Consider the following 144179-nt stretch of genomic DNA (forward strand, 5'->3'; position numbering starts at 1 on the left):
AGCTGGTCCGGACACAACGGTGCCAGTAGGTTTACCGGCAGCGTTGTTTCCGACCGGCACACTCATAATGCCAGGATGAAGGAGAAGGAATATTACAACGAAAAAGTAATATGACAAAGTTGGAGTATGATGAAGGAGAAGGACTATGAATCCGTGTGACAAAAGACTGTTATGAGGGAGAAGGTCAGTAGCGATGGTGGTGAAGCAGAAGTACTGTGACAAAGGAATTTGACAATAGAGAAGGAATGTGACGAAGAAGATGGACTGATGAAGGACCGAAGAAGAAGGACTGTGCTGAAGGACTGTTATGAAAGAAACTAATGGAGCTTTGGAAAGAGTTAACAGGTTCATTATGGAAGCCTAAATGAAACTGAATCCCACCAACACTGAATTCGTCCTCATTGGTCCCCCCCGCCAAACAACAAATCATGCAAAAATGGCTGGACGACATGTGTCTGGAAGGATTCACAACTCAACTGTCAAACTCTGCAAAATTCCTGGACTTCATCGTTGACAACAGCCTTTCCTTCCCAAAACACATAGCCAAAAAGGTGCAAAGCACATGGCCACAGATCTCCACACCCTGCAAAATCAAACCCTTCATCACCATGCATGGCTTAAGCACGGTAGCCCAAGCACCCATGATTTCACACATCAACGGGGGGTACACCCTACTTACTGGGCTTCCAAAAGCACACCTGGTCCACCTCAAGGCAGCCCAAGATGCCGCAGCCCACCTCATTACAGGTGCCCACACATTTGATTGTATCTCGCCAACACTGTGCAAGCTTCACAGGCTCCACCTCCCCACCAGGATCATATTAAAACTGCATGTTTCACCTACAAAGCCGTCTGAAACTGAACACCAACTTACTTGTGCTAGTTTTGCAGTTTACTCAATAAAATACAAAACAAATAAAAAATTTTCCTATGGCCACCGTGACAAGCGAGGCCAGCAAAGAGGCAGTACTTGCCTGAGTTCTTTCACTTTGTATATTTGGGTGTGTACTGTTGAATGCACATGAATGATTGCTAGATGTCAGGCCTCAGGTTCTCAGTGCGTCAGGGTTACTTTGCGCCTTGTTTGGTTGGGTGGTAGGAATGGAGGGCAGGGGGGATTCTCTGCATGGGGAAAACCAGCATTGAACTAGGAGTTCATGCTGGATATACTGTATCTGTCCAGCCTTTTTGTTACGCATTGTAGGGTTTGGATAGTGTGCATCACTTTGGAGATGCGACCACCCTGGTGAGGATTTGATGTGCAGAGGAGTCTAAGGGGACTGTGACGGCTTGCATCTGTGTCAGACGTGGGTCACCCAGATCCATAGGACCCAGGGTGGTTGTGCTGTAATAATTAGTTTTGTATAGTGGGGGGATGGAGGGAATGGGAGGTTACACTTTGCAGGAAGGTTCAGGCAGCGATTGATCGGGACCAGTTTGAGGCTGTATTTGTTCTCAGATTACTGGAAGTTTATTTTATTGATTGTTCATTCTTGTTGATGTGTGAACTTTTATGGAAACACCTTTATCCCAATAAAGTAAATGAAGTGAAGTGACTGGAAGGGGGCAGGTTCAAGGATGCCTGGGGCATCGGTAGGGACAGGGTGTGTTGAGGGATTCTTTGGGTTCAACTTTGGGGAATGTCTTCATCAGAAAGGGGCGCTTCTGGGGGGGAGAAGGCGGGGAGAGAAAATAAAGAAGAAACAAGGGAAAATGGTTTCCAAATGGAACATTTGCAGTGCACAGTACACTTGATAGGGATGTTGGTAAGGGCTAGTCTAGTTGGGAGTGCTCCGACGAATGGAGACTTCATGCTGGGCTTTGCATTTGCATGGCACACATTTCTTTGGTGCTATCACTTGCACCTGCTATGCAGGAATGATTGGTTTGCCCGGTGAGAGGGGATGGTAGTTCGTGCAATGGATGGGGGAGGGTTTGATGGTATTGCATGGGGCCTCTGTAAAGGGAGGATCCCACGTAACAGGTAGGCTTGGAGTTTGGGTGAAAAGGTAGAGGAATAGTGGATCCTGATGCTGGATCTGTTGGGGGAGAGTGCTTTGAGACCGGAAGGGTTGGACTTGCAAATGTGCTGCTGGTTGTGGTGGGACGGGAATGCAGGACAGGACACTCTAAGGGGCTGTTTGTGAACCCCTTGTTATACTTACATGGTGGCTGCTCAGCCCGCTGAGCCAGGTTGTTGGGCACTGGGAGGAAGTTGGCGGTAGTGTGGAACGAACTTCCCTTTAATGGAATGGGAGGGGGTTAATAGATGGGTGAACCATCTGCGCCTTTCTGCCTGTTTTTGAAGTTCCTTGGAGGGGTTGGGGGTTGCTGAGGGACTCTGATGTTTTCAGCATCTGTCTTTTTGTTCAGTCTTTGTGTAGGAGGTTGGTGTTCCTAGGGGACGGTGAGTTGCAAGCTAGGATCTGTTCAAGCACGGGGGGGTTGATAGAGCCCACTAGCCCTAAATCTGATCACTGCAACTGTCCCTTAACTAAGGTTTTTCAGTTAATTACAAAGCTTGTGTTATACCAAAGCTTATTCAAAGCCACTAGCAAAGGCCTTCGGCAGTGGCCACTGTGCATGTTGCACCAATGGGTTTCTTTAGGTCCCACCAGCCATGGTCTTTGACAAACGTTTTCTTTTCAAAATATCAGCCAACTCTGTCATGCAAGTCAAACGTTATTAGCAATAGAATTTTCAGATTTCCCATGGATCTAGGCAATCACCTTAACTATAGTGTGGCCGCACTAATATATATATATATATCTATATATATATATTATTTTTTCCCACAGAAAAAACATTGTTAAAATTATATTATGGTTAAGTTGCACTAATATAAACCTGTGAAAAACACTGAAAAAAAGAGTTGTTAAAGGGACGTTACGGTTACAAAATAAAATCGAAAAACCCAAGAAACATGCCAGTTATGGTTTGATATGCAACCATAACTAGTGCTACCGCCATGCACTGCTAAGATTAACACCAGGACATCAAAGATTACATCACACATGATATGGATTGTATTCATGGAAATGTTTCATTAAGTTATAGCACTGTATATTTGTATTGAAATATAGTTATTAATAATTCCTCTTTTAACATATATGAAACGACTATTAAACCTACTTTAACAAACATTTTTTGCAACACATACTGATCTGTGTCGTTTTCAGCAGCGGGCCGAAAGCCATGGTTCAAATGATTAGTTCATGAGGCTCGACCATGACACTAGTCCCACCAAACCACCCCCATTATCCACTGCACCTAGCCCGCATCCAGGTGCAGTGTCCACTAGACCCCCATAATGTGACCAATGGCCAATGCTCAGGGCTTCCAGCCATGGCCAGTCGCCACAATCCATAGGGCATGGACTTCAGCCATGCCACAGGCCCCAATAAGCAAATTAGAGTAGACAACCGCGCTGCCATTCCCAAAACTTTTCCCCATTCAAAGCTATCCCAACTTTGAAATGTTTACCACATAGCCGGTCCCAGGTGGCCCATTGCCGTTCCTAGGAGGTCATGGGCAGTGGCCAGATTGTCCGGGGCATGGCTGACAATCTGGCCACTGCCATGGCCGTGGGTTATGCCTCTGTTTCCAAAGTTATCTTCAAACTTTTCACAAACATTCAAAGTTTGGTCTATAATCTATTTGCAAACTTTTGTGCAGATTCGTCAAACAGCACCAAATTTATAAGCCGTTCAATAATTTTGGGACACTTATTTAATTTTGCCCCTCTTGGCAAAATGGCATCAAACATTGCAGAAACTTTCATAGTTGGATCTAAAATGATATGGCCAAATATCATGCACTTTCATTGCTCTTCACCGATACTGTAATGCAGAAATATGCATGGATGTCCTCACACTTTTGGCAAGTTTGTAAACATAGCAGGAATGTACACAAACATCTGAGTGGTTCGCAGACATCAGAGATGAAAAAACACCCGAACACCCGATTTTTGGCTTTTTATGGCCATATCCCATCCGATCCTCATCACATCCTAATCACCCCTTACCTCACCGGAGATTGTTTCATTTGATTGACAAGTGTAATGTTGTGTTTTTAAAAATGTTTTTACTGCAGTGCCCGCAGACTATGGGCGCAGTTCGCGAATCCAACATGGCATCTCTCTCAAAAGTTTTGATTCATCTCACGTCTCTAATTGACCAACCAGCAGGCGCATACGATGTCCACGAAAGTTACGTGGCTCTCTGATTGGTCCAGAGGTGTCCACACATACCAAATCAGGAAGTGAGTCCGCGGACCAGACGCAGACATCACACATTTTTGGACTTACTATGAGGGGTCCAAAATGTGAGGCACAAAAACCTGGTAAAGGGTTTTCACAAGTAGCCATGCTTTTAACTTAAAAGGGTGTGATAAATGCCTCACTATCTCTGTTAGGGAGAATTCTCTTAAAAGGCTAATTTCCCTTACCTATAGAGTCCCCCAGCAGCTTTGCTGGATTTCCAGGATTTTTTTTTTTTTACTCCTGCTAAGAGTGAGACTCTTTTTCCCCACTCTTAGACATAGTTTTGATGTGTGTTTCAGGCAATTTTTGTGCTTATGGGCTATGGAGTTTTCTCACTCCATAGGTATCATCTTTTTACATGTGTGTTACACAGAACCCTCAGTGCAGTAACAAAGGGGTGTCATAGTGACCCCCAAACATAGACTCCATACTCTGGGACTGACTACTGTCTCCCAGAGCATGCAAAGTTATCATTGACTTTGCTAGTCAATAGTTATGAACAAAACCAGTACAAACCATCTTACTATGGAGGTACTGGGAAGGGTAAATAGTTTTCCCCTGGTGTTCATTTTCGAGAGGGTACTGTCCAGTCCCTCTCTACAAAGTTTCTGTCTGGTGGCAGTGATTACTACCATAAATATTCGACCGCAAATATTTCCCTATGGGATTTTCTCATTGTTCGAGGCTACCACTTTTTATGAGAGCCTCTAACATACCGCCGGGTCATTTTAATATTAACTCTACTCCAGTGGTTTTTTTTTGCAGATCTTTGATAATATTTCTTTCTCGTGTCGCTCTCTGTAATCCAAACCGAGGTCGGGGCCCTTTGTTCGTCCTTTTGGCGGGCTTCTGGACATAAGCCCTCCTTCAGGCGCCCGTGAGTATGGGGTAGACAGGATGTGTGGGAGGGGGAATAGGCACCCTGGACAGGGTTGCCTAAGCAACCCAAGTCCCACTCTGCTCTGATAGGCTGGGGGATTATCCCGCCAGGATAACCCCCCGCTGCGTGAGTGACAGCTAGGATGTCTGAATGGGGTTTTTTCTGCATAAAAGCAGGGACCTGCATACTGGAAGATAGACGCCGCCACTGGACCTGAGAAATCCAAAGAGGAGAGAAGCCGAAGACATCTGCAACGGCTGAACCACCGGTGAAGCCCTGCTGCAGCTCCTCACCACTTTTTTCCAACGACAAGAGAAGATCTTCACCTGCAAGAGCCTTCTTCCCTTGAGCTGGTGGGGCCAACCAGTTCGCCAATCGCCTTCCAGGACCTGCCTTGGTCGAATCGCCAGTGCCAAGCACTAGGAGACCGGACAGCCAGGCACCCGTCCACCATGACAGCGATTTAAAGGAGCGTACCTTTTATTCCGTTTTGGCATCACAGCGGCCGGCTTCATCCCTGGGCAGTGCAGTAACTCGAACCTTCCTCTACGACGAGAGCCTCTCTTCCTCTGCTGGATCTCCCTGAACTGCAGGAACTGCCAGGAACTACCGTCACTGCAGGAGCCTCTTCCACTTTCAAGGTACATTGTTCCGCCAGGCATCCTGTTTCGCCGGGTACTGTTAAAGGTGTTTTAAATCCTTTACTTACCTTCTGGGCTGGCCGTCCCTATCGTCTAACATTGTCTTTTTACCTTCTGCACCCTCCTTTACAACCGTTAAACAAAGACTTGACTGCAGCTATTAGAACCGTTTGAACCTGGGCACTTTTCCTCGTGTCACTGACTCTGGCACAGGCCTATTGACTCTGGCTAAATCTGTTACAACTGCCTTCTCTAGATTGCTTTTCATCAATAAATGTGTTGGTGCACCTAAACTCTTGTAACCACCTTTCCTTCACCTTTGTATATTGTTAAAGTGCCATTTTACTCGGTTTTCTCCTAAGTATTGCTGATGCTAAAGTACTACCTTGCCTAATTTGTTCACAATCCGATTGGGAAGTATTGCTGGTGTGTTTAGGAGTCTAACCCTGTATAATTTGGCCTTTCCCTCCCTCTGAAGAAATTGTTAGAGTGCCATTTCTGCTTGGTTTACACTGTGCCATTTTTCTCAGTTTTCACTCTTGTTCAAACTTTTAAATAGGGAGTTGTGTATACTTTTCTTGACTGTTTTAACTTGCTTTAATGATAGTGATTTGTGTGTAGAGTGTGTAAAATAAATATATATTATTTTTGATACAAAGCTTTGTTCAGTGTTTCCTTGTCCAAAGTATTGCAGTTCTATTGCGTAAACCCTGACTACTGCTCATCTCCCTCTTGAGATAAGTCTGATTGCTCAGCCACAGCTACCAACTAAATCTGTGTGGTACAGACTGATACCAAAGGGGATTTATTGCTCCCTAAGGGAACTGCAAGGGATTGTGCCTAACAATCCTTAACCTAATGAGAATTTCCCTGCATATCAAAATAACTAAACTCAAAAAGAACCTGTCCCTCATACTTGTAGATACTTGAAGCTCATGAAGGTAATCCAGGCAATTCGCTAGTAACATAAATGACAGTTATATTCAACTCAGACCAGCGGGAGAATGTGGGGGAGAGGAAGGAGGGGCAGTATGACATATTTCAGCATTTTAAAGCCAACACAAAAACGGCTGGAAAAAACTGTCTTTTTTGTGTTCAGTCTTTAAAATGTGGAATCATCACAAAGAACCAGATCCGCTTCCCCAGAGGCGAAGCAGAATTTCCAATTCAAAGTTCAAAATAGGAAAGTTCCTTTTGTATACAAGTTTTAACCACAAAGCTCACCTTACTCCAAAAGTCTTCCATTTGGACTTCTTAACAACAAGTTCAATCAGATGAAAAGTCTTTGTGCCTCACCACCAGTTGGGCGGTAGCCCTTAAATTGGGCAGAAACGCTATTAGCGCCGGCAAAACTGTTCCACCGGATCATGACTGTAAAACCTACCACGCTATTACAGCCGATGGAAAAAACAGGCGGCTGTGATAGCGCCGGCAACCAAACGCGCTATTAGAGACCTATTACAAGTACAGCGCTGGCGCAGATACTGCCGGAAAACTGGCGTTAATACCGCACAAAATACCCCCGGCCAAATCTTGGAGGTAAAAGTACACATGAGACAGCAATAAGGGCCCGGGTGGAAACAATGCACACAAGAGGCATACACAAGGGCCATCCTTGGCCCACGCACCCTCCCCAACACCATTCAGCCATTAGGAGCAGGGAGGAGACAGCAATAAGGGCCCAGGTGGAAACAATGCACACAAGAGGCATACACAAGAGCCATCCATGGCCCACGCACCCTCCCCAACACCATTCAGCCATTAGGAGCAGGGAGGAGACAGCAATAAGGGCCCAGGTGGAAACAATGCACACAAGGCCTACACAAGAGCCACCCATGGCCCACACACCCTCCCCAACATCATTTAGCCATTGGGAGCAAGGAGGAGACATCAATAAGGGCCCACGTAGAAAGAATGCACACAAGCCACACCTATGCACCACACACACTTCCCAACAACATGTTTGCATTTGGAGGCGAGAGCCTTGCTGTGGACATGTACATGCTGCGCCTGGAGCTAAAGAGGCCTGGGAGCACGGGAGGTTTGGGGAGAGGAGGTCGAGGAGACTAGCAAGGTGGCCAGCCATTCCCAGTGTCAGGCCAACACCCTGGGCCCTGACTGATGGGCAATTGGTCTCCGAGTACAGACTTGACAGGGAAACCATCACCCAGTTGCAGGACACAGTACAGGGTGACCTAGCCAGCCGGATATCCATCAGTACCGCTGTGCCCCCATTTGTGAAGCTTGTGTCCGTCCTACAGTACCTCGGGACTGGCAGCTTCCAACATACAGTTGCCATGATGCATGGTATGGCCCAGTCCACCTTCAGTGCCGTGCTGGGACAGGTGCTGGATGCACTGCTGCTCCATTTCAGTGAGCACATTGCATTGCCGGCCACACAGGCATAGGTCAACCAAGTCAAGGCACAGTTCCATGTCATTGCACAAGTCCCAAACGCCATTGCAGCCGTAGACTGCACACATGTTGGCCTTGTAGCACCCCGGGACCATGAGGCAGCCTATGGGAACAGGATGAGTTTCCATTCCCTCAGCGTGCAGCGTCCCTCAGCGTGCAGATGACCTGTAGCCCTGACCTGACTTTCAGCCACTGCTGCGCCCGCTACCCACGTTCTACCCACGACTCCATGGTGCTGCGCAACAGTACTCTGCCATGGGTATATTGAGAGGCACCGAGGCCAATGCATATGGCTGCTCGGTGAGTAGAATTGCTGCATGAAATGCATGCCAACGTTCACCGCATTGGGGGGGAGGGAGACACACAGTAATCCTTGCATGCCACTAGGAGACACAGCCAGCTCTAGCACAGCATGTGCTAAATTAAACATACCGATTTCCTTAGTAAACTGAGTGAGAATGAGGTTGTATAAACACATTCCTATATTTCCATGCATGTGTGTCACACAAGGACCCCTGCACACGTTCCCCACAGCAGAACACACAGAAGGCGAATGCCTCACACTTGTGAATGCACAATCACATATGGAAACACAACAACCACAATGCATCTTGTCTGTGTTGCAGTGCTGCTACTCACCCTGACACCCAAGAACAGTCTCACCCTGCGCACCACACAGAAGTCCCAAGTAAGTCCAATGAAAAACACATCCACAAAACCACAGTAGATGGGCATCTGAAGTCACAACCATGAACATCCCTGAGATCGTGAGCCCTGAATGGCCATTGACATTCCTGCCAAATATTGATCAATGTGCACTGTAGCAAACGCGACACCAGCTATAGAGACAGCCACAACCCATCACCTAACAATAGAGTATGTGAACAGGCAGGTGTGACGGGACTCGCATCCTGAAGTAAGGGATGCACCTCTGTGGCAATGAGACACAGGGGGTGTTGCATGCAGTGAGTTCCCCATAAGGCACATGGCGCATGTGGCAGACCACACACGGTGCACATGAAGACACCATATTGAAATGCGACATGTACTCATGACTGTACTTGTTCAGCATGAGTGTCACACACATATCCATTAACATAGTCTTCAATACACTGCTGCATGTACATTGACACCTACTGCATGTAAATCCAACCTGCCACATAACACCCAACTGATTTACACAGAATGCATGTATAGGTCAACACATGCATGTCCCTAAAGATGGTGGATGTATACCAATATTGCAATTAGACAGCAATTCCCTGTTGCACACATACATGACAAAAGTGCTCAGTGAATTCAAGTGTAACCCTTGCACATCCATATAACCAACCGAGCGCCTAATGTACACGGTTTGTCCCCTGCAGGTGATTCTGGATACCCGCAGTACACATGGCTCATGACCCCTGTGCGTAATCCACAAACTCCAGCAGAGCTGGCATATAACATTGCCCATAAGCATACACACATCTTTGTGGAAATGGTATTTGGATTGCTGAATATATGTATGCACCAGAGAAAGTGAGCAAAATCATACTCACCTGTGCCATGCTGCATAACATCTGCTGCCGCAGGCATGTGCCATTGCACCCGGATGCCGATGGCCAACCACCTGCGGATGGGAGTGATGATGAGCATGTGCCCGGAGCTGGGGCAAATGCACACAGGGATGGGGTGAGGGAGGGGAAGTTGGCCAGACAGGCGTTGATTGACAATTATTTTTGATCTGGTGGATGGGTACATTTCACAAATATCACTTGTAAAATAAAGAGCATTTAACGCAATCAAGAATGTCCAAGCTTTCTATGCAGTATGACCCAGACTTATTTTTTGTGGAACAACTCTCCCTACCCTCTGAATAACCCCAGCACACAATCCTCCCTCTCCCCTGAATCACCCCAGCACACAATCCCCCCTACCCCCTGAATCACTCCAGCACAATCCCCCCGGAATCACCCCAGCACACAATCCCCCCTGCCCCCTGAATCACCCCAGCACACAATCCTCCCTCCCCCTGAAAGACCCCAAAACAGTGCAGTTGTGTCCATGTGGCCGGGCCTCAGCCCAAATGTGCTATGTCGATCTATGATGTTGTGGACGCTTCCCACGTCCGGGTCCCTCTGGTGAGCGATGTGGAAGATTGCGCAGGGAACGTCGCCTGGGGGAACCCTCCAGGGATCCCTCTATGGGTGACGTGGAGGTTGATGGGATTGCTCCTGCAAACTGCAGCTGCTGGTGGAGCAGATTGTTCACCTCCCGACTCTGTTCAAATCCAGTCAAGGCTGCTGTACAGCCCTCAACCACTCCACGGGTGCGGGTATTGTCACGCGCCATGGTCTTGGCTGCATTACGAATGGCACGGCTTATTGCCTTCATGTGGAGGTTGTGGTCAGCCGCCATGGCCTCGATTTTCCGTTGGCGTTCCTCTATTATGTCCAGCCGTCCCATTACAGCAGCTTCTGTGACTCTGGGTCTGTCAGGTGTGGTGTTGATTGGCCTGACAGGTCTGCGTGGGGTCGAAGGGGAGCTGTCAGTGGACAAGGTGGCCTGGCTGGTGGGGCTGCCGCGGTTGGAGGGGCTGCCTTCAGAGGTGCCATAAGAAGGGGTGTCCACATCAGGCAATGGTGTGCGGCACGACGTACACATGCTGGGACATGGGGAGTGTGTGTTTCACTGGCACCTACTCTGGGGTCCCTTGGGGTGTGCCCATCTCCTGAGTGCCACTCTGGCTGGGCTCTGACTGGCTGGTGGCTTCCTGCGTTTGAGGCGGTGACACCTTGCGGCCTTGTGGACGTTGAACCGGTCTGACTGGGCTGTGGTGGGGTGACCTGGGATGTGTACTGCACCTTGCCTTCTCAGGCCAGTCCCTTTGCGGTGTGGTTGTGATGGTTGATGCGCGTCTGGGCATGCAGCTGGATGTGCCTGCTTCTTCAGCATCAACATTGCCCTGCGATGATCGCTGCGTGGCTGTAGGGTACATAGGGTGTGGTATGAGGTGAGGGAAGCTTACATTTTTATCATGCATTTCATGCTTTACAGTGGGTTAGGGCACATTTTTTATCATGCTTGGCCATTACATATTTGTTATTCACTATGTTATGATTCCTGGAACGTGCTACAGGGGAGGGACACTGCTCAGATATGTTGGTGTGTCATCTTCAGATGTCTGTTGTGAATGCACAGCTCCCACGGCGCTGCATTTGATGGGGGGCTTTGCCACACACTGCCACACACACTGCCACACACACACACACTGCCACACACACACACACTGCCACACACACACACACTGCCACACACACACACACTGCCACACACACACACTGCCACCCACACACACACACACACACACACACACGTTACTGTGGCCTGGACATGGATCTGTTTCCCTTGGATACATTGGAGGTACTTCATGATACGTGGGGGCGCTAGGATACAGTGGTAGGGGCACTCATTGGTGGCTCCGGTGCATCACAAACATTGCAAACACATACATTCACCCTGCATTTCCAAAGGGGGTGGGGGTTTTCTCACTTACAGCCTCCTGGGTACCGGCGTCAGCCTCCCCTCCTCAGACTCCCTCAATTGTGCCCATGTCTATTAGGGTCGTCATCTGCTCCTCCCACAGTGTGAGCTCCGGTGGTGGTAGTGGTGGCCCTCCTCCAGTTCCCATGCTCTCGCTCCTATGTTGGGCCGGCAAGTCGTTCACCCGCTTCCGGCAGTCCTCCCTGTCCCTTGGAAAACACGGCCCACTGCTGTCACCTTCTGGCTCACTTGTCTCCAGATCTGGGTTTGCCACTGTTCACTCGTCTTGCGCTGCTGTGGCCCATACAGCTCTTCTTGATGGCCCATGACCTCCTCCACAAGTATAGCAAATTCTTAGTCACAGAACTTGGGTTCTCTGACCCTATCCCAGGCTGACTTGCCCCTGGTACGCTCCTGTGAAATATTTTAGGCTTTTCAATAGTGGGTGGCTTACAGGGGCTGCGATTTTCAGTGGATTGTTATTTCCAAAATGGCCGCCACTTTATTCTGTGTTCCGGCGGTGACGCATTTCCCGCGGCGCTGATAGCGCGGTAGCTCGACGGTAGCGCAATGCACACTGGATTTTCAGGTTTGCAGCCACTTTTTCCACCAGGCGCTATTTGCGTTGACGCCAAGACCGTGTGCGCATGCACACCAACTCTTGATCTGGCGTTGTGTACGCTACACATAACAGAGTTAACACAAATAGCACTCAGCTGTTTTCCCTCCCCACCTCTGTAGCCTGATGCAACTGCACCATTTTTTCTCCTCCAAATAGCTTTAAGCACTTTTCCATTTCGCATTCCCCGGTAATTTCCTGGTAAAAAACAAATGGCGGCTTTTCATTTCTGAAGATCCTCTCTGCTGTAAAGCACCATGGGAGATATAGCTATTCTTTTGGGAGCAGGGGGCACCCCCTTCCCTGTCAAATATTTTTAAAGCTACAAGATGGATTTACCCCCAAAACATGCCCCGGAAATCAGGTCAACACTTTGTGCCCAAGTTGTCATTTGGTCCAAATCCGCAAAGCAGCTTTTGCGCTTTGGCTTTCTCAAAAACAGCGTTTATTGCATTTTATAATACTTTAAAAACTTTTTTTTTAAATCCTAAAATGTCCAGTCTCGGTAGGGGCACATGACACACTTTGTTTGGAAAATATCAGCCAAATCCATCTGGCAAGTCAAAAGTTATTAGCAATAGAATGTTAGGATTTCCTATCACTCATAGATATCATCTTAACTATAGGGCAGCAACCGCCGCCCTATAAAATATATTTTTGAAAACAAGTTACAAATGAGTTATGGTTAAACCAACAAAAACAAAAGTCTATAAACATAAAAAATCAGAATGTTAATGTGATCGAATAATAACGTGTATTCATAAATTAAAACATTATATTAAAATCAAATATTATGGTAACCTTAACTCAACCTGTTTTGGTTTTGCCATATTTTGTTTTTGCAATAACATTTTTTATAGTGAAAGTGATGTAACATGTGTGAATATTTCTGTGTGTTTAATAAAAATGTTGAATTGTTTTTAGTTATTTTTATTGTGTATGACATTTGCACTGCTTTTGTTAGCATTGACATTTTTCCTTATTAACTAAAGTTAATTTAGTACACATATTGCAGCTTGCATTTTTTATGCATTGGATAATGACTATTGTTCTAGAAATGTTACTACTTTTGGAAATGATAAATCTTGCTATATATTGATGTTATTTGTTGAAGTAAAAAGGTTACTAAGTTGTAACTGTAGATGATACTTCAATATTTTGTTGATTAGTTTAGGTTTTAGTTTAATGTTATTTGTATTGTTTACTAAATTATATATTTGCAATGATTACATGTACATTGTTAATTGATATTTTTATATGTAAAGTATATCAAAATGTTTAAGTATATGCTGTTTATGTATATTTTGTTATTGTAAATGTATGGTTTCTTTACTTTTTTAAAATATTCTAAATATTTCATATTTTTAATTGCACTTTTTGGGAGGAATTATGCTTCTGTACAATTTAAGTTTGTTATGTTATTATATAGTCATTTTGTATTATAATATTTCTTTTACATTTATTAGAGGTGTACTTTTAATCTACTTTTTAATAGATTTACTTTTTATACAGAACTTGTTTTTATACATATAATTATTATTTTATGATACTATTGTATGCATTTATGTTTATGGGTGAGTTAAGCTTACCATGATATTTGATTTTAATATAATATTGTTTCATTTTATTGATAAAGTTTGTAATGTTAAGGACAGATATGTAAAAAGAGTAAGATAGTTAAAAGTGATGATATCTACTGAGATCATTGTCTGCACAAAGATGGATCAGCAGTGCAGTACCTAAGTTGTATATGTTCTGTGTTAAAATGTTAGCTTGTTAGCTTGTACCTTGTCCTTTTGACAAAATACTTTTCTGATATAAAAGGTTCATACTAAAATGCAATCTCCAGATTGTGAGCATATGGAGATTCCTTTGTTGGTGGTTTACCAGTGCAGAGAGATCTATGAGGGTGGTAGATCACTCAATTATGTACCCCTTCCTTCTTTTCTACAATACAACTGTTCACTTCAAATGCAAGTGTGCATGAGAGCCATTAAAAGACATTGTACACACAAAATAGACTACCGCCCGTTTACTGAGTTGCAAAGATGAACTGAAGGCAGATAGTCTATAATTCTCTCGTGCATTTCTTTTTACTTTGAGAGACATTGGTTACAGTACCTTTCCTTTTTTTAAAAGGTATTTTTATTAAAGGTTCCCAGTATTATAAAATACAATGGGAGCACACAGACCGATGTACTGCTTGATGTCCACTTCCCAAAGATCCAATTTAGAGGGGGGGAGGTGTAGCAAGGTCTACGATAAGAGAGAGATAGTTCACCCCTTTAAACATTCAATGAAACTACAATAAACAGATGAGGAGGAATACAAAAAGCTGAATAAAGTAGAAACCCTCAACCGCATCCCGAGTGAATATCCTCCAAATGACACAAGTCACAACAATAATATGCCCAACACAAACCCAACCAGGCCTGTACACAGAAGAAAATACTGTTCGGAAACTGTATGTCAGGAAACAGAGAGCAGGGGGCACACAAGTGAATCAGTGCGAGAGTGAGAAAGGCAGATGTATGCTGCATGCAAGGAAAGACAGGACATGTGCCAGAAAGCCAGAAGCAGGAAAGCGCGCAGACAGAGTGCCATTCATAGTAGGTGCCATATCTGTCCCTCATGTAGGTGTCCAATGCGGGATCAGGCACAGTCACCACCAAAGGAAATGGAAAGTCTCAGCTGTACAAGCTGCCAGATAAAGGAACATTCCCTCAGGATCTACACCTCCCAAGAGCCCACACAAGCCCCATGAGCATCAGAGATTCCCGGCCATGCCCATTCCAACACGCACGTGCACGCAACAAGAGCCGCCCGTGCTCAAGCTTCCAGACTGAGCAGACGTGTTCTTAGAGCTCCATCCCAGGCGAATTTCCAGCAGGGTCGCACCCTGCCTGATCCCACGGCATAGGCCCCACTCATTAAGAGATAAGTATACCGCCTCATCCGCTTGATGTACTAAGAGGGAACTAACCGCATGGGGACATTAACCCCCAGAGCGCATGGGGAATACCACAAACTAACATGAATGCTTACTGACTGAAAGAGAAGTTAACCCCTGACATAACGCACATGAGAGCTAGATAGACCCCAGCTCAGAAGAGCTTTCGCACCACCTAATTCTATTCTTTTCTGCAGTTCTTTAGACGCCGGTTTGGCGCACGCAGTCCGTACCAGTCTGCGCTTCGCAATGGACACGCTCGCAGGACAAAGACAGTCAGACAAAGCTAAGTGCATACTCTAAAGTCATTTATTGAAGCATGTGTGTCTTATGCAACGTTAATGCGCATTAGCATCTAATGGTTAGGTTTTAGTATACGCACACAAACCCAGTGAAGCAACTGGGAGCAGAAGAGTTCGGTGAGGGATCTAGGCTCATGTTATGCCCGCTAAGCAACCGGCCCATGCACAGGGCTGCTGAGTCCGGAGGCGAGTCCAGTCTGCCTGCAGTACCTGCTGTTTACTCTGCTCTTTCCGTTTTTTCTCTGTGTACCCTGTTGGATTGTGATTGTGTTTGGTGCTCCTGCTCCTTTAACAACTAAGGACTGCCTACATAAGGTGCAAGTGATGCACAGAGTCAGCCAGGGGAAGACGTGCCAGACATAGCTACACTCTTGCTTTCAGGCTGGTTGAAAAAGGTAAGTAACGCTTTTGAAGTGACTGTAATATAAGCGGTTGTCTGCCCGAACAATGTTGGACTCTGTGCCCACACATACACAAAAAAATTATAATAATCTAAGCCATGAAGGAGTTACCAGCAAATGGTCCTCTAACACAGCAGAACCTCAGCAGACGCACTCAATCAGACTCTATTTTGGACACATGCGGCCTGGACAAAAGTGAGGTGAACTCACAGTTGCTCATTGAGCCAAGGGTTGTACCGCTGGCTGTGGCGGGAAAGTGCGAAACTAAGGGCCTCATCACGAGTCTGGCGGTAACCCTTAAATGTGGCGGTAGCGCTATTACCGCCACATTTAAGGATCCGCCCGATCATGGCCTTGGCTGATTTCCCCCCAGCTCTGAGCTGGGGGCAAATCGGCCGTAAATTTGCCGATTTTCAGTGCTATTACTGCTGGCGGGAAATCCGCCGGTGGTAATAGAGTGAAAATGTAACATTGGGCCCAATGGGGAATGAGGAATTCCCGAATGGGCCCAATGGGGAATGGGAACCAACCGTTCCGCCAAACCCGTGATCCGGCGCAATTAGCAGGGGGGTTTGGCGGGAGCGCTAATAGCGCCAGGGCTACCGGCCAACTCGTGATGAGGCCCTAACTCTGTGCTTCAGCAGGTGGGTCCCCCTGGTGTTAGAACCCTCCCGCTCCCTTCGACGGTCATAATTGACCCTCAGGCCGTGGCAGCCTGTGACATTACGTATCATCCAACACTAACAAGTGTATTAACGAGTGAGTGTACTCACACCAAAAACACCAAAAGCAGCCTCGACTTCAGTCATTGACATTGATATTGTAACTGCGTATGTGTGTGCATATGACAAGACGGACATCACGGATGCTGAAATGTTGGAGGCTAACATTCCTAATCTTGACACCAATGGATCTGATAATGGGCTGCGGGACTCCAGAAATAAAAGTTGCAATTAGCCCAGTTGAGACATCATCGGCCCCCGCAGCTACTCTTGATAATATTGAAGATCCTATTCTAATAAACGCAAGTTCTTCTAATGGCTCCTGCAGTAATGCTATCACACCAAGATTAGAGCAGCCTCAAACGCGAGAAGAGGAACTAGAGGGCTGTAAGCCTTCGTCGCATTTCGCGACTGAATCTAGCAGCGTTTCTCTGAACCAGAACAATCTAGACTGTGGCGACTCATCCGCCGGCGAAATCAACCACGTATCCACAAAGCTAATGTCCTTAGATGATGAATACGAACCATCAGGTATACGCAAAGGTTGCTACAGCATATGTCCACCAGCATGCTGAATTCGGTAGTTCGATAGCAAAGACGGTGAGCGCTGGCCTGTCGATGCAGACAGCTACAAATTCACTTCCACCCTCAACATGTAAGTATCAAGATCGCGCCGACAGGGAAGCACGCCTGACGGAATGACTGAACGTAGACTTTTTTTGAAACAACGGGATAGGTTAAATGCCAGTAGCTGTACTGAGGAAGCCCGTCCACCTGATATTAACATCTCGAGTCATCATCAAGTTCAACCATACAGGAACTACGACAAGTCTTTCTTGCTACATGAACACCGATCTGCGCATCACAGGCTTTCAAAAGCCTGGACAAGTACTCCACGAATAATAAAAGAACACCTAACACTAGGCACAGTGACAAATGGTAAAGGCCAGAATCAGAAAGGTCAAAGAGAGTAAGTGCATACAATGGATGACGAGTCTTCAGGACATGTAAGTACAACTCGTCCACAATTCCCAAACGGATCGACAAACTCATCTGGCTCCAAATTGGAGGAGCAAGCAGTCAATAACAGAACAGCTTTCAGTAGCAGTTGGCCTGCAAATTCACAATAATGTTCTTGCTGCAACTGCAATAGCAATGGTATTGTTTGTAAAACTGTACAAATCAATAAAGGACTCCATAAAAGACCAAGGATTACTACTGGCAAAGCTAAATCTGAAGTTTAATACTTTATAAACATTTGCTGAGCAAATCTAAAAACAACTGGATTATGAAGCTGAAACTCCTTTGAAATGGAATAACAGGCTCAGCAACCTCGTACAACACAAAACTGTAGAGAAAACAGAAATGATGGAGGCCATGGTAGAGTGTTCCAAATGGATGCAGCACAATTTTTACAACATGACTTCCAACGGAGTAGGCAATTCCGTCATGATTGCCGATTCAAGGAACACAATGAGGAATACCACGACAGCCGCACGTGCAAACCCGGCGATCCCTAAGAATGAGCCTCGAAGGAAGGAATCAAATAATGTCATTATATCACAGACTCCTATCATCACAAACGAGTTGCTGGCTATCCCCAGCAGTCTCGTGCAGCCGCTAGCCATTCCACAAGTCTGTGTCCCGAATAGAATGGCCAGCACGAATGATAATATAGCGACACAAACCAGTGGTCCTTTTATTCCTGATGTCACGATTATTGAAACTAATTATGCGACCAAAACAGTGGCGTTGAGTCAAAATCACCTATCACACGTACTACCACCAAAGTCAAACGGTTCCAATGAGCCCGACCGAAACCTAACATTCGACATATTTACCAAATTGACCAAGCCTGCTATTACAAATGAGATATCAAAGAACCCAGAGCCGAACAGTGCAAGTGGAACGTCACTGATCGAAAATAAAAAGGTCACTACAAAAAGCAAATCCAACTGCTCCAGGCGCTTTATAAGAAGCTTGACAACTCCACTGCCAGTGTCCCTGTTCGAGTGAAAGGTCTCTCAGAAAAAACCCAAACATACTGATAACACTGAAATACCAAAGTTGCCCCAAGTGTCTGAATGTGGCAACCCAAAAAAACGATCGAGAATCGAGGAAAAACAGACTTCAAGTACTCATTCGTCTACAATAGATTAACTACTAAACATTTCAACACACTCGATTGAAGATTACGAATGGACCAGCCCGGAAGTTCTTCGTCCTCAAGATGTTGAGTCAAGACATACTGCAGAAGCAGTAGCACCTCAAGGGGCATGTTTTAGACGGCCCCCAATGGCAGTTCCTTCAGTGATGAAAATATTCAATGGCCAGAAGTCTCCAATAAAATGAAGAAAAGTTGAGGATAAAGGTGTAGATATTCCAATCACTACGAAGCCAGTGGTGACGATGCCCACTGCTAGAGCAGATAACAACACGCCAACTTTCCCCACTTTGAAATGGAAGGATAAATGGAATAGTGTTGAATTTGAAGAAAGGGCAAATCCCCTGAAGCTGAATCCGAAACTAACTGCAGCACAAGCCAAAAGGCGAGGATTCAGCAGCAGCAAGGTGCAAGTAACACAAGCGAAAGAAAGAAATCCACTAAGCAAACTTCGACTGGAAAACATTGCCTGGGAAAAAAATGAAACAAACTTTAACAGGTATAATGTAATGAAATTGCTGCATTGCGTGCCAACGCCAAGAACAATAACATCGGACGATATCTTAATAGTAGAATACGTATCCGAATACAGATCCGACTGTGTATTTCTACATGTTAACTCAACCTTGATTGAAAATACCCTGATGTATGCCGGTTATGATCTGTTGTCTTTTGGGTATGACCTAACATTGCACCCCAATGTAACTTCCAGTAAATCCCAAGCGGTTCAATATCAGAAGCTGCCAGATGTAGGATTTCAAACAAGTAACGAGAACAGATGTTGCATACTTATGAATAAGATCGAAGCGAATGTCTGCTGCAGTAATAAGCAAAACATTAGAGAAGTTTTTCCTCGATGAAAAGGGGCCTCGACAAAGAAACCGAAGAATGAGCGACCACTAGAAAAATAATTTGCGCCCTCACCATCACGACTCTTTACTATCATGGAATACTCAAAGTTTTAAACATTTATTCTGTGAGAGCGGGGTCAGCAAAGAATGTTATTCAAATCTGTCTGCAAGAGACATGGCTGCGTGATCCCCCATTAAGTGACGGATATACGATTCTGTTGAATGCTGCCGGCAAAAACAAGACTGGCCGCCAATTCTCGGGTTTGGTGACGATGATAAAAAACAACAGAAGCTGGGATGCTGTACGTTTGTCAAACCCAAATTTATTTGTCCAAGCCACTGTGCTTCAATCAAACCTTCAACAAAATCTAGGATTGGAATACCTCATTGTAAATGTCTATTGGAATCCGGCCAATATCTCAAGTATGAAGTTTATCAACTTGGTATTGCTGATAATAGAAAAATGTATTCTGGAGTTTAGCAACATCCACATTCTAGTTTGTGGATACTTGAACTCATCATGGTCAAAAGATAGACAAAGATGCGTCGCAGGACCATCGATTGCACCTAAGTGCAAAATGGTGGGAAGACGCAGTGCTCACTCCTGTGCAGGCTGTCAGAAAACACTCGACTAAATTTGGGTCTCAGCAAATTTATCATCATTGATTATAAAGTTAGAGGTCCTGAAGACCCAACAGAGTGACCATGATGCTGTGTTTGTGACATGGCAAACTGATTCTTCTTCATCTGCCAATAGACGCAGTTGTAAGCTGCTGGTTAACCAAGGCGAAATCGGCTAAAGCTGAACAAAAATGCAATCATAGAGGTTCGACAGAAATTTGACACACAATGGGATAGCAAAAAGAACGGCCCAGACTATGCTCCTAAGTTGGCGCAATACCAATCCCAACAAAGTGGATTTAAATTTGAGCATCATTGTAACAAAAACCCATTTAGTCTGAAGTTAGCTGTGGAAAAAAGAAAATGTAAAAGGACATTAGAGCCCTAAAAGTGAACATCACGCATGATCGTAGGCTGGCCATAACACAGCGTCGACAAAAATATTGGAACTGCCTCATTTCGTTCAAACAAATTCGAGACCAAGAAAGGGCAGAGGAAATGTTAAAATCAATTTTTGCTCACCATAGTAAAGATACCTGGATGATAATGAAAGTTCCCTATCATAGAAAGCAATAATGACCACTAATGTAAGCGCTGGTGCATGGGTGAATCACTACTCGACAGTCTTTAAATTGAGTTCGACAAAAGACATTGTCAACGATGTCAAGGGACTTGCCTCGTGGAATCTTATAGTTAGCAAGGAGGACATAACGAACGCAATTGCAAAATTGAAGAATTCTGGCGCAGCGGGACCGGATGGTCTCTCCAACATTATGCTGAAAAAGTACCCAGAGCAATGAGCGACCTTTATAAGCTTACTCTTTGCTCAGATTTCCACGACGACAAGAACTGCATCTTCTTGGCAATCGGCGTTAGTTGTGCCCATCTTCAAAAAAGGAGTCTGCACTGTCCCAAGCAACTGCCGTCCGATTGCACTCCTCGATGTCATTGGCAAGATGTTTGCCTCTTTTTTACAACAAAGACTGTCAAAGTGGGTTGAAGACGCAGGCATCTTAGATTTACCAAAGGTGTTGGCATTGAAGTGAACTTAATGATGCTAAATCTGCTTAAGCTAGAAGCTAAAAAAGAAAAGAAAATATATTCCTGGCATATATAGATCTTCGCCAGGCATTTGATAGTGTAAATAGAGCGACCCTATGGATGAAGCTCGAAAATTGGAATTGTCCTGCAGAGATTCTACAACCAATAAAAATGTTACATTCTAAAACATCAATAAGAATCAGACTAAATGCAGAGGGAGACCTTACTGGTAAAATTCCAACAGAACGAGGGTCAAGCAAGGGTGTCCGCTGGCTGCACTACTCTTTAAGCTCTACCTGGCAGATTTGCCAACAGCATTTGTAAATTGTAATGCCTTCCCACCGAAACGGTCAACAGCTAACCTGGGCAATCTATGCAGATTACCCAGTCCTGTTAGATACCACACAGATAGGTCTCCAAAGTCTTCTGAATCACCTAATTGTATAGCGCTTTGAGATCATACCAATGATACATAAGGCGCTATATAAATGCCAAGTAACATAACATAACATCTGAGAAATAACGATTTAAAGCTAAATGCTAAAAAGTTGAAAATTCTGTGCTTTGGAACCAACTCTTGGAAAAAAGGGAACCAATTCAAATGGTTCACTGCCGAAGAGCACTTAGACAAAATAACGTCTATCCGATATCTTGCCATTATGTTCAATAAATCTATCAGAGAATCAAATTGGATCCTTGATCTAAAAAACAGAATGAAAAATCGAACACTCCAAGGCATGAAATTGAACGCTGATTATGGGTAATTTACCATCAAACCGGTCTTAATGTTCTACCATCAGAAAGTTCTCGACACAATAACGTTTGGGAGCGAAACAGGGTTAAACATCGGCAGTTTGTATGGGATGCGCTAGAAGGACAATTCTGGCGCAGAGTTCTACATCTATCAAGATGTGTGCCTATTGAGTACATATGATACGAACTTGGGCTGCAGTCCATGTCGGCGACTGTGTTGTTGAAATCCATTTAGATGTGGAGAAAAATGTCATTATTAACACAAACTCCTGCATATAAAATGTTTGCCTTCTCAGCAGAAAGACCTCCCAATGGATTGCTGAGGGAATGGTCGTTGAGGATCCTCGTCCAACTGACCGATGCGAACATAAATATTGAAACCCTATTAAACAATCCTTGCGCTGCAAAGAAAAAAATGGCCCTCTGTGATTGGATCACAACTGTAAATAAAAGAGCATCTCACACGTTGTCACTAGATCTGGGTTGCAAAGCAAGAGGGGTGAACACGACCGCAAGTTACATAAAGCAGTTCCCCAGTAGCCATCATAGAGATCAATTCCTACCCCTGCATTTAAATCTGTATCACACGAAGGAGATTCTGTTTAATAGACATTTTCCCCAAGGTCTTAAATAATCGATGCAAATTTTGTGGACAAGCTGTTGAATCGGTGAAATGAACAAGTTACTTACCAACTGGTAACGTTCTTTCGACTGGATGTTCCTCCAACGTATTCCACATCTTTGACATGTAATGTCCACAGCTGTGCTGCTTCAGAAATTTTTCAGCAGAGGCGTCCTGCGTCTATGGCATCGGGTCGACGTCTCTCGAAGGCCTCCGTCGAGGGTGATGTCACCAGATGTTATAAATAGGATGCACAGCGCCCTTAGACTCAGTTTATGCTTTTTTCCTCCATAACGTGTGACCTGTTCGTACACAATGCCTGCTTAACTGCACATAGCCTTGAGGGAACGCAAGCTGCAATAGCATAGGAAATTCTCCAAAGGGCAGGCCGGGAGGGTGATGTGGAATACGTTGGAGGAACATCCAGTCGAAAGAACGTTACCACTTGGTAAGTAACTTGTTCTTCGAATGGATTGTGTCCCCCAATGTACTCCACATCTTTGACAGACTCCCAAAGCAGTACCAGAAAATGGAGAAGGGTGAAGAATTTAGAATACCCAATCAGATGGCCGAATAAAGAACCGCTTTAACCAAGGGCCATATTTTGACCATGGAGAGTATCCAGGGAGTAATGTTTGACAAAGGTGTGGATAGAAGCCCATGTAGCTGCGTCACAAATATTCCTAATAGGAACTCCCCGCTGCAGGGCTGTGGAAGTAGCCACGCCCCTAGTGGAGTGAGCTTGCAAACCCTCAGAAGCGTCCTTGACCGCCAATCTGTAACATTCAGTAATGGCGAGGTTAATCCACCTGGACAAGGTCTGTTTGGTAACAGCCTTGCCCAATCGGTTTCCAGCATACCCCACAAAGATTTGATCGTCCACGTTGACCCTGGACATCCTAGAAATATAAAAGCTCAGAGCACTCCTAGGGTCCAACCTATGGAGTCGCTCCTCTTCCTTACCAGGATGAGGAGGAGGATAGAAAGCAGGAAGTACAACTTTCCGGCTTAAATGAAACTCAGACACTACCTTGGGTAGAAAGGATGGACGTACCCTCAGTACAACCCTATCCTTGTGGAACACATTAAAGGGTGACTTATATGAAAGTGCCTGCATTTCACTCACTCTGCGAGCGGATGTAACCGCAACCAAGAAAACCGTCTTGAAAGACAACAGACTCAAAGGACAAGAGTGCAAAGGTTCAAACGGAGCACCCATCAGGAATTTCAAGACCAAATTCAGATCCCATACCGGCACTTGAAACAGGGACGGTGGGACCACATTAGTGAGCCCTTTAAGAAATTGGGAAATTAAAGGAATCTTAAAGTAAGAACATTCTTCAGATGAGCGCTTGAAGATAGACAGCGCTGCCAGGTAACCTTTAATGGTACCGACTTGAAGACCCCTGTTGGCCAAAGAAAGCAAGAAAGACAGAACCATGGGAATGGAACACTGAAAAGGATCAACATCGTGTCCTCTGCACCAGTCGCAAAACTTACGCCAGCGGCAAAGGTACAGGGACTTGGTTGCCGGATGCCTGGCCGAAAGCAACACCTCCATCATGTCATCCAGGAGGTCTCAATCCTCATATCTCAGCCTTTCAGAAACCAAGCGTGAAGGTTGAGAGTCTTGACCTCTGGATGGAGAACCCGACGCCTCCTCGCACAAGAGAAGATCCTCTCGGTACGGAAGATGGCATGGAGGACATATGGACATCTCTACCACGCTCTCCTGGCACAATCCGGAGCAATGAGGATCATGTGGGATCCGAACCTACGCAACCTCCTTAGCACTTGAGGAATGGCAGGGACCGGAGGAAACACGTACAGAAGTGGGAATGACCAATCCTTGACGAATGCGTCTCCTAGAGCTCCTATCGGAGGAAATTCCCTTGAGCAGAATCTCTCGCACTTCTGGTTGGCACTGGTCGCAAACAGATACACTTGCGGCATTCTCCAAAGGGCGAAGATCTCCAGAAGGACTTCCTGAGCCAACTCCCACTCGTGAGAGATCGAGCACTGCCTGCTCAGAGCGTCCGCCGCCGTATTCTCCTCTCCGGCCAGATGAACTGCCGAGAGTGAAATTCCTTGCTGGATTGCCCAGAACCAGAGCTGCATTGCCTCTCTGCACAACGGGAGTGACCCTACCCCACCTTTTTTGTTGAGGTAATGCATGCCCACTGTGTTGTCAGTCATGATCAGAACACTTCCCCCGCACAGACGGCAGAAAAGCCTTCATGGCCAGCCTGATGTCCAATAGGTTGATGTGGAGTTTGGACTACGACGGATACCAACGACCGCTGGCGGTCAGATCGTCGGCATGAGCTCCCCATCCTGTGAGGGAAGTGTCCGTCACCACTGTCACCTCCAGCCAAGGTTGCCAAAATGGCTCCCCCTTTATCAGATTCCCTTTGCTGGCCCACCACAGAAGATCCTGCGAGACCGAGAGTGGAACCTGAACGGGATCCGACATCTTGCCTGAAAATTGGGACCACTGCTTCTTGAGGGCCCATTGCAGGGATCTCATCCGCAGACTGGCTTCTGACACCAGAAAAATGCAGGATGCCATGAGCCTGAGCAACCTTAAGAAGACAAAGCCGGAAGACTCTGGGCATGTTGAAATTTGTCCACCATCTGTAAAGGCAAACACTTTCCCAAGGACGTGTCCAACACAGCCCTGATGTACTGGAACTGTTGAGAAGGTGTCAGATGCGACTTCTTGAATTTGAGGAAGAAGCCCAGCTTGTGGAGGGAGCGGCAGGTGAGACTGAGATGATCCAGAGCTTGCCCGGGAGAATGTGCTCGGATCAGCCACTTGTCCAGGTAGGGGTAGACGTGAATCCCCCCTCGCCTGAGATACGCTGCCACCACCACCATTAGCTTTGTGAAGACCCTCGGGCGGAGGTCAATCCGAATGGCAGGACCCGAAACTGAAAGTGCGAGCTGCCAGCCGCAAACCTCAGGTCCCCGTCTTCCTTTGGAATAAAAAAATATGGGGAATACCATCCCTTGTTCCTCTCCGCAACAGGGACTAGTTCGATAGCGCCTTGCTCCAGGTCAAGATTTCCTGCACAAGGAGCAGATCTGGAAAGCTTCAAAGAGAGACTCCCCGGTGGAATTTTCATGAAGCCGCTTTAGAAAGGGAAGGCAGTAGACGTGGGCTATTGTCTCTAGAATCTACGCATCCAAAGTAATAGCTCGCCATTCTCCGAAATGTTGAGACAGTCTGCCCCCAACCAGCGAACCCTGGAACATGGCCTCATAACTGTTTTGGAGCGGCAGTTGCAGCGCCTGAAGGCAAATAGGCTGCTGCTTGAGCAGCTTTGGCACCTCTATTTCCCCGACCACCACGGGTACTTTTACATTGACCCCTTTGATTGGCGGCTCCTCGCGTCCTACCAAAAGAGGAGTAGTAACAAAAGGAACCTCCCCTCCATTGTTGTCCCCAGGACGAAAAGGCGGAGGTTGACGCACTGCTACAGTAAAAGATTTAGCAGCAGCTTTGAAGGTCTGCAACCTCTCAAGGCTCTCGTCAGTCTTGCTGCGAAACAAATGAAAGCCACCAAAGGGCATGTTCAGAAGACGGGCCTGTACATCCGGAGCAAAACCCGACTTCTGCAACCACACAAACCTGCGTATAACGGTGCTCGCAGCCATGGACCGGCTAACACTGTCAACTGTGACCAACCCAGACTAAAGGGATTCACACAGGGCATCCTTGCCATCCTGCACAAGAGCAAGGAACCCATCCCTTTCTTCCCCCTCGGGAATATGCTCTGCCGCTACAGAGACGCAATTCCACAGAGTGTGTGAAAATCTTGCCAAGGCACAAGTGGAGTTGGCGGATTTCCGAGCCATACTCCCCGCAGAAAACACCTTGCGTGCCTAACCATCGAAGCACTTGTTGTCCATCAGGAGGGATGATAGGGTACGACACCTGCCTCGAGGTGGCCGTACCCACCTGAGCCACCAAACTCTTGGGAGTGGGGTAAGAGGACAGGTAGCTGGGGTCGCTACTGGAAGGTTAGTATTTTTTTAGTTAACAACTTGCTAACTGCCGGAAGAGACTGTGGGGTCTGCCAAGCAGCCGCCAGCCTTTTTTGCAAAGTCAAATGAAAAGGCAACACAGGGTCAGTGGACCGACCTTGATCCAAAATATCAGTCAAGTCATCATGAGCAAAAGCATCCAGGGGACTACACAAACCAAGATACTCAGTAACCCTAGCCATCAGTCTCCTATAAGAGGATTCAGCATGAGCCCCAGGCCTGCCAAACTCCACCTCATGAGATGTGTCCAAGCCACTGGCATCATGTAGTGATTGACGTAACTCTTCCAACCGACTGTCCCCGGAAAAGACAGGAGCCACATCAGGCTCAACAGAGTCAAATTCCAAACCTGACCTCTCCTCATAGATATCATCCAGAGGAAGAAAGAACTCCTGCCTACGTAGAATCATCAAGAGGGAACACATAACACCAGCTCTTGGAGCACTCCACTAGCTACCAATCAAAGAAAGTATCAATTTTAAGGCATGCTACATCACCTATATCTCTCACAGAGCACCTGAAGGTAAAGAAGCAGAATTCCTCCAAAACAAAATGTCAGTGTACCAACCAACCAGAGACCTACAATTGAGAAACAACATACTTTTAGAACCACAAGATTTTGCCGAGAAAGATACTGAGGCTTCGCCTTTTGCACTGTGATAGGTAATCACTGGAATGTGCTACCACGGGAAATATGCACCCCAAAGGACCACCTACAATTCATTAAGTCTACAAACCTTGCTCTTCGATGCTTAACAGAAGGAAAGTTGAACCTACACCCATCAAGCATCGAAAACGATGCTTCGCAGTAGCCCCCGACTTTCTGCCTAGAAAACATTGTATGGTACTAATGAAACTAAAATGACTGGAAGGCATCACATCAAGGCAGTGCAAAAACCATAAGCGAACACCTTCCCGTTCTCCCTCAATATCTACACCTCAACACATAACATCTCTATGCATTAACGATTAAAGACAAACACCTTTTAGCATAGTTCAACTGACAAGACCAATAATGTGAAAACCCAATGTAAAACCAAAGAACACTCCCCACCTTTTGACTAACCCTCAATTTTGTTACACCTTACTCGCCACACAATGCAAAACAACCAACTGCACATGGCTTCCAAAAACAAAGACACACTCCCCAGACTTCAAACATCTCAGACCTTTAATTAACATATTAAACCCCTGGCCAAACACACACACACACACTACAGGCACAATGCTGCCCCACTGGACACAAACCCTTCAATGCCCCCTACACTTCACACGTGGAAAGCTTACAAGCATGCAGAGTTCAGGTACTTCTGATCTGCAAACTCAACACAAAGCACTGCAATCTTGCCTTTCCCATTCCTCTCAACTAACCAAAACTATCCACTCTCTTCCAGATCCACCAGAGCGCAGGGGACCCTGAAAGTGGCAGTGGTGTGCAATACAAATCACAATAACATAACATGGTTTGGCATGTACTGTGGTGCTTAGAACTCAGCCAAGCCCCTGAATCAGCTCTCTCACTGAATTATGTTACTTGCCCTCTCTAATATGCTATTTCACATCATTAGATCAAAGGCTTTCTTGGCATCTAGGACCAGCACTATGTGGCCAGAACCTTTACTGCAGCCCATTAAACTCAGCACACTCCTTAAATTGTCCATTGATGGTTTAAGGTGCTTAGACACCAGTGGGTCGTAGCGTGTCATGAAGACAAATAACAAACCACTTGGCCAATATGCACCAAAATGGGCAGTGATTGAAGCAACTGGAGGGCAAGCACTTTGCTAGAATATTGACATCGGTATTAATCAATGAGCAAGGCCAATACCCCACATGCTAGAATCTTTTACTGGCTTGGGAAGTAGTAATATAATAGTGTTGTACATATAGAGAGATAAAGAATCCATCTCTAGCAAGATCTTAAAAAGTTGTTTTAGGTGCAAGCAGCGACCCGTCCTCCCACTGCCCTGGAACTCACCTTAGGAGACCTTCCGACTCGCGGCAGCGTATCCACCCTCTACAGACGCTTCTTAAGCGACTTCCTAACCACAATAACCTGATGTATGGCCCAATGGGAAGCGGACCTGGGACACCCGATAGAGGATCAAACCTGGGTGGACATATGGACCCGAACGCATACCGCATCCACCTGCATCACCAACAGAGAATGCGCATGCAAAATCATGCTGCGATGGTACTATTCGCCCCTCAGACTCCACCATATGAACCCCCAGATAGACCACGCTTGCTGGAGAGGATGCGGCCTCCCTGGCTCTTTCTTCCATATGTGGTGGGACTGCCCGAAGATCCGACCGTTCTGGAAAGCTTGTCTAGAGTCTATTTCGCTGATTACCGGAACAATGATTCCCTTGAAACCGGAGCCGATCCTGTTAGGAGCTCCAATTCCCGGGATCTACCCGCGCTCCGGACCCAGAGCGAAACTATTGACTCACTGCCTACTGGCAGGGAAAACGGTGGTGGCCCGAACCTGGAAATCCCCGGAAGGCCCCCACATTGCCCAATGGTGGACCAAAGTATGGGACATTCTGATAGCGGAGAAGGTAACGGCAGCGCGAGCGGGGATGCTACACCGCTTTCAGAACATCTGGGCTCCAGTCCTGGAATTCGACCAGCGCTTCCCCGCCCTGACCTATAGGCCCGCCAGAGCCCTCTGGATCTTGACGAACCAGGCGAGCCCGGAGGAAGACTCCTGACCGCTGAGGCTCCGGCCGGACCGCCCGGGCGGGAGGAACCGACTCGCAGAGCTTGTGGGACTGATAACTCAGGGAGGAGGATAGAGAGAGAAGACACAGGGGGGGTCTAAAGACTGGGGGTCAACTTGCTGAGATAACCCTTGCATATAATGTCTGTATTTATCATTCTGCCTTGATTTAAAATAAACAAAGTTAAAAAAAAAAAAAAAGTTGTTTTAGGATATGAGCTGAAAAAATGTACGGATTGCTGACAGAAATTAAATTTGATGCCATTGGCTCCAGCAGCCTTGCCCTTCTTCAAAGAGGTATAAACAAAGTGCAAATATATCTAGTAGTTTCAAACTTTTCCCTTGATCCTTCCCAAAACATCATGTTATAGAAAGTGCCAGCTATTATCATTGTCCCCATGTGTGTATCGAGACAACGAGAAGGATTTCCACTGGTCAGGAATCGATGAGCAGTGGTCTATGGAGTTGATGTATGATATAAATGGATCCCAGATAGTTCTATATTTAAGTAAAGTATCGAAGAGTGTGGCGGAAATCTACTCCATATCGCATGCAATCGATATTTTGGAACACTACATATGCATCAGAGGTGTTTTCAGTATTTCCAATTGTGGGCAATGGTAAATCGTGCTGCCATTAACATATACTTGGTCATTTAAGAGTGTGTTGCCCCAATGTTAAGATATCCTGGTCATCTATATCACCTAGCTAGATCACTTAGGGGGTTTAAAGGTAAGTGGATGCCCATAATTCTGTGAATCATGCTAATTTCAACCCAAATGAGTTGGGCTCCTGGGCACTGCCACTCTATGTGCGCCATGGTGCAAATTCCAGTACATTCTCCCCAACAGAGTGGAGAATGTTCACAGTATATTTTTTGTAATCGGTCTGGGGTAAAGTACCACTAATAGATGACATTATATGGTTCAATGCGAAAATGTCCCCAGCCAAAAAGACATATTTGAGGAAAGTGATTGATTTTCTTGGGAGTGCAAATTTGGGGAAACGTCGCTCCCTAGCAACTTTTTACCAGGGAACTTTATCACTGGTGTAAGGGTACAGAAGTACCAGTCTGACACAGTGGTGGTTTGTTTTTTGGCAAAAACTTATTTTATTTATAAAGTCAAAGAAAAGGGAAAACCTATCTTGTCCTATTTCTATGAGGGGTTGCCCTAACTCAACAAAAATATTAAGGACTCTGTCAGGATGTCCAGAAAAGTCAAATGTCCAACTTCTTGTGTCCAAACCTATTTTCGTCCTTTACACTCTAGAATAACTAAGGAAAAAAATGAGGTATCTTCTTGATCCAGAAGGAAGTGTCATGCATCTTCCACTCCTTCCTTCATGGCGCTTATGGGGTAGATGGCGACTTCCTCGCCATTAGTATATGCCATTCTGTTTTCTTCTACTTCCGCGCTCCTCGGTCTAGTCTTTTTCTCCCTATTGTTTTGTTTCCGATCTTAACCACGCCCCTCATCCTGTTCGGCGCGTTGCAACCCATAGCTCTTCGCTCCAGGTGCCTGCGCTCTTCCCTGCTTGTTGTGATTACTGTAGTTGCCCTCCTTCGGGTCTCACCTCGACCTATCTGCCTTCTTTTCTTTTCCCGTTCCATTCCAGCTTTGCCCATCCTGGTATTCTGCTTAACGCCTCCAGTTTCCTTCTTTATGGGTATTGCCTATTTTTCTCCCTTCCTCCGCTTTTGCCTTATTTTCTCTTTTCTTCATCTTTTTCCGTTCCTTTGTGGTGGTTTGGCGACTTCTCTTCCCTTTTCTGCCTGTTTCCTCAGCCTTTTCTCGGAATCCTCCTTGGTTTCGGCTTGTGCTTTCTTACCTTTATTTCCATTTACATCTACCTGCCGCCTCTGCTCGCTACCAGTATTGCTGCCTCCTGCTTCTGCTTACCTGTGTCTTAGTTGGACTCTTCTCCTGTGGCTCCACCTCAGATTTTCAAACCTTCCAAGGGATTTACTCCGTGCCTGCAAGAGAACTAGAGTCATAAGGAACTATACCATCAGACTCTGTCCTTGTATCCATTGTGTTGCATAATGGACTCTGTTTGCCATACCCTTGATCAGACGACCGTCTTGGACAGGAGCCTTCCTTTATTCATCTTTACCGCTGACAAGAGAGGTTTTTTTATGCTTCTGCTTTTTTCCTCTCGCTGGCTTTCGCGGAAGGGGGTCCCCTGTATCCCTGTCCATCTAGGGACAAAAGAAGTCGTCGTCTTCTGAAGATTCAGGTGAGGAGGAGTCGGATTTGGGTGAGAGTGCGACGTCTGGAATTGACAGGAAGTTCCTCTCGCTCTGGATACAGATTCAAATGTTCAGTACTTAATGAAAGAAACAAAATGAGACGTTCTTTAAGTTAAAAGTTCTTGGACTTAAATACACCTCCAAAAGTATACAAAAAAACATGTCTGAAGTATTGGGGGTGGGGGCACTTTTCCCCTATTCTTCTCTCCAGTTCACAAATGTAGTATCAAGTCTTGTGCACTATCCTGTCAGACTTGACTTAGTACTTCTTATCACAAAACATAGCTCCAAGTATTCTCCAGTTCACCAATGTAGTGTCAAATCTGGTTCACTATCCTGCTAGACTTGAACTGTGGGTCTTCCTTTCACAAGAACATACTTCCCAAGTATCAGGAGGGAGTCACTTCTCCGGTTACTTTTCCAGCTCACAAATGTAGGGGCAAGTCTGGTTCACTATCCTGCCATACTTCACTGTAGATCTAAGAATTCCAGAAAATGTTTCTTTTGGCAATGGGTCCTCGACCCCTTATGTTAGCTTCTTGTGTCTCTCTTATGTGATGTGGGGCCGTCTGTAGTCCAATAATATGTTGGTTATTTATGACTCTACAAGCAAAGGGCTCTAGCGTAAGGGCAAATAGTAATGGGGAGAGAGGACCATTTTGACACGCTCCTCAGTGAATGTTAATCAGGTGGGAACATCTTTTGCTCATTTAGATGGATGTATAAGGGTGGTAAAAGTTAGCTTAAAGCAGCCACATAAAATTGGGTCCAAATCGAAAGACTGTCGGAACTTTGAGTAGATATATCCAATCTATGCTATCAAGTGCTTTGAATGCATCCAGCGTAAAAAGAGCTAGCAGAATTTACCAGGCTTGAATAAGAGGGTAAGTGTGGGACCAGCCATAGAGGGTGTGACCTTGCCCATTTCCAAGAAATGGTTCAAGAGGAGTGTTAGCGGGTTGAGTAGTTGGCTGGAAAACATGTTGTAAAAGGATATTGAAAAGCCATCCGGGCCAGGGGACTTACATGATGGGACACTTCTTGTGTCTTAATGTGGTGGTCCAAATGCAGGTTGTCTGCTTATGTAAGGATAAGTAGGCTTATTTGCTCACAATAGGTTTGTTGTTCTTCTAGATTTATTGTGTCTGCTTTAAATAAGGAAGCTTAATAATCTGCATTCATTCTCAATTTTGGGGGGTTCATCTGATTTGGGGAGACCGTTGCGATCTTTCAATCCCTGTATATGATTCCTCAACTGAAGTATATGTAATTTATAGGCAACCATCTTATTTGCCTTGCTGCTTTTGGCATAGTTAAATTGTTTAGTGCACAGTAGGGATTGTATTGCTTTATCAGTTAATGTCTCTACCATCCCTCTTGCGGGCCTCAATTTGTGGTATGCTTTGTGTGTGCCTGTTTGTTCATGTTTTTGTTGCAGAATTGTTTTTGATTTGGGTTTCTAGATCATACAATCGGGATTGCATTAGCAGGCATTTGGTAGTAGACAATTTGATTAATTCACCTCTTATCACTATCTTGCCAGCTTCCCATTGTGTTTCCAACTAAACTTCCCCCATTATCATTTATTTGAAAGAATTGGGTAATATGTTCAATTAGTCTTTCTTCCTGAATGGGGTCTTTCAATCGGAGGTCATTTAGCCACAAGATGACCAGGATAGGTGTTGGGTCATGGCTCATTTGGACGGTGAAATCAATGAGGGCATGATCCGAGAGGATTTTGTTGCCTATGGCTGCTTTTGGGATGGAGTCAGTTGAAGAAAGGGGAGCAAACAGTAAAGCAAAACTATCGAGTGACATTTATGAACGTGGGAATAAAAGGTGTAATCTTTAGTGCTCGGCTGGAGATGTTGCCAAGCGTCAACCAGACCAAAGTATGAGATCCCCTGGGCTAGAACTCTCAAAGACTGAGCCTGGCTTGTTATTGTGGTTGAGGAACAATCTTTGGTGGGATCTGTTACTGTGTTTAAATCACATCCTAAAAATTCCCATTTTGCAAAATGTGCCATTGTTGTAAAAAGGCTTTAAAAGAATTGTCAGAGACATTCATAAGGGTCATAAATGGAAAGTAGAGTGATAGGTTTCCGTGCTAGGCCCACAGAAATGCCTATGTAGCGTCCCTCAGTATCTGTGAGCATGTGCTTTTTTGTAAAAGGTGTCTGGCGTTAATTAGAATTGCTACGCCCTTCTGTTTGCTATCTAGTGCAGAAACACATTTGGCTGGAAATGTATGTCAATAGATGCACCATTCGTCTACGTTTCTTAAATGGGTTTCTTGAAGCAGAACGATGTCCACATCTTATTGAGAATGTCTGTGCAATAAAGATTTTCTTTTAAAGGGGGGATGTTTAATCCTTGTATATTAAGGGAAAGTATCTTAATAGACATTCAAAATACTAGGGCAACTATATTTGTAAATGCAGTGTCTAATCTCCGTCTTAAAATGCATTATGTTGTACATTTCTGCTCTCAGAGGTTATCCACATTTTCCTCTTAGGAATAATTTAAATGGACTTGACTAACTATGGTCGTTTCAGAGGCACTTCAGGTGTAAGCAATTTCTAGAGGCCGAAGTTTATGAAAAATATTGATATAAGGCTAGATGTGTACCAAATCTGTCTCAATGTTTTCCAGAAAATTAATATTTGCAAACTATTAAAACACATGTATGTTGTAGTGTCCAAACAATTAACAAAGTATGTAAAAAGTGCAGAACTGTAATTCTGATCTTCAACCTCAACGGCAAAGCGTATTGTGGGGTGTAGTTCCAGGCTAGTGGGGTAATGTCAATAAAGTTTTGTCAAGGCCTTTCTGAAAGCCTTGTCCTTCCAGGACATGATCAAACTATCAGTGTCACTCAGGGTAATTTTCTTGATGGTCTTCAAGGGTTCTTTGTTGACGTAATCTCCTTCTCTCTACTCTTGTTGGTCTGGGCGTCCAGGTTAAAGGGAGGGATGATAAGGGAGAGGGAGCGTGTTCTCTGCCCGCTGAGAAATCAATTTGGAGCAAGTGTGACCATTTATGGTATCACGTCTCTTCTCCACAGAAAGGACTACTGTATGTTATTGCAATACTCCTTAATTTCTTCCTGTAAGTACTGATACCACCAAGACCAGGAAGACTAAAATAGACATACAGTTTGATCTCAAGTCATCTTCAGAGAGTACTGTGAAGAAAAGATTGATTGGGTTATACAAACGACTCCTTTGCCAAGTAGGGAAGGTACTCGGAAGAGGTAGCCAAGAGGAGGCATGAAGAATACACTATGACACTCCACTGGGTAGGACCCAGCTGTATGGCATAAACATAGAGAAATGACTCAATGAGAAGCAAAGCAGCCGTGAAGCCTGGGAGACTCGGGAAGATCAAACCTGAAAGCAAGAACCTATGTCAGTGAAGCAAATCTCCAGTCAGGAGGACGCCGACAGAAGTTTGCAGGGGTCCTTGGGAGGCCGACGCAGAGCAGGCCTGATTGGAAGCTGGGGACTGACCGAGGGTGGGTGACCTCGATGAGGTGAACCAAGCGGTCCATTAACTGCGCCCACACCGCCTGGCTGGATAACCTGCAGAGCAAAAGCACAGTAGTGGGGGGCGGAAAGAGCAGCATGGAGATCGTCCAGCAGAAACGCAGTGACCCAACACCCCAGGAAGAACCAGTGATGTGCCCCCAACAGAGAAGAGGTAACAGGAGTTACGGGAGACCCGGAAGGGGATTGAGGAAGGGTACCGAAAGTAAAGAAGGCATCAGAAATAATCTCCCTCGTCTCACTAACTGCATCAAGAGTATCGAATTGGAAGAAAGCCTCAGGAGTAATCTCCCTTGTCTCAGTCTTTATGCTAAAAGTATCGAATGCAAAGAAGCCATCAGGAGTAGTCTCGCTCATCTCACTAGTTGTGTCAAGAGTATTGAATGGAAAGAAAGCCTCAGGAGTAATCTCCCTCATCTCCTGAGTTGTGATAAAAGTACCAAGTGTAGAGATTACATCAGAAGTGATCTTCCTCGTCTCATTTTTTGTGTCAAATAGACTAAAAGAGAAGAACATATCGGGAGTAGACTGAAAAATCCTGCGGATCCCTCACCATAACCCTGCCTAAAGTCTCCTCCTAGGTGGCCAGGAGAGGGCAGATACTTTCTGATCCCAATTCTGGGGAGGGTCTACTAGGGGAGGATCAATGGGTGGAGCCAGGGCCCAGGGTAGTGAGAAGAATCTGTGGGATAGGACACAGTATTTTTCCTCTAAAAGATACATGTTTACCACCGGATCTGTGTGAAAAGACAGAATTAAAAAGTCTGAGTCCCAAATGTCGGATATTTTTCTCCCCCATTTGTTTGCATATATATATGTGGGGGGGAGGCCCCACAAAGCCTCCCAACCTTACCCCTATACATTTTTATTAACTTTACCCCCCCCCCACATATATATATATATGCGAACAAATAGGGGTTGAACCTTTGGGGCTCAGACTTTTTACCCTCGGTCATTTTGAACGAAACCCTTACCACCATGCCAGAAGAGGTTATGGCCTATTTTCATTTTAACATGTCTCAACCTCCTGTTAAAACTAAGGTGTTAAAACCTGAGGTTGTAACATCCAAACCCATTAAATCAAAAGAACAAATCCTTCATATCCCTAAAACCAAACATCCTTCTCAATACCAAAGGTATACTGTAAGGAAGGGCGGAAACCAGGGGTGGACTGGCCTATAGGGAACTCTGGAGATTTCCCGGTGGGCCTCTGCACCCTGGGCCTCTTTTGTGTGATATCTCCAAATTTTCTCATAGGAAATGCATTGGGCTTGCTGAAAATGTGTCAAATTGGGCCACTTTGAACCTTATTTCCAGGGCCTCTTTTGGTCCCCAGTAATTAATTCCAGGGCCTCTTTTAGTTCCCAGTCCACCCCTGGCGGAAACATTACCTTCTCTACACCTTCTTCATCTGATCAGGTTAAAAAGAGTCCCTTACAGTGTCTCCGGGCCACCCCCGTTCTCCACCACTCCACCCACTGACTCTCCACCTCCTTGCTTGTCAAGGCTATTCGGTAGGGCGTTTTTAACCTTGCCGCGCAAAGTAAAACACAAGAAGGACTTTAACAAAAAGGAAATGGCGAATAAACCCAACCGGAGCCAAAAGAAAAAAGTATTTGGTCAAGCGGGTTTAAGTTCGAGCCTAATATAATAGCCTAAAACAATACCACGTTTATATAATATAATCGCTGTAGAAAAGTTAGGGTACATACCACTGCCACCAGCCAAGTCTAAATGTTAAAAGAGTGAAACAATGCTCTAGGAGGTACAGATACAAAGGGATACGAAGTAACCATTTCCAGTACTCCATGTAAGGTGGGGTGTACTGGATCTGTGGTTAAATGACCAAGTAAAGTTAATGGCAACTTTACCCTTTTCTCTGGGACTGTAGTCAGCCTCAGAAATGGAGTCGGTGGGAAGTCTAAAAGAAAACCCTGTGTCACTGCACTGAAGGTGCCGTGTAACACACAAAAGAAGGGGACTACTGAAGTGGTGTACTCCAGAGTTCACAATCACAAAAACAGGTAAAAGACGCATGGCAAAACATGGGTAAGAGTGGGGGAAAAGCTCACACTCTTACCAAGTGAAAGAAATAAACTCCAGAAATCCAGCAAAGCTGCTGGGGGGCTCACTAGGTGAGGGAAATTAGCCATAAGGAACAAGTTACTTACCTGTAACTGTTGTTCTCCAGCATGGGTCTGGCATGGATTCACATGTTCATGAATATTCCCCGTCGTCAGGCTGGGAATCCTCGGTAAAGAAAAAACCAGTATCAGTTTCGTTTCTGATCTGTCTTTCGTAGTAATAACCACTCACTGGTCTCTGCGTCATACTGACCACAGCCAATGACTGCCCTCTACCTAAGCACCGCCTCTGGCAGCCATCTTCAGATTTGGAAGCACGTGAAGTGGCAGTATGACCAAGTGAAGAGCCGCAGAGGGGTAGGCGGGAGGGTTCGCATGTGAATCCATGCCAGACCCATGCTGGAGAACAACAGTTACAGGTAAGCAACTTGTTCCTTCTCCAGCATGGGGTCTGGCATGGATTCACATGCTCATGAATAAAGAATACATAGCAGTACACACATGCACAACCATGGGAGGTGGCAAAGGCTCAACATTAAGCATTGCATCAAACTCAACATTAAGCATCTTACCTCCTCACCAGGCTCACCTCAGGCGAACAGGTTGCGCAGCACTGCTTGGCCGACCCTGGACTCCTCCCTGGAATCCCTATCGACGCAGTAGAACTTCGTGAAGGTGTGCGTCGACCTCCACGTAGCAGCCCTGCATATGTCCAGCAGGGGTACACCAGAAAGGAACGCCGTGGTAGCTGCGATCGCTCTGGTGGAATGGGCTCTCGGACGGCCAGGCAGCGGTCGGTTTGCCAACCGATGACAGTACATGATACAGCCGGAGAGCCATCTGGAAATGGAAGCCTTCGAGAGAGCCTTCCCCTGATTGACAGGTCCAAAGTTCACAAAGAGTTGTGACGTCTTCCGAAAACACTTTGTGCGCTCCACGTAGAACTTCAGCGCTCTAGCCACATCCAGCGAGTGCAAAGTCCTCTCAGCCGGCGACGAAGGCGACGGGAAGAATACAGATGGAAGTCCGACGGTACCTTGGGCGTGAAGGAGGGGTGCGTCCTGAGCACTACCCTCGTGTCGTGAAAAGTCAAGTACGGGGCCTTGCAGGAAAGGGCCTGGATCTCTCCCACCCGTCGTGCGGAGGTGATGGCCACAAGAAACGCTGTTTTCCACGACAGAAACTTCAACGGGGCCGAGTGCAGAGGCTCGAACGGAGGTCCCATGAGCTTGGTCAGCACCATGTTGAGCTCCCACGCCGGGGCCGGCGCCTTCACCGGCGGGAACGATCTGAACAGTCCCTTCATGAACTCTTTCACCAGACGATGAGACCACAAGGACGTCCGCCCCGTGGTTCTGGTGTATCGGGAGATCGCAGCAAGATGAATCTTGATGGACGCGTGTGCCAGTCCAGCTTTGGCCAGCGTCAGCACTTGGGGAGCCGTAATCCGTAGAGGGTTAATCTTCTGTGCGTGGCACCAGACAGAGAACCTCTTCCATTTGTGTCCGTAGCATTTAAGAGTCGAGGACGCCCTGGCCTTTGCAAGAACCTCTCTGCAGTCGGCCAGTATGTCGTATCCTCCAAACTCTAGCGCTGCAGGAGCCAGGCCTGCAAGTTCAGCGATTTCGGGTCGTGGTGGATGATGGCGCCTCCTTCCCTGGAGAGCAGATCCGCGTCCACCGGCAGCTTGATTGGCGGGGACGCTGACAAGTCCAGAAGGTCCGGGAACCATATCTGCCTCGGCAAAGCAGGTGCGACGAGGATCATCCTGCACCGTGACCTCTTGAGCTGGTTGACGAGCCGGATTAGCAGTGGCAAAGGAGGGAACGCGTAGAGGAACAGGCCATCCCAGGGGAACGAGAAAGCATCGCCCATGCTCCTCGCCTGGGGAAACCTGCTGGCGAACCTCCGGCACTTGGAGTTCGTCGCCGTCGCGAACAGGTTGATCTGGGGTGTGCCCCACCGTCGGAAGAGGCGATCCACTAGATCCTGCCGTAGTTCCCACTCGTGGCACGAGCGCAGCTCCCTGCTCAGTGAGTCGGCGATGGTGTTTTTTATCCCTGCCAGATGAAACGGCACCAGAAACATCCCTTGGGCGACTGCCCAATGCCACAGGTCCTGCGCCTCCTTGGACAGTGCTGGGGACCTGGTTCCGCCCTGTTTCCTGATGTAAAACATGGTGGTGGTGTTGTCGGTGAAGATCCTCACCACCTTGCCCTTGAGGGATGGAAGGAAGGACCTGAGGGCCCAAAACACTGCACGGAGCTCCAGGACGTTGATATGTAGGGATTTCTCCGTCGGGAGCAAAAGGCCTCTTGCGTACAGATTTTCGGTGTGCGCTCCCCACCCTTCCAGGGAGGCATCCGTGGTCAATGTCTCCTGGTGGGCTGGGGTCTGGAAGTCCATGCCCGCCGTCAGATGCGCGCGGGTGCCCCACCACCGGATCGCTCGTCGGAAACTCTCGTCGAGTGTGATCCTTTCCTCGAAGCTGCCCGTCGTTTGGATCCAGCGCACGTCCAGGAACTCCTGCAACGGGCGCATCCGGAGCCTGCACATGGGAATGAGGTAGATGCAGGAAGACATCATTCCGAGGAGGGACTTGATGGACCTCACCTTGGCCGCGTCGGCCACCAACATCCGCTGCACCTTGCCCAGGATGGTCCTGGTCCTCTCCTCCGATGGGGAGGCCAGAAGGGACACTGTGTTGAGCCTCGCTCCCAGAAACAGAGCGTCTTGCGCGGGCACCAGGTGGGATTTGGCGTAGTTCACGGAGAATCCCAAGTCCGTGAGAAGTTGGACAGTCCTTGCCGTGTGAACCACGGCGAGCTCCCTTGTCTTGGCTCGGATGAGCCAGTCGTCCAGGTAGGGGTAGACGTGGATCCCTTCGCGGCGCAGCTGCGCCGCCACCGGTGCGAGGCACTTGGTGAACACCCTGGGTGGCGACCGTAGTCCGAAGGGGAGGGCTTTGAACTGGTAATGACGCCCTTGGACCACAAACCTGATGAATTTTCGGTGCCCCTTTAGGATGGGAATATGGAAGTAGGCATCCTCCAAATCCAGCGACGACAGGAAGTCTCCTTCCTCCAGCTGACCCAGGACGTGCTGGAGGGTGACCATCCAGAACTTTTGCGCCTTGATGAACTTGTTCAGACGTCGCAGGTCCAGGATGGGGCGCCATCCCCCCGTCTTCTTCTTCACGAGGAAGTATCTCGAGTAAACTCCGGAGCCCCGAAGCCTCTTTGGGACGAGTTCGATGGCGCCCTTCCTGAGCATCGCCTTTACCTCCAGGAGAAGTTGAGGGACGTGAAGTTCTTTCCTGGCCACGGGGGGGACGCGCGGACACTTTCTTTGAAACTCGAGCGCGTGGCCCCGGGCCAAGGCGTCCAGCACCCAACGGTCGGTGGAGATGGACTCCCACACGCTGACGAAGCTCGCCAGCCGGCCTCCCACCGGGGTGCTTCGGTGGGGGCCCGACCCCACGGCCGGTTCAATCCTGCTTCGACGAGGCTTTGCCGCCTTGACCTCCTTGGCGACGACGGCGGGGTCCGCCAGACTTGCCTCGTCCTCTGTAGGCCTCCTGAGACGACGAGCGGGCCGCTTGACGGTAGGAGGAGAAACCGCCGCCGGAACCTTTGGAGGTGCCCTTGCCTTCGCTGCTCCGAAAGGGCGTCCGTCGTTGTTGCAGAACTCCAAGGGCCCGGGCCGTCTCGGTGTCCGATTTAATGGCCTGAAGGGAATCGTCCACTGTTTTCCCAAACAGGTTGTTCCCATCGAAGGGCATGTCCAGGACTCTGGTCTGAACGTCTTGACGGAAGTCCGTAGCCTTGAGCCATCCACGCCGCCTAAGGCAAACGCCGTTGCCCAACTGGCGGAACCCAGTGTCGGCGATGTCCGTCGCAACGGTAATGGCGTGGTCCGAAGCCACCTCACCTTCCTGCAGGATCTCCAGGGCCTCTGCCCTCTTGTCGTCCGGCAAGAAGTCCAGCAGGGGAGCCAGTTTGTACCAGAGCTCCCTGTTGTATCGGGCCACGATAGCCAAGGCGTTGGCAGCTTTAATCGTCGTCGCTGCAGACGAGATGACTCTGCGTCCCATAGCGTCCAATTTCTTTCCCTCGCCGTCCGGTGGGGAAGTCGATGAGGAGGCCGCACCCCCCCCCCCGCTTTTTTCCTGGCCGCCGCGGAGACGACGGAGTCCGGGGTAGGCTGCGCCCGGAGGCACAGGGGGGCTGTGTCCGGGACCCGGTACTTTTTCTCGTACCGGTCTCTTCTAGGTGAGGCCCTCATCCCAAATGTCGTCCAATAGAGGCACTGCGAGGACCGTCTTCCTCTTGGCCTCGCGCCACTGATAAAGGAAACCTTCCTTCTTCTTCTCCTCAGGGCAGAGTTGGAAAAGCTCGGATGCCCTGGTGATCATGGAGTGGAACGATCCAATCTCGTCGGGCGGAGAAGCCCTGGTGGGAGGCGACGACGGTACATCCTCGTCGTATACCTCGTCGTCCGTACCCGTCGCTGCCGTGTCAGTCCCCGTATCATCCCCTCGGGTGGACGGGGAGGAGGGCTGGAAGGGGCGCGACGGCTGAAAAGGAGGAGGAGGGTGGATCCTTCTTTTCTTGGTAGGGGGAACCCCAGAAGGTCCCGGTTCTGGGTCCCCCGACGGGAGAGGGTCCGTCGGCAACGGTAGTCTCGTCCTTATCCCTGAGCATAAGGACTGTATAGCCAACAAAATGGCCGCCGAGCTGCCTCGCGGCGCTGGCAGAGGGGAATCCGACGGGCGATCAGGGGCCCCGTCGGTACCCTCGACGATGTCGTCGTCACCTGCGTCGGGATCCATACCGACGGGCCGGTCTTCTTCCACGCCGAGGCTGTGGCTTAAGACCTCGACCAGCTCCTCCTCCGAGGTGGAGGCCGAATCTACGACGACGCCCTGCCCCCCCTTTTTCTTCCGCACGGGGGATTTCACGGGGGTCCTATCGATGGGCACAAAAGAGGACTCCCTCCGAGGTGGCAGGGAGACTCTGAGCCCCAAGGTCGCCACCACTGGTGTAGCCTCCACAGGCTGAGCCAGGGCCGCCGCGACAGTTTCGATAGAGGGCTTGGCCGGATGGATTAAGGCCTTCACCACCTTAGGTCGCTCACCGCCTTATCCTTGAGGGGGAGGACAGTGCCTCGCTCCCCCTCCGCCTTCGAGCTCGACCGGGGCCTCTCCAGGAGCCTCGCCGGGTGCTCGGCCTTCCTCTTACCCGACCCAGAGCGTTGGCTCGTGGTTAATGGTGCCGGGGAGGGTGCGCCCAGCCTGGCGCCCGTAGAGCCCGACCGTTCGGCGCTCCCGGCGCCAGCGGACTCGCGGTGCTTGGCCTTATGTTGGACCCCCGTCGCTGGGGCGTCCTCAAAGGTCTTAGAAGACTGCTCGGATTTCTTCCTCTTCTTCTCGCCGGACGGGCGCTTCCCTTCCAGCCAGTTGGCGAGGCGTTGATGGCGGTCCTTCATGGTCCGCTCCGACATGTTGCCGCAAAACGCACAGTCCTTCTCCACGTGCGTCTTGTCCTCATGTAGGCAGTAAAGGCAAAAAGAGTGTTCGTCCTCCTTGAAGACGTTCTGCAGCTGGCATCCAGGGCAGACCCTGAACAGCTTTTCGGGCGTCGAGCTTCCCTTCTCCTGGGCCATGACCGGGCCTGAGAAACTTCTGGAGTCCTCCAAAAGCGTAGCTCGACGAGATCTTCACCCTTGAGGGGCGCAGACGAATCCGACACGGGTCCCCGTTGATCGGATGGAGAGTCGGTGGAGCTTGAGGCTCTTTTGACCGAAAAAACGAAGTTTTTGAGAAAAAACGTGAAAAAAATAGCACTAACGCTCGAGAGCAATAGCACGAGGATCCCAACACATGAACGTGCGGTAAAAATCTGAAGATGGCTGCCAGAGGCGGTGCTTAGGTAGAGGGCAGTTATTGGCTGTGGTCAGTATGACGCAGAGACCAGTGATTGGTTATTACTACGAAAGACAGATCAGAAACGAAACTGATACTGTTCTTTTCTTTACCGAGGATTCCCAGCCTGACGACGGGGAATATTCATGAGCATGTGAATCCATGCCAGACCCCATGCTGGAGAAAATGAGAATTCTCCCTAACACCATCCCGCTGAGGGCATTGCATTCCATGAGAAATGGAGCTCGGGGAGCGGGTGGCCAGTTACTAGAGGCAACTAAAATGCACTTTGTGGTTGGGACCAGGCATTAAACAATAAAGTAGAAAAATACAACCCTGGGGTACAATGTCGATTTTACCCCGGGGTAGAACACAGCTTCTTGGAAGGGCTGGGGAGGACGGACGATCCTGAACTTGGGGGATTTCTTCACAATGGGAACCCACTACCTTTCGAGGAATGCAAGCAGACATTTCAGATAGGAGAGGGAGAATGGTGTAGGTGTATACAAATCAGGCATTGGATCTCTCAGAGGGAGGTAAGAGAAGCGGGCACAAGAGCACAGCTGGGACTCAAATTAACCCTGCAAGAGGGGCTGGCAGCTAAAGGAATCTGAAGACTATATAGATTATTGGACAGGGCACAACTTGGAGACAAGCTCCCGTATATGACTAAATGGGAAAGAGATTTTGGTGTTTCTGTTTCGGACGAATAATGGGGTCAAATCTGGAGAAGGGCTCATAAGGCATCTAAATGCATGACCTTTAAGGAATCAGCATATAAAATTGACTATGGATGGTACCTGACCCCTCAACGCTCACACAGGATAAACACAAAATGTCCCCCCGCCCTATGTTGGAGGCAGTGTGGGGAAATAGAAGACCTTTGTCACATGTGGTGGTCATGCCCTAAGGCCAAATTCTATTGGAAAGAGATCCAGGGTCCTATAAAGGAGATCACTAGGGTACAGTTACCCGACTCCCCAGTGGTGATCTTGCTGCGGGCAGAAGTGGAGGTTTACACTGCGACTGAGGCCAATGCCACCCTCATCACGCACCAACTGACGGCAGTCCGAATGACCCTGGCCCAGGGTCGGAAAACAGTAGAGGGACCTGTCCTGGCCTGAAGGTAGGTTAAAATCTGGGGCGTACTGGCCATGGAAAAGGTGTGTGCATTGAGAGCCGGGACATACCAAAAGTTTCTCAAGGTTTGGATCCCCTTTCACAAGTATGTTAAAAATAAGGAACAACACTTCCATAAGCCAACATTGCTTAATAATGTAAATGTGTTATAAGCAGAAATGGGGGTATTGCATGGAAATAGCGCACTGTGATAGGACACTAATGCTAGAGAGTGCCACGAGAACAGTCATCTTTGTCAGTGTTAGAAGGAACCAAGGACACTATGGGAATATTTCCCCTTGTTCTCACTGACAAGAGGAAGATAAAGCAAGTCAAGGAATAGCTGTTTTGGGGAAAAAGGAATGTATGGCCTTTAAGCAAGCCCTGAGAGAAGCCTGGGAAGAATTGCAAAGGTTGACAAAAACTGTAGCAGGAAGTTATCCAAAGATAGCCAATGGCTGAACCAACTGAAACAGGAGAAGGGAGTCATTCTCCTTGTTTTCCACACAATTGTTGTATCAGAAACTAAGGCAAAAGGTTACCAAACAGAAGTCAAGAAACTGACCAAGTTGACTAGGGGAAGATAGCAGTTGCTGAACTGTTGAACCAGGAGAAGGGAGTCATTCTCCCAGTATTCTCTACAAGTTCAGAAGTTGAACTATGACCAAAAACTAATAGAAATATGCCCACAGGGCTGATCTCACTGAACCAGGAGAAGAGAGTCATTATCCTGAAACTATTTGTGTCACTGGGCCTAATTATGAGTGTGACGGTCTGGAAATAAGGGTGCCGGTAGCAACGTACCAGCTCCCTTTCCGGACCGCCACACTCTGACTCTGCAGGCGGGAGCCATTACGCCTGGAAGGTCTGTCCTGCCGGGCGCAATGGCACCCACGTGCAGAGTTGTCATGGAAGCCCCGGCATAGTTAACAACGGTGCTGGTGATTCCGTGAACCCATTCCTGTGGAGTCATATGGGACTCCACAGGAATGAGGACTTACCAAATCTGCCACTTGACTTCCTGCTCCGCAGGGACTTGTAATTTTCCGGTGGCACCGGGAAGGCAGGTGGCAAATTCAGTGTTACGAGGGCAGCGGCAACCCGCAGGTAGCACTAGCATGTTATCACCATCCTTGTAATGAAGACCACTAGTGGTAGGGCTACTTTGGACAGAGGATGCACACTGAGTTTGACAACCACCCTGACGACGGGCACCCAAGTTATTCTTTAATTAGGTAGGAAACAGCCTTTAGGGACAGAGAAAGATAGGCCTTTTTCATTATTATTTAACCCCTTAAGTGCCAAGGGCGAGGTATCTCGTCCTTGGGATTACCTCCCTGTTGCCAAGGACGAGATAGCTCGTCCTTGCCACTTAAGGGGTTAATAAAACAGAACACCTTAGGAGGCATTGATTGCGAAATACCAAAATCAACAAAAAAGGCCTTGGCACTAGGGGGGAAACCCCATGGCACTTAATAAAGATTATAGTGAAAATTCCACCCCTTTTCCGATTCTTTACTCCAGCAAGCCACACAAAGTGGAGGCTTCCATCACAGTGGCTATCTGGCTTTGTGCGTCATAATATTTGAAGAAGAGCTTGAAGGCGAACCCCCATTTGTATGACATAGAATATTCTTGGAGCCAGGAGGTTGCCGGCCTCAATGCTCTCAGTTTCTGAACCGTACTTTCAGCAAGAATTTGGAAGATATGAAGATTGGCACCACGAAAAGCGTAATCTTGAAATGATTTAGCCTTTCCCATAATGTTTTCTTTCACATGGAAAAAGTTGGTCTTGGTTAGAAAGTTTGTTTCCTTTGATATGTGGAGAACACACAGCGGGTGCAGTCTAGGATCCTGCCAGTGTCATTTGGGAGATCCAAGATCTCTCTAAACAGGTCTCGTACATATCTGCCCAATTCTGCGTCTGTGACTGGTAGTGGAATTCCACCGAGTGCGATATTGTCTAGACCGGTATTCTCTGCATTACATTTTCGTGAGTAGTAGAGTTTGGTTTTTCCCTAGTTGCCAGTAGGTATTTTATTTTATTTTTATTTTACAATTTTATTTTAATCTGGTTGTGCAAGTGGAGACAAAGGCAAGTATACAGAACACAATCACATAATAGCCATTAATGTTTTAATGATTCCCCTCCGACTCCCCCAACCCCTTCCCCTCTCCACAGGTTCATGTAATCCCCTGGCCCAATGGCTCGAGGTTGTTCATCTCTAGTTCGGCATCATCCTGTAGGGCCAGTCGTGCAGATCAAGGTTTGTGCATCTGTGCTGGAATGTTCCTGTCGTAATCTATGATTGGAGCCCAAATGTCTGTGAACCTGTGCAGTAGGCCCGCTTTGGCAATGGTTCCAGAAGATTTGTACGGTGGGACACGTCCACCACATATGAAAGTACGAGCCAAGCTGTCCACACGTTTGCTAGCATTGAGGGGCAAGGGATTTTTGGAACTGGTGGAGGCGTACTGGGGGCAGTAATACCAGCGTAGGAGCAACTTATAGGCACATTCTCGGTTTGTGATGCAAAAGGACGAGGAGTGGCTTGTAGTCCATATGTCCACCCAGCTATGGTCCTCCAGTGAGTGTCCTATATCTGTTTCCCACTGTGCCATGTATGGGAGCCTAAGAGAGAGCAGGTCCTCCTGTAGCAGTTTATAGAGGCTAGAGATCTTGCCTCTCGCTGGTGCCCCATGCAAGGTAAGTTCGATGGGGCTAAGAGTTTGTGTGGCTTCCCTTCGGACCAGTGGGTGAGTACACCAATGACGAAGTTGGGAGTAAGAGAATCTGTCGGAGCCAGGAGAGACGAGCTGGTGACAGACGCAAGTTGCGGAAGACCGGGGAGGAGAGATTCCCTGACCGCTTAGGGAAATTGAAGCAGAGGACATGGATGCAGCGAGGAAAACAGACGCACGTGCCAGAGCCGGTGAGTTCACTGTTGGATAGTTACCCCGGAGCACTACGGAACTGCCCACTAACCCAGTCCAAGGGCCTAAATCATAGAAGCTCATTTAAACAGGTGCAAATGGCGAAATAAGAAACCAATTACCATCTCAAAAGAGGGTGATTGTGACATTGTGGGGCACTAGAAGAGCCAACAACACAAAGGGCTGCTATCCATGACAGAAAAAATAAACCATCATTGCCAAAGCCAAAAGAGAAATTTAATCAGGCAATTAAGAAAGAACCACAATTGGCAAAAGAAGGAAGTTGGTGTTTTCAGTGTTGGTAAAAACTATTGTCCATATGAAAAGGAGGTCCAAAGAGAGAATGGCTTGAACCCACATTGCCAAAGCCAAAGAAGCGTGAAATTGAAACAGAAACCTTATCAGCAGTTGGTCTGTGGAAAAGGGAAGAAACAAGAGTGTCAGGAATGCTGCCCTTCTGAGGGAAGACAGTGAGGGGGAGTGGAGCATAACCTGCAGAGAGTGTGATTCTTGTTTTCCTTGATGTTTTTCTTATATTTGATGCTTTGGAGCAAAAGACATTGCAAACCTATTTGAGTACAACCTTTACCACAGAAGTACTTGCAAGTAGTAGTTTACTCTGGCCTGGCAGGGGAGTACACCTGGTAAGAGACCAAAGTAGTAGTTTGATCTGTTCTAGCACGACAGTACACCAGAGCAGAGAACTTTGTCTTAATAAGCCTGGCAGGTGAGTAGACCAGATGGAATGAAGTACTGTGGTATGGCTACAATCCTTGAAGGAAAAGTTGCAGAACCACTGAAGTGTTTTGTGGATTAATGCAGAATCATCCTGACAAAGACATTTTTGTTGAAACCAAGGAAGTAAGAAAATATTATTGTTGAACAGAAGGTGTTTCAAGAACTTTGTTTACAAATAAAAATAGGAAAACTGTTTAACACTTGATTAGAATGAGAAGCTGTTGTTATGTTTGAATGTAACTGTTGTATTTGTTGCTTTTAAACTGCCATATATTGCCTGGTTAAGTTGTGTATGATTAAGTGTGAGGGACAGAATCCTTTTGTTAGAGTGTTTCATTTAGTTTATTTTAGGCAGGGAAAGCATTGTCAGGGTAGGGAGAGTGAGGTGTTTATCCAACCTTTTGAGTTAATAAAATGGTATGTTTTGAAAACCTTCACAAAGTTGTCCGCCTCACATTTCTTTTTTTTGGATAAAATATTCTATTATTTTCAAGGTACAAACAAGAGAAAACAAAACACATTAACTCTTAGTCTATACTTTCAAACATACAGGTATACATTTCTTCTTGGCTTTGGTTCTTTTCCGCATGGTCTTTGAATATTGTTGCGCTACGCAGGTTTTTAGGCTCATCACGATCGTCTGAATCAGTCATTTTCAGCAGTCCAGCAGGCTTTCGGTTCTTTGCCACATGCCCTCAGTTATCCTCCTATCTTTGCCAAATCTTGGTCGCTTTCCCTAGGCACCCCCTTATGGTGTACACTCTCCTTTCCATTGGTACGCACATGTCTACATCCGTTTCTGACCACTCACACAAGATACCATTTTAAAGCTCGATTCATGCTAAGTTTGTGAATGATCCTCTCCAAATCAGAAGAGGACCTTGAAAAGAAGGTTAAATACCATGTCTCTTGATTGATATAAGAGTTAAGAAAGAATTTTCGATAAGAAAGCTGGATATGTCCGGACGACAGCCTTGTCTTTTTGGTTATTTGCAGTATAAAAGGCATAGTAACATAACATAATTTATTGCATTTCACTAAACTGCATTGCATCCAATTCTGTTCCTTGAAAGGGCCCTGGATCCTCACGGCCTACCAGGTAGAGAGGGTTTTTAAGTGAATCACTCCTTCTACGGGTGCAGGACGCAGACACATTCCTTGTGGTGCTCTAGTGCCTCTTATGTTTGATGTAGTTTTATGTAATTGCATTCCTGGGCTTTGCAAAACATTGCAGTGTCTCAAAGCACTAGGAGTTATTAATTTTATTTAATTGGTGTTTTTCTTTTTTTTTGTGTTTATCAAATTTTTTTGATTTAACAAACTGATCCGCTTGTGATTGGCTCTTCACGTCGACCCGTCTGAAGGGTTGTCGTTCTGTGCATGAGTTAGATTATCTTTCTGGTGTAGGGTGTAGTTGTTTGACTGCCAGGGTTTCTAGCAGGTTTTCTACTCTGAGACAATTTGCAAGGGCCGCTTCGAGAATCTTGACTGCCGCAATTGTCCAGCTGGTTTTGTTTCCGCTTAAGAGTCTATTCCACCAGGTTTCTTCTTCGCGTAGGTCGAAAGGCTTTAGTAGCGGGGTTAGGTAAGCTTTCCTCAGGGCAGAGATTTTCGCGCATTTTGTTAGAAGATGACGCACTGTTTCAATTTGTGTGGGGTCTTTACAAAGTCTGCAGGTGCTAGATTTTGATATACCTCTTAATGCTCTGATTTCATTTGTTGGTTAGAGGTTTAATCTGGCCCTTATGAAGGATTGCCTTAAAGTTTTGTCTGGGAATCTTCTGATGACTGATGCATTGTTGTTTAGTTTCGTATTTTGCTGTGGCAATTGGGTAAGTAGTTTATTGAGTTCTGCTTTGTCTTGCGTGACTATCCAATCGCGTAGGGCCATCTTTTTCCTGATTTTTGTAGGATTTAGGTAGAAGTGTTCTTTGGAGCAACCAATTTCTTCCAGGATTTTTTCTTATTCTGCTGCCTAGGCTGATAGTAACTTGCATTTGCCTCTTTGGATTCCCTGTTCAATCAGTTTGTATTGTGGGGGTGTCACAGGTTTCCCCCCTTCTCACCTGTCTGTGTTGCCTGATGTCCTCTTTAGGCAGAGTCTTCTTTCGTATGGTTCAGGACTTAAATAAGCCCGTTCGGCCATCCTCGGCTTCCAGATTACGTTCAGCTTCGATGTCCAGGATCAAGGAAAACTCCAGGAATATTCAAGAAGGAGTAGGGGGGCACGCGGAAGCGACGCAGGGATTCCGGGAAGGTAGGATAAGAAGGAAGAAGTCAGGAGAAGGGAATCCAGAGGCCAGGGGATAGCAAGTATCACAAGAGAAGGTACAGAGTACACGTCCGATCACAGCTAGTAGCAGCGTTGAGACGCGCGGGGCCGCGGGGGTGTGGTTTCTTTATAGAGGACGCTGCGTAGAACGTGAAGACTGGTGAGCAGCGCTGTGAACTTGCCGCCATGTTGGTAGTATTATGGAGTGTAAGGCCCGACATGTCAGGGACCAGGAGGACCAGAAGGGGCGAGTTCGATGGTTCATGACAGGGGGTGCTTCCAGCATGATTACTTTCCTGTATAGCGACATTTCGTTTGCGTCCACTGCCACTTTCAGTGAGGATAATCCTAGTTCTCTTATGATTGCCGCGATCAGTGTTGATTTCGGGAATCGCAACACTTCTTGGTGGTTTTATAACGTGCCTAATAACCTACCCGAGTTTGGTTTCTAAGCGCGGATCTGGGATTCAAACCTCTGTTCCTCTGCGTGGTCTTGCTTCCAAGACTAGTATGTTGCACCTGTGCTATCCTGCGTTCAGATGCACAATTAAGGCAGCATGTTAGCGCTGTATATAACACAAAACAAGGACAGTCGGGGAAAACATTAATGTATGGCAACCACCATTTGTCTCAAAGAAAGAGGCATGACATACTTGCCAGAAAGGCTGCAAATACTTCTTCCTGTAGCCACGAGAGATAGCACCTCTTAAGAAAAGGTGAAATAGCACTTTACAATGAAAAGAAAGAGCAATTTGCCCCAGGGTCGAAACCTTTTGTGTTTTATCCCAGGGCCCTTGCTTACAAAAGAACATTCTATTCACATCCTGAAAACAGTCAACCCCCAGACCAGAATACTTGAAATCCAGAAGCGTTGAGAGTGAGAGTGTGTGTTAAAGTTGAGAGAGAAAGAGAGAGAGGGAGAGAGAGAGAAAGAAAGAGAGAGAGAGTGCGCATGTTTGGTATGCTAAGCTATGGCATGTTTTGCAATTCGGCTGCACAGTGCTATCTTGTCTTGCCCTGATTTCGAAATAATATGATTACTTAGGTTGGGTATGCTACCCTGTGTTATACTAGGGTATGCCACACAAAGTCATGTTTTTAAGCTGTAGGTACATGTGTATGGTTTGCCTTTTAGGAGCTATGCCTTTTGTTCTGTGGCGATTCACCAGGTGTTGTCACTTCTCCCCAGTGGGGAACCCTTTCCCATGAAACTAGGGAGGTGTGCCCATTACACAATTGTCCCCCTGGGGGTGGTTTAATGCAGGAAGACCTCATGGGGAGGGACTTCCCTCTGGGGATAAGGACGACCACCTGGGGTACAACCCGTTCAAAAACATCACAACCCCACATTCCTTAGCATACCCCCTCCATTTTAAACCAATGTATTTCTGTAGTACCTGAGGTACAGCCAAGTCAGACAATATTAGGAAGATGAAGAGCACAGAACATGTGGATTACTGACTGGGCTAGAATTGAGAAGTGGTTGCCAATTGGCTAGGTCCAGTGTGCCTCGATCTTCTTTGCCCATTCCAGACAGTTATTACACATGGGTGTATCCCGTTTAGTATAGAAGGGTGTTGTGTTTCATCTCCAAATTCACTGGATTAACAATAATAGTTTTATAGAGATCACAGTGCCAATACTGGTCAACCCACACTCAAGCATAATATACTCACAGAAGCATGATATACTCACAGGGTATCATCCAGTGTAACCTGAGGAGTTTTTTTTAAATGATTTCCCATCCAATACCTTTAGCCCTTTGACATATGTTTTCCCACAAAGCTCCACTTCATATGTCATGAGAGATCTTGTATTTTCCTGATAGATGGTAAGGACAGTATTAACAGTATATCCCCCATTTATCCCAATAGGTTTGCTCAGTGCACCCAATCTTTGATGGGCCCTATCATGCATGTAGTCCCAATGTGCTTGCCATGTTTGTAGTTAATCAATAAGGATACACAGATATTTGTATTTAGAGACCACCTCAACCCGACTGCCATTCAGAATCCAAATAAAACTATATTTTCTCTTCCGGCCCTTCTTAAATTCCATTACCTTAGTCTTACTGAAGTTGATCTGTAGCCCATTCAGTGTAGTATAGTTTTCAAGTGCACTCAACCTGTTTTGTCACCCTGTGGGGGTATAATACATAATTACAATATATCCAGGTACCCCAGCCATGATATGCAATGTAACCCATACTTAACAGCAGTAGAACCTGGAGTAGCTAGAGGACAATGGAGATCTGTCAGATATAGATTAAACACGGTCGGAGCATGCATACAACCGTGCTTTATCCCGCAACAGGTGTCAAACCAGCCTGTTAACCTCCCCTCTACATCCAACCCGATGCACACTCTACTATTGGCATGAAGCCTGATTATCATTACTAGCAGTCCTTTAGGGATTCCTGGTACATTCAGCTTATACCACAATCATTCTCTTATGATAGTATCGAATGCCACTGCAGGGTTCGACATTGAGGGGGGCTGGGAGCTATTTAGCTCCAGCTTCTAGCATAGTAACGCCTGGTTAGCTTGAAATCAACAGCTACCAGGAGCTACGTTTGATTCCTAGGTCCAACTGGTGCCTTCCAAACATGCCAATGTGACATTAACTTTGAGTATTTGAGAGTGTTAATAAAGAAGAATTATAACACATCTAATGCACATTTAAACACAATGGTTCATACAAAATGGACAAAAGGTTAAATGAGTATCTCCTGTAACTCCTAGTTCCCTTGCAGTTGCTTCTGCCCACAAGGTGATGCCCGACCCCAGGAGCTGGTTTTAGCTCCTGTTCATCAAATCTCAATTTAGAGCATGGCCACTAAGAAATCGAACGCTGCATACACAGTTCCTTGGCATCCACACCAAGTGTACTCTATAAATGATGTTAATGTAATCAGGTTATAGACCCTCGAGGACCCTTCCTAAATCCAGTCTGGTTTGGAGGGATTATGTTGCTTTCACCCACCCATTCATTAAGTTCATTAAGCAAGACTCTAGCGAAGATCTTTGATGGTATATACAACATCGCAAGCGTGCGATATTTACGGGGAGGTACTACTACGCCCTTTTTATACACTGGCACGATGTTGCCGTCTGTCCATGAGCTAGGTATTAAGCCAGTGTTGCAAATACAGCTCATCAGGCAATGCAGTGCTTCTGCCCATTTCACTGCATTATTTCTGATCAAGACATTACATGAGCCATTAGATCCTGCCGCCCGAGAGCAATTCAGATTCTTAATAATACCTGTAAGGAAGGCTTGGTTATTAGAAGCATGACAGACACAAGGAGAACATTCCAAGGGTGTTTATTAAACAGTATAAGGGTGAAATGAACGCCCAATCTAAGCCTAAATCTAAAATGGGAGCAAGCTACGACCATCAAAGTAAAGAAAACGCTGTCCTGGTGGTGTTGTGTCAAAACAAAATGGCCTATACTAAAAGAAATCTATTGCCAAATCCTTAGTCTATATAACAAAAGGGTTTGGGACAATGATATGTATAACAAAAGAGTGTAACGCAAACTAAAATGTTCAAAAGGGTTTTGGTAATTCAGGACTGCTGAACTAATATACTTCCTTCCCCACGTTGCATCACGGGTCAAGGCGGAACAGTGGCATGACTGTGAGCACCTCTTGAGTCCATAGGCATCAGGAAGCCGTTTCTTCCGAAAAGGCAGGATCCCTCAAATCAATGTCTTTTGCATGGCAGTGCAAGCCTTTTCCCAAGCTCTCACCATGCAGGATTCCCCTCTTCTGCAGCTTTCGCGCGATACCCCTTCGTTGGGTTCACCTTCGTTTTTACCACACTGTTCAATCACTTTTATCAACAAAATGTGGGAATCACCTTCCCTTACTTTCACTTGGTATCCCTGTGTCGGGTTCACTGTAGCCTTCAAATCACAGTTCATTTAACTTTACCAATTATATTAGCTTATAACACCCAGGAACTCTTCATGTCTTTTAAAAAACATATTCAGTTTACTTTCATCTGTTCACTCAGGTCACCCTCTTCCGGGCTCGGACCTTCTGCAGACAGTTCTGGCTTCCCCTTCGCCGGTCACGAGTCGTCAAACCGTTAGCATCTACGTATTTCTTTACAATCTTTCACACTTTCAGTTTCACATACTTGCCAGTTCGATACAGAGACTTCCAATAGGCGATTGCATCTTGCCAGGCCACTCTTATGTTGAAGCAAGCACCTTTACTTTTCACAATGACTTTCCATAACCAAGATTCTTGTTGTCACGGCTGCCGTCCTATGCGCAACCCACAATACTGGATACATTGCAAAGATTTATACCGGCCTCCTCTCCCGAGGCCTTCTGGTATCTGTAGTTCCTTTCACTTCTTGTCAAAGACCTTCGACTGTACGAGGGGGTTTGTACATTTTGACTTTATCCTTGTATGAACACTTGACTATTTACCTCCTTTCTTAGTTAATTTCTCACGCGGCTTCTCTCACATGCATCTCGGCATTCTTCATTTTTGTTATAAATGTGCTTTCGCTCGTGGTTTCTTGACAACCTAATGAGCACTTCAAACATAACTGTCCTTTTCATTCATTATTACAAGCCGGTCTCCCTTTTCACTCACCGGCAGCGGTTTATCAAAAGCCTTCTGATCAATCGAGGCTTTTGGCCCAGAGCGACTAGCCTCCCTTCAAGTCCTCAAGCCGTACATGAAAGAGGTAACGCCGTGACCGTCTGCAGTGGCAGGGGGCTGTCCCTTTTGCATTCTGTAGTTGGTAGGACCACGGCCTCTCGTTCACAACTTGGTCCTTTCTGCTCCGCTTCCATATTCACATCATATTCCTGGGATTTCCTGCCCTTCTGTTCTGTTGGTCTTGCTTGCTCAATTGCCTTTCTCGCCTTGCTCTCTTGGTGCTCTCATGCTCTGCCTTTTATTCCAGTGGGGAAAGGTAAAATGATTCAGGTGAGAGTCATCAAAGTTAACTCTGCCAGACCCCTGATATTGGGACATGTCAAACAGACTGGTTGTGTGGGAGGCTGTCTTTCTCTGTAGTGCTTTGTCCATGCAGAAGAGTGTGGGTAGGAAAGGGGGGATAAGGTTCCAAGATAGTACATAGAATGAGGGTGTTGTACAGTGAAATGGGTGAAGGGATACTGTGTCTCTGCTCTGGGTGCTGCACTCCCACTCCCCAGATGATCCTCTCGCACTGGCCCACCCCTGGGAACTGGATAAAATAACTGGTGTGCCCCAGCCACCTGGATAACAGATTTGGTTTCTCACATACCCAGTAGTACCAGAGTAGTAGGAACACCTGTCCACCTTGTGTCTTGATCAGGACAATTTTCAAAATAGGGGATGCCTAAACTACCAAAGGTCCTTTAGGCTAAAAATCATGGAACAGCAAAAATGGACCTTGGCATATGAAATCAGAACATTTCTTAATGGTGACAACACCAACTTTTGCCAGAAAATATATATTTATATAAAATCTTCACAAATTATTATTATTATCAACATCCACATTTATATGCCACCATTCATTCAATCATTCATGTGCAATCTCACTCAATGTTTCAATCTTTCAAAAAAAGGTAGTAAATCCTCCTAGAAACTCATATTTTTACATCAATCACAACACTCCTTTGTATTTTCAGTGAGTGTTAACAAAAAATCAAATAGCATCATGTTTATTTAATGTAACTCGACATATGTTTCGGTCGTCAAGGGATAGGCTCTTTATTAGGGTCAATCGATGTAGGCAAGGAGACGGATGGTTCAGTTGCAACCACTCCGAGATGTCAAAAAGGTGGGGGATGTCATCCACACGTCTATCTACAAATAAGCAATACACAATTTGTCAATGTTCCGATCTCTTATTTTTCTAGACACAGATACATCTTGTGTGTATATCTCAATATATGTATATACATGCTGCCACTCACCTCCACAAAAATTGATGAGTCGCGTGTCAGCGACAGAATTTATCCTATAGTGGTGGTGGATTTCGCTGCACCTAAACTGTAACAACAGAGGAGGACAAGGCATCTCTATAAGCCTTCCTCATACACATAATCAAGGACATGTCAACATTATGTTCCTGGCTGTGTGCTCTTAAACACACCAGCTTACCTGATACAGGATTCAGGTGTGAAGGTCTCTAGCACATGAGTCACACCTTCCACATTTATGTTCCTGGTTTTCAATTTTTACAGGAAAAACGGCCTTTAACGTCTCTAGAATGCAACACAGTAGCGCTGTCTGCTGGAACCTCATACTGCCCTGCATTCCTGCAAGACGCCGTGAAAATACTTCTTTACTTCACTTTCCCTGGACCTCATTGGATTTCACTGGACTGTTTGGACTTCCATGGTGGCCCTGCCCCTTTTCTACCCGGAAGTCCTCATAAACAGCGTCGCGCGCGCATCCAGTATGCGCTCTAAGTAGTGCTGCTTGCTGTTTGCTGGCTCGCTGACAGAGCGCCTTTTTCTTTTCCTTCTTACCATCCCATTCTTTGGAAGTCTAACGGCTTTCAGCTTGGCCCGTTCTGTTTGTAAGTACGATAAAAGCCAAACTCCAAAAAGTGTGCTGCTCCATAGCGAAAGTAAGCATTCTGTGCTTGTTTGTTTATCATTTTGTTGTGTTGTGGTAACTTCTTGTTGAGTGTAAGCACCGGATTAGAATTAAATCACTTTACATAATTCTCCCGTGGCGACTAAGCTAGTAAGTGTGACCTTACAATTGTATGGCGACTGGGTTGCGTAGTCGAAAGATGGATATAATGGCTCCATTAATCACAAGCACGAGTATTGACTCGATGGTATGTGCAGGAAAATCTTTTTATGTAGAGCCTACCGCACCTGGTCCCCCTTTGTCAGACTTGCCGATTCCTACTCTTTATCCTCCCTCCACTCACACTGCCCTAATGCATACAGCGACTGCTGCAAAATCTGGTGTCCAAATTGATTTTGAGGAAAGCCCCCAAAATCAAGATTTTTTCAAAGAGAGCATGAGCAAAATGGCAATATTGGATTTAAAAGTTAGAAAATCAATTTGTATGTTTACACCATTAGGCTCACGTTCTCCGGAACGGAGACAGTATCCTAGTAAGCAATTATTCAAGACTCCAGCTGAGTCTACCAGTACAGACAATGAAAATAACATAAATAAGGAATCATACCCATTAGATATTGTCCTCTCCCCAGAGTCTATACATCCTCAAAAGACCTACCCTTCCCATGAAGACTCTATGCACTCATACAAACAGGATAGCATAGATGGGAGATCACATTCCCATCTATAATTAAAATACTTGACCTTTTGGATAAAGGACACGATCTCTCGCACTTAGAATTACGTGAAATAAAATCCATGATGAGACAGATGTGTACTAAAATGGATCGAATTAAAGGCTTTATACTAGGATGGGAAACAATGATGATGAATAAACAAGAACGTGAAAAAAATCAGATGTGTAACCAGAAACGACCTAGCGATGATAAGGCTTCACAATCCAAACTTCAATACAGGGTTGATGATGCTATTATGCCGCTTTCGGGCTCATCCTCATCAGCACCTCCCTCTACAAAAATTAACTCTTGTGAGTGTGGTACTGACGTGGAGTTGGAAAATTTGAAAACGGCTATAGATGAGCTAAAAGCTACCTTCCACTTAACTAACCCGACTCTGCAAAATAATGTTGAACCCCGGACAGTCCCTCAATATTACTAAAAGTAATGGAAAAACTTAATAAAGAGGAACACATTCCCTGTGAACCTGAAGAAAATACTGGGTTTCTCTCTAGACGTGCCAAAAAAGATTAATTTGCGTGCTGTAAAACGCTTCACTACAAGGTGAAAAGAGGCACTTCAAAATAAAAAAAGTAGAACACCCGGGAAGTAAACAGGTGAGTGATGCTTACACTGATCCTTCCACTGTACCTGATATAGAATCTGAAGCTATAACCATTGAGGACGACCCTATTGACGTCGAGCAGCTCCCCAAAGAGAGCCAAGCTGTGCTACTTCCAGAAAAAAAATCACTCTTTCTATACATCCACCTATAAATGATTCAAACAACTCTAAAAATGATTTACGAACAGTAAAAATGCCACCAGACCAAGTGAGTGTTATTCCTTCTATACAAACACTCAAATCCTGTACTAAAGCGAAGCAAACCAAAGCTGGTCCTTCCTACACATCATTGAAAGCAATGAAATCTAATCTAAGTGCTTACTTTCCAGTAAGTGGAAGAAGTTGCACCTCATATGAATCCCAGTGAAGTGAATCAAGCTCCCAAATTCCATTTACTACACCAGTTGAAAGTGTACAAGGGAAAAAAAAACATACAGTGAAGTTTGCATAATAGAGCAAAAGAAGAGTCTAATACCCCCCCTAACTGAAAAGCCAGCTTTTATGGTCATCAACGGACGGAGTAAAGTCCAATTCCTTCCAGGGGAGGAGGGCGCGCTGAGCTCATCTGAGATAAAACGAACTCTTGACGCCCCGAATATACCTCCACCTATGGTGAACCCATTTTACTTACCTTCTCATGGGATAGGCATCCCTAAGTCGCTTCTCCCGACGGTCAAACATGTCCAAAAGATGACGCTTGTGAAGTGATCTTGACATTCTTGAGAAAGGCAATTGAAAATGGAGAATTCACTGCTGATGCAATTACTAAACTCGTATCATCCAAAAGTCCCTTGCAGCCTCTGCTTGATGCTCCCCCAATTAATACTTTAAACTCCAACCCGCATACCAACTACACTCCGTTTTTGAGGGAAGAGCTCTTGGTAGCGCTGAGTAAAGCTATCCAAGATGGAGAAATTACTGCTGATACAGCCATAACGGCCTTGTCCTCTAAAACACCTTTACAGCTGTTGCCTAAGGCTATTTCTACTATGATTCCAAATTCCAATAATTAATGGTGCCCTTTATAGGAAGCAGGAGCTTTCCCAATCCTCACTTTCAGTAACTCACCCTCCTATTGAAGTGCACCATATTATTGGTTTGGAACGTATATCAAATTCTTTGGGATCTTCATTTATTAATCGCCCTTATTTGCTAGGGCTATTCTCACGTATCCTCCAACTAAGAAGCCTGAAATCTGAGGAGATCCTGAGAGTTTTCCTTGCAAAAGAGAACAATCATCGCACAATATGCTACCTGACTTCAGAACATATACTCAAATTCATTCCTGTAGAGCAGAAATTAGGGAACAAGGATTTATATTAACAACTTTCCTGAATGAACCTGCTGCTTAAGAATATCTTGCTTTTGCTCCCCCATCTGCAGGGAAAATGTATTTAATAATTCTGTAAATGTTGCCCCTGACGCTAAAAATTTAATTACCGCTGATTTCTTACATCTTTTGGGGGAAAATAAACACATTGTATGGCTTGAAAGAAATGCAAAGCGATTTTAGTTGTAAGTTTATATTGGAATCCTGCCAACACCTTGCATGAAACCATTCTGAATGAACTGGACCAATGTTTTGAGACCGCGATGATAAAACTGGGTCATTGTGATATTGTCATTGCGGGAGATTTTAATTCTGATTGTCGAACTGGGTTCAAAGATCGACTAAAAAAAGGTAGACGTCTGATGAAAGAAAGAGGTTCGCTTTGGAATTCATACTTCAAAGATTGGGATATTGATGTGATGGAATGTGCCGTCGCATGAGATCACCCGACATGGAGTAGAGGTGATAACTCCTCAACGATTGACTACATATTCCTTTCACATAACATCATGCAGGTTGCATCTCCATTAGACATTAGTGCGATCCTCTATGGTGATCATGCCCAGTTGTCAATCTCCCTCAAATCTACTGCTCCCTATTACCTATAGACCTTTCTTTGGTCCATCCTGAAATTGATTGTCCTCTGATCTCACTTAGATGGAATATGAACTTATGCAAGCAATTTTCTGCGTATGTGTCAGAGCATATTGCAGCTATCACAAAAGATCAGATTATATCTACTCCTAATATGGAGACGATATGCTCTGGGATAGTTCAAACTGCCTTACAACACTTCCATGACAAGTGCAAACCTAACCTCTACACACACCCCTTTGATCCGACTATTAAAATTCTAAAAAGGGAAAAAAACAAAGAAAACTGAGAAACTTAAGGAAGGGATGCTCTAAATCTCCCAATTACCTGAAAGTGCGTAAACAAATAATAGCGAAATACAAAAACAATCTTAGACAACTGAGAATCCTTAGTTATAATAGAGTGAACTACAACTTAATTAAGGCCATATGCAGACACGACACAAGACAAATCTGGCAAACTATAAAAAGCAATGATAATCGTACGATATCTCCAATGACGAACTGCATCCCAGAAGACATTTGGTGTAATCACATAACACGTAAATTTCAATTGCCAGAAGCATTTAGGAACTTTCCAAATTCGCTCCTGTACTACAATGATCTTGTGTGATATCAATGGTCTATTGTTGATATAAAATGGGCAATAAATAAATTATCCTATACAAAATCTGCAGGACCCGATGGGTTACCCCCATGTGTCTATAAGTCTGGTGTAAATCTATGGTCCTCTATTTTAAAAAACAAATTTGATACCATCATTATGACTGGACATTTTCCGCAATCATGGACCACTTCTAACATTAATCCAATTTTTAAAAAGGGTGATCCTTCCTTACCAGAAAACTATCGCCCCATTTCGCTCATCGATACAGAAGCTAAGATCTTTGCCAAATTGCTTCTGTTTGAATTAGAAAAGGAAATGAGGAACCTGGGATTATACTCTAAATTTCAAATAGGCTTTCGGAAAGAAATGAGCACCATTTTAAATGCAACAATTATTGCCCATATAAAAGCAGGGACAAAACTAAAGAACTCATACCCGGTCTATATGGCCATGATCGATATGTCCGCAGCTTTCGATAGTGTGGTACGCAACCTGCTGTGGCCAAAAATGGTATCCCTGGTGGAGTAATTTACTGGTTCATTAAATTACACGCAGATACATCATATAAGATACGCATTTCAGCAGATGGGAGAACAACGGCCCCAATTAAAACCACACTAGGTCTGAAGCAAGGTTGTAAACTAGCTGCTTGATTGTTCAATCTGTACATTGCAGATATGGATGCATCTTGGTCTGAAAGAAGTCTGTTCTCTGTAAAATTATGTATACTACGTCTGCAATGGCTCGCCTTTGCAGACGATATAATTATCTTTGATCCTACTGCAATGGGCCTGCAAAACAAACTCCATTTGTTTGAAAATTTTGCACGAGAGCATAATTTATCCCCTAACCCAGCAAAAACAGCTATCATGAAATTTGGTACAAATATCAAGTCAAAAACAAAAAAATTTCAATGGCACTTAAAGCAAACAACCTTACCATTGGTTGAAAATACTATATATTTGGGTTACAATATAAATGAGGCGAACTCAATTGAATATTGGACAGCTTTATTAAAACTAAAAAGCCACCCGCTGCGCTTGCAGTTGAAGTTAATTCATGTAAAATACTGTAAACACTCATTGATTCTGATAATACACTTCTGGACCCTCAAAATTGAAAGTGTTCTTTTGTATACTTTGGATAATTGTCTTATTGCAATGGATAAGTGCTTAGACAGCCTTCAAGGATCTGTGTTGAAAATTGCAGTGAACCTCCCATTGAGCCTTCCTAACTGTGTTTTAAGACATGAATTGGGCCTTATTGCTTTGTCATCAAGAAGGAAATGGCGCTAACTTTGTAATTATTCTAAAATGTGCTTGCCCAACCCAATTCCTTGTATTACGATTTGAAAACAAATATGCAATTACTTAACACTCCTTCGATTAATATCTTTCATCATGAAATGCAATATTCCCTTGCTGAACTTAATATAACAACTGAAAATTTATCGTTGAGACCAGTTTATGCCAAGAAAACAATAGTTTGAGATGGATTGGTGTAAAACTATTACAGCAATCGGACAGTACAAAATGTATTCAGAATATTGTAAATACACTAGGAAACATGTCCCCAGATATACTTATATTGAGAGTTTCCCCTGTCAAAACTACAGAAAGAAGTATATGTGGTTTAAATAAAATGTGCTTCATACAAGAAAAAGGATCAAATATTGGAACAAGGAGATTGGGGATAAAGTGATTGAAAAATGTAGTTTTTTTCCATGTGCAGAACAGAGCGAAACGCTGAAACACCTGATTTTATATTGTCCTTATTTTAAAATCAAGAGATCTAATTTACTGATAAAATTCTGTGATTTTTTTTAAGCATCCCTTATTTTGAAAACTTTCCATGTACAGCCCATTGGCTGAAAGGGAGCTTAGTATTACACAGCTGAATAATAGACCGCGATTCAAATGGAGAATGTGAATGTTTTTCATTCTCCGACGAACATAATAGGAAGTTACTTGACATCCCAGCCCTGAACACTATTGCACAAAAAAAGAAGAAACTAGCACGCACTCAACTACATGGCAGCTTCATGCTGCAATATCTGAAAGGAGGGATAATACCCGAGGGTCTGCAGGTAAAGATAATTCCAAGACTTTTTATTGAAAATCCCAGATTTCAAAAAAACTTTAGTGGAGTATGTAATAAGTGTTCAAGAGATTTGATAGTGGAAACTGCAGAAGAGGAGGCCAAGGCACAAGTGAAGAGCCAGTAAGCCTTGAAAAACTTTTTGTTGCAAAAAAATTACTGGAAAATCTAGAAGAAGAAATTAAAAAATTTAAAGAATACAATTTGGACAAAAAAATCAATAAATTGAAAAATTATTTAAAATAATTACAAACAAGAAAGAACGTAACCTTATTTACATTCAGGATTCAAAACAGAGACCACTACAGGCCCCTATAATAGAAGGCCGAATTGATATGTAAATTTTTCAAATTCCTCAGGCTCATCGAGTGTCTCTGATCAAACAGGTGGAGCACAGGTGAGCACAAATACAACTAATACCCGGGGGCAGCAACCTGTTTTTTTTTTTTGGAGAGGGAGGCAGAGAGGCCGACCGAGAGCAAGACCACAATTCGGACCAGGGGTCCGAACGAGACAATAGTATCAAAATCAGTAAACCCAGATAACATCCCTATCTTTAATCTGAAATGGAATTACAAAGTTTCTTCTGTAAAATTAGACTAAAACATTACTTTGAGGTATTTTTACCAAGTATATCAACAGGAAATAAAAAAGTGCCCAAGAGCGAGAAGAGGTGAAGAATATCACGGGTTTAACATTGAAATCACACTTCACACCTCCCATACACGTGTGTCCCCCAAAAATTCTGACTTATGAAAATATTGTGAGGAAACAAGTGCAGGAGGCCATAACAAAGAGGAATTTCTATCAACATAATTTGAACAAGGGCGAACGTGAAGCGCTGATGAATCTGTGCAATGACCCCCTCTTAACCATCAAACCGGCGGACAAAGGGGGGGGATTGTGGTAATGGATACCCAAAAATATGAAGAAGAATGTTTAAGACTCTCTGAAGATTCAAAATCATACAAAAAAATGGACTGTGACCCTACAAAAGCACTACAAGATGAAATAGTGAATTTGATGAAACATGCAGTGAATGAGGAATGGATCAGTGAGGAAGAACAGCTATTCCGATGCAAGATCCATCCCAGAAAGAGGGCATTTTATGTACTGCCAAAGGTACACAAAAATACTAAACATCCCCCAGGTAGACCGATAGTTTCGGCAATTGATTCACTGTTGGAGCCATTATCTGTATATACAGAATTGTTCTTGAAACCATTTGTCGAACAGATGCCAGACTATATAAAAGACACCACTCATATGCTCCTCACTCTAGAAAATGTCATTATGGAACCAGGGGACATTCTAGTGACGATGGACGTCGAATCACTATATACGTCCATCCCACAGATGCAGTGTCTAGAGTTTTAAGAACTATCCTCGATACAAGGAAAACATTAACTCCTCCAACGGGTTTTATCCTGGAATGTGCACGTTTAGCAATGTGCGAAAACTTTTTCTTGTTTAAAAAAAGCCTATACAAACAACTAAGAGGTGTAAGTATGGGCGCTACTTTTGCGCCTGATGGGCAAATTTGTATATGGCAGATTTCGAGCACAAATTTGTATTGGGACCTTCAAACGCCTTGAAACAACAACTGTTTGGGGATAACCTGGTAGTGTGGAAATGGTTTATAGACGTGTTCTTTGTGTGAAGAGGCCAGGAAGACTCTTTGTTAGCCTTCCACTTGTGGATAAACTCTTGTGATGCTCATATCAATGTCACTATAGAATGGAATAAAATAAGTATTAGTTTCCTGGATTTGGTGATTCAAAAGAAGGGAGACCATTTGGAAACAACCTTATTTAGAAAGATCACAGATAAGAATAGACTTTTGCATTATCAAAGCTTTCATCCTGTGGGTTTGAAATTAAATCTACCATATGGTCAATTTCTTCGTATCAGAAGGAATTGGACAGAAAAGATTGAGTTTATGAATCACTCAATGAAGTTGAAGGACAGATTCATCGAGAGAGGTTATCCCAAAAAATTGGTTAAACAACACTATAAACGTGCCTTGAACACACATCGAGAGAACTGTCTGTCACCAAAGATCAAAGAAAAGAACAGACTTATCTGTGCATCTACTTTCTCCCCTATTAGTGATTTAATCAAAAGGAGTGTGAATAAGAACCGGCACCTGGTGAAATGTCCCGGGAGCCTGGCACAAAAACCGATGTTTGGGTTTAAACGCAATATGAATCTAAAAAAAAAATTGGTGCACACTTATAAAGAATCGGAAGACAACCAAACAGTGATGAACCAATGGGGTTTGGAACTTGCCATAGGACATCACAAATGCGGCCACTGTGTGGCATGCTAATTCACCTCGACAAAATAAATCCTTTGAATTTGGCAACAATAAGGAGTGGATCTTAAGCAACCACACTAACTTTCTGAGTAAAAATGTTATATACATTATTCAGTGCCCATGTAATCAAATATATGTGGGCAAACGTTGAGAGAGGTGCGCCAAAGAATATCGGAACACTGTTCCTGTATCAGGAATAAGGTGCAAGACAAACCACTGGTAGAGTATTTTTTTCAAATGGGACACACAGACAAGGATATTAGGTGCTTTGTTCTTCAATCAATCAGGATCCCCATGAGAGGGAGCGATATGTCCACCATGCTACATCGACAAGAACAAAGGTGGATCCATTCTTTGGATTCAGTCAAGAATGGCCTTAATATTTCGATTGAATAGAACAAATTGGTTACAGGCTAAGGGGCTTGACACATGACTCCCCAGGGCAATAGAGCCCTGTACCAAATATTTTTCCCTGCATTTTTCTGGCACTGCCACTGGCAGGCGGTGTGATGCCGCACATGCGGGGGATTCACAACCCTATATTTTTCTGTGGGGATTGTGGGGCACCTTGTGGGCAGGAACTATTGGTTCCCGTCAGCATATAAGTATAATTATATGCTTACCCCATTGGAAAATGTCCTGGGTACAGTCGATATATAGAGACTGCACATGGGTGGTAGTGTTTTTCCCCAGAGTTAACACGAAGGACTCATGTACCAATGCATAGGGAGGTCCGTAACTAAATACACAAGTCTATTTTTCAGATGGGGACATATTCTGTCCAAGGAATCATGGAGTTTATTCACACATGAACGCTGCAACATGTTTCGTTTAAAAAATTGGGGGCACTACATATCCAGGGCCCTGTGAAGTCGATAGAGGGTAGTCCGCTTTCGATGTCCATGATCTTTATTAGGTAGTCAAGCCCACGCTCACTCGATTGCGCTGCTGGAGAGCTGCGAGACAGCAAGACACCGCGCGTAAAGCATAAGGAAACAATGGTAAGAATCAGCCTTTTTTCTCTTTAAGAGGTAGCTTTAGTGCTTTGAATGCACACGAGGGCTGCAAAACCCTTAAGGTTGGTCTTCATATGGAGGCAACATGTGTCTCAGTACTGCTTAAATGTATATGCGCGTGAACTCTAAAAAACCTATGAGTCTGTATATAACACATAAAAAGCGTGGCGCGACCACTCATTCCGAGTTTTTCCATTGAGTGGGTATAGATGAGCCATTCAACCATACCCCGTCTGTAAATAAGGGAGCCATGCCTATGCTCACCTGAGTGTACCGTGTGGTGAGTAGAGACAGAGCAATATAATACGTACTGAACAGCATATAACAATGGTAAGAAACAATTCCTTTTTTCCCTGAAGAGCAAGATTGAGCGCATGCATGTCGGCTCCGGAAAAGTACAGAGGGACTTATAGGCCGTGATTGTTAAATTAAAAAATGTAATGATTATCAGAAACAGCCTGTGTTGTCGGGCATCACATATGAGACAAGGGGAACATAGTGAATAGGAAGAGTGTAGGACAATATGTATGCCAAAATGGGAAAGTGGAGCCACACTGATATGAGCTGTTTGGCTGGCGTTGAGCATGCTTTGTGAAACCTGAGAGTCAACTAGGTAGATGGTTTCACTGATACTGATAAAAATTGTGAAAACCCTTAAAACATCATACTAGGGGTACCAGAGAATAAGAGACAGGAAGTTTGACAAATCACGATCCGCTTATACTCTGACAATTGTGCGAATGTGCAGTAATGGATGTATAGAGTAATGTGATTTTGTCCTATATATCCTTTTTAGGAATATGGACTACGGCCACTGTGGAGCCTGTGCTTTACATGTGGTAACAGAAATTACCATTCAAGGATTCTAAAATACGAGGTGAGATGACTATAAAGTCGGCTACCCATTGGAATGCCCTTTAATGGACTGGTCTACACATATACTCTCTGTGTTGCATTCTAGAAACGTTAAAGGCTGTTTTTCCTGTAAAAATTGAAAACCAGGAAGATAAATGTGAAAGGTGTGACTCATGTGCTAGAGACCTTCACACCTGAATCCTGTATCAGGTAAACTGGTGTGTTTAAGAGCACACAGCCAGGAACATAATGTTGACATGTCCTTGATTATGTGTATGAGGAAGGCTTATTGAGATGCCTTTTCCTCATCTTTTGTTACAGTTTAGGTGCAGAGAAATCCACCACGACTGTAGGATAAATTCCATCGCTGACACGCAACTCCATCATTTTTTTGTGGAGTGGCAGCATGTATATACATATACTGAGATATACACACAAGATGTATCAGTGTCTAGAATAATAAGAGATTGGAACATTGACAAATCATGTATTGCTTATTTGTAGATAAATGTGTGGAGGACATCCCCCACCTTTTTGACATCTCGGAGTGGTTGCAACTGAACCATCCGTCTCCTGAAGAAGGTCGCCTACATCGATTGGCCCTAATCAAGAGCCTATCCCTTGACGATTGATCAGGACACTGCAAGGGGTAAGTAATGCCTTCAGCAATTATTCACAGTGTATTGCCAATATGTTTTCCCACTCCTTACTAGAGGCACCTAATATCAAGGAATATGAGTTATTGGTGTCTCTTATGATTTTCCAAAACCCATTGTTATTACCATTGTTGGCACATCCTGCTAATGAGAGCCACAATACCTGCTTTTTACTTTTTAGGCATCTATGCACCCAGGTGCGGTAGGCGCTTTTTCGTTCTTTCATTACTCTTCGTAGATCACTGTTCTTTAGATTACCCATCTCACTTATGAAGAATAACCATGCGCTTAATGTCTTGTCTTAATGCCTTCTTTGCAGCAAAATTAAAGCTGAAATTGTGTAGCTGCATGGCAAGGCTGTCTGGCCTGGTATCAAAACTGAAGCAGCCAAGGTCGGCTATCTATTCTTGAAAGGAGTGAACGTGCGAAGGATGAATCATCTCTTGTTAAGGTGTAGAGAAATAACACCAATAGTGCCAAGTTTTATTTATTTAAGACATTTAAAAACCTACAAAATGGACCAAATTGTGGTCTCCTGTCACGTGAGCCAAGGATGAAAAAAAAGAGTTGAACTTGGAATCCTAGAACAGCAATAGTGAGTGTCTGCACTCCCATGTATTCCCAGAGACAAGGATACTTTGCAAGGCCAAGTTCCAAGACAATCTTCATGGGAGAAGGCACGGGCGATGATAGCTGTTGGGCTAATTGGGTGGGGAGGTAGCGTCAGACCCACCTCCTTGCACCTGGGTCTGGGTTTACCATGCTGCTAAGTGAACCGAATGTCCCAGATATAGCACAAGCGTGCCAACCAATTGTAGAGGTCCGTATAATGAAGGACTTTATAGTTTGAAAACCAATTGAAAACCGTGTAGTTACTGATTTTGGAGATTACTTAGAGGTAGGTATATATTGTCCACCTGACAGTGGGCAGCCAATCACAATCCCAGTTCATATGTAATGTATACTTAGATGTTCCCCTTAAACCAATTACAATCCCTAGTAGGTTGTTTATTATTTGTCACATAGTAATACGCCACCTCTTTCGTATTTGTAATATAATATGTATGTTTTGTGAAAAGATTGCTAAGAGAAAATTGAGCGAACGTCAGTTGATGTTCACCCTGTTTTAGATAATCGTTAATAAAACAGAACTTTGCCCTCTTGCTGAGTTGGTTCGGTTATATGGACTCAGTTATTCTGCGAACACATCCATTGCATGCATGTTACTAAAGGGCCCTAAGCTCACGTGGTAGCGGTGCAGATGGTTAAAAGATCCAAACCAGTTTGTCTCTAGTATTTCGGACGATCAGGCATCCTCCACCATTAGCTGGAAGATCGCAGGGATTCCTGTTGAGAGCGGCCGATAGAAATGAACTTGCAAGAAGAACCGAGATGGTGGGCAGGACCCCCTTTGACGAAACCCCTGCCCGGTTTCCACGGGCGCTCTGCAGACGGAAGGCGAAGTGGTCGGATTGAAGGAGGAGTCGATACCGAAGGCCTCAAGCGATTAATGAATGGTGAGTAGACTAAATGGAATGGCAAATAAGGGGACAGGATTGTAATAATTTTTGAGTAACAGGAAATATTGTGAAGAAGAGGTAGCACCTAGAAGTCCCGACTCAAGGCAGTTAGAAGGAGACATCTCAAACTCCAACGGGGGTAGTGTGAAATATATAACACATTATCAGGATTACATAAGGTGATGTTTCAAACCCTGTATAGTGTATTAATAAAGGCAAGAGATAAGGTGATCACAGTGTTTATAAATGTGTAATGTTTGACTAGCCTGAATGTTGTTTGTTGAGTAAAAATATCGAAGAGCGATAGAGGTTGTGAAAAAATTGAAAAGGTTGAGGAGCAACAGTGATTGAGCATAGCAAAGTGATGGGCACCAATCAAGAGAATAGATAAGCTAAATAAGGGAATAGACAGACTAGTGATATACGAGGCTTGAGCAGCGATTGATAGTGCATGCTCATAATTGTTGTTTTTAAGACATTGAAAAGTGGTTATTTAAGTCAAGGTATAAGGTTTATTTAACAGTCTGTTAAATATTGACAGTCAATTGAGACTTGTCATTATGGGGATACTCCTCTCATGCACTTATGCAAGACACTACCAAAGCATATGCCCAAGCTCAAACCGTATAGTGTTAAATGGTTAAAAGGCACGGCAGATAAAATGTTCATGCCGTGGGGGATCATTGTCAAAAGTGGTATTGCTTTGTTTGTTTGTTTGTTTATTTTATTTAGTATAGCGCTCCAGACCCAGGGGTAAATGGGCGCTTAGGACAAGTTACAAAGTTACAGTATACAAGCGGTTATACAAATGTGGCGGGAATATGCCATATATAGTATGTACAGGCAGGTAGTAAGAAGCATTTCAGAGTATGTACAATATATACAATAAGAACTAGCTTAATCTAACTAAGGGTTACCTTCTCCAGTAGCCAGCTGATGACTAGTTTTCTAAACAATTGGAAGGATTTGACCAGTTTAATATTCAGTGGCAGCGTATTCCAAAGTTGAGGGGCGAGGACCGTGAAACTCGAGCCTCCCGCTCTTTTGGCGGTGAATCTGGGCACGATGAGGCTGAGGGTATTGGATGATCTGGTGACTCTTGTGTTGGGTTTAAGAGTGAGTTTGTTAGTCAGGTATTGGGGGGCTAGGTGGTTTAAGACTTTGTAGGTGAGGCACAGGGTTTTTAGGTCAATATTTTGCTGAATGGATAACCATTTGCAAGAAATTCTTGTGTGGGAAATGTGCTCCCTCTTGGGAATATTTAGTGCTGCTCTCAGCGCATTATTTTGGAGGATCTGAAGTTTCTTGATTATGGCTTGGTTGGCACCAAGGTAGAGGCTATTACAGTAGTCAAGCTTTGATTGTATAAGGGCTCTCGCCAGGATGAGGCAACTGTTTGTAGTTAGAAACGGTCTACAGGCCCTGATTAGTTTACCCGTGTAGGCGGTGGCTGAGGCAGTCATGTTAACTTGTTTGGCAAGGTTGGTATTGGCGTCCAAGTAGAAGCCTAACGTTTTCACGTTTTTCACAAGTGGAATGATGTTGCCATCTATGGTGAAGTTTGATTAATCGGGGCTGAGTTTCTGTAGATTATTAGTGGACCCGACTAGGAGGAGCTCGGTCTTCTCATCATTCAGACAGGGGCCGTGTGTGGCCATCCATGCCTGTATGATGGCGAAGATTTCGTTAATCCTGGAAGCGTCAGTGTTATAATTGCAGAGATGGTGAGGAGTATCTTGGTGTCATCTGCGTAGTTGGTGTAGGTGACACCCAGATGGTCCAGTTTATCAAAGAGGGGTTTCATAAAGATGTTATAGAGGGTAGGGGAGACACAGGAGCCTTGTGGGACACCATAGGTAATGGGGATGGGGTCAGATACAGCCATAGATGAAAAAACCCTCATAGTTCTGTTGGCTAGGAAGGATTGAATCCACATGACAGCAGGTGGGGGAGAAGTGGGCAGCAGAATAGAGGTGGTTGCAAAGTATTTTGTGGTCAACCAGGTCGAAGGCTGCTGAAAGGTCTAAGAGGAGTAGGATAGCTGCTTTATTTTTGTCCTTGATGTCATCAATCTGGCTTTTAAGGTCTTTAATTGCAACACATACTTGCACGCTGCATACACAGGGAAGAAATTAGAGAAAAGATTAGCGATTTTAGAGCTCTGGAAGACTTATCAAGAGGAAAGACGACCCAGCCACCTGAGGAGTGGATGCCCAATTAGCGAAAGGAGGAAGGCGTTGAGCCCTCAGCTCCCCTTAACTCACCTGAAGCAAAGGGTGTTACTACAGAAGAAATAGGGGTGTATCCTTTAAAAAAGATGAAAGCAGCGACAGGATAGAGTAACCTGATATATGAACCCCCGCTTACAGTACTGACAATAGTCCAGAAGAGAATAAGAGAAAGGAAGAGATCTATAAACCCATACAAGACAAGGAAGAGAAGAGGGAACAAGCTAAATTATTGAAAGAAAGACAGGGAGATTAAGGAATGGAAAGGAGGGAACGATAAGGCTGACGAGATAGCACTTATGCAAAACAGATGGATGGGATGACAGCTATTACTTAAGATAGATGGGAAAAGTATCAAGGAAGTTAGGCAATGAAAAGATAAGGACGAACAAGAAAGAAAAGATAAACAATGAGAGAAGAGATTGAAAGAAGATGAGCAAAAAAGGAAAAGCAGGGAGCGACAAGAGCAGATACATCAGAAGGAACAAAAGAAAAAAGAATAACGGGCAGAAGAACAAAGAAAGTACGGCAATAGACAAAGAACAATAGAAGAAAGGGATAGACAGGAAAGAAAGAGGAGGAAGAAGCACAAAGATTAAGGGTCAAAAGATTACAGAGACGAAGGGAAGAAGAGGAAAGAAGGGAAGGAGTAAGGAGAGGAGAAGAACGAAGGCAAGAGGAAGAAAGAATTAGAAGGGATGCAAGAAAGCGAAGAAAAAAGAGACAGAAAAGGAGACAGCGATGTCTCAACACCAGTCTCATTTTTAAGGAACAAATGAGGATGAGTCCAGGAATATAATTGGATAGAGTGGAAGAGATTCTTCCAATAAAGGGGGTAATACCAGCAGCATCTAGAGTAGCGTTAGATGGAGAAAGATTTAATGCAGAAAGCATCGGAGAAAGGATCGATAAGGTCCATAAACAGGTATGGCGAAGTAGTGAGTATGAAACCCGAGGCAATTATGATGGATCCCAATACCTCAATCACGAAGTGAAGAGGGAAACCTGTTCAGTGGTAAACGTCAAGCATTGTCTCTAAGCAAACTGAATCTAGAGAAGGATGAAGGGGATGATAGTCACACTAGTTGGGGACTAGACAGGTCAGATGAGGAAAGAGAGTCCGGTCTTGGGGCAGATGGAGGGAGCGTGTGCACCCCCGAAAGAAGCCTGCAAATGGATCAGGAAGATGGTCCTATCTGGAAGAACCTAAAGATAGAACACCAGATCCTATAGCATATCCTGAGCGTCCCTGAGGATGATCACTAATGAGAAGGGAGAGTTGCCACCATATGTGAGCAGGTTAAGGTTGTTACCCCACAAGGAGACAGACAGGGACGATTATCCCTGCCATGGATAGGCTAATAGTGGGATCCGACTATGGGACAGGGTTTACAAAGTTTCCCTTGTTAGGAATAGGGGGAGCAAGACCACAATATAGGGCCACATTACAACCCTGGCGCCGGATTCCGCCATGGTGGATGGCGGATTTACTGCCCCATTCCAAGGTTGGCGGGGCGGTAAATCCCCATTCACCATGGCCTCTTCCCCATTCCCATTTTTGGCCCATAGGGCTCAATGGGAATGGGGAAGGCGCTAATTACGGCACCGTAAATTACGGTGCCGTAATTAGCACCAAGGTCCCTTAGCGGGTTGGACTTTAACGTCTGCAGAAAGCAGGTGTTAAAGTGTGAATCTGGCGTTAAGGGTTTAACGGCGCCGCAGCCTTTTACGGCGCCGTTAACCCCTTAACGCCAGGGTTGTAATGAGGCCCATATTCCATGGCCACAGATGGACAAGGATAACTTAAGGTGCAAGCTCCCTAGTTCGGCTGCTGGGAAATGGATATAAGTAGATTGGGAAAAAATGACAGGAGGAAATACGCCGGCCATAGGGGACATAAAAGGTCTTCTGGCAGCTATTCTTGGGTTGAGGGCTGATGACATATGGAGAAGAGCGGGATATTCAAGTGTGACTGCCCAAAACACTGTGCATGATGGAGCGCTGTTTAATAATTGTAGAGCGGATGTTTGGAGGGCACTCAGGGTACAGTATCCTGACACAGCAGATATGGGTGCAATTATGACACGTAAAATGAAGGAAGATGAAGACCCTATTGCTTACATTCAGGATATTCAGGAGAAATGGCAGCTTGAAACTTGCGAGCCGTGGGAAAAGACAGTGGCATTATTTTATCACATTTTATGTCAGGGATTGCCTGAACCAGTACAGAGGCAGATGAAAAAACAAGTAAGGATTGAGGCGAAGCCATGGGATCGGGATACTATTGACGATAGTGCACCATTGTCAGTTATTACAAGAGAAGAAGATGAGAATAGGAAAATCGAGGAAGCTAAGTTAGTTCCGAAAAAATAGTCAAAAGGTGCCATGGAAGGGGTGGTGTTGACAAGCGGAGAAGGACTGGGAATACAGGAAACAATGGGTACATCGCAGGTGAATAATCTGCGCCCGATGAATCAAGGTGGATATGGGTTCATACCACAAGGCAGAGGTATGGGTTAGAGAGGAAGAGGAGGCGGATTTCAAAATAATCAGAGTGGGTTTCAAAGTATGCAGAATGATAACCAGAATGTTCAGGGAGGATATAACCAAGTAGGGACTAATAGGAGTGATCCTCCATTGTGTTGGAAATGTGGAATGACAGGACACATTGCACGCGTATGTGGTAGCCAAGGGAATGTACAAAATGGACAGTTCTCAAGAGGGGGTGGGGGGACAGCTTATCCTCGACCATACAGCACACACATCAGAGAAGGTTTTGCCAAAGATCATACATCTTATCAGAAACAAGCGCCGTGAGTACAGCAGGTACAACAGCAGGAACAAGTGCAAATGAATCTGACACAAGGGCAGTCGCAACAAGCCACTATGCAGACACAACAGTATGCAAACACAGGACAAGAATTGACACCCAGAATAGGAGGTGTCACTGTGGTAGGAGGAAATCCTATCACATGGATGGAGAAGAGCCTGTATCCACAATAGGACAGCTCACAGGGTGACTTGATGTGTTCAGTACTATCAGTGACACCAGACCCCCAAGAGGAACCAAGGGTCGATGTGACGATATGAGGCAAATACCTTTTTCTTCTTGTACACTGGGGCAACTCGTTTGTGTATACGAGAGGGAAAATATCCAATATCAGGTATTGCCATGAATGCTCAAGGGTTCTCTGGAGCTACAAGTCGTGTTGCTTTTACTGATAAATTACCCATCTCTATAGGAGAATGTGACATGTCCGTTCCCCTGTTATATTCATGACAGACACTGGTTAATATTCTGGGAAGAGATTTAATGACGAAACGTAATATGATTTCATTTACTGATCAGGGAATAGTGTGCTCCACTCCAGGAATACACTATTTAAATGTGGGAGTGTTTATATTGCCGTTCACAGGGCAAGTGGCTCTGTGAAGCATTCCGATAGATCTAGAGATTTTTCTTTATGGAGTAAGCATTTTATTGACATGGCTACCTGGCTTGGTGGGAAAGATTGTGAAAATACCAGATGAGTTTCTATTTAGACCACAAGTACCTATGGATGAAGAAGGTGGACAGACTATTCCTATGGAGTTGGAAGCAACCATGGTACGAAAAGAAATGGCAATGCTTGAAGGGATAGACGATGGGGGTAGACCATGGAGAACAGTGATAGCTCTTGAGGAAGGGTATAGATTGACTGACATAACTGATGACGATATGTTCAGGGAGGACCGAACATATGGTGAAGCGGTGTTCTTCATGAGCATTACATACTCGATAAGGATAGAGAAAAGGGAAGTCCCACAGCGAATGGCGATAATGCGGCTAAGACCTGCATTTTTTCAATAAGACTTGGAAAAGGTGCCAAGTGCCTTATCGACCGCAGGCCCTTATGACGTAGGTTTATTGAAGGGGATAGGAGAGGTTAAAATAAAGCTTAAGCCAGGAGCGATTTTACCTCGAGCAAAACAGTACCCCATGTCTCGAGAAGCTGACATGGGTATATTTCAGACTATTTCAGCACTGATGAATCAGGGAAATCTGGTACCATCAGAATCATTGTGTAATACTGCGGTATATCCGATTAAAAAATCTAAAGGAGGGTCGTGGAGATTTATACAAGATATGAGACTGATTAACCAGATTGTAGATGCAGAGTTTCCTATAGCTCCTAAATCCAGTGACGATATTGTGCAGTATCTCAGTGGAAGCTCGATATTTTACGTTGATCAATTTGAAAAATGTGTTTTTCTCTATCCTGTTGCACAATGGCTCACAAGACTTGACTTCATTAACGTTTTTCCAAAAAAGACTAAAACATAATTGTTTGCCTCTAGGGTACTTTGAGTCCCCATCGATCTTTAACAGAGTCCTACAGATGGATTTAGGCAATATTGATCTCAAAAGTGCAGTGATACAATATGTAGATGACACCTTGATTTGTAGGACCACACAAGATGAGTGCAGACAGGATTCTGTTCAGTTGATGACTATTTTAGCATACAAGGGATATAAAGTAGACAAGGAGGAGTTACAATATTGTCAAGAAGAGGTGTTATATATAGGTCCGTTGATTTCGCATGAAGGAAAGAAATTGACACCTGAAAGAGCTGAGGTGATTATGAAAATCTCAACACCAAACACAGTGAGGCAGATGCAACCATTTTTGGGTTTGTGCACCTATGTTAGAGCCTGGGTGTTTGATTATAGCACATACACAAGACCACTTCTGCAAGCCTTAAAGAAAGCGCAAGTGGGTAAAATAAAAAGAGAATGGAGTGAAGAAATGGGGGAAGGATTTGAGGAGTTGAAAACAGCAATTTGTACAGCCCCTATTTTAGGAATTCCCAATTGTGCTGAGGAATTCCATTTGTTTTTACACAGAAATGGGACAGTTATGACAGCAGTACTTGCACAGAGAACCACATTGGGGTACAATCTTTTGGCATATTAGAGTGGAATTTTAGACCCAGTTATGAGAGGACACTTCCATTGCGAACAATCTTTGGCAGCTGTTGTATTCGCAATTGAGAAGTCCACAAGTATTGTTATGGGCTGCTCTATGACCCTCTTTGTTGAACATGCTCTATTTGCCATTTTGGAGAAACCCAAGGGCACATTGACATCCCAAAGAGCTCCTGCTTATGAGGTAATGATCTCTAACCAGTGTCACAATTCCTGCCCTCAGACCCCCGGCATATCAGGCTGGAGCCAGGTCACGGCCACCGAGTCGGCCCCTAAGGGCCTCTCTATCTCCCCAGACACCTACTTGGACTCAGACCTGGCGCCTTTGGCACCAAGCTCACACACAGTCCTGAGATCCACTTAGAATTGGACTTGCAATGTATTATGGGGCAATGGATGCCCCCATGTAATTCAGTTCCTTGAACTGGATGAGCGGTATAGTCTTTCGGGTGTGGCTCAGCCCAGGGATACCTGGGATACCTACAGACTATTTAAACCACATCCGGCCTGAGAAACATGCTTTGCGTTTCTCTGCACCTGCAGCGTGACACTCACCGTGCTCGGATCTCCTGAAGAGGCCCACTTCTTTCTTCAGCGCCAGCGCACCTGCAAGAATAAGAACTTTGTTGCCAATACTCACCTCGAAGAGCATCCAACTTCTGTCCAGCTCTTCCCAGTCTTGCGGATTCCTACGGTAGAGTCATCTCCATCCCGGCACGCCGCGCCCTACCAAAGGGGAGAAGAATAGAAGAAAAGACGTTATTAAGCATTCTGCAATACTTAGCTCTCTCGAATTTGAAAATAGAGTTTAATCCTTACCTGAACTCCCATCGATCGGACAACTTCTGCTCCGGAGCATCCCGCTGATCTGAAAAAGGGAAAAAGACGCAAAACATTTAAGAGGCGCCGCACATCGCGCTTTCTCACTGCAGCTCATCTCCACAGCTCGCTTCCATGCTGAGTTACTGCGGCACCTAAAAGGACACAGAAAAGACGAACATTGGTTAGTGCTAAGGATAATAAGCATCACGCTCCGCATTCCTACTTACTTCAGCAGCGCATCACCATCCTCAAGACCTTCATCACCTAAGGAAAGAAAGACACAGTATTAAAGGGACTAGAGCTATCAGAACTTTTGTAAGACTCATTCCAATTACCGGTCGGGCCGAAGCCGCAGTAAGCCCCGTCCGCCGGGCCCGTGCCAGTGAAGCAACTAGGCACCCTCCAGCCTGCATCACCCAACGCACCCCTTCATTGAAGGCAGGACGGAGAGCACCCCACATCAAAAAACAAGGTGAGGAGAGGTCTGGGGGAAGGTTGGGACCCAGGGAAGAAAAGGGGGGCCCGACAAGCAAGATCAATAGGGAATTGACCTCTGATAATACTGTGTTTCAGGCCCAGTGCTTGGTTCAGCAAGTCCAGGGAAGGGTTTGAAGTGGTCGGAAGTCCGGACCGGCTGAGTGGCGTCCCCATGGATATCAGGTGAGCGTTACAGAATACAAAGCCTCACACCAAAAATCCACCTGGGCGGCATGGAAACGTCAGAAACCAACCAGTTAGCCCAAATGTTGGGACAGTTACGCTCCGAAGTACACGCAGCCCGGCAGGAGACCAACAACCTGAGGAGGGAGTTGATAGTTGCTAAGGAACAAACAGATGACCTAAGCCGACAACTTCTGCAGTCGCAAGCGGGACATGCACCATTGCCGGGAAACGTGCCTACAATGCCAGTACCATCAGCCAGCCCTGTTCAGATAACCCTTTCTGGGGCAGTTCCCTTGGCGCCACCGGAGCGATTCACTGGAGATCCTAAGAAATATGCCACTTTTATGAACCAGTGCAGTCTGCACTTCCTTTGCAGGCCCGGGGCCTTTCCAAATGACCAATCACGGGTCGCATTTGTGCTATCTTATTTGAGCGGATTTGCTGCAGACTTTTCAGTACCATTTGTGACTCAAGACGATCCTCTGTTACGCAATTTCAGGGGTTTTCAACAGGAAATGAAAAATCTTTTCGCCTGTCGTACTCATGGACAGGCTCTAGACAACAAACTTCTATCCCTTCGTCAAGGGAACCAAGTGTCATGATCTCTGCTTCCAAAAGGTCAGGGTTTTCCCAACTCCCTTGGAAGCAGATCCATAACCCAGGTTCCGAGTGCCAACCAGTCCCAATTGGGACCTTTTGGACCCAGTCCTGGCGCCAGTGGCACCAGGCTCATAAATATGCCCAGTCCCAGCGCTGGAAGCGCCGGGCTCATAATGCTTGGGTGGACTTACCTGCAGCAGACCATGCTGCTTACTTGCCTGCCAGTTGAGCCTCTGATCCTCTTCTGTTTGGAACTACTTTTCCTGTTGGGTGGGGCAGGAGCCACTCCCTAGATTCAGAACACTGGAACTCTTCTGGAAAGCAGGAACTCTTTTCTTACTAGGCGTGGCTGTGGAAGGAGACACCTAAGCACTACAGGAGGCTATTTAAAGCACACCCGATGGATGAATCTTGCTTTGCGTTATTCTGCATCCTCTGCAGCAGAAGGCTCATCGTGTCTTCTGCATCTGATCCTGGGCCTAAGGAAAAAGGCTTACCATCCTGAATCCAGTCTTCAGCAACACCTATAAAGACAAGAAAGAACAGGTTAGCATTACGGTCTACAGTGACAGCTCTTCACTTACCTGGTCCATCGGCTGTCACCAACGCCTCGCGGTGCATTCCGGCATCTGAAGGACAAAGGCTTACCTACTCTTCGTGCGCTCCGGAGGTCTTCACACTGCATTCCGGCATCTGAAAGACAAAAGCTTACCAACTCTTCGCACGCTCCGGAGGCCTTCGGTGCTGCATCCCGCATCTGAAAGACAAAACAAGGTGCGTTTAAAGACATTGGGGAACTTTAATACTCACGTGCCATTACTCCTTTCCACATCTAACCCAGTGGGTATTCCGGCACCCGGCAGCCGCTCCGAACTTGTACCTGCAAAATAAAAAGACAGTTAGAGCGCATCGTGAAGCAGGCAACAAGCGCTTACTTACGTGCTTCCAGGCGCTTCTATTCATCACACGGGCTCCATCTTCAACTCACTTCAGCCCGTCATCCGCCATCGCTGGAACCCTGCAAAACAAGAAACATCATTACTAAAGACTTTAAAAACATTAGAGTTACTCGAAACTTACCGTTCGTGCAGTAAACGACGGACAGCAGTCCTCTGAAGTCAAGAGGCCTGCTCCCCTTATCCAGTGAAGAAACTGGTTACAGCACCCTGCCCCGAGGCAGATGGAGAGCACGGCGTTCACTTACCTAAGGTGAGAGCGTTAACCTTTGGGGTTCTACAGGAGAAGAGAAAGGGAAGAAGAGAGAGACATTCAATAACCCAGTTCCTTAATCCCATATTTTCTATCTGCAGACATCTTACCCTTCAAGTCAGACATACAGTGCACAGAGGTCCAGCCCAAAGAGCCAGCCGTGTGTTGCACATCACCTTTGAAGATACGGTATACGCCCAGTCAAGACCGGCGCCTCTACGGGAATCAGGTGAGCGTTACACCAAGACCTATTGACATACATCGCCACGTTAAATAGACTTGTGGTTGAAGCTGAATGGCCTGCAGAGAAGAGAACCACGTTATTTCATAGGTGTCTGCGGGGAGAGCTAAAGGATGTCCTCGCACAAGTACTAGACCCCCCTCAAGACTGTGCAGAATGTATTAACCTGGTGGTTCAGCTAGATCAAAGATTGCAAGACCGAAGAGCAGATAGGATCAGACCCGACTCTCGCCCTATTTATGTGCGTTCAAGGGACAATGTTTCTCGGTCAACAGAAGGCTCAGGGGAACCAATGTAGATTGGAGGCGTCAGGTCACCCTTGACTAAGGCGGAAAAGATAGGAGGAGGCAACAGCAATTATGTTTGTACTGTGGAAAATCAGGTCAGTTTCTAAATGAGTGCCCAGTGAAGCCACCGAGAAGGATAGTAGGAGCTACGGACAAGGAAGACCCCACCAAAGAGTCGGAAAACTGCCCAGCCCGGCAAGTGTAGGGGTCCACTTGTCGAGCGAAAAAAGTGAACTACAGACCTCCCATTTTGCAGTACATGTGATCTTGATCGATCACCAACAACCATTGTGGATGCATGCAGCAAGAGCGTACATAGACAGTGGATCTGTTGGGAATAGACCAAGATCTCGCAGCAAAGATAGGACTTCCTTTATGTCCAACGTTAACCACAGACACTGTAACCACAGTCGATGGCAAGGAAATAGCCTCCGGTCCAGTATCTCAATGCACTGGAACATTAACCCTTCTGTGCCAGGATGGGCATCAACAATCTATCACTTTCGACCTCATCAATGCACCTCAGTTTCGACTGATCTTACGGATGCCCTGGTTGGTAGCTCAAAATCCTCGAATAGATTGGCAAGCAAAGGAGCTGGCCTTCTCCGAGACCTGTGCTCAAACGTGTTATCGTCAAAGAGAAACAATCAATCGATGCCAGAACCTTTATGCTGGGAACAGTGGCGGCCGGGACCCCACCAAGAGAGTACCAGGATTTTCAAGACGTGTTTCAGAAGGAACAAGCTAATACCCTACCTCCACACAGACCATACGATCGCCAGATTGACCTGATACCCGGCGCCCAGATCCCTTGTGGACGAATCTACGCACTCACAGAACCTGAAAACCAGCACCTGAAGTCCTATCTCGACCAATACCTGGCAAACGGGTTCATCCGTCCCTCGAAGTCTCTGGCGGCCAGTCCTTTGTTCTTCCCGAAAAAGGAAGGGGACCTAAGAACGTGCATCGACTATCGCGCATTGAACCAGATTACCGTCAAAAACCGTTATCACCTGCCATTGATTCCTGAACTGCTTGACTAAGTCAAAGACGCCCAAATCTACACAAAACTAGATCTAAGAGGAGCATATCACCTTGTCCGAGTTAAGAAGGGCGACAAATGGAAAACCGCCTTTCGTACCAAGTAAGGCCTGTACGAATATCAAGTAATGCCCTTTGGCCTTTGCAACACGCCAGCTGCATTTCAATATTTCATGAACAATGTTTTAAGGGAATGAATTGATGTCTGTGTTTTAGTATACATTGACAACCTCCTAGTGTACTCCGCATCAAAACAAGACCACGTCAAACATGTTCGATCCATACTGGCAAAACTCCGCCAGCATCAGCTCTATGCCAAGCTTGAAAAGTGTTCATTCCATGTTTCCGAGGTGGAGTTCCTTGGTTTCATTCTTAATCCGAATGGTATCCGTATGGATGTACACAAGGTAGACGCGATCCTAAACTGGCCATCACCAAAGTCGTTCAAGGGAGTACAGAGCATGTTAGGTTTCGCAAACTTCTACAGCCGGTTAATCCCGGAATTCTCACAGATAGAGTATCCCATCACATCGTTACTAAAAAAGAGCAATAAAAAAATTCAATGGACAGAGGAAGCAGAAAGAGCTTTCCAGGAAGTTAAGACTCGATTCACTTCGGCCCCAATTCTACGCCATCCTCGCCCAGAACTCCCATTCGTGGTGGAAACGGACGCATCAAACATGGCCATGGGAGCCGTCCTCTCGCAAAAGGATCCTGAAACGGGTCAGTTACACCCGGTTGCCTTCTGGTCATGTAAATTTACACCCCCCCGAGCTCAATTACGCCATCACAAATAAAGAGCTCCTAGCCATCAAGTCTGCCTTTAAGGCTTGCCGCCATTACCTTCTGGATGCGAGACACACCATCACTGTCATAACAGATCATCGAAATCTCCAGTATCTAAAAACTGCTAAAGCGTAATCTTCACGACAGTTACATTGGGCCCTATTCTTCGCTGAATATGACTACGTGATTACATTTCGACCTGGAGTCAAAAACGGGAAGGCCGATGCCCTTTCCCGTATGGGTATTGAAGAACAGGACTACAAACCACCGGACCCGATACCTTTTATCCCATGTGATGAACTCCTGGGAATTACAGCAACCATCACTCAGAAAGAACTGCACGAAAAAATCCAAAACTTGATGAGTCCTAAGCAATCACAAGAGTGGTGCACACAAGGGGAACATTACACGATAAGGGACCAGTTGCCCTACTTCAGAAACCGCTTGTTCTTACCAAATCAGGAACTACGAGAACAAGTCATGTCCAGCTATCATGATTCCTTAATCGAAGGCCACCCGGCGATCGGACAACTTCTGCTCTGGAGCATCCCGCCGATCTGAAAAAGGGGAAAAGACACATCAGGTTAGCGCAAAACATTTAAGAGGCGCCGCACATCGCGCTTTCTCACCGCAGCTCATCTCCTCAGCTTGCTTCCATGCTGGGTTACTGTGGCACCTAAAAGGACACAGAAAAGACGAACATTGGTTAGTGCTAAGGAAGCCAATAAGCATCACGCTCCGCATTCCTACTTACTTCAGCAGCGCATCACCATCCTCAAGACCTTCATCACCTAAGGAAAGAAAGACACAGTATTAAAGGGACTACAGCCATCAGAACTTTTGTAAGACTCATTCCAATTACCGGTCGGGCTGAAGCCGCAGCAAGCCCCGTCCGCCGGGTCTGTGCCAGTGAAGCAACTAGGCACCCTCAAGCCCGCATCACCCAACGCACCCCTGCATCAAAGGCAGGACGGAGAGCGCCGCACATCAAAAAAGAAGGTGAGGAGAGGTCTGGGGGAAGGTTGGGACCCAGGGAAGAAAAGGGGGGCCCGACAAGCAAGACCAATGGGGAATTGACCTCTGATAATACTGTGTTTCAGGCCCAGTGCTTGGTTGAGCAAGTCCAGGGAAGGGTTCGAAGTGGTCGGAAGTCTGGACCGGCTGAGTGGCGTCCTCGTGGATATCAGGTGAGCGTTACACCCAGCTATTAAACAGTAAGATGTAAAATATGAACCCTGCCACATTTATAGCTGAGTCAGTAGAAGAAGGCGATCATGTGCACGACAGTGCTAATTATGTTGAATTTTATGATGATATACTGTAGTATCCTAGATGTTGTGATTGATGGTATGTGTGAGTGCAGGAGCCTGGTGGAATGCTCAAGTGGAGCTTGGAGTGTTGGGGCACCTGAGTGTTCCAGGAACTGACGGTTGGGACTTGGTGCTGGGTAGGGAACCAGAGTGGAGGCCTGTAGATCTTCTCTCCTACCTTCTGATCTAATCTATGTAACTAAGAGGCAATACAGCGTGTTCCTGTTTCTACTTACCTGGGTCAGCCTGATTCCTGCTCCTTGTACATCACTGGCACAGGGTACATCTTGCAGGAGGCAAGATACATCATATACCTTGTGTGAAAGAGAATGCTTTAGCGGGAGGGAAGATTCTCTTCATTGATGGTTCTTCAAAAATTGATGAGACTAGTGAGGAAAGGCATTCAGGCGCTGCAGAAATAAGACACAGGTTAAATGGAGAATTTGAATTAATAGCAAGTGCAAAACTACTGTGTCACTTTTCAGCGCAAGCAGCAGAATTAGTAACGCTTATCGCCACGCTGAAAAACACAAAGGCCAGGGAGTGACGGTGTACAGTGACTACGCCTATGTGACATCAACCGTACACGCAGTGTTGGCACGTTGGTAAAGGAGGGGCTACCTCCGTGCAGACGGCACACCAGTGCAGCATGCATCCTTACTGGATAGGCTTATTAAGGCACTACAACTCTCAGTGGCCATATCGGTCGTTAAATGTGCAGCGCATAATAAGCAAACAGATTTTATCCCTTGCAGGAACGCAGCCGCCGACGAAGAAGACAAAAGGGTGGATATTCTCCAGAAATGTTGAGTATGGATACTGAGATTATTAAAGAAAAAGTAGTTACAACCATGTTCGTGCAAAAGGGGTTTAATAAGTAGTCGATAACAAACTAATAGAGAGTCAAGGAAGCGCACCACAGGAAGAGCAAGAATAATGGAAATGAAGAGGGTGTTCTTTATCCCCCACAGAAGCATATTAGCGACAAGACAGCACTGGAAAGCCAGTGATACCGGTAACGTTATTAAAGGTCGCTCTTGAACAGCTGCATTACCCTGCGCATGTAACTAGAGAATATCTTGCTGCCAATATTGCAGAATACTGGTTAATTCCTAATTTGTTGGAACACGTTACACTATTTATGGTGAACTGCATCGTGTGTCAAAGGCTTACTGGTGGGAATACACTGAGAACGATCAGAGGGGTAATACCTCAACCGAATGGCCTGTTTCAGAATTTACATATCGAATGTCGATATGCTGCAGGTCTGTAATAGATATAGTTATCTATTAGTGGTGGTGTGTCCCTTTTCTAGGTGGATCGAAGCAGGTCCGGGAACACACAATGATGCCACTTGAGCAGCAAAGTTTTTAGTGTGCAAAGTTTTCCTGAGGTGGGGTATGTGGGAGGTGCTGAGATCCGATAATGAGCCGCCTTTTGTCAATGAACTATTGAAACAAATAGGGCTTCTATTAAGTATAAAGCACATGTTTTCTTCTGCTTATCACCCGCAAGTGAACAAGATATGTGATAGACTCAAAGGCCTCCTCAAAGAAAGGACTGCCAAGATCAAATAGACCTTGAAAAAGGGATGGCTGTATTGTCTACCCCTAGCGTTATGCCCTTCGGAATCAGCCAGGATCAGACCACCACATCACCCCGCATGAGCTAGTTACAGGGTGTTGCATGAGAACGCCCCTTACACCTCCGTCTAGGAGGAGGAGTGATGCTCAGAGCACAGCAAAAACTTTAGGTGATGAGATGCACGATTATTTGACATGTATGACCTCTAGCATTTCTTTCATTTCAGATCAAGTCAAGCACCAGGGGGTGGTCGGTCTAAGAACACAGAAGATAATTCGACAACCAATCCGAGCAAACTATAACCACCACCTAAGTTATATGTTGGGGACCAGTCCTAATTAGAAATGGTTACCAGAAAGTGGTATGAGCCACGTTTCCATGGCCCTTTCTGTGTTGGAGAAGTGTCCCCTGTCGCTGTCAAAATACATGGAAGAGCTTGGCTGCACCTCGGTGATGTGAAGATCTATAAGGGAAAGACCTGCCCTACCACCATTGCTGATCCAGAAGCAAGACAAGAAGAAGAATGTCAGCGTGGGCAGACTATTGATGACGAAGAAGGACGACTGTTACGCTCACCTGGTATCCACGGGGACGCCACACAGCCCTGGTTGGATGATTTGCACTCTCGAACCCTCTCCTGGTCCCTTGGTAAGGCCTCTGGTTAAAGATGGGTCTGCAATATAGGAGAGCTGGATTCAATACCAGATTGTCTTTATGTTTTCCCACCTCCCTTGGCCTCAACTCCTTCCTCCCCCTTGGGCCTTCTCCTCACCCTAATATTGTAAAAGGTGGATTCTCCGTCCTGCTCCTCGTGGCAGGGGCGCGTAGATATGGGGGCGAGCAGCGACCAAGTTACTTCACTGGTGCAAGCCCCCCTGTGGAAATCCAGGCCTCCTGTGACTCCGTAGGTTTGCTGCTTTAGTCTTTATATGCAGTTCTTATGTTCCTCTTAGTTCGAATAATAAGGTCTTGCTTCTTTCCTTTTAGCTATGGAAAGGTATTTTGGTGTTGTCATGCAGTTTGAAGATGAGCATGGGCCGGTAGGCGAACGCGCGGTGTGCGCGATGCTGTCCGGTGAGTAATGCGAGATGCGCTGTGCTGTTTACCCTTTTATATTGCTAACCTGTGTATTTTCTCTCCTTGCAGGTTGCAATGTTCCTCGCCGTGCGCCTTATTGTTCCAGCAATGATACTGACCAGGAGGTGACTACCCAGGTAAGAATTGTGTGGCTTTCTTCATTCGGGAGGAAACGTGAGTAAACGCTTACTACTGCTGTCTTTCTTTCTCCTCTTTCCAGGTTATGGTATTCCAGGATGCATCGGGTGCCGGATGATGGAGTTCGTACCTTCAGGTGAGTGGAACTGAAGTTGGCGATGGATTGAAGACAGGATACTGTTCCAGGTAAGTTTCGTAGTGTTTTTTCTCTCTCTGCAGGTCCTTGGTTTCAGGTAAGCTGTCATCAAAGAACTGGACACGGTGAGCGTTACGCTGCCCACGGCAGAATAACGCAAAGCCTGTTCTGCTGTTTGGGTGTGGTTTAAATAGTCTCAGGTAAAGTAGTCCAGGTAAAATAGTCCCAGACCTGCCACACCCAAAGTAGTCCAGGTAGAGTAGTCCCAGGCCTTCCACACTCAAAAGACTAGACCGCATAACTCAGTTCCTTGTAACTGAGCTATGTGTGTGCCTCCATGTTGGCTGAACCCCTCCAAGTTAAATAGTCCCAAGTAAATAGTCTCATTCTAATGTTGGTCTTCATGATGGTAATGAGCCTGGCACCCAAGGCTCCAGGACTGACCCCAAGAGATTCTTAGATGAGGTTTTAAGGCCTTTGACATGGCCTTAACTGGAAGGCTGGCTTGCCAGAGAGGGCCAGGGGCAAGGGTCAGGACAACGACAAAACGAGTGATTAATGCAGATTTTATATTGGACTGGAATCCAATGAATACTCAGTATAAATATTTTAGCAGAGTGTGCAAAGACTTGCGCAGAATTTGAGGAATTTTGAAAATAACTTTTAGAAATAAAAATTGAAGCATCAGTTATGCCTAAGTGTGAATTCCGGAATGCAGGCAGAATAGGCAACAGCATAATCCTGCAGCTCCTGGCCCTCTCCCTCTTTTATGATAATAATTGGATTATGAACTTGTTGTAATGTTTGTTCTAGATAGTATGAAATCTGTATTGTGGAATCTTTACTGCCTTAAATGCTAGTGAGGTCATAGAATCTAGGTTTGCTTATTTGCTTACAGTGTTCTTACTTTGTCAGTTGATGTTTGTCTAATTTGGAGAGGAGCCTCTGTTATTGCTGGGGGTCTTTCCACATTTAAATCTCAATAAATACATATAAGAAGACTTACCAGTTTCCTCTAGCGTCTTCATAACAATGGCGACGAGGATGGGATGCTGACAGGAGACCCCCGGCAGCGATTCCACACCGGCCACTTTGCCTTTACCCAAGCGTAGCAGCAGCGGTCGAGAGAAGAGCTCCGTCGTACGTTATTTTGTACGATAGGCCGCTCCGCCACTTCCCGCCGTTGAGCGGCCACCAAGCAGAGTCCGGCAGCCTCGATCCTCAAGTAAGTGCCTGCGCCGCCCCCCCCTTTGGAAACTCGAGTCCCGCTGTCGCTGCGGCCGTTGTCTCGCCTCTTCTCCCGGCCGTTCTTTACTGTGTCGGCGCAGCGCTGCAGAGAAGATCCGTATCTCCCCGGTACCGATTCTTGTGGAGTTGTGCTGTTTCACCCACACAGCGACCGTCTGGAAGCCGACGCTTGGTTCCTGAGAGGGGAGGGGAAAACAGGAGGAAGGAGATTACTGTGTACTTGGTAGCAGAGGCGCAGCGTGAATTCAAAAGGAAGCAGCAAGAAGCTTACCGTAGTTCGGAAGCGAGGGCGCATTACGAATTTCACAGACGCTCGTGTGTGCGCGTTCTGAAGGATTGGAGGCGCCTTGTTGCTCATGGAATTATGTGTAAATGATATGGCTTCTCATTTATAACCATCAGGAACCACCAGCACTGACAAGCACGGTGGAGCATTAGGAGAGCAGGGTATCAAAGGTTGTCAGAGCTCAAGAACAGCAATTTGTCTATCAGGGGCATTGTAAAGGACATTGGGTCAAGAGTCTGGGTCTCAGGGAGTTACCCAGCAAAGACTGAATACTGCTGAAAACTGTGTTGTACATGACATGGCACCAAGGAGAGCAGTGTTTTGTTTTGTGATTGCCACAGTACCTAAACTTCACAAGAGACTTTTCCAGGGTAGCTGGTGACGAAAAGAGTAGAGGACAGAGGAGGTGCAGCGGTTTCAGCCACAGCAGCATGGCAGCTTTACCGGGAATAGCAGGTCCACCAATTTTTATGCCAATCCCTGGATCAGCAAAAAAAGCGTGGTCCCAATGGTGCAAGGGATTTTTACACTACATGAAAGCTGCTGGAGGGACATTGTATTCTAGCGAAAGGAAATTGGCACTGTTATTACATTTCCTAAGGTATGAAAATCAAAGAATACATGAAACGCTTCCCCAACCTTCGGGGGATGGCAGCGGTGATGATATGAATGAGTTTGACTTGGCCTTGTTGAAACTCGACAAACATTTTAACCCAAAACCAGCACAATCCTGGAACGCTATAATTTTCGCATGCGGGTTGCAGGGCCATGGAGAATCTGTGGAAGAATATATAACGGCGTTGCAACACCTGACGTTATCCTGTAAATTCCAGGAGGCCTTTGACGAACACATCCGTGACCAGTTCATGACACATTGTAGATACAATAAAATTTGAGAAGAACTATGGTTAAGGGATGAGCCTAATTTGGATGAAGTATTAGATGTTGCCAAGCGTGTGGAACATTCACTACCGTGTGTGGCCAAATTATCAAAGAGTGAGATGGGAGAGCCAAAGGAAAACAAAACCGAAATACTAAACGTGGTGGATGCGAAGGGCAAAAGGAGGGGAAAGAATAGACAAACGAGTCGGATTGCTGTGGAAGAAAGAAGAAATCAAGATTTGCAGCAAAGAACTGAAAGAAAAGATGAAAGGAAAGATGAAAGACTATGCTTTCAATGCGCGAGTAGTACGCATTTTGCCTCTTCTATCGTGTGTCCTAGTCGCAGAACTACTGGTGCGAAATGCAAAAGGAGAGGACATTTTGTGAACTGTTGCAAGAATTACCAGTTTGGCCAGGCTGGTCAAAAGAAGGTTCTTTATGTGAATGAAGAAGAAGATGGAAAGTCGTCAGAGGAGGAAATAACACTGCCGATGCAGAATGTCATCGTTAATACTATCAATGTTGTTATGGAGGGTGAAAGCTCAGATGACTGTGAACGTCCGTATGCGGTGTTAAGTGTGAATGGTCATAGGGTTTCCATGATGGCCAATTCTGGTTTGAAGATTACTTTAGTATCTAGAAGTGTGTTTGAGAGGGAGATGAAAGGCGTAGTGTCAGAATTGTTAGAACTTGACATAAATCCCGGTGGCTATAATCAGGATAGGATTGAGTTGTTGGGTTATGTGTGGAGTAAGTTTGAATTTAAAGGACGGAAATGTGACGCCAAGGTGTACATTACTAAGAAGGGTCAATCCTTACTGGGTTGGAGGGAACAGAAGAACCTAGCCATCAGACTCGACTCCAATCAAGCAGAACAAGTACTGCAAGTGTCATCAACATGCTCGGCTTCCAGCAAGTATGTGTCAGAGTATGGTAGAGTGTTTGATAAGACATTGGGGAGAGTGAAAGGTTTCCAACACCAAATAATATTAAGGAAGGGCAGTACGCCCGTTGTGGCGAAACTTAGGCCGGTGCCTTTTTCTTTACGAGAAGGTGTTAAAAGCGAGCTAGAGAAATTGTTACAGATGGGCGTCATTGAGAGAGCGGGGGAGTTGAGTGGGTATCCCCTGTTGTGGTCGTCAAAAAGGGTTCAGTGATCTAAGACTGTGCGTAGACATGCGTGAGCTTAACAAATGTGTGATGGTTGATCGGCATCCACTACCCAACATGGGTGAGATGTTAACCATGGTTGGTAGAGGCAAAGTTTTTTCAAAACTCGATATGAAGTCTGCATATCACCAAGTTGATCTAGAGGAAGGATGCAGGAAGGTTACGGTCTTCATCACCCATGATGGAGTGTTTCAGTTCAGAAGGATGCCGTTTGGTTGGGCGTCAGCCTCATTGGTGTTTCAGAAGATTATGGATTGTTTGCTTAGAGGTATGAGGGGAGTGTTTTGCTTCCAAGACGATGTGTTAGTAAGTGGTGAAACACTAGAAGAGCATGACAGGAATTTGGGTAGAGTGTTGAAAATTTTCGAGGAGAGGGGTATAACTTTAAGGGAGGAGAAATGTAAATTTGCTGTCTCTAAAGTGAACTATCTAGTTCACAAGGTATCATGTGATGGTGTTAGACCCAAAGAGGGTATGGTTAACTCTATAAAGGAGATTGAGAAGCCAACCACCAAAAGTGAACTATGTTCATTTATGGGCATGACTGAATTTTATCAAAAATTCGTAGTGAACTATGCATCCAAAGTACAGGAAATGAGAAAACTTTTGAGGAAGGGTGCAGATTTCATTTGGAATTGACAGTGTGATTTTCAGTTTGCTAGAATCAAGGAAGAGATAGATATGGCTCGTCCATTAGGATGTTTTGACAAGGGAAAATTATCTATTATTACTGTGGATGCTAGCGAGGGTGGTCTGGGTACCGTCCTTTCTCAGAAATAAGAAGATGGATCGGAAGAGGTGATAGCACATGCATCACGTGGCCTGAAGGGCGCAGAGTTAAGGTATTCAGTTCTTGAAAAAGAGGCCCTAGCGTGTTATTGGGATGTTGAGCGGTTTAGAAATTTTGTTTGGGGTGTGGAGTTTGTGATCTGGATGGATCACAAACCCTTGAAGGTCATTTTTGAAACTAAGGGCTTAGATAAGGTCTTGCGCAGAGTAGCAGGCTGGGTCACTAGGATGCAAGCACATTGTTTTAGAATGGAAGTAATACCCGGAAAAGATAACAAACTTGCAGACAGTTTATCGAGGGTAAGAGTTACCTCTCAGGATGTGTTGGAGGATAAGGATATGGAAATGGTGTTCGTGAACACAGACGGAATTGAATCCAAGCAAGAGTGGTTAGATGAACTAAGAAAGGATGAGATAATCAGTAAAGTGATCCCGTATGTGGTGACTACAACTTGGCCAAATAAATCAGAGTTGGCAGAGGGAGTAAAACCTTATTGGGAGGTAAGAGATGAACTATCCGTTGTGAATGACATATTATTCAGATGGGAGAGAGCGGTGGTTCCAGTAGGTATACGATACAAAGTTATTGATTTGGCACATAGTGGTCACATTGGTGTTACCAAGACCAAGGGAGTATTGAGAACAGATTATTGGTGGCCGGGCTTCGACAAGGAGGTTGAGAGCCGGTTGGCTGAATGCCATTTGTGTATCAAGAGTGGAAAGGGGATGGTGGCTAGGAAGCAGCCATTGGTTGATGTTGGAGTTCCATCTAGAATCTGGAGCGACATAGCTATGGATATATTGGGTCCTGTCGATCTAGGATATGGCCGGGGAAAGTTCATAGTTTTGGTTGTGGATTTATTTTCCAGGTGGGCAGATTTTAGAATTGTGAGAGAAATATTTGGAGAAAGCATGGTCAGGGTATTGCAAGAGATCTTCGCTAGTGAGGGACTTCCAGAAAGTGTTCTGACTGACAATGGTACTCAGTTCACCGGTGGATGTTTTCCTAATTACTTAAAAAAGTGTGGAGTGAGTCATAAAAGAGCTGCTCTTTATCACCCCGAGACAAATGGAGTAGTTGAGAGACTGAATAGATGCGTGATGGAAAGCATTTGCATGGGGGAAGAGTGTGGTTTTGATAAGTTGGCAACTATTCAGAATAGGATGTGGGCATTGCGCATGGCGCCACATGCGACCACAGGACTATGTCCATTTGAACTCATGAGGGGTCGGAAGCCTTTTTCCATGGCATGTCCTCCGTGGCTTGGCAGGAGCCGGGAGTCGGATGTCGTTATTGATGAAGTGAAAAATGTCCTTAAAAGGAAGAAGAGTGAATGGGTCATGCGTGAAAATAAAAGGAGAGGCGGAAAAGAATTGCGTGTGGAGTGTGGAGATTGGGTTAGGATAAAGAATGGAGTGGTTAAGAAAAAGGGAGATTATCTGTATTCAGATCCAGTTGGGTGGTTGCTTTTATGAAAGGTGCAGTACACGTGGCTGGTGGACAAGTGTGGAATAAAGATAGAGTTGCCACGGTGAAAAGATGTCATGTGTGAAGAGCAGGGTTTATCGTGAAGGAGATTTTTGAAAAAGAGGGAGATGTGTTGTGATGTTTGTTCTAGATAGCATGAAATCTGTATTGTGGAATCTTTACTGCCTCAAGTTCTAGTGGGGTCATAGAATCTAGGTTTGCTTATTTGCTTACAGTGTTCTAACTTTGTCAGTTGAAGTTTGTCTCATTTGGAGAGGAGCCTCTGTTATTGCTGGGGGTCTTTCCATCTTTATATCTCAATAAATACATATAAGAAGACTTACCTGTTTCCTCTAGCGTCTTCATAACAGAACTCTAAAAAGAAAATTGAAACAGCGGAAAATCCCATCCCCAAGAAATCAAAACCTGCTCCGGAGATGGGGGAAACACCCAGTACCCAAGATATATATTCACTGTTACTGAAGATGGCTCAAGATCTTGGAAAAGTTGTTCAAGATGTGGCGGATGTTAAGTCTACTGTGGAGGATATAACCCTGAAGGTTTCCCAGCTGGATTGCCGAGTTTCTGCCTTAGAAAGTGGATCAGCATCAATATCTGGAGAAATAGCTGGTAGCTTTAGAGCTTATAACAGCTTAAAGGAAGAAGTACAGAAGGGGAGAGATAAGCACTTGGAGTTGGATTTTAAGATCAGAAACAAGAATTTGAGACTGGTTGGTGTAGAGGAAGATAGTACTGAGGATTTATTGCAACTGGTGTTTGACATATTAAAATCTTCCTTTGGCTGTGATTGGATTTCTCAAGGTGACATTGACAATGTTTACAGGGTTGTCAGAAAGGGCAATCCTAAATCAAGACAGATTCTCCTTTCTTTTGTTTGTACCAGGATTAAAGAGGATGTTCTCAGGAATGCAAGGAAGAAGGGTAATGTCTTCTACGGGGGGAAGCAGGTTTTTATTTATCACGATTACCCAAAGGAGTTTCTAATTATTAGAAAATCATTTAAAGAGGCTATGGATCTGGCTAAACTTGTGTGGGTGAAAGCTTTCCTAAACAGAAATAATGTACTGACTATTGCACTCCCAGGAGGAGAAAAGAATACTTTGGATCCAAAAGAAGCTGTGAGCTGGCTGGAGCCTCTACTCAACAGGGATATTTTAAAGTACTGTTAGCATGCCTCCCTCATTCCCACATTTGTTGGCTTCAATTTTGGTTTTGTGTGTTTTTATTACATTCATGATGTGGTTTCGACGATTTAAAATGGCGCCACGGACTTGCCACAGTTGAACGACCGGTTCGTTTGAAAATACACTCACTAATGTTTCTGTTCGTGCATTTTTCCTGTTCTGTTTCGTGGCTGTGGAGCGAGTGCTGATAGAGGAAAGGACGTGTCTGGTGTGGGAAGTCACGTGGAGCCCCTTACCGTGCAGCACGTCATACGCTGCAGTGTTTGTTTTCTGAATACAGGCAGCGATTTGAAGGCTCTGGAGGCATATTATATGGAGGAGGAATCTGACCATGAGCGGACTTGGCAGTCACAGCAGGTGGTTCGAGTAATGGAAGTAAGTGGGGTGGGGGTTCTAAAATTTGCATGCAGCTGCCGCATCTTCACCGGATCCATGTGGCCTTTTACACGCAACGGACACGATTCGGAGTTTATATGTTTGCTCCCTAATCTAATCCACCATGTGTAGCGCATCAAGAGGAGCAGAATATGGCGCTACCCCCGCGGAAGTGTTTGTTAGTCTCCTTTATACTGTACTGCATTCCAACAAGAACATTTGACTTGACATTTGTATTATATACGAATGGGGATTCAGACGAAAAATGTCGGAGTTTGTGGTGAGGTGATATACGGGCTTTCATCAACAATGCACCAATGGGTCTAGGTTGGCTCTCGTGCAGACTGTTCTGCTCCTGGATGTTTGGTCCCCACAGGACATGTTTCTTTCCCGGGGCCTCTTGCATCTGAAAGTCGTTTTTCTTCAATGCTCATAACTTGTTTCATTGTTTTCTGTATCGAGTTACCATGTTTTCATCTTTTTAATAACGTGTGTACTGTCAAGGTTTATGATTGCATTTACTGGTTTGGGTTTATGTTTGTCTTTGCCATGTGGACTTGTGACAGAGATGGGATGGGTTTGGAGGGGTTGCGTGGATTTATGTTGTTAAATATGGTTATGAATTTTGGGGATTGGCTGCGGCGGGCATGTGTGGACGCTTCATTGAATTGTAGAGGCGTTGTGAACAAGTTGTTAGGCATTCGCTGGGACCGGATTTTACGTTTTCAGGAGTAAGAGTGTTATGATCGCCGGTTTTATTCTGGCTACTTACATTCTCATGGGTTTAGACCAGCCAGGGAAACTGCTCTGCATTTGAGTTCAGATGGGTTGGGAGGTCATGAGGGGGTGGTCTTGCTGCTAATTTCAATGATTCTTGTTTCCTGCAGATCAGGTAGTGGGGTATCTGGGGCAGGTATGTGGTCTCTCTACAACATGAAGCAACTCACAGAGATGTGTTCATTAGGTACATTGAGGTATATGGTGTGTTTATTCTTGGGAGGTGATGAGGGTTGTGGGGATTGACCTGACTTGATATTGTGGAATGTATTTACTGAGGCAGCTATTTCAATATATCTTGAAAATTGAGCTGTTATATTGTATGGGCGGTGGATTTGTGGTGGGACATGTATGGCAGTAGATTGGAATGGGAAACCGGTGTATGATTCTGAGTATTTAAACTGAATGTTGTGTATTTGAAAATATGTGGGGGTCTGTGGCAATAGTCGCTACAATTGGAATTGGGGGATATGAGGGGGGTGAGCTACAGTTGAGGGGGTGGGGAGGGTTTCTTTTTTTTTGGAGTAATATTGCTTGATTTTTAAGGTTTCAAAATGTGGGTTCGATATGATTGGGGGGGGGGGCCGGGACACTGGGACTCTAGAATGTATTTTTTGAATTGTTACGTTCGTTTTTGGTTTGCTTTCTGAATCTGTTTCAGCGGGGGTGGGTTGGGTGTATATGGTGTGGGTGTACATATTTTACCAAGTCCTTTTGATTTACTAGTAGAGAATTTGTGTTGGGATAGAATTGGTGTGGCGAAAATGAGTGATGATCTGAGGTTTGTGACATGGAATGTAAATGGATTGAATAATGTGAAAAAGAGGATGAAAGTATTGCATTTTTTGGATGAGCTGAAGGGAGATATAGGTTTCTTGCAGGAGACACATTTGATGAAAGATGAGATTGAAACGCTGAGAAAAGGTTGGGTGGGGAAGGTTTATGGTGCTTCGTTCAGTACGAGATCAAGAGGGGTTGTGATCTTGATTAGAAAGAACACACCTATTAAGGTTTTGAAAGAGGTTTCAGATCGAGAGGGGCGGATGGTGCTTCTGTTGATAGATGTACAGGTCCAATTGGTATCTTTATGTAATATCTACGCGCTGTCGGTGGATGACAGATCTTTCTTTAGGAAAGTGGCACAGGCTTTACAAGACATTGGGTCATGGGATATTGTCTTGGGTGGTGACTTTAATATTGTATTTTACTCAAAAATTGACAGGAGTGGGATATCGGCTAAGGGGGGAGTCGACAGGCAACATTTGGCTTTGGATGATTTACTTTTGGAACATGATCTGAAGGATTGTTGGAGGATAGAGCATCCGACCTCTCGAGAATATAGTTTTTTTTCGGGAGCGCATTCGGTATATTCTAGACGGGACATGTTTTTAACAGCTGGTAAAATGACAGAATCTTATCAAACGAGCGAGATTGGCAGTATACTTTTAACTGATCATGCGCATGTGAGACTGCAGCTACAGTTGAGGTATTCCTTAAAGAAGAGTAGTTTCTGGGGGATGAATGTCTCCTTACTGCGCAAAGATGACATGGTGGATACGCTGCGAAAAGAGATAGACTATTTTGTGACGTGTAATCGTACGGGAGAAGTTTGTCCTGGTATAGTTTGGGAAGCTCTGAAGTGTACAATGAGAGGGCACTTGATAGCTGTTTCTAGTGGACTGAGAAGGCAGGCCGATGACAAGGAGGCGTTACTAGGGAAAAAGTTGAGTGAGTTATCCAGAAAAGTTATGGCTGACCCGGTAGGTGTTGATGTGGTTGCAGAACTGAAAAGGACGAAGAGAGAGTTGAAATCGTTGATAGATGAGCGTACAGAATGTAGTAACTTTTTTCTCAAATGTGCTTACTACGAGAAGGGTGAGAAGTGTGATAGATGGTTGGCTTATAGGTTGAGGAAGAGAGAAGCTGAGAGAGCCATACCGGCGATTCAAGATCGGAATGACAAAATTATGTATCATCCGGGTGAGATAAATAGGGTTTTTTTATGAATTTTATATGAATCTATACAAAAATGAACCAGAGGTGAATGGCAGGGGCGAAAAATTACTGGATAGATTGGATCTCTCGAATATTGGTGAACATGATTCAAAGTTGTTGGAAGTGGATGTTACGGTTGAGGAAATTGAGAAAGCTATTGGAAAACTGAATGTGGGGAAAGCCCCTGGTCCAGATGGATTTCCAGTTGAATTTTACAGGTTACTACCGCAATCTGCACTCTGTCTTTTGAGAGACATGTATTTGAAGTCGATGATTTTTTTTTTAAGTATTTTATTGGCATTTATATAAATACAACACAACCATCAAACGGTAACATAACAAACTAAATCTAATTAACTAATTAACTACCACAGTCTTCGTAGCTCAATGTGTTGTTCGTAATTGTAGCGGGGGGAGGGGTTGGTATGCGGCGCACCCAAGGTCACGAGGGCTGGGTTTTCAGGTTGACCATTCTTGGGGGTAAGTCACAGGCAAGTCTCTGGTAAGGGTGAAAGCTCAGGGGGGTTTGTGGTCCGAGGCATATTGGATGTCGCGCACCAGGGCCTTCCATGAGTCTAGGGTGTCGTTGGAGTCATCGTTTGAGTGGATTCCATCCTGCCAGGCCCTGGTCTCTGCCTCCGTCCACTTTTCCAGGTCCTTAAGCCAACGTCCGTGCCTTGGGCCCCTTGGTGATTTCCATGCCATTGCTATGGACCTTTTTGCAAGGATGCAGGCTTGGTCCATTAGTTTGACCAGGTGTTTGTGTTTGCTGAGTCTGGGATGGGCTCCCAGTAGGCATTCCTTTGGGTTCCACTCATATCTCGTGAGTCCCGCTTCGGTGCAGGTACGTTCCACCATGGACCAGAATTTCGCTGTTTTGGTGCAGGTCCAAAACATGTGGATCATGTCCGCTTTGTCATTTCCGCACCAGGGGCAGTTCGGCGGTGCTTGTTTGTTAAAGGTAGCAACTCTTAGTGGGGTCATGTATGTTCTGTATAGCACGTTCAATTGAACTTGTTTGAATCTAATGTTCCTCGACACCTCTTTGGGGTACAGTAGTATTCGCTCCCATTCACTGTCAGTTAGTGTGGTCCCTAATTCGGATTCCCATTTTTGTCTCAGGGACACGCTTTTTGGATTGGGTCTATCATTTAGTTTGGTGTACAAGCGGGAGACCGGTTTCCAACCGTCTGCTAAATCGTACATCTCCTGAAGGAGGGGGTCCGGTGGGGGTTCTTCTGGCCAGACAGGCCCCTGTGCCCTGGCTGTCCGCTTGAGGCGGTGGTACCACAGGAACTGGGTGTTCGGGATGCCTTCATTGGCTTGTAGCGATTCGAGTTCTCTGAACGTGCCGTCTTCAAACAGATCTCCCCATGTATAGATTCAGGCTCTCTCCCATTTCCTAGCTGTCGCTAAGTCTGCCTGAGTTTTGCATACATCCGCCAGGATGGGAGTATTGGGATTGTAGGGGTGTTTCAGTTGTCGAAGGAAGCCAATTCTGGCCCATATCTGCCTGCCCAGGGTAACAATCATGGGGACTCCAGAAGTTTGTTTCGTCGGGTTCCAAAGCATTTCTTTAGGGAACAGCTTAGGGGTCGGATGTCGCAGGAGCCCCACTTCAGCTGACAGGTCGTCAGAGAGCCATTTCGTTGTGTGGCTGAGCTGCGCGGCTAGGTAGTACCTTTGCAGGTCGGGTAGTTGTATCCCACCTTCTTTGTACGGGAGCGTGAGTGTGGGCAAAGAGATCTTGTGTCTGGGTGACCCCCATATGAAGTCCTTGATTAGAGAGTCTAGTTTTTTGAAGACGGGAGGTCTGATGCAGAAGCATACATTCGTGAAGTGGTATGAGAAACGGGGGAGAACTATCATCTTGACTATTGCCGCTCTGCCCATTACTGACAGTGGTAACTTCGACCAGAAGTTCATAGATTTGCGGAGGGCTCTTACTGCTTTTTCCGTGTTGTGTTTGTGCGTGAGCGCTGGGGTATGACACACGTCGATTCCCAGGTATTTAAACTGCTCTGGTTGTCATTGTATCCCGACATCTGGGAGGTCGGGCTTATCCAGACCCCTGAGTCTGGCCAGTGGGAACGCACACGACTTTAGTTTGCTAAATATTATCCCAGAGTATCGGGCATAGTTGTCGAGGATGTCCAACGCGACTTGTGCATTGAGCTGGGGGTTATTCAGACACAGGAGGACGTCATCCGTATACATGGATATTATGGCGTGTTCACTGCCCAGCCCAATGCCCGCGTCGAACTGTTGTTTCCTGAAATAGGCAGCCACTGGCTCCAGGCCCAGTATGTATAACATTGGGGATAGCGGGCATCCTTGCCGCATGCCCCGCTGTATCGGCCAGCCTTCGGACACCGTCTTACCAGTCTTCACTCTCGCTGTCGCATCCAAGGAGAGTACTGCTAGGTCCTCGTCTCGGTCATAGGTCTCTGCCATGATGTGTTGGAGCCTCCTCAGGTTCGCGGTGGTGTTGCGTCCTGGCACAAAACCATTCTGGTCCTCATGAATCAGGGTTCCAATCACCCTCGCCAGCCTCTTAGCTAGGATTGTGGTCAGGATCTTGCAGTCATAGTTTAGCATGGCGATTGGGCAGTATGATTCACAGTTGTCGGCGGGTTTGTTGCGTTTGAGTATAGGGATGATAATTGTCTCTTTCATGGAGTTGGGTAAGTTTCCGTTTTCGTATGCCTCCATATACACCTTGTGGAGTGTCGGGGCAAGGGTCGCTTCATACGCTTTGTAGAATTCTGGCGGGAGCCCATCGTAACCGGGGGTTTTGCAGGTGGTCAGCGATTTAATCGCATCCGTCACGTCCTCTGTAGTGATTTCCGCGTCCAGTAACTCTCTTTGGGCCTCCGTCAGTCTTGGGAGCTCAATCTCGGCCAGTGTGGCCTTTATGTCGTCCACTGGTATTTTGGTGTCGTGGGTGTACAATCTGGAGTAGAAGGCCGCAAAAGCTGAGTTAATGTCTTGCTGCGTCCTGTGAGTTATCCCCCTTTCATCGGTTATTTCAGTTGGGAGGTGTCTTGGGAACGCGCGCTTGCATAGCCAGGCCAACATTCTACCAGGTTTATCTGCTTCTTTGTGCGCTCTGGCTATGTAGGTCGTATAGTCAAATTTGGACAGTCTATTCCAGGCCAAAAGGCACTCCTCCCGGGTGCCCTTCAGTTCTGTTTCGGCATCCGGCATGATGTTGATTTTGGATTCCAGGTGCGTGATCTTGTTCTCCAGTTCCTCCAGTTCCAGTCTCAGGTGCTTATGGATGCCACCAGCACCTGATATAACTTCACCCCTTGTTACAACGTTCATGGCCTCCCATAGTGTGCTCCAGCTTGACACTGAGCCTGTGTTAATGTCTAGGTATTCCTCAAGTTTGGTACCAAGTTCCTCCTTAAATGCGTGGTCTGTGAGTGCTGCGGGTGGCATTCTCCATAGCGGGATTGGCTATCTGGGTCCTCTAGGAGCCCATTGCATGATCAGCGGTGAGTGATCGGATATGGTTCTGCCTAGGTACAATGTGTCGTCCACTTGTTGAGCCAGCTCACGATCTATGAACAGATAGTCTATTCTCGTGTGGACCTTGTGCGGGGCAGAATAATAGGAATAGCACCTCTCGGTGCGGTGTTGTTCCCTCCAGATGTCCACTAGGTCGAGCTGTTCTATTGCGGTGTTTAACGCGTTAGATGCAGAGCTATTTGAGAGACGGGGGTCTGATCTGTCCACAGCTCCGTTCCTGATGGAGTTGAAGTCGCCACCCCATATGAAGGCACTCTCTCTCCGAGGAATCATTTTGGCACTGAGCATTGCGAGGTGTGAGGGTATTCCATGTTGCGGAAAGTATGAGTTCACCAGGCAGATTGGCGTGGATTCAATGGTACCCCATAATATTAGGTATCTGCCCTCTTTGTTGGCTTCATAGCCCAGTAGGTGGAAGGGCACAGTCGGGCTCACCCACGTAAACACTCCTCTGGCGAATTGGGAGTATTGCGCCCCTTTCCCTATCCCTCCCCATCTTTCTGATAATTTGTCTGTGGTTTCTTCCGTGAGGTGGGTTTCTTGAAGCATCGCTACTGACACCTTTTTCCTGCGCAGGTAGGAATGGATCCGGTTCCTTCTCAGGTACGTGCCCATGCCCCTCACATTCCACGTCATCACCTTAAGTTGGGGTGCCATTGGGCTTGTGTCTTGGTTTCATCTTTCCTGTCGCCCCTGTTTTCACGGGGCGGCCCTTCTCCAGGTGGTGCAGCTTTCCCTCTGGGTTCTGGTGTTTTCTCTTCCGCCGCCCCCAAGGGCCTCCGGTCCCATGTTTCCTCTCCGCTGATAATCTGAGGACTGTGGTGTGAACAAAAACAATTAACAAAACTGTTGCTGGTGCTCAGGTGCTCTCGTACCGTCAGGACCCATCCGGGTGTCGGGCACGAGGTAGGTCGGTCAGGCAACTGGCCTGTCCTGTACTGTTCGTGGGGGGTGGGGCTCTGTGCTTGCCGTGGGCCGAGCGAGGGCCGCATCATCGTTGCTAACTGTTGGGTGATTTTACCTTCTCTTAGGTCATTTGCCTTACGTCCGAGTTGGCTTTATGAGTCATGGCTTCATCCATGTCTCTGGCGCGGGGGGTTCTTCCATTTTCGGTGGGTTGAGGATCCTTGTCTGCAGCTAGATTGTTGTCTTCTAGCCACATGTTTGCAGCTGCCGGGGATTCCAAGAAGATCGCCCTCCCCTTGTGGATCACTTTCAGTCTGGAGGGGTATAGCAACATATACTTCAGGTTCAGTTGCCTGAGTCAGGCTTTAATCGGCACAAATGAGTTCCTCTCCCGTTGGACTTTCGGGGTGTAGTCGGGGTAGATCGTGATCTTCGAGATCCCGCGTTCAATGGGGCCCTCCTCTCTGGAGTGCCGGAGGATGGTCTCTCTATCCTGGAAGTTGAGAACTTTAGCAATTATAGGGCGAGGGTTGAGCCCGGCGGGGGTCTCTTCTGTAGTGATCTGTGCGCCCTTTCAATCGAAAATCCTTGCGTCAGCTTTCCAGCGCCCACCTCCTGTTGTATCAGGGATTCTATATAGGCCGTCGGGTTCAGACCCTCACTTCCCTCCGGTAGCCCCAGTATTCAGATGTTGGCACGTCTGGCCCGGCCCTCGGCCTCCTCAGCCCTGGCCTCGAGTGTGAGCACCTTCCGTTCTAGGTCCAGCACCTTAGCTTTCAGCTCTGCTGTATCTCCCGACGTCTCCTTTATGGTTGATTTGGCGGTGGTTACTCTTTCTGTCAATTTGCGGGCATCCTGGCGCATCAGTTGTAGCTCGGATTTGAACTCCCCGATTCTGGAATCTATAAATGCGCGCAGTGATGCAATTGCCTCCAGCACTTGAGCTTGATTTTCGGGAGAGTCTGCCGGTTTTGCTCGGGGAGGTTTGGGAATGGAAGTGCACGGCTGCGGAGGAGTTTTTACTTTAGCGGACACATACGTGTCCATGGTGCTTGCCTTCGTCTTGTTACTGGCCGCCATGGTGAGGGACGCCACTCGGTCGTCTGCAGGTGGATGACGGTGGGCGAGGTTGGGGAGCTTATGGTTCCGGAAGCAGGGTGGTCCGGTTTACGCGGAGTCAGTGTTCAAGTTCTCGGAGGGATATACAACGGCACATGTTCGATTGGTTTATGCCCTCGCCCAGCGCTCTCCTCACCTCCACATTCTTCTGCTGTCGATGGCAGGGCTCCCCGCACCGGGGGGTCGGCGCAGCCTCTCTCGGTGCCGTAGTCCAGGGCACGAGCCCGGTCTCCCCGGTCGGTAGCTGTCGCAGCGGAGGTTCGGACCCGGGTGGAGGGGGAGGCTCCTCTCCCTCGTTTCGGTCGCAGCAGCAGTTTATGGATCGGTTTCGCTGCAAAGGCGGCTAGCATTCTCCTGCGACATCAGCTTCGAAAGATGGCCGCCATCTTGGATCCCGCCAGGAGGGGGGGACCTTTATCGGGAAGAATCCGTGGGTTTGGAGGTCCGAATCCAGGGGAAGACCACAGTATCGTGTCTGGGGTCGGTTCCCCTTCCCTCGGAACCGGTTCTTTCCGTCTCAGGTGCAATTTTAGGCAGGCAAAAGGATCAAGATACGGCGTCTCGGCCAGAGCACGGCGACTCAGCTTCCACTCGCCATGAGCTCCAGGCCACGCCCCCCAGTCGATGATTAATGGTGTTTTACCAGATTCTACTAGGCATGCCATGATTTCTGCCTTTCTGAAGAAAGGGAAGGATGATACTCGACCTGCGAGTTATACCTATTAGTCTTATAAATGTTGATAACAAAATTCTGGGGAAGATATTGGCGATTCGTATTGAAAAAGTGCCCCCGTCACTGATTCATATTAACCAATCAGGCTTTGTAAAAGGTATGAAGACCTCCAGTAATATTAGGAAAATTGTGAATACTATTTCCAAAGCGAAAGATCGGCAGGGAGATTGTGCTATTTTGTCATTGGATGCTGAGAAAGCTTTCGACAGAGTAAATTGGAATTTTCTCTTCTCGGTTTTATCCAGGATGGGTTTTGGTGAAAAATGTGTTTCTTGGATTAGGCTGCTGTACACTGTTCCGTCTGCTGAGGTTAACACTAATGGTATGCGGTCTGGGAAGTTTAAGTTGGAGAGAGGGACTAGGCAAGGGTGTCCTTTGTTGCCGCTATTATTTGTGATTGCCCTAGAACCATTGGCTGAGACTATCAGAGCGGCTGATGAAGTGGTGGGGCCCTCGAGCTAGGGATTGAAGCAAATGATTTGGCTGTTTGCGGATGACATGCTACTAGCCCTTGGTGATCTGGAAAGGTCTGTACCGGCACTTATGGAGATAATAGCAGATTTTCAGCTGTGCTCTGGATTCAAGATCAATTGGACTAAATCGGAGGTTATGCCTCTATCACATTTTGTGGACAGGAGATTTATGATGGACTTAGGATTTCGGTGGTGTCCCGATAAAATTCTATATTTGGGGATTTGGTTGACTCCTGTGATTAGAGATTTGATTTCGGAAAATATGAAAGCAGTATGCAGTGGGGTGAGGATTGATCTGGACAGATGGAGTTTGTTGAATCTTTCACTGTGGGGCAAGGTAAACGCCTTGAAAATGATCTCTGCCCCAAAAATTAATTATGTTTTGAGTATGCTTCCTTTAATGTTGCCATCATCATTTTGGAAGGATTTGGACAGGATGCTTCAAGAATTCTTGTGGGATAGGAAGCCTCTGAAATTGAAGTTGTGGAAATTGCAACTGCCACTAAGTAAGGGCGGTTTAGGGGTTCCTAATTTCAGAGCCTATCACTTGGCTTTCATGTCGGATTCTTTGGTTCCCTTCATGGACGATTTGCGTGACGTGTGGGTGGAGGCTGAAACTAGCTTCGTTGGGCCGTTGACACCGCGAGCTGTCTTGACTTCTGTTTCAAAACAGAGCTGTGGAAAAGATTAGCTGATTGAGAACTTGAGGAGTTCATGAACAATATATGCGTATATTTGGGTGTAGACTCATTTAAGGAACCTGGTGCATCGATATGGTTAAACCCTGCTATTAGGATAAATGGTAATGTGGTTTTTTGGGCGGATTTTCTTTGGGTGGAGTGCGTTGGGTAGCTGATCTGTTTAAAAATTATATATTTGGATGACTGCGCGGGAATTGCAACAGTGCTTTAACATAGAGAACTTTAAGACCTCTGATTGCGTGAAGCTTAAACGGGCGATTGGGAATGTGGACTTTGAGCAGAGAATTGATTTGTGTCTGTTTACTAGAGAGCTGATTGGAAGAGAAGGAGGCCTGGCCAGTCAAGTATATAAAGAGATGGTGTCACATTATAATGGTAATGACTTGCTAAGAGAGGAGTGGAGTAGAAGAATTGGGTCGGATATTTCTGAAGACTTGTGGCAACGGATGTGTGAGAATGTTAAGATGTGCTCTTTGGGGTTTACGGAGAGGTCGAGACAGATAAAGATTCTTAATCAGAATTTTTGGATACCTGAGAAAATGATGAGAAGGGGGATGTTGGAGAGCTCGGGTTGTTGGAGGTGTATGCATGTGTCAGGTACCTTGGAGCATATGTTGTGGAACTGCAGGTTGGTGAGATTGTTCTGGGGTGAGATTGGTCAGGTGTGTGATGAGGTGATTGAGAGGTTGCCTGCTCTGGATTTCAAAGTGGTGATATTGGGGAGTGATGAGTCTTTGGATGATCTTACTCAAAATCAGAAGAAGTGGTTGTTCCGAGGGGCAATGATCGGTAAGAAAATTGTTTTGCGAAACTAGAAATCTGTATTGACTCTGAATATTGAGACATGGTTGACTGAAATGTGAGACTTGGCAGAAATGGAGAGGCTGCTTTACAGAAGAGAAGGGAAATTGGGTTTATTTGAGAAAATCTGGGGTAAAGTTCTTCAGTTATACTAGACTTGGTGTTGTATATGTGTAAATGTGGGGGTTGTGGGGTGGGTGATTGGGAGATGTTAAGGATTTGGTTGGGGGCTATATATGATTTATGTCTCGCTATGGACATAGTTGTTTTGTAAAATGCTTTGATTGTTTTGGGAATATTTATGTCTCATGGAGTATATTCTATTGTATGTAATTTTGATGTTCTGTAAATAAAAGTTTTTAAAAAAAGAAAAAAAGAAAAAAAAAAGTTATGCCTAAGCATCAGTCCTTGATCAGAAATTGGAAATGAGATCAGTATCCAGACTCATTTCATGGAGAGTATTTGTTTTAAGTGATTAAACATATGGTACCTGCTGATAGTGACGTTAATCGGCTTGTGCTAGCTGTCTTTATGTTCATACTTTGATCTTAGCCTGCTCTTGTTAGAAGATATGTTAATATTCACACTTTCTGGGGGCGCTGTTGAGCAGCGAAAGAAATGGCTGCTTAATCGAGGAGCTCTACAATAGGCAACATCCTACTTAATAAATATCCTTAAGCGCCTAACAACCACTGGAAACTAACACTGTAAGGAAGCCACCCTTCCAAAGCACCAGCAGGCGGAATCTGGCCCCTCTTGCTGAAGCGACGGCAGAGATAAAGCAGGTTTGTGTTCCCTCGATGTGCAGTGAGCTTGCTCAGAGGCCGCTCCTGACATCCGACAGGGGAAGGTGTGCCCTGACTTCAGGCCGGCGCTGCAGATGCCTGCTGAGGGAAGGGGCAAAGTCACATCCCCTTCCGATGCCCAGGCAATGACTGGCAGAGGAGACACTGGGAGCCCACACTGAGCCGAAGCCTCAGGTACCCCCTTTGCCCTGGACGGAGTCGGTTCCAGCTGAGGATCCAGAGGGCAGGGATTGCGCAAACACACAGAACCAGAGCGCTGGCTGGTGACCATAAACAACCTCCTCTATGTGGGGCCCCAAACCCCCCCCTGCAACTCTAGGACATCACATAACCATTCTGCACCCTGAGAACATCCCAGGAGTGTGGGACGCTATCCCTCACTGGTGCTCTGCCCGAGGCAGACGGAGCAGCTTCACACAGAAGTCAGACCAGAGACTGCACTGCCTGAGAGTACTGGTGGTGGCTACCAATGGGGGTCGCGGAGGTGTGTGCCACCCACGGCACTTACAGGAGGCTTCCTCCCCATATGGCCTCATCCCCTCCTGAGCCAAAGCCTATTTAAATACAAATAGAGTGTGAAACTGGAGGAGTGGAGCTGTCTCCCGCCCCCCACACTCCGAATCATCCCGGCAAGGAAATTAACAGAAGCGCCCACCAGCAATAAATTACAATGGCACCAAGGCTACATAGTGGTGCAGCACATCTAATACGCTTATACTATGGTCATGATTGCCGGACTTGGGATGGGACAGGTGAAGACCCCATAAACGTGGAAATAACTATACCTCCAAGTCCACGGCATCAGATCCGAAGATCGAACATGCGCTCCTGCCTTCCCACCCGTAATTAAGATCACAACAACTACAAGATGGGCCTGAGAAGTACTATCGGATACCACCAAGTCCCTGAAGGCGAGCCCCAGAGGCTTCATAACAAGTGCTGGTGGGCGACCTGACAAAATACACAGAGCTGCATATACTCACGAAACCTTCTCCCCAGAGGACAATCGCCATAGAAGCCATCCTGTTCAGTGAGAGAGATCTCCAACTGTACGGAGAACCATAATGGTATGATTAACATTCATAAATAACAGCAACGGAAGCGTACTAAGCACACACTCCTACAGCGAAAGGGCCCACAGAAGTCACGACATCAGGAAACGTATAGCTGGACTACAACTGCGCCTCGGGCCAATAGCGCCCACAGGTGCACGCAATTTCACAAAGCAACAACAGAACATGACAAAAGGCGCAGGAAAGAAAAAGGGACCAATGGACTCCTTTACCAGCTCACAGACCTCCACCCACGGGGCGACAGCCACACCCCAGGCCAGCAGTTCAGAGACTATGGCTAGCAATGCTCGTGAAGACCACCTGCTAGCCGCCATGCAAAGTGGATCATGGCGGTAAACATGAAATTAGACGACATTGTTGCAACTATGGGGTCTCTCAAATCCAAGCTGGAAAGGGAGAGCGGGCATATAAATGAAGCGGAGACCAGAATCAGCGAATTGGAGGACAAGGTCGGACAACATGATCAGGATATCGCCAGCTTGAAGATGGACCTCAACAAGGTGAAGGGAAAGTGCGAGGACCTCGAATCACGCTCGCGTAGAAACAACCTGCGCATAGTCGGGAGACTGGATACTGCTTGCAAGGGCCCAATGGAGCAGTTTGAGACAATGTTTAAAACCCTATTCGAACCGGCTGCCTTCCCTTCCCACTTCCTCGTAGAGCGGGGGCAAAGCACCATAGCTCCTGTCCCGAGGCTGGGGGCCCAACACGCACAGTCATTGCAAAAATGCTTAGTTACAGAGATACAGACTTAATCCTGAAATTATCAAAAAAACATGGGACCCTTCGCTACGAGGCGAGTAATATACAAATATATCCAGATTTCTTGGCCTGGATACAAGCACAAAGGAGAACCTATGATCCAGTGAAAATGATACTGAGAACGAGCAGGGCTCCGTATGCATCAATGTTTCCAAGGAAACTGCGAATACAACACGGCGGGAGAGCACACTTTTTCAAGAATCCTACGGATGCCTTGAACTATCTAGAGGCGACAATTCCTCCCCCGCGACCAATCCTGGGAGGGGACCGGAACCGCAACCTGGGAAAGGAGGACAGACTGGAGGTCGCCGGCGACTGAGCCAGACAAAGTACTGTATCCTTAAAGTAACAATACTAATTTAGCTCAATTGGAGAAGCGCAAAAAATAGTTTATACAAAGCCTATGTGGTGGCACCCGATTGGCAGTAAAAGCTAAAGTAACTGCTAGCGAAGTGCACCCGGGATGATGTTGAATGTGTTGGGGGGGAGTAACCCCGAAGGGGTGGTTGGATATGCCCCACTGGATTCAAGGGAGGGGGACAAGTTATGAAAAAGTTGTCGGACAGGTACATAGACAAACGGATGAACATTTCTTACACACAACCATGAGGATACATAGGTGCGGAACGGCGAGTAAGCAACTAAAAACAAATGGGTGAATCAATAGGTTTGGTCTCCTGGAATGTACGGGGCCGCAACAACCCAATTAAAGCCAGGAAGATCCTAGCATACATAGAGCGACACTCCTCCAAGATTATTATGCCACAGGAAAGGCATGCACTGAGCCACACACACGAGGCATTTGCATGCAAATGGGGACGACAAAGACACTATGCAGCCTACTCATCCCAATCGAGGGGGGTACTCTTGCTAATACATAATTTGTTAGCCTTTAGAGCCGACGACATACATGCTGACCCAGAGGGGAGATATGTCATAATTGGATGCAAACTACCCAGAGACGAAATAAGACTGGTGAACACCTATGGTCCAAACAAAGATGATCCCTGCCTTTTACACCCAGATTTCAAGAATATTAGCAAAAACCCTGGGAGTTCCCATTATCTGGGGGAGATACTTTAACACGATAATAGAGGTAGTAAGCAACAGATCTAGTTCACTGCAGCGGGGACTCACAGCGACTGCCCACACGATACAACAAATAGTTGGTGGACGTCAAGAGGGAGGTGCACCCACAGGTGAGCGAATACACATTATTTGTCAGTACATGATGCAATGTCCCGGATAGAATACTGGCTGATGTCAGCGACATTGATGCACAGGCTGCGAGGAAGCAAGATTATCCCACGTACCATATCAGACCACTGCCCAATCATAATGTACATTACATCGAACATGACACCCAGACCGTTATGGAGAATGCCCCTCAATGGCACTTGCAGACACCATAATGGCGACGACCCTAGGAGTAGAGATTTAAAACCAATGATGGCAGTTTCCCAACATGCAACTGTGTGGGAAATATTCAAAGTGTGGATGCGGGGCACATCAATTTCGTTCACACACGGGATCCTTAGAAATACTAGGGGAGAACTGGGGGAAACAGAACAGGAACTACACAGACTTGAAAACGAGTATGGTAACACGGGGGACAAGACCCTACTGGGAATTATTAAACGCAACCTACTGAAATTCAGAGATCTAGCAGACCAAGAAGTACAACTCGTAGCATCACCGGTGCAGGCTCACAGGTACGGGGAAGATGACAGACCTGGGCGATATTTAGCTGGGGTGATCCAGGGCGAGCGCGGCTGACAGACTATAATAGGCATAGAAGATGTTGGGAGGCGATTAGTAACCAAAACAAAAAAGATATCAATGCAGCTTTCGTGAACTACTATAAAAAGTTATACGCCAACGCAGACACCTGCACCCAGGAGAGTGTGAATCGATACTTAGAAGAGACTATACTTACAGATGTGGGTGTCGAAGCCCGCGAGACACTAGTTAAACCAATTTCATTAGAAGAAATAAAAGAAGACATCGCCTCCCTGGCATCAGGTAAAACACCTGGTCCGGATGGACTGACGAGGGAACTATATAAAACATACATGGTCATCTCGGCCCCACACCTGCTAAAGAGTATGGGAGGAAGCATATGCCAGTGGTGCGCTCCCGTCATCAATGTCTGAGGCAATCACAGTACTTCCGAAGCCAGGTAAATCGCTGAAGGAAGTGGCCTCGTATTGCCCATTATTGCTTATTAATACTAACGCAGAGATAATGGCCAAAGTTCTCGCTAATAGGCCACTTCCATAAATGCCCCTGTTGGTCCACCCTGATCAATCAGGCTTCATTCCAGGCAGATCCACGGCCCTAAACCAGGCGACTATTTGGGATCCTCTGCCAGACTGACCCGCAAGCATGCACAATCGCGGTCTCGCTCGAAGCTGAAAAGGCATTTGACTCAGCGTCCTGGAACTTCTTGTTTGCTGTGTTGCGATGCTTGGGATTGGGAAGTTGCTTCAGAGGGTACATTGGACGATTTGCAGTGATCTGACGTGGCTGAATTTACCGCGGCCGGAACCTTCGCATGAGAAAGGTGCGAACTACCAAAGGTTTGCACCTTTCTCATTCGAACAAACATACATACTCACACACACACACACACAACACACTCATAACACCCCCCCCACCCACACCCTCAGCACACCCCCAACATAAACAAACCTCACTTACCTTCATCTTCACGCTGGGTTCCTGCAGCGCCAGTTCCCCTTCACTTATGTGATCGGGAACCAGCGCCACAGGGTACTTTTAACGGAAGGCTGTGGGGGTGTCCCCCGCAGCCCCCACTCACTATACCATAAAGTATAGTGAGCGGGGCGATGGGAGGGACACCCCCGCAGCCCCTTTTTTTTTTTTTTTAATGGAAGGTTGCCAGTGGTGTCCCCCGCAACCCCCACTCACTAAACCATGAAGTATAGTTAGCGGGGCGATACGGGAGACACCCGCGCAGCCCCTGTTTTTTTTTTTACAATGCTACCACCAAAGGTTCAAACTATTGGTGTTCAAACCTTTGGTGGCAACATTTTTAGAACTTTGGGTCTCTGCGACCATTTTTTGTCGGTAAAATCATCCTATACCCCATTGGACTACTGTACACGAACCTGACAGCCAAAGTATGCACCAATGGGTTAATATCAGGGTCATTTCCACTGGCCAGAGGCACCCGACAGGGTTGTCCCTTCTAACCGCTCCTTTTTGCATTGACAATTGAACCTCTGGCACAACCGATGAGGGATAGACGCAGCAACAGAGGGATACATATCGCAGGCCCCCCACAAATAATCTCACTATATGCAGATGATGCCCTACTATGCATACAGAATCCAGATTTAAACATTAAACCAGTCATGGACAAAGTAACTAAATTTACACATTACTCAGGGTATAAAATAAATACAATAAAGTCAGAACTGTTCCTGCTGACTAGAAGCACCATGGAATCAAGTGACCCGGCGGGTGCAAATGGGCTGGAACCAGCCTGAAATACCTGGTGGTGGAAATAGCCCGAACACAAAAACTGCTCTATGAGAAAAACCACTGGAAATGTATCGACACTTTGGCCGTAAAGCTAGATATATCGACTAAGTTCCCACTATCCTTATATGGTATAATTTCACTGCGGAAAATGGTAGTGGTCCCCAAGCTACTCTACTACTTCAACAACATCCCGATATGGCCGGGGTGTACATTTTTCATGAAACTTTGCACGATCAATACACAATTTATTTGGGAAGGTAGGACACCCGACATGTGCTGGGAAAGGCTGACCGAAACGTATGACCGAGAAGCGCTAGCAGCGCCGGATTACGAATTATATTACATAGTGGCAAGGCGTACATTGCAGGAGACTGGTATCAAACATGTCCCGGATCACGTCACCGAGCTTTAGAACAATATGCTGCAGCTCAGACAAACCTCAAGTCAGTTATATTAGATGATCATTACACAGACAAATGTACATTCGACCCAGTGAGCACAACAGTAAATGCATGGCAACGCATATTCAAGCGTCTAGGCATACAAACACTGTACAATGGCAACATGCCCCTATGGAATTGCCCAGGCCTTCCTCCAACCTTTGACACAGATGTTCAGATATCCTGGTACACAGGGAAGGAAATGAAACTGAGACACCTATTCCCAGAGGGCTACTTCGTAACAAAGGAAGATTTTAAGGCAGGACTAGGCAACAACCCAGTTAAAATACTACAATACCTTAGAATGTGAGCGGCGGCACGTAAAAAGTGTCCATCGGTCCCCAAAGAGCCAGAGACACTGGACTGCATCAAGGCCATACTGCTGGGAGAAGATCGATGAGGGCTAATATCCAGCTTATACGGGAAGATACAGGGGGCCACTACTTTACAAAACACTGAGAAAGGAAAATGGGAAAGAGATACGCCAACCAGCACAGACGATACCAAATGGCGAAGTTAACTAAGGAAGTCTCACTAAACTCTCGCTTGAGGCTCATACAATTTAAAGTTTTAACCAGGCTTCATTATACCCCGGTAAGGGTAACGCAGTTTTCTAGAGAAACACTAGACAAACGTATGAAGTGCGGAGCAGAGGGGGCTGACACGTTTCACAGGTTTTGGAGCTACCCCAGGGTAGCAACTTTCTGGGCAGAAGTAGCTGAAACAGTTTACACAATTACAGACATCCCTCCGATCCTGGTCCCCCTCAAATATCTACTGGGCGACATTGGAAAGATTAGTCAAAAGACCTACAGGCTATTTAATATGGGATGCATTATTGCTAAAAAAAGTGTATGCTACGACAATGGAAGTCCAGATTTGCACCAACAGCACGCGAGTGGCTTAAAGAACTGACTTATGTGCAGGAAAGAGAAATGTGTTCTGTTGAGACAATGTATGTGACGAATAAACCCAAAGACATATGGGAACCTTTTGGAAGGTATTTAAGAGACACTTAGTACAAATAGATACTGTACTGTGATGCAAAAATGCAATCGATATTACTGTAAGGTCTCTAAGATAATTGACTGTGGTACAATCTTATGTATTAAGTGAAATGTCGATGTGACCCGACCGCCTGTTAACTAAAAGTGTTAAAAAAATATTCACATTTTCTTGCAGGATCCGAAAAATGGCCCAGTGATAAGAAGACTTCTTATTGCTATAATTGAACAGATTTTACAGTTACAAACATAAAGAAATGTGATGATTGTATTAGAAATGATTAAAGTAGTAAGTGGCATGGTTCTAGAGGATGAACAAGTACAACGAGTAGTAGGATGGCGTGAGAGATGAATGCCTATGTTCTTATGCATAATACACGCTTGCATGATTGCTCTCTTTGTATTTCTGTTCCTCATCTTTCACAGTCTCTATCATGTTAGCACTTCCATGGAAGGAGAAGTCCCTATGGTTCTCCCTACTATAAAAACTCCTTTTGATGTACTCTGATTATTACACAACCTTTGGGAGACACAGGAGAGATGCAGAGGTAGATAGTGAAGGGAGAAATACCTATCTAGATAACACAGCACATTTGGGGAATAACATGTTGTACCAGCACATGAGAAAATTGGGAGAGAAAGCATCTAAGGAGGATTGCTACTTCTGCTTTCTCATCCTCTATGCCATGAATACAGTACACACTTTCATTGACATAGAGATTCCAGAGCACGATGCAAGGTGCCTCAGTCATCTTGCAACATTTACAACTCAAAGACAATTCCAAGAAAGCTGGGCAACTTTGCGATGGAGATCGAAATGGTTGTTTCCATACCAAGATGACCACATCAAGATCTTACAAATGGAAAAGGAACCTGGATGGAAGAGCAAGATGCGTGTGTATCCTGCTGCAGGATAGGATGAGGTGATTATTGAAGAGATCAAGAAAATCAACTGCCCAGCTGGATCACCTGGATTTTGGGAACAAACTCAATTTTAGATCTATGGACGAGTGAAATCCAAGAAGGGATGGAAAGATGGAATGATATCCTGTGCAGCTCGGCTACTGAAAACAGAGTACGTACAAGAAGTGCAAAAGGTGAATTATTTGATTTTAAAGTCATGGGCTAAACACGCCAAGCTACTGACATGGGTAGAAGATGAACCAGGCCCAATAGTTGCAATCCTGTTGGCTAATGCGACACTGTGCTTCCAAAGACACAGAAAGAATCATGTGGCATACAACATAGAATGCAAAACTACAATTGGCGTTCCAAGGACGGGAGAAGGGACAGCCGTCCTCAGAGACCGACATTGGGCTTGTGGATCTACGCCATATCTAAGGTTGGCCAAGGATTGGGGCGGAGTATGTTCTTTGGTGCTCATCAATGTTCCAGCGTTAGTGATTCCAGAAAGCGACCTGAACATTGGTGAATTTCCAAGTGGATGCCCATTTGAGAAAAAGAAGCTTGCTTGAACTTCTTTGTCATACAATTATTTCTCAGCCAAATCAATAACAGGGTATGACTCCATTCCTGATAAACACAGGTTGTTCAGTAAGACTGCTACGATATTTACGACTATATTCATGTCTGGGATCCAAACAGTAGCAAACGCCGAATGGCTGCAGATCACCAGATGGGAGCTTCTGCAGACAATCAATGCTAACATAAAGAGATTCAACGCTATCAAGGAGAAGCTGAGAGTCAAAAGACTGATGACCATCCAGAACAGATATGTCCTTTATGTGATTACAGTAAAGGAAGGAGGAGTTTGCGCCAAAAATCATGTTGTAGATTCGTACCTTCTTATGATGAAGAAAATGGGACCTTGACAGAGACCATAACGTTGTTGACAGACCTGCATAACAAGATGGAAGATGAGGCAGATGACATTGAAGATGATAATTGGGTTGCCTCCCTGTTCTCATGGATTCTGCAGTGGTTGGCAAATATATTTCAAATCCTTGGAGTTATATTAGTGCTGGTGATGTTCAGATTCTGTGTAATCAGGATAGCGATTGCCCAATGCAAGAAAACAGCAAAGAAGGTGGTAGGAATGAAGATCATGATCGACCTCGAATCCGGACTAGGACCCAAGGAGCTGACTGATGAAGCTGTCAGAAAATATATAGAGGCCAGTATCGTAGCACCTGAAGGAACGAAGTTCCTGTACCCAAAGAATCATAAGAACTATGTGGGATGATGGGTCTAATCCAAATGGACAATGCAACTACATGACCTGAAGTTTAGATGAACATGCCAAATCAGCCGGCACCCTGAGAGGGGTGATGAAGATATGGACACCAAAGAAACACTTCAAGAGAAAATACCAGGATGTGGAAACAATTCAAGAGGTGGTCAAGGACTCGACCAGAGGGGGGAATGTAGAAGAGCAATTACATGCCTCTGCAGGAAATCCCACCCCCTACCTCATATCTGATGGAAGTCTGAGATTGTGCCGTGTTTGACACCAGCAATCGTGCCAATACCGCAGTGTATATTCAAAAGAAGATATCCATTGAGACAACCCTATCGAATGTATCCACCGAAGAGACAATCTGAGGGAGAAACATCATGAAGGAATCTGAAAAAGAGCAAAGAGAGAAGCTAGTGGCGTCACGAGATACATGTGTGACGTCCTGAAATATTGGCTGAAAAGGATGCATGGATCCTATAGAAACTAATGACGAAGTAAATAGCAAAGTGCTGCAGAGAATCAACTGTTCAATAATTGTACAGACGTTGAAACGCAAGGTAGACTAAGTCATCACAGAAGCTGGCTATACGTAGTGAATAGAATACAGGGGTAGCCGCCATTATACAGGAGCTGGACATCAGTGTCATGAATTTAGTAAGCTAAGACCCATGAAGAGAAAAAGAGAGAATTGTGTTGCAGCAAGAATAAGCTGAAATCGGGGAGCTGAAATCGGGGGACCTGCATGGTGTAACGCTCACCTGATTCCCACGGAGGCGCGGGCCTGGGCCGGAAGCTGTCTGTGACTCGAAAAGTGATGTGTAGGACTCGATTGGCTTCTGGGGTCGAACCTCTTCGCACTGTGTGGCGGACTCGAAGAGTGAGATTTCTGCAGGCGAAAGAATATGAGGGTTAATGGTCGGGGTTGTCGGATGTCCCTCTCTCTCTCTCTCGCTTCCCAGCTTTTTCGTATAGCCCCCCCAGGTTAACGTGCTCACCTTATATAGGTGAATGCTGGGCTCTCCATCTGCGTCTGGTGCAGGGTGCCGTTGCCAGTTTCTTCACTGGTGTAACATAGGCCTCTTGAAGTCAGAGGATGTTGCCGTCGTTATCTTCACGAGCGGTGAGTTTCTGGACACCTTTTGTCCTTATAGTCTTTAATGCTTTTTCCCCTTATGTATTGCCGGGTTCCAGAGATGGAGAATGAATTGAAGCGCTTAGAAGTTCGTAAGTATGGCAAGCGCTTTAACTGTCTTTTTCCTAGCAGCTTAGTTCGTGTTACGCCGGAGAATTTGCAGGCGTTTTATGGCGAAGAGCGTGATGGACGTAAGTAAATACCTGTTTAATGTCTTTCTTTTGTCTTGCAGATGTTGATTGCAGCGCCGGCGTTCGCGGAATACCAGTAAGTTGTTAACGATGCTTTGTCTTCACAGGTGACGATGCGGAACGAAGAAATCCGGAATTTCCAGCGTGCCGGTGAGTATGACAATGCTTTTGTCTTTGCAGGTGGAGATGCGGCGTGAAGAAGCGGCCGCCGCCGATGAATCAGGTAAGTAAGCACTGTGTGTTAAGTTCGTCTTGCTAACCTGTTGTTTCTGTTCTTTACAGATGCTGATGTTGGCTAGATTCCAAAATGGTAAGTTGAATTCTTGCAGGTTCAGGATCGGAAGATGAAGGGCCGGAGCAGACTCGGTGAGCGTTCTGCTGCAGATGCAGAATAACGCGAAGCACGCTTCATCTATCGGGTGTGGTTTAAATAGCCTAGGAGTGATGAGGCGTCTTCTTCCCCGGCCCCGCCTAGGTAAGAAAAGAGTTCCAGTTTCCAGAAGAGTTGCAGTGCTGTATCCAGGGAGTGGAGCTGCCCCACCCAGGTAAGAAAGTAGTTCCTGTTCACAGATGACTACTAAGAGGCTGGTAAGTAAGCAGCATGGTCTGCTGCAGGTAAGTCCACCCAAGCACTCTCACACCTATTATGAGCCCGGCACTTCCAGTGCCGGGACCAACGGTTTTGATGAGCCTGGTGCCACCGGCGCCAGGACAAGGTCCAAAAGGTCCCAGTGGGGACCGTCTGGTGCCTGGAATTAGGGTTAGTGACCTGCTTCCAAGGACGTTGGGCTGGTCCTGGCTCCTTGGAAGCAGTGATCATGACAGTACCCCCCCTCAAGGCCCCTCCTAAGTGTGTCTTCTCCAGGGGTTTAGGCTTGTCGGGGTGATTCAGAGGGAATTTCTTGACCAGACGAGGTGCATGGACATATTCTGAAGGTTCCCAAGACCTTTCCTGGGGGCCGTAACCTTTCCAGTCAACCAAATAATACAACTTAGATTTTGAGATTTTGGAGTCTAGGATGTTCTTTACTTCGAATTCAAGTTCTCCATCCACTAAAACTGGTTCTGGAAGTTCAGTCAATCGGGTTTCAGGTTGTACTGGTTTTAATAAGGAGACATGGAATACTGGGTGTATTTTTATATGCGTAGGTAACACCAATTTGACAGCCACCGGATTGATTATGGCAGATATGCGATAGGGTCCAAGGTATCTTGGGATGAAGGTGCGGGGTCCTTTTAGAGGCAGGTGCTTAGTGGATAGCCAAACCTGATCTCCTACAGCGTAGTGAGGAGCCTCTTTACGGTGTCGATCTGCTCCTTTTTTTAATTGAGCTTTAGCTCTTTGCAGATGGGCAGAGGCTTCTTTAAGAGCACGGGTGATCTCCGAGTGCAAGTGATCCACAGCAGGTGCTTCGAATTCTTGGGGCGGATCCAGGTTAGAGGTTCTGGGATGGTGTCCGTATAACAGAAAGAAGGGAGTTTTCCCTGTTCCAGAATGAATCGAATTATTGTAAGCGTACTCAGCGATCCAAAGAATATCCTTCCAGGGGTTTTCAGTTTGTTGAAGCATACAACGTAGATATTGTTCTAGAGTTTGATTTGTCCTCTCGGTTTGTCCATCAGTTTGGGGATGGTGACTAGTTGAAAGTCTTACATCAATTTGGGCTAGACGACAGCAACTGCGCCAGAAGTGGTAGATGAATTGACTTCTTCTATCGGAGACTAAAACCGAGGGAAAACCGTGTAGTCGAACGATGTTTTCTAAGAATTCTCAGGCCAACATTGAGGCTGATGGTAGACCCTTTAGGGGAATGAAGTGAGCCATCTTGGAAAATAGATCCACAACTACTAAAATGGTAGTATACCGCGAGCATGGAGGTAAGTCTGTGATGAAATCCATGGACAGGGTATGCCATGGACAGGGAGGGATGTCTAGTGGCTGTAATAGGCCGGCTGGTTTCTCTTTCTGGCTTTTATTCTGGGCACACACACCGCAGGAAATTACAAAGTCTCTAACATCTTTTTTCCATGACGGCCACCAGAAATGTCTTTTAATCTTTTCCATGGTCTTGGTAATGCCAGGGTGACCCTCCATCAGAGAGTCGTGGTAACAGGAGATGACTTGTTTTTGTATTTTCTCACAGGGTAAATGCAGTCGTCCTCGGAAATAAGGTAGGTCTTGCTCCACTGAGAATTCTTTCCCTTTTAATTGCCAATTTTGCAAATCGCCCGGATTTAGGAGTGACTTAACCATGGTCTTGATGTCTTCAAAAGATTGAGCATTGACCAAACCCAAAATTCTTTGTTCAGGAATTATGGGTATTGGTTCTGGATTGATTAAATGTTCATCTACTCCCATCCGGGAAAGGGCATCTGCTTTTCCGTTCTTACTGCCTGGTCGATAAGTAATTATAAAGTCAAATTCCGCTAGAAACAGAGCCCAGCGAAGCTGTCTGGAGGACTGAGCTTTGGCTGTCTTTAAATATTGTAAGTGGCGGTGATCAGTCATTACAGTGACTGTGTGTCTGGCTCCTAGGAGATAATGCCGCCAGGCTTTAAAGGCCGATTTGATAGCCAAAAGTTCCTTGTCTGTAATCGAATAGTTGATCTCGGGAGGCGAGAACTTGCGGGACCAAAAGGCAACAGGATGAAGTTGGTGTGTGTCCGGATCTCTTTGCGATAAAACTGCCCCCATAGCAAGACTAGAAGCATCCGTTTCCACGATGTAGGGGAGTTCAGGGCGAGGATGTTTTAAAACAGGTGCTGAAATGAATTTGGCTTTTAAGTCCTGAAAAGCCTGTTCTGCTTCAGAAGACCACTCAAAACGTTTGTTCTTTTTCAACAGGGCGGTGATGGGCTGGACTATCCGAGAAAATTCAGGAATGAATCTGCGATAAAAGTTAGCGAAACCTAACATGCTCTGAACTCCTTTTACAGAGGTTGGTGAGGGCCACTTGATGATTGCATCAACTTTCTTTGAATCCATGTGGACTCCGTTAGGTGACAATATGAATCCTAGGAACTCGACTTCCGTTACGTTGAAAACGCATTTCTCAAGCTTAGCGAAAAGATTATGTTGTCGCAACCTCTCGAGAACCTTTTTAACGTGTCTCCGATGTTCCTCTTCAGATGATGAATAGACGAGGATGTCATCAATGTAGACAACTACACACACATCTATGAGTTCTCTAAGGACATCGTTCATAAAATATTGGAAGGCAGCAGGAGCATTGCACAGTCCGAAGGGCATCACTTGATATTCGAATAGCCCGTACTTGGTGCGGAAGGCCGTTTTCCATTCATCGCCCTCTTTTATCCGTACCAAGTGGTAGGCTCCTCTGAGATCCAACTTGGTGTATATACATGCGTCTTTGACTTGGTCCAGGAGTTCAGGGATCAAAGGTAACGGGTATCTATTTTTAACGGTGATCTGATTCAGGGCGCGGTAATCTATGCAAGTTCTAAGGTCTCCTTCCTTTTTCGAAACGAAGAACAAAGCCGATGAAGCTGGTGATTTCGAAGGACGGATGAACCCGTTAGCTAGGTATTGGTCCAGGTATTGTCTGAGTTGAAGATTCTCCGGTTCGGTGAGGGCATAAATCCTGCTGCAAGGAGGAGTTGTTCCAGGTATCAGATCTATTTGACAGTCATAGGACCTATGAGGAGGCAGGGTGTTAGCTTGATCCTTCCGGAAGGCATCTTGGAATTCCTGGTATTCGGGAGGTAATTTGGGAACTTCCTCAGAAGAGATTGCAGCCCGAGAAACATCAGACCTAGGATAACAAGTGGTTAAACACTCTGGAAACTGAACCGTCTTTGCTCGCCAATCGATCTGAGGATTGTGCTTCTCTAACCAAGGAAATCCCAGAATGATCTGGAACTGAGGGGCCTTGATCACATCGAACACGATCTTCTCCCGGTGTCCATCTTGACTCACTAACGTCACTTCTTGGGTGGCATGTGTTACTGGTCCGGAGGCTATCTCCGTGCCATCCACAGTAGTGATGACGTCTTTTATTGCCTTAGGGACAAGGGGTAGATTCATCCTTGATACCATTTCATGGTTCACATAGTTACCGATTGCTCCACTGTCGATGTAAGCTTCAATTGCATGCAAACGATCCGGACGTTCAGGACTAATGAGGACCATGGGTATGACGAAATGCGAGGTCACGGGACAGATCTTAACGCTCGGCAAGAGGACCTCTACTCTTGTCGGGCGAGGTCGTTTCCCTGCTCAGGATTTGTAGTACAGGTATCCGCGACTCCTACAGTCTTCTTAGCTGGCTTCACTGGACAGTCCCGAAGAAAATGTCCTGAGTTTCCGCAATAGAGGCATAATTGCATCTGTCTTCTTCTTTCTCGCTCTTTCTGGGTTAAAGGTCCTTTCATCCCCCCTATTTGCATGGGTTCTACAGTGTCAGCTCCCTTATTTGAAGTCTGTGGTTTGGAAAACACTCGGGTATCAAATTTAGAACGATCTGCCTTCCTGTTCTGCAGTCTATGGTCCAATTGGACAACTAAATCAATATAGTCAGAACATTCTTGTGGAGGATTCACAACTTGCGCTAACACATCCTTGAGCTCTCCACGCAGGCCTCTATAGAAAAGTGTTATTCTCTTGTCCTCGGGCCATTGTGTTTCCACTATGAGTCTATTGAAGGAGGCTATATAAGTCAAGAGATCTTGATTGCCCTGTCGTAATGAAAGAAGTTCGTTGTCCAAAGCCTGCCCCTGTGCATGTCTAGCGAACAGTTTCTCCATGCTGGATTGGAAGGCCTGAAAATCATGCAAAACCGGATCATCCTGGGTGACTAAAGGGATCAACCAATCTGCGGCGCTACCGCTGAGATAAGAAAGTACAAAAGCCACCTTGGTCTGGTCTGTTGGAAATGCTGCTGGCCGACATAAGAAGTGTAGGCGGCACTGGTTGATGAATACTGCGAATTTCTTTGGGTCACCAGAAAAACGTTCGGGCGGAGCCAAGGGTACATTACCGGGCAGATTGATTTGCACTGGATTTGAAGATGATGCAGAAGGATAACTTCCTCCTGGAACAGGCAAAGGTGTCTGTCCTGCCTGCGTTTGTAACAACTGCCTAGCAAGGTCCTCTGTTCGCTCCTTGGAAATTATCAGTTCTCTTCTTAAAGAGTTCGTTTCCTGACGAGCTGCATGCACCTCTGCTCTTAATTCCCCAAGCAACTGGGCTAGCTGATCGGTGTCTGAGGTTTCCATTGCGCCTGGGTAGGAGTTTTGTGGTGGGCTTCGCGTTCTGTAACGCTCACCTGATTCCCACGGAGGCGCGGGCCTGGGCCGGAAGCTGTCTGTGACTCGAAAAGTGATGTGTAGGACTCGATTGGCTTCTGGGGTCGAACCTCTTCGCACTGTGTGGCGGACTCGAAGAGTGAGATTTCTGCAGGCGAAACAATATGAGGGTTAATGGTCGGGGTTGTCGGATGTCCCTCTCTCTCTCTCTCGCTTCCCAGCTTTTTCGTAGAGCCCCCCCCCCCCGGGTTAACGTGCTCACCTTATATAGGTGAATGCTGGGTTCTCCATCTGCGTCTGGTGCAGGGTGCCGTTGCCAGTTTCTTCACTGGTGTAACATAGGCCTCTTGAAGTCAGAGGATGTTGCCGTCGTTATCTTCACGAGCGGTGAGTTTCTGGACACCTTTTGTCCTTATAGTCTTTAATGCTTTTTCCCCTTATGTATTGCCGGGTTCCAGAGATGGAGAATGAATTGAAGCGCTTAGAAGTTCGTAAGTATGGCAAGCGCTTTAACTGTCTTTTTCCTAGCAGCTTAGTTCGTGTTACGCCGGAGAATTCGCAGGCTTTTTATAGCGAAGAGCGTGATGGACGTAAGTAAATACCTGTTTAATGTCTTTCTTTTGTCTTGCAGATGTTGATTGCAGCGCCGGCGTTCGCGGAATACCAGTAAGTTGTTAACGATGCTTTGTCTTCACAGGTGACGATGCGGAACGAAGAAATCCGGAATTTCCAGCGTGCCGGTGAGTATGACAATGCTTTTGTCTTTGCAGGTGGAGATGCGGCGTGAAGAAGCGGCCGCCGCCGATGAATCAGGTAAGTAAGCACTGTGTGTTAAGTTCGTCTTGCTAACCTGTTGTTTCTGTTCTTTACAGATGCTGATGTTGGCTGGATTCCAAAATGGTAAGTTGAATTCTTGCAGGTTCAGGATCGGAAGATGAAGGGCCGGAGCAGACTCAGTGAGCGTTCTGCTGCAGATGCAGAATAACGCGACGCACGCTTCATCTATGGGGTGTGGTTCAAATAGCCTAGGAGTGATGAGGCGTCTTCTTCCCCGGCCCCGCCTAGGTAAGAAAAGAGTTCCAGTTTCCAGAAGAGTTCCAGTGCTGTATCCAGGGAGTGGAGCTGCCCCACCCAGGTAAGAAAGTAGTTCCTGTTCACAGATGACTACTAAGAGGCTGGTAAGTAAGCAGCATGGTCTGCTGCAGGTAAGTCCACCCAAGCACTCTCACACCTATTATGAGCCCGGCGCTTCCAGTGCCGGGACCAACGGTTTTGATGAGCCTGGTGCCACCGGCGCCAGGACAAGGTCCAAAAGGTCCCAGTGGGGACCGTCTGGTGCCTGGAATTAGGGTTAGTGACCTGCTTCCAAGGACGTTGGGCTGGTCCTGGCTCCTTGGAAGCAGTGATCATGACACATGGCAAGGCTGTCTGGCCTGGTATCAAAACCGAAGCAGCCAACATCAGCTATCTATTCTTGAAAGGAGTGAACATGCAAAGGCTGAATCATATCTTGTTAAGGTGCAGAGAATGTACACCAAGAGTACCAAGTTATATTCATTTAAAATATTTAAAAACCTACAAAAAGGCCCAAATCGTGGTCTCCTGTCACGTGAGCCAAGGATGAAAATAGAGTTCAAATTGAAGTCCTAGAACAACGATAGTGAGTGCCCGCACTCCCATGTATTCCCAGAGACAAGGATACTTTGCAAGGCCAAGTTCAAAGACAATCTTCATGGCAGAAGGTATGGGCGATGAGAGATGTTGGGCTAATTGGGTGGGGAAGCAGTCTCAGGCCCATCTCCTTGCACCAGGGTCTGGGCTTACGTGCTTCTAAGTGAACCGAATGTTTCAGATATGGCACAAGCATGCCAACAAATTGCAGAGGTCAGTATAACGATGGACCTTCTAGTTTGAAGACAAACTGAAAACTGTATACTTAATGATTTTGAAGATTACATGTTTTAGAGGTAAGGTATATATTGTCCACCTGACAGTGGGCAGCCAATCACAATCCCAGTTCCTATATAATGTATACTTAGATGTTCCCCTTACGCCAATTACAATCCTTAGTAGGTTTTTCATTATTTGCCACGTAGTATGACATCACCTCTGGCGTATTTTTAGTATAAAATGTAAGATCGCTGAGAGAAAACTGAGCGAACGTCTATCGTTGTTTGTTGTAACTCCCGGTTTTGGATGATTGTTAATAAAACAGAACTTTTCTATCTTCCTCAGTTGGTTCGGTTATTTGGACTCAGAGTTATTCTGCGAATGCATCCATTGCATGCACGTTACTAAAGAGCACTAAGCTCACACACATAAGGAACAGGATTCATTCATTTTTTGATTGAGGGGGAATAAGTGTCAGTAGGATTCCTTGATTTCCATCTTTCTTTGCCAATTTAACTATCTATGCTTTGTTTGACTTTACTATACATGTCATTTTTCCTACTCCCCTCTTGTGTTTTTTAGTTCCTTGGACACTTTATGTCCGCCTGCCTCTTGACAAAGTTCCACTTTTGCCTGAGAGGAATGAAGCACGTTAAGCTTCTTAAACAAGTGCTGATATAGGAAAGATCAATCCCTCTAAAAAGGTGAAACAATTATAAGCACAGCCAACTTGGGAAGGACAAAGTGGATAAGAAATTGTCTTTCATCAAGCAATATAACAAATGTGGATATATATATATATAAAATTAAGGATCCTTTAATAAAGTACTCCGTACCAATGTTTCGGTTGCTCCTGTAAACTACGAGGTGGAGGAGTGCATGGTTTTGTTGGTCTTATATATACACACAAAGTTTATTTAATTGTAAATGTTGAATGTTACAGATGACCACCACCTGTTAATTGTGTGTTTTTCACACGTGAATATTAAATGATATGTTAACTTTGTACTTGACTGTTTCTCATGACTTAATATTTGTTTACTTGGTTAGTTCACTATAGTGTTGCTAATGACTGAATATTCATTTACATGCTATGTGGTGGCTGGTTGCAGATTCTACCTCCATTTCTGATTAGCTTGTTTCAGCACATTGAATCTGCAGAATGCCTTTGCGGCTGCCCCTATATTAAAGACCTGTGTGAGTTTGCCAGTTATCCTTTGTTCCCTCTTGTGTAAGGACATATATGGTTGCTGCCTCAAAGGTAGACGAAAGGAGAGGCTAAGACCAAATCTGTCTGGATGCATGAATCGGGTTTGGAATTCGTGAGTATAATCCATATCGAGTTTTTGCCCGGATAGTAGCCCAAGAAAGGTTGAATGTGGGAATCGCGAGTGATAAGGTGGCCGCCAAAAGTCTACATAAGATTAACCTTTCGGATTGGAATGAGAGCTTGCACACAGCTCACAAAAGACCTACTGTGGTGGATTGCCATTTGGCAAGGGTGTAGGAATCCTGGCTTTTTTTATTTGTATTAAATTAATAAAATGATGCAGGTAATTCCATCTCTGAAAGGGAAATATGCCGATCAAATTCCCCTTTTATAACCTCCATGCCAAAAGCATAGGGTGTAGGGAAATATGCCGATCAAATTCCCCTTTTATAACCTCCATGCCAAAAGCATAGGGTGTATCTGATTCGCGGCACCTGCTCGAACATGGTACGGAGCAGGTTCAGAGGTCACAGTTTTCCATTTGACAGCTGCACTGACAGCCAGTCTCTGCAGCGCAGGCACCACATTTAAGATATGCCCCCCAGTACCAAAACTATGATGATCATAAATAGTCCATGATGGCACCAGGTTAAACACTAAAATAAAGCTATGCCCAAATTTAGGCACAGTGCATGGCACTATTTATGATCATGGCAGCCAAATCCAATTTGATACCGCAAATGTGTCAGCTCTGCTGTGGAAGGTGATGTGTATTCTCTTCAGAGGGGCTGAACCTGCCAAATGGCAAGACCGGGACCTGAATGGCCATGCCTCTTCGTAGATCTCTTTGTAAGGGGGTAGGTAGCGCCCTCCACCAGAGACAGCCACCCAGCAGGCAGCTGCCCTGATCCCAGGCATCAAAGGAGCACACCCATTCAAAGGGGGTAGGCTCACACCAAGGTATTTCTAAATGTCTTTGATCCTAGTGAGAAGGGAAGGGGGGCAGGGATAGAGTAGTCAAGTGGGGTTTGTTCAGTGGAAGGAGACTTCCTCCATTTTGTTTCTCTCTGCCTCGCTCTTTCCTTCATGTCCCCTACACTTCCTCTAGAGAAAAACCCTTTGGGTGTGATGTCAGAAGGGCAAGTATACTTATTTATAGACCAGGGATTCGACCACTAAGGCAGGCTAGCTTTAGTCCAATCACCTGTTGACTTTTACCTTTAAAAGAAGGAGTCTCCCACCACTTCTTTGGTTCACTGTGGAACAACACCTGAGAAGTATTCACTGGACCCCTTTTGGGAGAGTTGCACTTTCCAAAGCCCCCAACCACTGCAATGAAGTAGCAGTCCAAGGCAGAGGAGAGCTCTGCCCCCTACCCACTCCCAGGTCACATTGGGAGTGACGATCTGCACCAGACTCTTAATGACTGGGAGAGCAGACCCTGAAAGGACTTGGCCTGTCCTTTAGCCCCTGAATTGGGTCTCACAGCACCTGAAGGACTGGATATGATAAGTCTCCCAGTTCCTCTGCCTCGAAACCTGTTGGACGGCTACTGAAGCGAATTGGATGCCATTGACACCAAGGTATCCAGTCGGTGCTACTTTCGGGCACTCCTCTGAACCTTTGAACAATTGCGTGCGCAGAGAGCCTGCCCGACGCTGCATCGTGCCATCTGTGAGCCCATCAACTACTTGGCTCAAAACAACCGCTCGACACCAGTACCCCACTCGAACCACTGGAGAGTCACTTGCTGAGACAGACCTGACTCGCCCTTCTAACTGCTGCTTCACTGAACCATCGGAGCACCAGGATCACCATTTTGATAACCATCACCCATTGACTTGAACCGCTGGAGTGTCACTCATCGACCCTTACTGGTGGTTACATCCCTACTCGACCCGACCTCAAAGAGATGCGCTCCAACCTGCGTCGCCGAAAGTCGCCTTCAAGCCACACCGAACTCCTGCATTTGAACCTGCTTGATCCCCGCTTGCTGCTTGAGCCCACACAATCCACCATGCCTGAACTCCTGATGCTTAAGCAAGCTAGTAACTGTATTCTTCACTCTCAGCCATCACCGACCATAGGATATAAGCCAACTCAACGTTACTCACGCTCACCCCCATGAAACACAGGGTATGAGCCAACTCAATGTTGCTAATTTTGCCCGCTTCAGAAGGATGCAATGTTTTGCCGCCACATTCAGGACACACACGTGTGACCTGGAAATAAACCAACTACGGTGCTTTACGCATTAAAGTCAAATCCCTTGTCTGGGCTTATCTACTTAAATATACGCATAGAAATAAGATGGTACATGAGAAAGGTAATTCTGGGGGTCTAGCCGAGTAAAATTGTAAGTGATTCAAGGAATTAAATATACATAACCAATGTCATTGTTCTGAGCAACCTTCCATGCAATCATTTTTAACCCGTTTGCACCATTACAGGAGGGGGATCAGCCACATGCAAATCAGTCATGGTCCCACCAAAGGTAACAGTCCAGTCCGAACTGCTTCACCACATCACTTTTGCATGGGAACAAAAGCAAACCCAGCCATAGTCCGGCACTGTGGCATAACTGTTTGACCCAGACTGCCGCCATTGGTTACAGGCCCAAGACTGATTTGGATTTGGGGTTATGGAAGGATACCTAGAGCAATGCCAGTGGCAAGGGCTGATTTAAAACGTTCCATCCATCACTTTTTGCATTTTGTTTGCCTCCCTACGTTGGAGAGCATATACTCATATGTGGGTGTTTTCTTTGGTACACTTAAGGTGTGAAGTTTAATGCCAATGATTATTTCAACAACGCTGGAATGGGTATGGGTTTGTATCCCCATGCAGTGGAAAATGACGTAGCGGAATTGATCAAATTGCTCCAATTGATGGAAGGAGCAAGGCTAGTTTGAAAATGGCAAATCCCCCTTTGTAATGGCAGAGATGGCTAAAATAATTATGGTATAGAGTACTGCCCAGAGCAATGCCATCAGTTACTCTTAATGTATAACCTTCATCCATCACTTTTTAGTTTTGGCGGAAAGCAGGAGTGTCATAAAAAGCAAAACATAGCCAATGAGATTCCCACAGGCATGTGCCAGTGATGTCACTTTGTGTGATATCCCTTCGGAAGAAATTAACTTGGCCAAAGGTTGTGCTGCATCCCTGGTAAGTTGTAAAGTGAGACACTATGCAACAGTAAATAATGTTGTTTTGCTATATTACGCCTTGTTATGCTATGACTTGAGTTTCTGATGACTTTAAAGAGGTCGTTTACATGCAAAATACAGGATATTCCTAAAATAATTAGACCCACTTCAACATTTGTTATCTCACTGGAGTTCAAAACCCCCTAATCAACCCACTCCTCTACTATGATGGCAAAATAATGATTTTTTGAGGAAATTGATTGATTATTACATATAAAATGTAAAGGGGAAACGTGACTCATGTGGTCACCCTTCTCCCTAACTAAGCTCATCTGATAAGATTTCCTCATCTCTTTCACGCATAAATTTTTTTAATGGCCTTTCATCAAATATTCTGGAACAAATATTTCATGTTCGACCAAGGCAGTGAAATGCACAGCGACAGTGTCATTTTCGTGGTCTTTCTGCAAACCTATAAAAAAGGGTGTCTTCACTTGGATAGGGATGACCACAGGCCTCTGTATCAAGTAGTCACGTAAGGTGCGTGAGAGAAGCTTCATAGTTGTTAAGAGGGGCAACGTGCACTGGAACTGGAACAATGCTGGATTCTGGTTGGAGGCAGCAAAGAACAAGATCTCAAATGTTTTGAATGTGCACAGGAAAACGTCTGATCGATCGGAACCAAAATATCCACTCTAATCATGGCTCATCTCTCGACCAAATTGTGTGATCCTAGCAAAGCATCTGAAGCAGAGTGTTTAGTAATGAGCGGACTTTGGTTGGTAATTTTTTTTGGGGATTTACTTTTTTTGGGCTACTTAGCAAGCACAACCCTTACTTTGGGTATCAAGGGACCACTGTCCATTGGCAGGGGTCACAGGCATACTTTTTAAATAAAGAGGGAACCGTCCTTACAATATAGAATGAGTGACCAGTATACCATTTAGGATAACATGGAATAGTTCACATTTAAACTTAGTGGGGAACATGCAACAGAGATAATTAAACATAACATTATCATGTCTTTAAGAGAGCGTCTCTCCTATTGAACCAAACACCTTTCTTTTATAGCAAATTTAATTTATCGAATGTGTTGCTTTTACAAGTGGGATAAGGTCGGAGGAAGTAGAATGCTGCAATATTGGCCTTGGATTAAAACACCTGCTACAAAAGAACTAAACTTGACTAGGAGACTGCCTCCTTCCCAGTCAGACCGTGCTGATAGGTCAAACTGTGTCAGGAAACTATAAACTTCATTGCCGACGTAAACAATTATTAAAAGCAATTAATTCAAGAAGGCAGGTGGTTTGGCAAGACAGACATAGCAAGCTTGTCTTACATTTGACTAACTACGACCCCACCTTTCAGGTCTTTGAAAGACACTGGTAAATGTGGAGCCCTCCAGATCTCCTAACAAACCACGACGCTCCGATGAGATGCAACCGATGAATGCTGCACTAAGCCATCTTTGCTGTATTTCAGAGCGCTTAAGTTTTCCCTTTTCAGGCGTGACTAGCTCATCCTTCCCCGTTCATTGATTTGCATTCTGGAAGAGACTTGCAGCCCAATATTTTTAATGGGGTAAAACAAAAATAGATATTTCCTGAATGCAAAGGATAAATTTAATCCAGTCTTGGGTAGTCTAACTCACTCATGACTAGTGTTGCCGTGTGGCAGGCTACCATCTTTTGGAAATGTAAATTGTAATCCAATTTCTCAGGCAATCAGAAAGGCACCATTTTAACAGTTGCCAGTAGGGGATCATCAGATACATTCCGAAAGGGGCCCCCTGGTTTCTAAATGTCTGCAATCCCCAGTTACAAAACACACAAAGCCCGAACAATCCCTACAGCCCTACCATATTTCTCGCTTCGTCCAACTAGCCCATTTGCTAGGGTTATCAGATGATTCCAGTGCACAAAGGTCACTGTGTTTCCCATCACTGGCTTTCATTTACCAGCCTAATGTGTTCTAAGAGATGCAGTATTGGTTCACACCAGGAAAGCCAGTTAGTTCAAGGTTGGTAAAAGCAATGTCTGGATTAGAAACATGGGTTCCCTATCGACATGTAGTCCTCTGAAAAGCCTTCATCCTTGTCACTTCTACTGGTCACTTGACCTCTGAGGCAGAGAGACAATTTGCCTAACCACACGGTCATTTTGGGGTTGGTGGATGCATGTCAAAGACTTGAAACATGTTCTTCCAAATTTGTTCACACATTTGACATGGTGTGTGTGCACTGCACAGTACGATGGCAGTGTTCCTGCAGCACCACATACAATGAACAATCAAGCCATAATTTAACAGGGTTTATGGTCATTGCATCGAATCCCTTGCATCGAGGTGCCTTTGCATCTAATTTTTTCCATCTAAGAAATGTGCATCAAATGTTTTTTTTCTTTTTTGTGGGCGGGGGCGTCCGCCCCCCAAACCCCAATTTTTTACCCTTAAAAATCCACCTGAACAAATATTAACCCTTTTACCCCCCAAAAACATGCATTCGATGCACAATTTTCAGATGTAAAAAATTTGATGCAAATGCATTCTATGGTATGGCTTTCGATACAAAGAGCAGACACCATTTAACAGTGGGTCCATCGTGGCTGTTCAATATCCCGAAGATACCATTTGTGAGGCCCTTATGGCCTTCACAAATGGACTTCCTCTAGGATAGTGGATGAAGGATGGCGCAGATTTTGTTGGGAGTAAGTGAGCAATAGTAAGAAATACCATGCTCCTCTCCTCCATGGCAGTGTATTGTGCACGGCAGTGAGGAAAAGGATTCATGTTCAGCATGCAGTGATCCCCAGAAGGAGAGCGTAGTCTTAGACAGTGACAGACAGGGTAGAGCCTGAGGAGGAAAGGCCCACCCAAAATCTATAATGGCTCACGCGCTGTGTGGGCATTTACAGATGCTAATGTTACTGCAGTGGGCCCAACGATATTAGCATCAGCCCCCACTTGTAGATAAACCTGGCAACGCCCAAGCGTAGACTCAATCATGAACAGCCTGGCTGTAAATACGGAAATGGCTGGGCTGTTCAAGGTTCCAACAGAATGCTTGTCTTCCACTTTTCTCTAGAAGGTAGATACAACTCATTAAAACCTTACTTCACCTTCTAAGTGCACCCAGGCCACCTATAGACTCAGCAACAGTGTACTGAACTGTATGAACTTTACCTCATGCAAATAGGCAAAGGGGAAAACAGACCGTCATAATTTACAATACATCATAATCCATCTGGGTGGCGCAAGTTCATGTTTTTTAGGATCTGCCTGAATACTACATCACTGTGTTGCTTGTCATGATAGTGTGGGTACGGGCCAAAATTGTGGAGGGGCTGCTGTTTTAGCAGGTGTTCAGCCATGAGATATCAGTTCAACTCCCACCTTCTCCTGTTAACCAAAATATTGAATCCTTAACACATTACTTTAGTCCTTCTCATGTGCCTCTGGATCCATATCTGCCAAAAGTGAAACCACCTTGAAGCAGGTTAACCCCAGAATGAAGAGCACGACAAAAACCTTGACATTCCTTGTGGTTAAAAACATTTGACTTTAATGCCCTTTGAGCAGTAGAAATTGCCTGACCACTAATGATGCATGTCAACTTCCAGTGTATTTTCTGGGCAAGGTTTCTGGTACAATATTTCAGGAATTCACTAATAACACGAAAGTAATCCACACAGAAGATATATGTGTTTTCCCTTTAAAGCAATCAGCTTCTGAAATTGTCATTTACTACAAGAAAATGCAAGAGATAGTTTGCGTTTAAAAGTGGCATCTACCTTGGATTAGGCCCGCACCGTTTCCCTCACGTTTTGGCAGCGACCCCTAGATTTCTCACGTTTTAACGCAGGAAAAAAAATCAGGGTTTTAGTTTGCGCACTGTTTGACCGATGCGGTTTTCTCAGTGGATAGCAATGCACGTCTACAGATGTGTAGGTAATTTCCAGGCACATGCTTATTATTTATTCCATGTAGCACACTTCATTGCTTCACGGAATAATAAAGCTTCAGTCCCGTCATACCAGATTCTACCACTTTGTCCTGGCCAAAGTGATCAATTCATGTTGCACACAAGTGCCCTGCCCCCAGTGCAGTGCGCCATCCACCCGGACGATCTCAGAATTCTGCAGAATTGAATAACCTCCCAAAGGTCGCCAACTAATCTCTATCGCACCCGCCATTGCAACCAACGCGCGCTTTAGTCTACATAATATCGAGGTGTAGATAGACTGATTCAAGTGATCTAGGGTTCAGCGTCTAGAAACGGGGGCCTATGCGATGGTGGCACATACCACCAAGACACATACCGGCTGCAGGTGATGAAGGGTCCCTCAGTAATACACTGGGCACAAGTCCTTAAAAAAGTGTGGGGACAAATTAGCATATGACGGGGACGTGACATCACAGAAGCGAACATATCTTGAAGTGAATTATGCAAAGTTCACTCAATTGGCCTTTTTCTAATCGAATAAAGTGCACTTTCAGAAAATTAATCATCGACACCCAAAAAATAACGGGAGGGGCTATGTGTACATAATGCTGCTGGAAAGGCATAAAAGGTGCACACCTTTTAAACCCAAGAATCTCTATCAAAACATGCCCTGCAAGGAAGATCCAAATATGTGGCATTTTACACTCCTTTTGACCACCTTAGCTTGGCCTAGTGGGTAAGCTTCTACATCACTACACAGTCTAATAACACAAAAGAGCATATTACATTTTTGTACTCCCTCCTGCCCCCAAATACCCGAGCAATGAGCACAGCGTCCATATTGGGAATTCAATACGTGAAACGTCGATTTATGCCCTCGAAATTCATCTTTCATACTACTAATCGCCCTCCTACCCACCATCACAACACATCTCTCCACTGCCTCGCTTGGGATTCATGCTTTTTCCCTGGGGCAGACTGTATTTCTCTTTCAGACACTCTTTAGGCAACTACAAAGGAAACACAAAATCAGCGTACTTGCCTATACAAAGTTGCCCGTGCAGTGCGTAGACAATCAATAGCACCTTCGACCATATGGATGGAGGCACTCTTCCGAGGGCCATTCAAGTCCGTCCTGTTCACGTTCTTTCTTGAACTCTCCAATCCCCAGTAGTGTTAGCTGGTGGCGTTGCTGCGTCTCCCCACCCGTCTACCGCTTTGCCACTCGCTGTCCCTCTCTTCTTTCTCGCAGCCACTGTCTAACTCTCGAATTCTCGCTCTCCTTTCGGTCTTCTGTTTATTCGTAGAAGCACCTTACTTCATCGCTGGCAGACTATTTCTTTCTCTGCCTGTGAACGTTTCCCTGGCTGGTTATAATGGATGATCTCGACCTCTTTCCTTCCCTCGAGTCTTGCTTGATGCCCTCTCTTCCTCTCTCTCTTTCTCCCTTTAGCCCCCCACACCAATGCCACCCCACTCTCCTCCGGTCTCCCGATACGCTCGCGTTTTCTCTCCGTGTGCCTTTCTTGCGCTCCCACGGACTGTCTTTTGTCTGGCGCAGAGGGTTGCAGGTGGGAAGGTCTTATCCGTTGTGGGAGTTGAAGTTTTAATCTCTCCGCCACAAACAAAAAAGTACGCAAAAAGAATGCAACAGATACAAACGCGTAGGGAGAAATCCTGCTGATGCAGATGCCATCCCAAAGGCTAGGACAACTCCCGTGGGTTCAAAGTGGGGTCAGCTGGCGCACCTGCCTTCAAACCTCTGCACTAACTTCTGATGTAGCAAACACGGGTGGCAGACTACCCCCTGGAAAAGGTAAACAAAAGGGAGCATAATAGACCCAGGGACACACGTATACCATCTGAACAGCAGCTCTGCACCGCAATGGATTAGAAAAACCGTTAAAAGAAAAACAAATGTTCTTGGCTGTAGCAACCAAAATACCCTTGCAATATTAAGTTAATAAGATGTATAATACCTGGCAGTCTGCAATATCTGTATAATAGCATGAACATCATTTCCTTACCACAGCCGAGCTGTGACATCACAACTGCTCTGTAATCAGTTATTAGAATAGAACTCCAGCTGTCACGGCAGCACTTAAAGCTGTGATAATCTTTTCAAATTCCTTGGCTGTAAAATAGTTTTCAGTGATACTTTACAGCCATCAATTGCCAAGAAAGGGTTTATAGTGGAATGTTTAATTTGTGCTCTATTGGAGTTTAGCAAGTGAGCAAGAATCTGTATGTTTTCACTTATTTAAAAGCACAAAATGATTTTTTTAGATATATTTTATTTACCTGTTTACATTACTTTTCTGCAACACTTTAGAAGCTGCATATTACTTTTTTTTTAAACTCCAAACACATTCTACATTGAATTCAGGGTCAGCAAAAGGAAATTCTCAAATTAGATTTAGGCCAGGTACTAAAAAGGGGATGACTCTAGAGGTGGGGGAGCCAGAGATGTCATGGGTATGGCTGAGCTAGGGCTGAGCCTGGGGGTCAGGCCTCCCTGTAGGAGCCCACCACGGGCCGATCCCGGGAAATGGCAACACAAAACACTTTCTCCAAAGCTCTGTACATACAGCATATTTGCAGGTCGATAAATGTGTACCAAAGTTGGTACCCATTTATCTACCTCAGAAGGATGAAAGGCTGAGTTAGTCTTGCCGGTGTGAGAACCTGCATATCACAGATCGCAGCAGCAATCGCTCAACCCTCTGAGCTATTTGTGATGCTGGAAATGCATTGTAGGGACAGGGCCTCCATGTCCTTGTCCTGTAGTCCTTTTATCATGTGTGTTCTGTGTTATTTTCTGCACAGGAGTCCATGTGGGACCCCTGGCAATGCAGCTCTTCCTCCTTTTGGTTTGGTGAACAGACCCTTGGGATACCCTTATGGCACCCATGAGTGGGGGTACAACCCTGTACCCCTAGAGTATGTTTTTTTGCACCTCTATGTGGCCCACTGAGCAGGGTATGGGCTGGTGGCAGCTCCATGCTGAATTTGACAGGTGCTCTGAGTATCCTCCATTTTGGGATACCCAGGCCCTGCCATTGGAATCAGTTGATTCCTGATAGGAGACAAGATGGCCCCTGTGGCCTCTTGCTTTCTATTGCCTGTTACCTTGTTTTCCCAAAGTACTGGGAAGTCCTGACTCTGTCCCTTACCCTGACTGGCTGTTGGGTGGAAGTTCCATATATGGTACTGTGGGGAAGTCCAGGCCAGACTGGCTGGAGCCTTCCTAGTGACTGTATGTTGTGGGCACACACTTGGGGTGGGACTTGGGTGAATGGAGTGTGTGACCAATATACATTTCCTGTTATGGGTGTCTGGTTTCTGGTATGCAACACAAAGACTGAGACAGCCCTGCCCAAAACTGGTATGAATGCAGTGTGGAGTGCTGAATGGCTGGGTGCTTGTCCCAATCCACATTCCTTGTTGTGAATGACTGGATGGAGAAGAATGGCCTGAATGTACTGTTAGCCTGATTGGCTGCCTGCCTGCATGAATGCCCTTCTGAGTGATTGGTTGCCTGGGTGTGAACCAGCACAGTGAATGAGAGACCAAACAGTATGTCTGGGACGTTTCACTGATGGAAATTGTTCAGAAGCTGAAGTTGAAACGTGCTGCTTATCCTTGAAGCCTAGCTGGAAGAAGAAGACTTGCTGCTGCATTTGCTTCGACCAGATCCGTAAGATCTGTACTGATCTTACTATCCGTGTACTGATCCGAGAGAGGACATGGCTAGGAGACCTCTTCCCGAGCTATGAGGGAACATCGTGTATACCGCTAACCTTTGACGAAGCGCCCTGGAAGCCAGCCTTCAACAGACTGTCGACCGGAGACAGGGACCGCCGATGAATCTTGAAGTAAAGCACCCAGACATCGAAGTCCATTGTCATCGACCAGGGTTCGAAGGATTTGTCGTAACCGATGGAAGCCTGTCGAAGCTGTGTTGCCCAGAAGCGGGGACCGCTTGACGCCGTGCTGGTGATGACCGGAGCCGCAACGTTCATTGCCTTAGAACACTTTGAATCAAGGACTCCTTTGCTCATCACCGTCGACTGCTTTGTCCCGCCGGAGAAAGTCACTGTCGCTGACGAACCGAGGAGAATCCATCAGTGGGTTTCCCGCCACCCAAAGACCACAAAGACGCTGATGACCAGTTCTTCATTGACTCTTTGCGGCAACAAACCATCATCGTCGAGGTGCACTGCACGCCTTGTCTTCGCAGGACGCCCATGACCGATCATCGACGAGCACCGCAAGGACCAAAGCTGCTGCCTCGACACCATCAAACTCTTTTCATCACAGACTCTCACCGCCAAGGTTCACCTTCTTCGAGGACTATTGATGATCCGTTGCTCCTGCCTTAAAGGGAGACACTCAAGAAGGATCTGTCGATGACCCCTCGAAGAAATCTACTATACCAGGTACATTGGGGTGGTAGTACAATTATAGAAGAAAATAAGACTCTGCTAAAGCAATATATGGACTGGGCTTGGTTATTATCTTATTTACAGGTTGCCCAGGTGGGGGGGGGGGGTCCTTGCACAGAACTGCGCCTAGTGGTAGGGACCCAGTATTCTGCCAATTGCTTAACCAACTTGCTTTGCTTGCCAAGTCTATTGTTGGGTCACTTTATTAATTGATTTGTATGCCATTTGAAACGGTCTGCAGTTGATACATTTTAATGGAACCAAAGAAGTAATTGTGGTACCACATAGAGACTGTATATATTTATCATTATAGAATTGATTGAGCACAAAGTGTTATTGTATGTGTACATAATCAAAGTATTATTTATATAAAGAACTGTGTTTTCACTAACATAGTGTGTGGACATTCCTTTGTGGGTGCTTGGGGACTACACTGTACTTAAGAACCAGCCTGCATCATCTCCTCAGACCTTAAGCCTTGATTGGCCGCCCATGTTTACCAAATAGAGAATCTTGGCTGGGGTGCTCTGTGCTTCTACTCTGCCATATAGAGAGCAGGAGTACATATACCCTGCTCCAGTCTTTACACTATTTTACCAGCTATGGTATAGAACTAGGACACTCCCGGTTATTCTTTAGTATGGAGTTCATAAATAAAGTGATGTTTACCTTAACTGTTACTAAGTAAGTTTGCAGGACATGTATTTTGTGCCCTCCACTGCATTTTCATGGACAGTGTTAATGAGGCCTTAGGGCGTGCAAATAATGGGAGAGGGTGCAGCAATTCACTGACATTCAGAGATGGAAGCATAGTATAAATAATTGGTAAGATGTACCACTAGTTCATTTCAGTTTCACAGAGCGTGCATTTAGTTCAAAGGCTCAAGAAACGCAGCCTTGACCCTTTTTCTCTCCCCCGAGCCAGTTATAGAATCTTCTTAGGCTGGACATTCAAGCCCTGCCAGTTTCCCAAGTCACAGCGAGGCAGACACACACACAGGGTCCATGGCTCTGCAGGGCCTTGAGGTGCTCAGGCTGCAAACACATTTCTTTTATCACTGGCAGTCAGCACCTTGCATATCCATGATGGTTCATTTCCAACTGAAAGATGTTGCAAAGTACCAGTTACCTTTCAAATCTGTGCTAGTTAAAGTGAACAGCACAAACCACCCATTTAAAGATGTGTTTATATCCATGATGTCTCTACTATCTTGACATGCAAAACAATAAAGTTGCTTTAACTTACTAATGAAAAGGTTTTCAACATCATGAATAACCTATGAAAAAGGACAGAATGTGGTCAGCGGCATTACAGTACAGCCATGGTAAAATCGCTGCGCTGAGAGATGCCGCGGCAGAAGAGCTGAACAGTTGTTGATGCAGAAAGCCAGGAGAATGGTGGAGAAGGACATGCTCTCCCGTGCAGGGTACATTTGGGTGAGGTGGAACGAATATGGCAAACGCAAGCACTTTTTTAAAAAAAGGATTTTTTTAAATACAAGGAGTGGGCGAGCACCTGGTGGGGCTTGGGGCCGGCCCCTGCTTTGGACAGGCACTGCCCGAGAGGCGGGTCAGGCCAGAGTCCTAAGTGGGGCTCGGGCTGGCCCAAGCTCCTCCAGGCTCGCCCAACTCTAGATGACAGTGTGTGGCTAAACACTATAAGGAATAAAATACCCCCTACCCTACAAAAAAAGGATATTGCAAGTCACCTCAGAGTTCCGTGACCTTTGAAAGGAAGTTGGCCTTCAGCCTCATTAAGCTATTTGGTCATAGTACTCCTTGGTGAGTCACAATCAGGCTCAGACTGACATATAGGGCAATGCCCAAATTGTAGGCCCAACTTGCTAGTGTGGGCAAGTTTTGTTTGGTCAAAATGGGCCACTTTTTGGCCAAGTAGACCAGTTTGATGACTTGATACACTTTAGCTTGTACATTTGACCAGTGCTACTTTAAAATGACAATTCACAAAACACATTAAAAAAAAGAATAACTCACATTGGGTACTATTGTCAGAAAAGGAATGAATTGCCATTTCGACTGTGGCCCACTTTTTGATCAGTGCCTGAAGCATTTTTATGCCCCAGTCCGACCCTGGTTACAATATCCTTATACCACACAGTATGGGGTACTTTATGCCATATCTAACGTGGACCACACCCATTTGCATGGTCCCAGGGAGCTCAGGCGGGTCTGAAAGAGAAGAACAACTTACTTACCCCCGGTAACGTTCTTTCGACTGGATGTTCCTCCCACCTATTCCTTATCTTTTGACACATGTTGTCCAGCTTCAGCTGCTTCAGAATTTATTTTCTGGCAGAGGGTGCTGTGTGTTGACTGGATGTCCCTCGAAGGCCTCTGTCGAGGATGATGTCATCGAAGGCATATATAGCACACGTAGCACCCGTTGACTTCAGTTCTGTTTTTCCCCCTTAAAAGCAGAAATATCCACAAAACATGGGAATGAACGTACTCAGCCTTGATGGAACGGAAGCTCTAATAGCACAGGAAATTCTACTGAGGGGTAGGTTTGGAGGGCGATGAGGAATACGTGGGAGGAACATCCAGTCGAAAAACGTTACCAGGGGTAAGTAACTTGTTCTTCAAATGGATTGGGTCCTCACACGTTTTCCTCATCTTTTGACAGACTTCCAAAGCAGTAATTGATTTGGAGGAGGGAGTAGAATTTGACCTTATATGTGTTCATGAACCGAGTGCAGGACTACTTTACCAAAGCTACCATCCTGACCGAGGGAAGATAACAGGCAATAATGTTTTGTGAATGTGTGGACAGTAGACCACGTTGCAGCTTCACAAATGTTTTTAATTGGTACACCCCTTTGCAGAGCTGTAAAGGTAGCCATACCCCTGGTGGAATGGGCCCTTAAACCTTCGAGAGGCTCCTTTCCTGCCAACCTATAACATTCTGAAATGTCCAGAATTATCCATCTGGATAAGGTTTGTTTAGAGACAGCCTGGCCCAGTTTATGACCCGTATAACAAATGAAAAGTTGGTCATCAATAAGCAGATTTGACATTCTAGATATATAAAAGCTTAAAGCGCTACGAGGGTCGAAACTATGTAGTCTTTTCTCCTCCTTGCCAGGATGAGGTGGGGGATAAAAAGAAGGTAGAACCATTTTCTGTCCTATATGGAAATCAGAAATGATTTTGGGCAAAAATGAAGGTTTGACCCTTAGAACAACCCTATCCTTGTGGAAGATAGTAAAGGTTGGCTTGTACAAAAGTGCCTGCAACTCGCTCAATCTACGGGCTGATGTGAGAGCTACCAATAAATTGGTTTTAAAGGTTAACAACCATAAAGGACGTGAATGTAAGGGTTCAAAAGGTGCACAGATTAGAAATGTTACAACCAGATTAGGGTCCCAAACTGGAACCTGGAAAGGAGATGGGGAGGGGGGCGGAGAACACATTGGTGAGTCCCTTTAGAAATTGTGTAACCAGTGGGATTTTGAAGTAGGAACATTCTTCAAAGATGACAGCGCTGCCAAGTAGCCTTTAATAGTTCCAATCTGGAGCCCCAGATTGGCTAAAGATAGCGGAAACGATAAAACATCCTGTGTTTACTTAGAAAAGGATCTGCATTATTTTCTCTGCAACAGTTGCAGAATTTATTCCAACGGCAACGGTACAAAGACTTTGTTGCTGGCCTTCTGGCCAAAAGCAAAATCTCCATTACGTCATCCGGGAGGTCCAATCCTTGCACCTCAGCCTTTCAGATACCAAGCGTGAAGGTTGAGTGTTTTGACCTCTGGATGGAGAACCCGGCCCTCTTCTCTTTGTGGAAGACATATTGGAGAACAGATGGGCATGTCCAGAAGGTCCTCCTGGCCCAATCCGGGGCAATTAGGATCATGTGGTTCGCTGAAGTTTCTGAACCTCCTGATCACGTGACGAATGACGGGTACTGGAGGACATGCATACAGGAGAGAAAACCCCCAGGCGACTACAAACGCGTCTCCTAGAGCTCCTCTTGGAGGAAATTCCATGGAGCAGTACAGTTTGCACTTCAGTTGATACCAGTCATAAACAGGTCAACTTTCGGGGTTCCCAAAAGGGTGAAGATCTCTTGAAGGACTTCCTGAGCTAGTTCCCACTCGTGGGAGACTGTGCTTTGCCTGCTCAGAGCATCCACCGCCGTGTTCTCCTCTCCGGCTAGGTGAACGGCCGACAGGGAGATTCCTTTTTGAATTGCCCAGTACCAGAGCTGCATTGCTTCTCTGCACAGTGGTAGTGACCCGACACCTCCTCTCTTGTTGAGGTACTTACCTGTTGGTGTGACTTAATTTCTATTAACTTCGTCTTTCCCTGCCTTCTAGATTGCTGGAGTGCCATTTTGCTCCCACTTCATTTTGTGAGCTTAACTTGTCTGGAATTAAAGGTATTTTTAATAATTGTTGAGGTAGTACATGGCCACTGTGTTGTGCGTCATTATCAGGACATTCTTTCACCGAACAGAGGTCAGAAAGCCTTCAGCACAAGTCTGATTGCTTTCAGCTCCAAAAGATTGATGTGTAGTTTGGACTCCGATGGAGACTGTTAGGCAGAATTATATGCAGTACCCTTTGGGAACACCACCCACAATTAAGACTACAAGTGACAGTACAATTTCACCTTTGGTACAAGCCTGTACTATACATTTAAAAAGGTAGAAGTAGCGGAGCAGCCAGACCTATCTCAAGAGTAAGTGAGCAGTATCAAATAGTTACACAAAGCACATCAATTACTATGATTTAGGCAAACCCTGACTCAAGGTTTTCAAGTAAAAGAATATACATTTATTTCACCCTTCAGTTGTATAACATTACACTATTATAAGCAGTTTAAAAATCACTCTCTTAATACACCACACAACTTCCTTTAAATTCCAAACAAGTTAAGCTCACAAAATGAAGTGGGAGCAAAATGGCACTCCAACAATTTAAAAGGGATGTTAACACAAAGTTAACAGAAATTAAGTCACACCAACAGGTAAGTACTCAGGGCAATTGCACAAGAGGAACTACAGTGATAGCATCCGATAGAAAAGGCTTAGGGCCAAAGTCAATGGGTCAAAAGTCTTTTGCTCAAGATCACACAGTTCAGGGTAGTTTGCGGCACAGATTCTGGAAGAGGTTGATTGATGGAAAAGTTAGTTCAAAGAGAAGAGAAGGACTAGCCCCCGGTTTGGAGAAAGATTTCAAACACTTTCACCGTGGTTGAACGAAATGGACAACCGGATTTGCACAGTACACCTTAAAACGGAGAGGGAGCTGTAGCCGAGGCGGACGTTCCTGGTGGTTCCTGCAGGCTCACGGTTCCTGAAGCGACTTTCGGACTGACACAAAGTAGGAAGACTGGAGGGTCCTGCGCCACCCAGGGAAGAAGCCAGCAGCAGAGCAAAACAACAAATAAAAGGTGCGCTCCTTAAAACCCAAGCAGGGACCGACCTTTCCTGGCTATCTGGCCCACTGTAGTTCTGTACAGCGAATTCGACCAGAGGAGGGGTCCTGGCTTGAAGTTTGGGCAAACTGGTTGGTCCCACCAGCTCAAGGGATTAAGTTTCCTGGAGGATCTTCTTTGTCGTCGGATGCTGAAGATTCGGACCTGCAGCAGGGCTTCACCGGACGGTTTAGTCATTGTAGGGGTCCTCTTCTGCCAGCTCCTCGTTGGTTCTTTCGTTTCAGAGGCGACTCTGCCTTTCCAGTCCCAGAGACCTGCTTTTTATGAAGTTTCCCCCATTCATACAGCCTGGCTGTCAATCACACAGCAGGGTGGCTGTCCTGGCACGGACAGTCCCCTCAGCCAATCAAACGCGTGACTTGGGTTACCAAGGGAACCCATGGCAGGGGTCCGAAGATCCCTCCCTCACATCCTGCCTACCTAGACTTTCAGGCGCCTTAAGGAGGGCTTCTGTGCAGAAGCCCGCAAAAAGACAGCAAACAAAGGAATCATCTGCGGTTTGGCGTGCAGAGTAAAACATGAGAAAGACTTTAACAAAAAGAAATGGCGAATAAACCCAGCCGGAGCCAAAATAAAATGTATTTGGTCAAGCGGGTTTATGTTCGAGGCTAATATAATAGCCTAAAACAATACCACGTTTATATAAGATAATCGCGGTACAAAAGTTAGGGTAATGTTTTTGACAATGTGTTTTTATTTTTTCTTTCTTGCATTTATTGCGGGTGGAACAGGCCAATAGGCCCACCCTGTCGTGTATGTTGTCAATAAAAAGATTTAAAAAAAAAAAGAAAAGTTAGGGTAGTTACCACTGCCACCAGCCAATTCTTAATCTAAAGGGAGCGAAACAATGCTCCAAGAGACACAGAAAAAAAGGGATAAGAGTTAACCCTTTCCAATACTCCATGTAAGATGGGGTGTACTGGGTCTGTGGTTTAAAGTGACTAAAATAAAGTTAATGGCAACTTTACCTTTTCTGAGGGACATTAGTCAGCCCAAGAAAATGGAGTCAGGGGGAAGTCTTAAAGACAACCCTGTGTCACTACTGCACTGAAGATGCTGTGTAACACACTTGAAAAATATGAGGCTGTGGAGTAGCTGAGGCTCCAGTGCTCAAGATCACACAAAAAGTGAAAACACACACAGCAAAACACATGTAAGAGTGGGAAAAAGGTTCACACTCTTAACAGGTGAAAAAAATAAATCCTAGAAATCCAGCAAAGCTGCTGAGGGACTCATTAGGTAGGGGAAATCAGCCATTTATGAGAATTCTCCCTAACAGAGACTAATGACCGCTGATGGTCAGGTCATTGCTGTGGGCTCCCCACTCCGTAAGGCATCCGTCACTACTCTTATCTCTGGCCACGCTTGCCAAAAAGGTTCTCCCAGGCCACCACAGGAGATCCTGTGCAACCCTGCTTGTAACCTAAAATAGGTCTGATAAGTTGCCCAAGAATTGAGACCATTGTGTCCTGAGGGCCCATTGAAGGGATCTCATTCTCAGGCGAGCCTCTGGCATGAGGCCGAGCAACCTCAAGTTGAGGACCGGGAGATACTCAGCACTCTGAAACTTTGAGACCATGCATCCCGGGAGGATAGCTCAACGGCAACGTGCTCGCCTTGGAAACCAGACGACACAAAGCAACACAGGTTTGATCCCCGGGGCCGTGATTAGAAACCTCTGGGTATTAAGCAGGTTATGAATATATCACTAAGACATATTCCTGTAACAGCGCCTCGATGCCCCCGGGCTGTGTGAGCGCTTTAAAAATGCAAAACAATAAAATCAAATAAAAAATAAATCTGCAGAATGTCTTGAGCCCTCACCTCGGTTGGCAAGCTCTTTCCCAAGGATGTATCCAGTACGGCCCAGATGAACTGAAGCTTTTGAGATGGTGTCATATGGGACTTCTTGTAATTGAGGCAGAAGCCCAGTCTGTGAAGAGAGTATCAGGTGATGTTGAGAGGATCCAGGACTTGTTCGGGAGAACACGCCCTTATCGGCCAATCGTCCAGGTAGGGGTAGGTGTGATTCCCCACTCTCCTGAGACTTGCTGCCAGCACCGCCATCAGTTTGTTAAAAACCTTTGGGGCGGAAGTAAGTAACCCGAATGGCAGAATTCGAAACTGATAATGAGAACCACCAACGGCGAACATCAGGCACTTTCTGTGCTTGAGATGGATTGGCACATGAAAATAAGCATCCTGAAGGTCCAATTAAACCATCCAATCCCAGAGTTGGAGGGCCTGAAGAATCTGAGAAAGTGTGACCATCTTGAACTTGTCCTTCCTGAGGGACTTGTTGAAGTATCTCAAGTCCAAGATGGGCCTCAGTCCTCTGTGCTTCTTGAAAATGAGGAAATATGGAGAAAACCATACTTTGTTCTGCTCCGTTAAAGGTACCGGCTCTTTAGCACCTTTCTTTAGCAGGGTCAACATTTCCTGCACAGCAAACACATCTGGAACCTTCAAAGAATGGCTCCCCGGTGAATGCTTCTGAGGTCTATGAATGAAGGGGAGGCAGTAACCAAGGGCTATGGTTTCTAATGCCCAAGTATCCAAAGTAATGTCTTGCCATTCTTTCAGATGTTGAGACAGTCTGCCTCCCACTGGGGACTCAAGATCTCAGAGAGGTTTTGAGGTGGCTGAAGCAGTGGCTGTCGGTAAAGATGCCCCTTCTTGAGCGGGCTTTGCACCTCTCCCTCGTCCACCACGAGGGAATCTTCTTTGGCCTCTTTGACCAGCCATTCCTCTCGCTCTTCCAACTGAGGAGTAGTAGCAAAAGGATCTACCCCTCCAAGAAGGTCCACTGGGGCAAAAAGACTTGAGGCTGCCTAATAGCGACACCATTTTGCTGCCGCCTTCGAGG

This window comes from Ambystoma mexicanum, chromosome 3q (genome assembly GCF_040938575.1).
Source record: "Ambystoma mexicanum isolate Mex_15411 chromosome 3q, UKY_AmexF1_1, whole genome shotgun sequence".
NCBI lineage: Eukaryota > Metazoa > Chordata > Amphibia > Caudata > Ambystomatidae > Ambystoma > Ambystoma mexicanum.